General features: G+C 36.2%; 8 protein-coding genes across 23 annotated transcripts; 6 read left to right on the top strand and 2 right to left on the bottom strand.

Moving 5' to 3' along the window:
- The first annotated feature begins 91 nt into the window (after positions 1 to 91).
- On the top strand, positions 92 to 3,804 carry LOC132617041 (uncharacterized). The gene is made up of 6 exons (XM_060331907.1): positions 92 to 1,050; positions 1,152 to 1,372; positions 1,729 to 1,936; positions 2,604 to 2,689; positions 2,962 to 3,053; positions 3,183 to 3,804. Exons 1-6 carry the CDS (start codon positions 955 to 957, stop codon positions 3,422 to 3,424), a joined length of 945 nt encoding a protein of 314 aa, XP_060187890.1. The 5' UTR covers positions 92 to 954; the 3' UTR covers positions 3,425 to 3,804.
- Positions 3,805 to 14,123: 10,319 nt separating this feature from the next.
- On the bottom strand, positions 14,124 to 15,213 carry LOC132618370 (protein EPIDERMAL PATTERNING FACTOR 1-like). Of its 2 annotated transcripts, none has more exons than XM_060333429.1 (2): positions 15,030 to 15,213; positions 14,124 to 14,582 (listed from the first exon to the last, which is right to left on the bottom strand). In XM_060333429.1, the coding sequence occupies exons 1-2, from the start codon at positions 15,121 to 15,123 to the stop codon at positions 14,302 to 14,304; spliced, it is 375 nt and encodes a 124-aa protein (XP_060189412.1). In that variant the 5' UTR covers positions 15,124 to 15,213; the 3' UTR covers positions 14,124 to 14,301. The 2 variants fall into 2 exon arrangements, with proteins under 2 accessions (XP_060189412.1, XP_060189413.1); XM_060333430.1 differs by having other exon boundaries at positions 14,124 to 14,579.
- A 43,599-nt stretch (positions 15,214 to 58,812) lies between these two features.
- On the top strand, positions 58,813 to 60,197 carry LOC132617339 (NDR1/HIN1-like protein 6). The gene has a single exon (XM_060332330.1). It carries the CDS (start codon positions 59,083 to 59,085, stop codon positions 59,734 to 59,736), a length of 654 nt encoding a protein of 217 aa, XP_060188313.1. The 5' UTR covers positions 58,813 to 59,082; the 3' UTR covers positions 59,737 to 60,197.
- A 5,388-nt stretch (positions 60,198 to 65,585) lies between these two features.
- LOC132620340 (uncharacterized) lies at positions 65,586 to 70,055 on the top strand. The gene is made up of 6 exons (XM_060335003.1): positions 65,586 to 65,983; positions 67,407 to 67,539; positions 67,649 to 67,752; positions 67,844 to 68,015; positions 68,101 to 68,232; positions 68,565 to 70,055. Exons 1-6 carry the CDS (start codon positions 65,943 to 65,945, stop codon positions 69,816 to 69,818), a joined length of 1,836 nt encoding a protein of 611 aa, XP_060190986.1. The 5' UTR covers positions 65,586 to 65,942; the 3' UTR covers positions 69,819 to 70,055.
- Positions 70,056 to 89,975: 19,920 nt separating this feature from the next.
- On the top strand, positions 89,976 to 92,334 carry LOC132618507 (ethylene-responsive transcription factor ERF054-like). The gene has a single exon (XM_060333546.1). The coding sequence runs from the start codon at positions 90,422 to 90,424 to the stop codon at positions 91,700 to 91,702; it is 1,281 nt and encodes a 426-aa protein (XP_060189529.1). The 5' UTR covers positions 89,976 to 90,421; the 3' UTR covers positions 91,703 to 92,334.
- A 5,094-nt stretch (positions 92,335 to 97,428) lies between these two features.
- Positions 97,429 to 100,971, top strand: LOC132616645 (protochlorophyllide reductase, chloroplastic). Its single transcript, XM_060331191.1, has 5 exons — positions 97,429 to 97,598; positions 97,690 to 97,785; positions 98,641 to 99,172; positions 100,102 to 100,460; positions 100,569 to 100,971. Exons 1-5 carry the CDS (start codon positions 97,545 to 97,547, stop codon positions 100,722 to 100,724), a joined length of 1,197 nt encoding a protein of 398 aa, XP_060187174.1. The 5' UTR covers positions 97,429 to 97,544; the 3' UTR covers positions 100,725 to 100,971.
- A 4,236-nt stretch (positions 100,972 to 105,207) lies between these two features.
- LOC132616644 (protein STABILIZED1) lies at positions 105,208 to 108,591 on the bottom strand. The gene has a single exon (XM_060331190.1). It carries the CDS (start codon positions 108,453 to 108,455, stop codon positions 105,396 to 105,398), a length of 3,060 nt encoding a protein of 1,019 aa, XP_060187173.1. The 5' UTR covers positions 108,456 to 108,591; the 3' UTR covers positions 105,208 to 105,395.
- Positions 108,592 to 110,706: 2,115 nt separating this feature from the next.
- LOC132616501 (riboflavin synthase-like) lies at positions 110,707 to 118,045 on the top strand. Of its 15 annotated transcripts, none has more exons than XR_009573218.1 (8): positions 110,707 to 111,639; positions 111,732 to 111,759; positions 113,059 to 113,120; positions 114,386 to 114,576; positions 114,709 to 114,830; positions 115,870 to 115,964; positions 116,665 to 116,729; positions 117,222 to 118,045. XR_009573218.1 is itself a non-coding variant. In XM_060330936.1 (2 exons), exon 1 carries the CDS (start codon positions 110,777 to 110,779, stop codon positions 111,632 to 111,634), a length of 858 nt encoding a protein of 285 aa, XP_060186919.1. In that variant the 5' UTR covers positions 110,707 to 110,776; the 3' UTR covers positions 111,635 to 111,639; positions 111,832 to 112,573. The 15 variants fall into 15 exon arrangements, 2 of the variants coding, with proteins under 2 accessions (XP_060186919.1, XP_060186920.1); XR_009573216.1 differs by having other exon boundaries at positions 111,722 to 111,759; XR_009573215.1 differs by having other exon boundaries at positions 111,722 to 111,759; positions 114,308 to 114,576.
- The last annotated feature ends 26,134 nt before the right edge of the window (positions 118,046 to 144,179 follow it).

Raw genomic sequence — 144,179 nt, 5'->3', positions numbered from 1 at the left:
TCAAAAGTTACTAACTTTTTTTGGTATGGATAAAAAGTAAGAAACTTAAATTGAGAGGAAGGATGGAGTAAAATATAAACCCCATAATTTGTTCTGGTTTACAGAAAGCTTCCACTTGTTCATCACTTCTCAAAATATTTGTAACAGCACAAAATTGAAAGAAAGAAAGACGCTTGGTTTCTTCGCGTGAACACACAACAACGTCTTCAAATAAACTTTTCTCCACATTTTGCTATCTTTATCTCTCACATATTACGCCAAACTCTCGGCTACTTTAATTTGTTTGTTTGTTTTCATTTCTTTGTTTCTGTTATACCTTTTTGTGTTTGCAGAGCACGTCATTTTTCAGAGAGAAAAAAAAACTAACAAGGCATAAGCACTTGTTGTGTACTGTACTCTGTTTGTTTGTTTTTTTTTTTTTTTTTGGCTTTGAGGGTCGGTTATATTTTCATTTGAATTTAAAGACAAGTTTCTTTTTTCTCTCTTGGGTTTGTGTTTTCTTTAAGTTTAATGAAAAGAAAAATTGTAACTTTACTAGATTTTGTGTGTTGACTGTTAGAGAGAAAATTAAGCCGGATTCATTGGTTTGCGGTGACCGGAAAAAACTAGAAACAAGAAGACTTTTTGTCTTCCCTTTTTCGTTTTTTTAGTTTCCTTATAATAATAACTAGTTGTCCAAACGTCAAAAAAGTAGTTTTCTTGATTATAGTATATATATTTTCACCTTGTATAGTAGTATAGACCGAGTTATATTCTCCCTTAATACAATCCCGTCATTTTCTCTATTTCTTTCTCTCTCTTTTTTCCTCATTTCCATTTCTACTTTGTGTTTGTGTTTTCATTTCTCCTCTGTTTCTTTTGGTTATCCACTTTTTTCACAGAGTTTATAGAGAGAGAGAGAATTAGTTTGTGTATCTTTTTCTCTCTCTTTTGTTTTTTTGAATTATAATAATCATGTCAATGGAAAAGGGGTCATTGCAATCAAATTCAAATCTTGATTGCTTCTTGGAATGCACCACACCATTAGTCTCTTCACAATTTCTACCACAGGTATTATTTTCTTCAATTTCATTTCTGTTATGTTTTTATTTTAATTTCAAGAATGTGATTTGTTATATGATTTTTCTTCAATTCATTTCTGTTATGTGCAGAGTGAGATGACAAATCTTAATAGGCTATGGCATCCATGGGAAAGAGAAAAAGTTGAATATTTCACTTTAAGTGATCTTTGGAATTGTTATGATGAATGGAGTGCTTATGGTGCTGGAGTTCCTATTAAAACAAATACAGGAGAAACATTAGTCCAATATTATGTGCCTTATCTTTCTGCTATTCAAATCTTTATCAGCAGGTCATCTGTTAATTTCCTCAGGTAAAATTAAAATTCTCTTGGTCCTACATTTTATTTGGTATCTCAATTTGATCATAAGAAGAGTAACAACATATTGCTTGTGTGACAAGTTGAGCGGGTCAAATTATGTTTTGTGAATCTAAACGGCTAAATGAATTGTTGTTTATGTTGGTAATTATGCGGAGTCGGGATTTTCACTAAAAGGGTTCAAAATATAAGAAGTAAATACACATAAGTCAAATATTCAACATCTACTATATACATAAAATATAGTTTTAACCTGATTATACAGCTCTGACCCTACCCTAAAGTTAGATAATTTGTTAAGTTTGCTAATTTCTTATTAGCAACTACATTTTTGATGTTTTTTTTTTTAGGGAAGAGACGGAGAGTGTTTGCGAGACGAGGGATTCGTTTAGCGATTCGTTTAGTGATGAGAGTGAAAGTGAGAAGCTTTCAAGATGGGATGGATGTTCATCTGAGGAAGGTGATAGTCTATGGCAGATGAATGATAGATTGGGTTATCTTTATTTTCAGTACTTTGAGAGATCAACTCCTTATGGAAGAGTCCCTTTGATGGACAAGGTATCCTCATTTACCCTGATCAAGAAGCTACCCTGAATTTTTGCACCTTTTTTTTTTTGGTTGTACTTTTGCTTCTATTTTCCACTTGTGAAAGTCTTCTTTTGGCCCAAAATTTGTACTTGTAGCTAGTGCTGTAGGAAATGTATGTGGTAGATAGAATCAGATAAGATTAGTTGTATATTTCTTACTTCTTCTATTCTATCTCTGGTTTCCTCTGTTTTTGACCTCCCTTTTATGAGCTTCAGTTTAGAAGGAATGGACTCACTGGGATATGTTTATGTATCGTTCCTTGTGATTTGTAAACGCATATCTACAGTCATTTTATGCTTTTACCCCCACTATAATCGTTGTTGACATATCTGTATTGTAAATGGCATTTTCTTGACCCAATTTTTTTTCTCTCCTTATCACTCAGAAAAGACAAAAAAATTATGTTTTCAAGCCTAAGTTGTGGATTATGTGTGATTTAATCACCCACTCATATTTGTTTATGCAACTCAGACACAATCAGAAGCATTTGTTCTTTCTTTATGCATTGGAGTTATTGAATGATTCTTTGTTTGAATAGATATATCAGATTCCACGTGACACATGTGTGAATTTTTAGTATATATTGCTTTGTTTTACAAGTTATTTGACTGAAAAATCTAATTCAATTTGCTTGCAGATTAGTGGCTTTGCTGAAAGATACCCTGGACTAATGTCATTGAGAAGTGTAGATCTTTCACCAGCTAGTTGGATGTCAGTTGCTTGGTATGCCATCTCTCTCCCTGCTATCTCTTTCTGTGCCCTTATGATCATGGACCTGATGATCTTGTCAAGTTAATGAAATTTATGCTCGTAAAAGTGTTTTTAAGTACTTATGATCGGTGTTCAATTGGATCTTGTTTTTAAGTTTCATGATACTTAAGTTGATCCTGCATCCTTTTGGTATTGCTGACTTGCTTGTTTGCCACCAGCAAACTTTGAGAAGGGGAATAAAAGAAGGAACTTTGTCACTAACCCTTTTGATCTGAACATTACAGGTATCCGATATATCACATTCCTATGGGAAGAACCATTAAGGACTTGTCAGCATGCTTTCTCACTTTCCACACCCTTTCTTCTTCTTTTCAAGGTATTATTCGATCTGTCTTTTGTACTTCAAATTCACAATTGCTTTTCCCTTTTTATTCTCTTATCTTACGAGGGAATGAGTGCTGACGTACAGAATATTTTACACCAACCTTTTGGTCAAATGGTGCAGATATGGACCTTGAAGACGACATGGAGAATGGTAAACGGAAGAGAAAGGAAGGAGAAAATATCCCTCTTTCGCCTTTCGGTTTAGGCACTTACAAGATGCAAGGGGATGTGTGGCTTTCGAACAGGAGTGGAAGGGACCAAGAGAGGCTTTCATCACTTTTTAGTGCAGCAGATTCTTGGCTAAAGCAGTTGGGTGTCCAGCACCACGACTTTAACTATTTCATGGGTATTCGTCGTGGCTGACTATTTCAAATGATCATGAAGTTGCACTTTAAACCCCACCAATGGGGCTGAGTACTGGAGTTCCTTTTTCTTAAGTTTCTGAGGTGTTTTGGTTTGTTGCTTTTGTTAGCATGAACAGCCTTAGAACTGAAAGGTTCGATTCTCCTTATAAAGGCGTTAGTCTTTTACGTGATGTTCTCCTAAAATCCTAAACTGAGGATTTTCCTGTGTCTTAGTGCCTTAAGCTTTGAGATTTCTGTGACTTGTTTTTGTATAGGGACTAATTGACATGACTATGATGACCCCTAGCACTTTGTGAGCAATTCTTGCACGCTTGTGCAATTTGCTCCATCTTTTGTATAAATTCTCTGAGGTGCCTTTTTGGTGTTTCTTTTGTGCTTTTCCTTGTAATATTTTCATGTAAATAGTTGATCTTTGAACAGTTAATTCCAGCACAAGTGGATAATGCTAGTTGAATAGCCAAAAAAGAGTTGTTGTGTTCACATTGAATCATCTTTAATAATCATTTCTGCTTGTGGGTAGTGGATGAGTTTGGTTATTGATTTTATGGAGGTCTCAGAAAGTCTAAAAACATGAATCGAGGTGGGTCCATTTTTGTTACACAAGAAGCCACAGCAATTGTGTGGACCTCATGCATTGCCATAATTATGTGTCATTTTCTTAAAATTTTGCAAGGTCTGGGCACTAAATCTGTTGGCCCAGTCTAATGGACTTTCTGTATTTAGTCATCTTATCTTAAAAATAGTTTAAAATAGTATGCGTTATTTTAAAAAAATCTAAAAAGTATAATTTCTTCTTTTCCAAACTTACTGATACGCGGCGCCTTCCTGAGACTTCTTGGAAGGGCGACGTAAGGCTAAGCAACCGATGATTCCAAGGTTACTGTCCGCCAACCGGGGTCCCCTCTGCACGCTAGACGAGACTGTCAGTGCCGTGCGGGAAAACCAATGTCAAGAGCAATTGAGAGAACAGAAAAGTGAATTGAGAAAATAGTTGTTTGCATTAATGAAAGCTATTACAAAGAAAGCAAGCGGTGTCGAGGGGGAGAGACACCAGTACAGAGAATTGATTGCTTGCTTGAAAGTTTTGATTGCTTGATCTCCCCTAATAATGCTTTAAAAATAAAAACCCAAGTCATAGAACTAGACATAGACTTGCTAGAGAAACACAATCAAAATACATAAAGTAAACTACTCTATAATTACAACAAAAAGGAGACCTAACTAGAGCAGGTCCATGTGCACCCTCGGTCGGGGCACTGTCATGCGCGCAGGGCACTGGGGCGCGGGCACTGGGCGCTGAGCGCTGGCACTGTAGCAGGGCTGCATTGACACTGGGCGCTGGGCACGCGTTGGGGCGCGGCCAGCGCAGGAGCGCGCGCGAGGGGCATAGATGGGGTGACATAGGCAAAAGCAACCTTGTCACTTGGGGCGTCCGAGACCACGGGGCCGTCCATGGCGCTAGGCGCTGAGAGGCTTGCCATGGCGCCATGGGGCGCGCCCAAGGGGTCATGGGGCATGGCTGGAAAGCCGCCCATGACATTCTCCCCTACCTGGGTTGGCGACGTCCTCGGCGCCTTGCTCGCAAGGTAGTCATCGATCAGGTGCTTGTAGGCTTTGAGGCTGGGGCCCCTCTCCCACGTATTCTCTTCAGCATCACATCCCAGCCATTTCACCAGGAACTCTTGGTGATCTTTCCTTGAGGCATGTATGACTCGATCGTTGAGGATAGCTTCTACTACCCTTTTCGCAGTTGCTTGTGGGCCTCGAATACTGGGTATTGTGAGCTGGCTGCGTGAAGGGTCTTCTGTGTGTTCTCGAAAAGGCTTTAAAAGACTGACATGGAACACAGGATGAATCTTCCACCAAGCTGGGGTGTCCACCCGGTATGCTACCTTCCCGATGCGCCTCTCAATGGACAGAGGGCCAATGTATTTTTGCAACAGGCGAGGGTCGTGGACCCCTGCAAATAGGTATCTCTTGGGGATCTTCACCATCACCTTGTCCCCAACCTGATATTCCACAAAGCGACGATTCTGATTAGCATGTCTCTTCATCCACTTTTGTGCTTTTACCAGATAGCTCCGCACTATCTCTAGATTCTGCTTCCATTCTTTGGAGAAACTAGCTGCTCGTGGAGATTTGGCCATGTTTGGGGCATGCACAGTGTGTGGGAGTAGCGGTTGCTGCCCGGTGACAATTTCAAAAGCGCTCCTATTTGTGCTAGAGCTCTTTTGTGAGTTGAAACACAGTTGGGCCGCATCCAATAGCTTCACCCAATTCTTCTGCGAGCCGGTAACAAAGTGTCGCAAGTATTCCTCCAACATGCCATTGAACCGCTCCGTCTGACCATCGGATTGCGGGTGAAAACTCGAGCTGTGGCTCAATTTAGACCCCAAGCACTTAAAGAGCTGGGCCCAAAAGTTGTTGGTGAAGCGAGAGTCGCGGTCACTAACAATATCCTTGGGCAGGCCCCAATATTTGACAACATGGGTAAAGAAGAGTCGAGCCGTCTCCTCTGCTGATATATACTTGGGTGCTGCAATGAAAGTAGCATACTTAGAAAACCGATCAACCACGACTAAGATAGTCGTGAGATCTCCAACCTTGGGTAAGCCGGTGATGAAATCCAGTGAGACGCTTTCCCAAGGCCTCTTTGGGACAGGTAAGGGCTCCAACAGGCCCGCTTGTGTCAAACGGTCAGACTTGTCTTTCTGGCATACTAAGCAAGTCTTCACATACTGAGCGACATCATCTGCCATCTGGGGCCAATAATATGCACGGCGTAGCAATGCCATGGTACGTTCCTCTCCAGGGTGGCCTGCCCATAAAGTATCGTGACATTCCATCAGGAGAGTTCTCCGCAAATCTCCTCCTTTAGGAACGTAAAGGCGGTTCCCTTTTGCTTTCAGGAACCCATCTTCCATGTAGAACTGGCGAGTTTTTCCTTGACCTGCTAGGTCAACCAAATACTGTGCCGAAGGGTCCTTAGTGAGAAGGCCCTGGATTTGATCTTTTATGGTGGTAGCCACCTCGCTCCCCCTAAGGGTGGCAAGCAGGCATACCGATGCTAGATCGGCCCTTCGACTTAGTGCATCCGCAACATGATTGGTTTTCCCACTTCGATATTCCAGATTAAAGTGAAATTCCGCTAGAAGTTCCTGCCATCTAGCCTAGCGGCCATTTAGATTTGGCTGGGTCATAAAGTGACTGACAGCCGTGTTGTCCGTCTTCACCACGAAAGGGGAACCCAGAAGATAGTGCCTCCAAAGGCGCAAGCAATGGACGACAGCCAATAATTCTTTCTCATGAGCCGCATAGCGCCGTTCCGCATCTTTCAATTTTCGACTTTCGTAGGCCACCGGGTGCCCCTCTTGTAGCAAGACTCCGCCCAAGGCGTAATCAGAGGCATCCGTCTCTACTTCGAAGGGTCTGGTCAAGTCGGGCAAGGCCAAAACAGGGCTACTAGACATAGCCACTTTTAGTGAGTTGAAAGCGTCTGCTCTTTTTGGCGACCAGTCCCAAGGTGTGATCTTCTTGAGGAGCTCTGTCAGTGGTAATGCAATGAGGGAGTAGTTCTTGACGAACCGTCGATAAAAGTTGCATAGGCCAAGGAACGCCCTCAAGGCATGGATATCCTTAGGTGGTGGCCAATCTGTGACAACCTTGATCTTTTGTTGGTCCATCTTGATGCGACCTTGTTCAACAACATGCCCAAGGAAGTCAATCTGTTTCTGAGCAAAGGAGCACTTGGATAGCTTTACGTACAATTCATGCTCCCGCAACCGATTTAGGACTTTCCTTAGGTGCTCCAGGTGTTCGCCTAATGTTTTGTTGTACACCACAATGTCGTCCAGGTATACCACCACAAATTCATCAATGTATTCTCGAAAGACCTGGTTCATTAGAGTGCAAAACGTGGCTGGAGCATTGGTCAGACCGAACGGCATGACCAGGAAGTCGAACGAGCCATATCTTGTCACACATGTCGTCTTGGACTCGTCTCCTTCCGCAATGCGGACTTGCCAATAACCTGTCTTCAGGTCTATTTTGGTGAACACTGTGGCACCGCCCAGTCTGTCAAACAAGTCCGCCATTAGTGGTATGGGGTACTTGTTCTTCACGGTGATCTTGTTGAGGGCCCTATAGTCAACACAAAGCCTTAGGGTGCCATCGTGTTTCTTTTGGAATAGTACAGGTGACCCATAAGGCGACTTGGAGGGCACGATGATCCCCGTGTCCAGCATCTCCGTCAACTGTCTCCGAAGCTCGGTGAGTTCGGGTTGTGACATTCTGTAGGGTGCCCGGGCAGGTGGCTTCGCACCCGGCACTAACTCAATTTCATGATCGACCGTCCGCCTAGGCGGGAGTCGTTTCGGCATATCTTGCGGCATGACATCCTCAAATTCCTTCATGAGCTCTTTCACGGGCATTGGAATGAGACCCGAAGAACGCTCAATCTCTTCCATGCAAAGGGTAGCTTTGATACCAACTGTTACGCGGCGCCTTCCTGAGACTTCTTAGAAGGGCGACGTAAGGCTAAGCAACCGATGATTCCAAGGTTACTGTCCGCCAACCGGGGTCCCCTCCGCACGCTAGACGAGACTGTCAGTGTCGTGCGGGAAAACCAATGTCAAGAGCAATTGAGAGAACAGGAAAGTGAATTGAGAAAATAGTTGTTTGCATTAATGAAAGCTATTACAAAGAAAGCAAGCGGTGTCGAGGGGGAGAGACACCAGTACAGAGAATTGATTGCTTGATCTCCCCTAATAATGCTTTAAAAATAAAAAACCAAGTCATAGAACTAGACATAGACTTGCTAGAGAAACACAATCAAAATACATAAAGTAAACTACTCTATAATTACAACAAAAAGGAGACCTAACTAGAGCAGGTCCATGTGCACCCTCGGTCGGGGCACTGTCATGCGCGCAGGGCACTGGGGCGCGGGCACTGGGCGCTGAGCGCTGGCACTGTAGCAGGGCTGCATTGACACTGGGCGATGGGCACGCGTTGGGGCGCGGCCAGCGCAGGAGCGCGCGCGAGGGGCATAGATGGGGTGACATAGGCAGAAGCAACCTTGTCACTTGGGGCGTCCGAGACCACGGGGCCGTCCATGGCGCTAGGCGCTGAGAGGCTTGCCATGGCGCCATGGGGCGCGCCCAAGGGGTCATGGGGCATGGCTGGAAAGCCGCCCATATATTTAACAAATCAATATATTATTAGATAAGTTTCTGCTAGAAAAAACTTCAATACTAAATGAAAGAAAAAAAAATTATTGGACAAAAGATCAGATGATATTAGGAAGAAATTCATCCATAATGTAATGTACCGTATCTATAATGATGTTTTCTCTCATGATTGTGTGTACAAAAAGAAGAGGGAATATTTAGTTATTTAATTTATTTTGAACATCAATTCTTAGTCTTTATTAAATAATAATTCTACTAAATAAAAACTTATAGTAGTATAAAAGAGTACTAGAAATTGAAATTATAAAAATAATTTAAGATTTGGCAATGGGGTTGGCAATGATAAAAACAGAACAGACAACCCACAATTCCCAACCAAGTGTCCAATAAAAGTTTCCTCCTTGTACCACTCATTCAATTCTCCCCGTCCATTGTATAGTGCTTCCAGTTCATTATCTTAGATTTTCTTAGCTAGTTTCTTGAGATTACATTGAATAAAGTATTAATTAATTGTTTAATAGTAGCCCAACTTCTATGTTGATAAACCATGCGTACAAGAAAGGTCCACTAGAAAATTACCTCTACCAGTGTTTCACTATTCAACTCCACAATCTCTTCAAGCACTAGATATTAAACAGCTAGCTGAATTTGACCTTTTCTTTTACAAGGCAATGGGACCAACTTATCATCAACTTTAGAAATGGTCCAATAGGAAGAATTAATTAAAAAAAATAAAAAGGAAGGATGATTTCACTATTGTATTCAGGAGTAGAACATTTTGTTGATCTAAAAAGTGCGACCACTAACCATATGACAATAAGAGACTATTTTGAGTGCAACCACCAACAAACAACTCCTAGCTATACATGGGGTATTTTGCTTATTTTTATAGTCAATTAAGTCAAGAAGTCATGCCCACATTGGTTGTATAGGACATGGCACTTATTCAAATTCAACTCATGTTGTGCAACAAACAACTAAGCAATAAATGAAACACTTTGAGAACCAATGAAATGAATGCATTAAGGAGAGTTAGGATGTTCTAGTATGGGATTAAGATGATCCAATCTATTGGCGGTGGATTATTTGATTTAGTGCTTGATGATTGGACAAGCTCAAACATAGAGATAATCAATTCTTTTATAATTGTGGTGTCCGCGCAGCTTGCGCGTACCTCGATTAACTCCACGGGAATCAATATAGATACTGGGTAACTCTGACCGCTAAAGCTTGGAAGAAATCAGCTAAAATTTTCACCTCCGCTAAGATTTAAAGGGAAACCTCATGGTTCTTAACCCATTTCATTGATTACCATACCTTTCAATGTAGATAATAATCTTCTTTTTATAACTGGAAAAAAATCATCTAATATTTTTACCTCTGTTGAGGTTTAAGTATGAGACTTTATAGTCTCAACTAATTTCATTGGCCACACCCTTTTTATCAATAAATAATGTCAAATCTCACTTGGGCTTGTGGTGTCAATGGGAACATGCGACTTTGAGCTGTGGCACCACCATCATGAACTTTCCTATACTTGTGGCTGATCATCATCATCATATACTGCTTTACCGTTTCCTCATAAAAGGTAATTTGGAAGTGCAACGCATTAGAAAGCTGTGGCACCACCATCATGAACTTTCCTATACTTGTGGCTGATCATCATCATCATCATATACTGCTTTACCGTTTCCTCATAAAAGGTAATTTGGAAGTGCAACGCATTAGAAACCTTAGGTAAATTTTGATAGTTTTCTCAAAATTTTAATAGTTACTTAAAAGGAAGATTTGGATAAGATGAGATGCAATTGTACAAAGTTTGGTAGGTTTCAAAAGATGTAATTAATTTCATATCACGTGTTAGGTGACATTTCGTGTCGAGTTAAACTAAAGGCTGATCAAAGATTCAAGTGACATATTTTCGCAATTAAATACGATGTTGCTCATACTCAAACAAGTGTAAAAGAGATGAGTGCCTCTCTTTATTACATTTATAAATTAAGAAAATTCATCTCTATAATTTATTGAAATGTCCCGAACTTCTGCCTCATAAGTAAAATTAAAACTTATGCCTAAAATTTATAACTAAAATTTATGCCTCATGGATATCAAAAGTTTTACCCAGTGGATCTTTTTAAGTTGAGATCATTGTTTTAAAATTTTGTTAGATAGGGACAAAAGTTCAAGACCCCCTTTTACAGCCCTATTTCTGCAATTTTGAGTTTATTTACTAGAAGAATTAACCTAAATAGTAACCACATATAATCAATGTATGATTATGTATACTGGCTAAAAAAGTAATATAGTCAAATCTCTTCATAATGGCAGCGTTTGTCCGAAAATTTTATAGCTGCTATAGTGAGGTGTTATTATGTATGTATACTTGCATCTCATATCACATTCAAACAGCTAACAAATTCAAACAAAATTGAATTCAAAAAGTACATTCATATTTTTAACAAAAAAAAAAAAAAAAAAGGTTCAAAACTAGTTCATCAAAAATCTTTGAAAAATAACAATATCAAACCAGTGAACAGAGCTCATTTTAAACGACGAATATATATTTGAATTCATCTGTTGAAATATCGAATTCAAGTTGTGTTCATAATTGAGGTAACAACGTTTTCACTGCAACTTTTTTATTTTTTTTATTTTTCTGAAATTTTGAAAAATATAGTCAAAATATATGAAAAATATATCTGAAATATAGTTAACAGAAACCAAAATAAGTAATATTGAACATAATAATCAAAATACAATTAAAATATAGCCAAAATATAGTCATAATTGAGTTCATAATTGAGGTAACAATGTTTTCACTGCAACCTTTTTTTTCTGAAATTTTTCTAAATATAGTCAAAATATATGAAAAATATATCTGAAATATAGTCAACTGAAACCAGAATAAGTAATATTGAACATAATAATCAAAATACAATTAAAATATAGCCAAAATATATATATGAAAAACAACCAAGAACAAACAGTTATAATTAATTATTTAGAGTTGCATTGCTGATTCAAACGAAAAAAAAACGAAAATATAGGTTAAATACACGGTGAAACGTAAAAATCAGTATAGAATCTTACCTTTTTTGGGAATTAGATTTGAATTATGAGTGAAATTAATGAGTAGTTAATTAGAGAAAACAAGGAAGTTGAACTATTGTAAAACTGATTTGAATTTGGAGGGAATTAAGGGATATTGGGCATAATGACGTGTATTTAGGGGGATAGGAGAGAGGGACCTTTTTTTTTGCTTAAATTTAGGGGTGTAGGAAGTTATCAGTTTAGTGGTAAAAAAGTGATAGCTATAGGAAGTAAATATGTTATATTTTAGCTACTAAATATAATTATTGTAAAGTTTAGTTATGTTCCATAAATAGGTAATAATGTAAGCTATGCCAAGAAAATTTTACAAAAAAAAAAAAAAAAAGATGTACATGGGCCCTCTTGATTTCCGTTGAATTGATCCATTAGAATTGGGATATTGGATTGGGCTCTATGCTCCTAAACCAAGATGGGCCTGAAAAGTGAAATAGTGCTGACTTAAGAGTAAAGTCGGATGTCAAAAATTTGCTAAAAATGTATTTCTTGAAAAATTCACACCAATTATCGTAATCGAAAAAATTTCAAGTAAGCTGTGATAAGAAAAGATCGTTATATCCTAATGTTAGCAATCTAAAATCGAACTTTTGGCATCAATGGATCCTATAACACAATGTTTGCAGAAGTTTTGTATGGAAGCAAATCAAGGCCAAAATACATCAAAACACCCCTAAACTATACCCAAAATGTCGATATCACACCTAAACTATACGAGCGACCTATTACACACCTTAACATCTTAAAAGTGAATTTAATTCCCCCCTACAAACTGACGTGGCACAAAATAAAAAAATATTTAATAAGTGGCGCGTTTTTTATAAAAAAAAAAAAAACCATTTTTTATTAAAATAAATATTTTTGTACCCCCCCCCCCCCCCCCCCCACCTCTCTTTCTTCTTCATCCCTGCACGGCTGCACCCTTCACCCCTGTTTTTTTTTTTTTTTTTTTTTATATTCTCTCTCACCTCTCACCTCCCTTCACGCTTGCTCCATCCCCCCACCACGCAGCTACCCCGCCCCGTCCCTCCATCTTCACGCCAAACCATCCCAACCCCCAAAACCACTCCCTTTCTTCTTCACCATACCTTCCATCACAAATAATCATATTGCCACCATCAATTTCACCATCCTCACCTGACCCACCATCAAAAATTAAAACCCAGCACCATTAATATAAATATGTCAATCAATTTTTGTTGATTAGGATAGTAATACAAAAAAAAAAAAAAAAACAGAACATGAATCTCGATGGTGGTGATGGCATCTTGTTTATAACTAGTAAATTTGATGGTGGTGATGGAATTGATGATTGGGTTTGGGGATGGTGATATGCCACCGGTGATAATGGAGGTTTTGTAATGAGCGGGTGGGGGAAGAGGAGCGGGTTGGGGGGGGGGGTGGAGGGGGGCAGCAGCAGCAATAGCACGGGTGGGGGGCAGTTGCAGCAACAGCACATTGAATAGTCGGTGCTGTTGAACAGCAGCAGCAAATTGAATTTTGGACGGGGTGATGTAATTTCGGTGGTGAATTTAGTTGCGGTTCTTGAATTTATGGTGATTGTTTGCAATTTCTTATAGTGGCAGTAGTTATGAAGCGATTTAATGGTTGATTTGGTTGTGGGTGGTGAAATTTGTGGTTAATGTTTTTATTTTATGGTGGTGGGTTTGTCCGTTTAATGGTTGGTTTGACGGTGGTGATGGATATGGTGATGGTGAAATTGACTGTGGTGGTAGCGGCGGATATGGTGGTGGTGGCAAATTTGGTGGTAGCGGATATGGTTGTGGTGAAATTGGTGGTGGGGGTGGTGGGTTTTGTAATGAGTAGAGAAGAAAAGGAAAAAGGAAAATAGTGCAAATTAAAAAGAAAAAAGAAAAAGTACTGAAAATAATAAAATTTATTTTATTTCTACGTGGCGCTGACGTGGCATGCGCGTGTGGAACACCACACGCTGTGAAAGTGGTATAATACCTTGTAGGGTGGTATTAAATTCACTTTTAAGATGTTAAGGTGTGTAGTAGGTCGCTCGTATAGTTTAGGTGTGATATCGACATTTTGGGTATAGTTTAGGGGTGTTTTGATGTATTTTGCCCAAATCAAATGCAATCCATCATCGATTGTTATTAAAACTTTGGATTTGAGGCTCATTAATATTAGAGATGGTAAAGCTACACAAGAATATTTAATCAACAACCAAGTCGCAAAAATTAATAATAAAAGAGGAGATGGAGTTCGAGGCGTGCTAGGAAAGGGCAGACTTCACAATAGATGTATCCTTTAAAGATTGGATGACCTAGCACATTTTCACAAATATTGTGTCTTGTCCAAACGATATATTTAAAGTTTGAATCGCTTCTAAATAAATATCACCAAAGATATTAAAGAACATAAAAAATGTCAAACTAACTCAATACACAAAATATTACTTGTAAGTCTCTTCGAATACACATAAGAATGTTGCCTATTTATGTGTAAAAGAAGTACAAATGAAAGTAAGTTCTAATGGCAAATTAATTTAAGAGTAAGAAACAAAAATATGTTGAGAAACACTGTATGGTAATTAAGTAGTTTATTTTTGTCATCAAGGAACAGGATATGACTTGTTATGGCACATACATTTGTAAGCCATGGGACAAGTCTCAGCTTCTTCAATAGATGAACAAACAAAGCTAACCATGACTAATCTACAAGGTGTACAAGATCCACATGAATGTGAACAATCTGGCAAACTTGACCCTGCTATTTGTAATGTATCTGCTGCTCTTTTGTGTACTGTTCCCCTTCTTAATTCCAAGTTCATTTCTGGCTTCACCACTGCCTTTTTTCTGTCTGGGCTCACAGGGTGATTGCTCTGGTACTCTGCTAATTACATATCAAAAAATTCAACATCATAAGCACTAAGTTTATCCTATTTGGAAGTTAATTAATTGTTTATGCACTGACAGTGTATAATTTTTGTAAACTAGATGACCTACAACAACCAGTAACTCTTATACCAAGTCTAATTTCGTAATGAATTTAAGTTATATGCACATACAATGCAAATAACATGCTATTACTTTATTTTTCAGGTTTACATTATTACGTGTTTTATCAATAGTTACTAGTTGTTGTAAGTCAGCTTGATTTGATAGTGTGGTTGGGGCACAGAATTTAAATCTTTGGTTATATAGAAATTAAAGTAATTACCTGTTACAAGAAGTTAAAATGCGTTGATTGTGAAAAAATCAATTACTACAATGTCAGTGCACATAAATTAAATTCGCCTTGAAAACTAATGTATTAAGAGAGAAAAGAAGTAAGCCATACGTGAGTGTAACTTGCGAATATGTCGGGCATGGATGAAAACTGGGAAAAAGACAAGAAGAATGAGAATAGTTGCGGTGCACACACAACCCTTCATTGACTTTAATCTTCCTTTTTTCTTTTTCTTCTTTCCTCTTAGCTTTGTGATCAGCTTCTTAACTTGTTGATATGGTAGAAAACAAGTTTAATTGGTTATGTTGAATAAAAAACAGGAAGACATGCATGGATATTTAAAAGGGTAGCAAAAGAAAGGTAGAATTGAAGCAAGTCACAGGCAAGAGTGTGAGTGATAACAAAAGAGGTCACATGAAAGAGGCAGAGTTACAGTGATGAACAGGGCTTGAACCTTGTGAGATATGGACATATGGTGATTGTATTTGCCTTTTCACAGTTCACACACATTGAGGAACTATGGTGATTATTAAAATTTACTGAGGAGCTTATTTTTCGTGAAAGTTTCAATGGAGACTTACTGGAATTGACTTGCCATGCATGGAACTGCCAGTCTGCTTTAAATGCGCAGTGCATTAGTAAATTCTACTGGAGTTAAGTTATGCACTCACAGTGTCCATAAAACATAATTACTCAATCAGGTTATTCCTTAAATAGGTCAATACAGGTAAATCTATTACTCCCCATATCAATTTTTGTGACACCTTTTTGCTTCATGAGAGTCAATTTGACTAAATTTTTAAACTAAATTGGATAAGATCCACTTAATATATTAAAACTAAAATAGTTATTCAAAAATTATATCAAAAGTACCATAAATTGCAATTTTTCTCATGTATATATGATGAAAAGATACATTTTAAATTACTAGTCAAAGTTTATATAGTTTGAATCTCAAAAAATGAAAAATGTTACGTAAATTGGGACAGATAGTAAGATTTAAATTCTATACATTTTTGGTATCTATATTTTTGGCGTGGCTAGGCTTGGCGGAGCTTAATGAGGCTTAGCTTAGTGTAGCTTAGCTTCATGATATTGTAATTTATGCAAAATAAAAAATTGTTTAGAGCATCCGTATTTACATAAAGGTTGATCTCTCTCTCTCAATAGGTGTCATGGATGGTAGTTGATTTTACCTATCTTATGAGCTAATTTAGACCATTTTTGCACCCAATAGAAGTGTCAAACGGAGTAGCAATGTGGAACAATTTCTAATATCATAAGCTAACAACAGAAATAGTATCACCAAGGAATTTTATTGGCCCGTAATGGGCGGCATCAGGCTATGTTGGAGGGGCCTAACATAGCGGGGCTTAAAGTGGCTTAGCAGAGCTTGGCGTGCTAGGCTTAGCACGGCTTAGAGGGGCTTTAAGTAGCTTGGCTTAGCGGGGCTTAGTGGAGCTTGGCATGGCTAGACTTAGCGGAGCTTAACCCGCTTGTACAAAATCTTGGGTCCGTCACTGATCATATATGCCAACAATAAAACTAAGTTGTTACCGAATATTGAATTTTGCCAACAATATTATTTTTGTTGCCAAAGAGTTGTTGTCATTTCTTTACTTTCTTGTAGTAAAAGTAATAACCCGTAGTAACCAGTTAACTTTTACATCATTAATATATATCACTTAACTTCACCTCTTAATAAATATTATAATTAATAATCTGATAAAAGTAATAAGTGACCGTGCAACTAGATATTTATACATACGGTGGAATATACCAGCTATAGAAGATTAGTTACCTCATTTCTCCCTTTTTTCAAGTTATCAGTTTCACTGATTATAGGTAGTTATCCTTAATAACACTTTACCGCGCGTGTTGATAATGTGACTGCCATAAATGCTTTTTTTCCGGTTAACAATCAATGATTCAGATAATTAGAAAAAAATACAGAAAAATGTTTCTACTGCACGTATGTATTTATTACTCTCACTGAACTATTCTTATAGTAAAAACTACTCTTTAACCAATCCAAAACCTCGGATCTGGCTCCTCTCCAGTAGCCAATCCCTCGGGTTGGTCCAGTAGGCTGTTAAATTCATTGCACGTGTCCTCTTAAAAAATTTATGGTCTAAATTTATTTGATCAATACTATTTTAACCATGGTTACAGGTTCTCTCTTTCTCTTGCCTTTTTCACTGCCAAACAAGAACCTCTCTTCCTTTCTCCCAAATCTCTCAAAGAAGAGAAAACGAGAGCAACAATATCCGAGGCACATACACTTATAAAATTTTACTGATTGAAGAAAAAAAAGAGAAATAGAAATAATGACACTATACTTCTTTTCACAAATGATTATGTTTTGGAACTTCGCATGGTGATGTTGTCATCACAACTCTGCTTGACTGCTTCTCCCTTGGAAAAATTGATTCTACTTCTCCTTGAAATTAGAAAATTAAGTTGCTTCTCTCCATTTCGTACTAAACACATAGTCATAAATAAGTACCATTTGTTGGTTGCTCAAAAATTGTAGGTTAATGCAATTTGCACCAATAGTGATCCGTAGTCATATCTCAATCGAAGTGCTACTCATACAAATTTTCAATCTATTTTCTGAATCGAAGAACCTTAAGAAAATAATCAAACCCTGTAAAAAGATATGATATACTATTATTTTAGAAATAAGCTTGCACTTCTGCAACCATTGTTTATTAGAAACTTCAACAAGTAATATTACTGAAACATTCTAAGTCTTCATCTTCCCATATTCCCTTCTTGTAGGATCCCGCTGGACCAAATAAATCTGGACCATAAATATTTTAAGAGGACACGTGCAGCAAATCAACTAGCCAACTGGAGGGTTTTGGTACTGGAGGGGAGCCAAATCCCAAAACTTCAATGAGTAACAATTAAATTTCCAGGAAAGCCGCAAGGCATCTATTTGTTTTTCCCTAAATGAATAATTTAAGCCGCAAGAAATGACCAAATCAACTATATATACTTGGATTATCTTGTTGCGTAAAATGCAGGAAATAAATAATTTCAGAGTATCTCGGGAAAATAATTTTCTAAGACCAAACTGATAGCCAAACAATTTTGGAAATAGAAACAGGGTATTGTTAAATTTGAGAAATTGAATGAAAATAGTTAAAGATCAATGCAATTGAAGCCCATTTCCCCTCACCACTGCCTTTATATTTTGTTGTTTTGTTTTTAATTTACTTTTTGTTTTGAACAAAATCCATTTCTCCGATTTTAACACAACAAATAATATGTATTTAGTGTCCGCACTAATTCACAAGGGATAAGTAATGTAATGTGTCATCCTCCATATTGTTTACCCCGGATTTGGATAATCAATTGAATTTGTGAGTGGGTATAGGATATGTGTTCGGATCTCAATATATGTTATAGGGAAATGAAGTGTATGAACGTTTCGTAACAAAGCAATTAATGATTAGTGATTGGCTGTGGGCGTGAGGGCTTGCTAAATGACATACAATACTCGATCGAAGAAATACAATGGAAATGAAAACGACTGTTGTGGACCGAATCTGATATTCGAGAGAGATTGTATATATATTTTGCTATTACAAGTGTTCTTAAAATGAAGAAGTCAACCCTTTAAAAGGAGGCCAATGCCCCTTATTTATAGTGTTGCCCCATGGGCTTCATACAACATAAGAAATAATAAAATAAAGAGAAAACTCTGAGTTGGTTTAGGTTGACCGTACGGCCTGATACCCGTACGATTGGCAGTTGAACACAGCAGGACGTTATCGACGCGTGGCATCCGTGCAACGGATCTTCCAGACCACCGGCCACGGTCAAACAGACATACGGCCTCGAACAACCGGTTATGGAAGAACCGGACCAAATGACGCCCTTCCTTTACTCCGGTCCAAGCGCTTCCCCGGTTCAGAATGGGAGCCTTCATGCACGTTCCTGCCCCTCTCTTCTTCGGTCTCACCGGTCCAATGCATACCCGGTTTTTTACCGTATACAGATAGTCCCCACACTTCCCGGATCGTAGATTTGTCGGAGTGACGGGGAGTGGATGAATCATTAAGCCGGTGACTCCCTTTGTCCGTTGTTATCGCTTCGTTTTTGGCGGGAACAACTACCCACGTTCTTCTACCATCGGCCACGTGTCACATCCCAGATGGTCCGCTCTGACAATCGCGGCCCGCACGTCGTTTCAAGTCATTCCTCATTAATTAGGGGACGCGTGGCGCCTCCCGATTGGCCGGAAACCGTAACCGCCCGCACGTCGTTTCAAGTCATTCCTCATTAATTAGGGGACGCGTGGCTCCTCCCGATTGGCCGGAAACCGTAACCGCCCACATCCCATAACTATAAAACGTCCACTAACCCTTCATTCTTCCATTTGAACACCCTTCAAATCTTCAACTCATTTCCTCTTTGCCTTGAACTTTTGGCACTTCGTTTCTTCATCTTCATCACATCTGCTCTTCTTCTGTATCAAGTTTGTTGCTAATTTATTGCCTACTCTACGCAAAAGGGAACAACTCTGCTCATTTCCTTACACTGATCTGTTGTTGTTCATCGTTGATTCTCGTCTTTTGACTTCTCCTACATTGCCTGTTCCTTTACTGCCCTTTGCTTTCTTTAGCCCCTCTTTTGAATCTATTCAACTTCTTCTTCTTTTCATATTCCCAAATGTCTGAAACCACTTCCCATGACATTCCCTCGGTTTCATCCCCAGGAACCGAGGCTGCGTCTCCGGCTAAAGCGAAGAGCTCCTTCGAGCCTACATCCTCGGACGTTATACCGGCCAAACCCAACTTCAACAAAGACCTCGAGGTTGAAAAACCTTCGTCGGTGTCTGATAGGGGGTACGACGTGAGGCGATACCCCTCCTCCATTACCGAGGATAGGCTCGACCTTGTCCGGTCTGACTGCGGATGGGACAATCACCCGGTCCGAGTTTTCTCCCCTGGGCCTGATGAGTCAGTCACCGACCATCGGGAGGGTTTTTGTATGTCTATACTTATCCCTTCACCCTCAAGCTCGATCCTCCGGTAGATCCGGTTATTTTGGACATGTGTCGGGCCTACGACGTGACCTTAGCACAAATTGGTCCCATCGTCTGGAGGGTCGTGGCATGCCTCCGGTTGTTGGCCAACAATGCCGGGAAGGAGCTCACGCTGGCCCACCTGATACGCCTATACTCCCCGAGGTTGTTCCAGGGTGGCGTAATGAAACTTGCCAAGCGCAGCCGGAATCCATTCTTCTCAAAAATGGACGAGGACAAGGACAGGGGCTGGTTGGAACGGTATGTCCAGGTGAAGACCGAGGACATAATTCCGGCAGATCACATGCCCTTCCCAGAGAAGTGGAACAACAAGCGTAAGTTCTGAACTTTTAAGTGATTGCTTTTTGCATGTTTCGTCAAATTTCGATCCTCCTTTCTCACCATTTTCCCTATTCATGTAAGCCAATGGGTACATTCCTCCGGTCGTCCGTAATCTGAATGAATGGGTCACCGCACTCCTTAGCCAACATGCCCATGACAACCGGACGTGGGCCCACCTGTCACGCGGCCGATGGGTCGCACAAAACCACGGTAGTACTTTGCTTCTATCCGTATTCATTGCGTCTTTTACTTATCCGTACTCATTGTCTCTTCGGCTTTCAAGTTTGCCTAAGGGCTCGGTGGATCCCAGGCCGGAGTTGGCCGCCGGACCCACAGCGTCGGAACCTGAGTTAGATTCAGCAGGTGCGTCTCGTGCCCTTGCTGTTGCCGCTGCTGCCAAAAGGAAGAGGCCCTCAGAGAAAGGGAAAAAGTCGAAGAAGAGGGCGAGGAGCGTTGCTCGGACCTCACGGGATGAAACAGAGCCCGATATCATCATTCGGAGAGTCGATACCGATTCTCCCGTGGCTCCGATTCCACCCCTTCCTTCTGTTGCTGAAGGACTTCTGGTTCCGGTCTTACACACAGGTGCGGAAGAAATTCTTTCCCCGGTTCCTCTAAGGTCGATTGACTTCGTTGACATTTCAGGTGAAACTTCTTCCGAAGAAGCTCCTCTGCAAAGGACAAGGAGGTCCGGAGAGGCGGCCGCTGCTGAAGCTGGTCAAAGGGCTTGGCCGGTCCCGGAGATCGAAGTCCCCACTGTTGTTCACCTGACGCCCGAGCATGAGCCCGCTGCAATTACGGAGCCCCCGACCTTTGCTGAAGATATTGAGGCCACTCCCAGTTCCTCTACTCCGGCTCTGAGGCCTGACGAGTTCGAGGACATGTTCTCGAGCACTCCTCCCGCTACCGGCGAAGCTTCGGGATTCGGGCATCTCCCTATTCCTCGGGCCACGAGGTCGGCCAGCCGGACTTTCGAATCTGGGGCTAGGGACATCTTGGTGCGTATTTTTCCAACCCTAAGTGTGGAGCCGAGGAGAACGAGATCGGTTACGGTCACCGTCCCTGAAGACTGTAGCTTTCTTTCTCGCCCGGTGGGCGTGGCGAGCTATCTGAGGCCCCTTATCTCGGATTCGGACAAGCGCAAGATGACCGGGGTCTCCTGGCAGTGCCTTATGAACGAGGGTATGCACGTAGGCAACCGGGTAAGATCTTTAGCCGTCTTTGCATAACTTCATTGAGAGTTTCCACTTTGTTTTGTCCAAGTTTTTAATTTGCTTCATTTGCAGAGTGTGGTGCTTGTCAACGAAGCCTTCATCCGCGCCCAGCAAGAGATGGACGATCTTAAGGGCCAACTGGATGTCCAGGGCCGGGAAACGGAGAAGTATCTGCACCTTCTTTAGGAGAAGGAGAAGGAGTTGAACCGGGCGGTCGCACTTTCCAACCTCCGACCCGAGCTTGATGCGGCAAAGGCCAAAAACAGTCAGTTGAAAAGTGAGCTGGCTGCAATGAACGAATATAATCGGAGTCACGAAGCTGACAAGATCGGCCTCACCCGGGACAACGCTCAAATTTTCTCAAGGCTCGGTGAGCTCGAAACCACTTTCTCCCAACTCCGGGGGGAGCTGGATTTGGTGAAGTCCGATGCTGCGGGCTTGACCGAGAGGAATCGGCTACTCGAATCGGAGAGTGCCCGATACAAGGAGCGTGCGAGGGTTTTTGAAGAGAAGGCGGAGACGAGGGGCCGGATGTGCCATACCTGAAAAATGAGCTTAAGGAGACGGCTGATGCCAATGATTCTCTCCAGGCTGAGCTTGAATCGGCCATCTAAACTCAGAATGTTCTTGGAGAGGCTCGGGATGCTCTAACGACGAAGTTAGCCCAGGCCGAGGCTGATTTGGACGAGGCTTTGAAGAGCGTCGAGGCCGCCGAGGCTCAGGCTACTATTGTTGCCGAGTACGAGAAATGGAAGTCCCAGAGGATTACTCTCGAGCAAGCCGAGCATGGCTTTACTGATCTTCCGGCCCTTATTGCCGAGGCTAAAAGGGTCGAGGGAGATGCTAAGGATGCTCTTGGTTCTGACTCCAATGACTCTGAGCGGACAGAGTCCGAGCGCTCCGGCTCCAGCCATTCCGAGTATATTAGGGCCTGTACTTGGCTTTTATGTTTATTTTATTTTTTCGCCTTTGTAGGACTTTGGCTTTCTGATGTAAAAACACCCCTTTATATAAATGAAAGAAAAAACGCATCTTTCTTGTCTCTTTGTTTGAATGTTTACTATTATTTTTGTCCGAATTGTTGGTCCGTTTTAAGGACAAGTTGACTCGTAGTCATTTAGCTCATTGTGACCGTAGGACTCACCTAATGCTTTGTGGACTCAGGCGCCTCCGAATCATGATAGGCATTTCCCTAAGGTCGGTATTTTTTGGCAATATTTTAGGGCCGGTGTTCATTCGGGTACCCGAACCTCAGCCTTGGCTGAATTTTGGTGTAACAGTCCCCGTTTGGGGAGGTTAGAAAATTTCGGCTTGGATCGTTGTGACCTCGCTGCCTTAGTTCAAATTTTTTAACGATTTTGGCTTGGTTCGCTATGAACTTGTCGCCTTTGCCGAATTTCGGCCATATTGCACGGTATAGGGTGTGTGTGAATGAAGTAGTGCCGAAATGCGGCGGTTATCACCGAGGTAAAGTATTTTAACCGGAAGATAACCGAGATATTGCTTATCCAAGCTTTCGATAATTTCTCACTGCAAAGTATTTGTATACATGAGGATTTTGTTCCCTTCTGCTTTTGCCGTAGCAAGTACTAAATGGACACGATTCATTTTGCTCGTTTGGTCCTTACACCGAAACCTATAGCAGAAGGACCGGCCTTGCTTTTGCCGTAGCAAACACTTGGTGGACACGATTCATTTTGATCGTTTGGTCCTTACATCGGAACCTAACATTTTTTGCACCATTTTGTTTGCCGAGGGCGGCCTCCGGAGTGGGTGTGATAGTCCCCTAGCTCTTGGCCGAGCTGCAAAATCGGGTGAGTGCTATTGAGTCCCCATTCGTTGGGTGTGACCCCGATGGTCCGGGCGTTCTTCCTTTATCCTTGTCAAGTAACACGTTGTACTTGTTGCCTCATTAAAAACCTTGCCAGAAAACCCATTTTGGGACAAAACCGTACTAAGGAAAAGAGTGCAACACGTGTTTTCAGATTTGGGTTCTTTTCTCTGCCTGGTACTCGGCTTTCTGCAAAAAACAAAGGTCACAAATAGAGAAAACATGGGGTATTCTTACCTCAGCAGTAGTTTCTCTTTAAATGAGCCACATTCCAATTATTGCGCAGCCGTTGCCCGTCCATGGACTCCAGCTGGTATGATCCTTTGCCCGTTACCTCGGTTATCTTGTAGGGTCCTTCCCAGTTCAGGCCCAGTTTTCCTTCGTTGGGATTCTTGGTATTTAAGGTAACTTTTCGGAGCACCAAGTCCCCAACTTGGAAATGACGAAAATTGGCTCTCTGATTGTAGTACCTTTCCACCCTTTGTTTTTGAGCGGCAATACGGACCAACGCGTTTCGCGAAGCTCGTCCGTGAGGTCGAGTCTTACGGCCATGGCCTCGCCGTTTGATTCCTCGGTTGCAAATCGGAACTGGAGGGTCGGTTCACCAACTTCTACGGGGATAAGAGCTTCAGCCCCGTAAACCAACGAGAAGGGAGTCTCCCTCGTGCTCGATTTCGATGTAGTTCTGTAAGCCCACAATACCTCCGGTAATATTTCTCTCCCATGATGCTTTGATGCCTCAAGTCTTTTCCTCAGGTTTTGGATTATTGTCTTGTTCGTGGATTCCGCTTGTCCGTTTGCACACGGGTGATACGGAGTTGATACAATTTTCTTGATCTTCAACCCTTCGAGAAATTTGTTGACTTTGCCGCCTACGAACTGGGGCCCGTTATCACAAGTTATCTCGGCGGGGATGCCAAAGCGACAGATGATGTGATCCCATATGAAGTCGATGACCTCCTTTTCTCTGATTTTTTCAAAGTCCTGCGCTTCAACCCATTTGGAGAAATAATCAGTCATAAACAAAATAAAATGGGCTTTACCTGGTGCCCATGGTAACGGGCCGATGATGTCCATTCCCCACTTCATGAAAGGCCAGGGTGACACCATCGAATGCAACAACTCTCCGGGCTGATGAATCATCGGAGCATGCCTCTGACACCCATCGCATTTACGGAGGACGATTCCCAGCCCGGAACCTTTGAGGTTCGAGGCTCCGTCCGAATGTAACGACCAAATATCCAGGTCTTTCCCCGAGGTCAGCAGAAGCTCTTTCTCAACATCGGGGACTATAGCCGGGGAAAAATCTGCCATAAAATCGGCTAAGATCTGGGACTTGATGGTCGTTCGAGGTTTGTACTCGATATCATATCCGCTAATTTCGACTTCCCATTTAGTCAGTGTACCCGATAATTTCGGTTTATGCATGATGGTTTTTAGGGGGTAAGTAGTTACTACACATATCGGATGGCACTGAAAGTAGGGCTTGAGCTTTCCAGAAGCACTCACTAGTGCCAATGCCAACTTTTCCAAATGGGGATATCGAGTTTCCGCATCCCCCAAAGTTCTACTCACATAATAGATAGGGAATTGCGTACCTGATTCTTCTCGGACCAAAACGCCACTTGTCATACGCCATTTTAACCAGAGTTAAAGTAGAAGTACGACATATTGTAGATTCCTGTTTTGTTTATTTGTTTTAAGGAGTCGCCACCTAATTATTTACGGTGAATTAGGGCACCTAAAGTTTATTAAAGTAGTTATCTAAAGTTGATATTATTGTAAAGTCTACGAAACCAAAAGATTCTAGGTAAGGGTTCAATTAGTCTAAAGGGAAGGTATTAGGCACCCTTTAAGACCCATTAACAATGGTTAACCGACCGAACTTACGATTAGTTAGGCTAAGTGTAAATATAGTATTATAGGAAAGGAAATAGCTTTGTAAATATGACTAAAGTTGTAGATAACCATGTGAGAATGCTATTTAAAATAAAACTTGTATAAAAATAATGATTTGTATAAAAGAGTATTTCTAATGTTATTTTGTAAACACGACTTATAAATGTTGTCAAGGTTTTAAAACGAAAGTGTAATAGTGTTGTTTAAAATAATACTTGTAGAAAATGTAATAATATGCGTAAAAGAAGATTCTAAATGTTAAATGAGACTCAAAAATATTGCTAAGGCCTTAAATGAAAATATAGTAATGTTATTCGAAAAATAAGATTTTGTAGAAAATAGGGTAATTTGCCTATGAATAATAGCCTTTTAAAAGATGATTTGTCAAATGTTATCTTTAGATAAAAATGATGTTATATGAATATGGTGGTATAGAAATGCCTAGACTTATGTTCTTAAATATGATGAAAATTCCATAAGTTTCTTTCTATTTTTATCACTCTTTATTTAACCAATTTCGGCTAAAAATATGTATAATTGGATAAATCTTGAAAATGCTTATAAAATATAATTGGATTTCTATTTAACGACGTTTTGAAATTCATGAGATAGTAAGAATGAAAGATGATTTATTTAACTCAAAAATATATAGTCATATTATTTGAAAATCAATTACTCGAATAAATGTTATAGATACTATAAATAGTTTAGAAAATAGAAGTGAATGCAATTTGTGGATTCAACTACCCATTACTAAACTAAAACCCTTAACTTCACTAAGGTTTATCTAAATTAACAAACAAGAAAAAATGTTAGTCATACAATACACATCAAATGCACACAAAAAATAAAAATAGAGGAATAGGTATGATGTGAATGGGCTCAGCCCATTAAGGAATACTGTTGTCCGCTACTGTTGGGCTTCGGCCCATCAAATTTATTCATATATTGCTGCGGGCTGTCTTGTCTATTGGGCTTGGGCCCAGATCTTTTATTTCCCTGTTTGACTGCGGATTGGGCTAACACAGGAGGAGTTACGTTGGACTTTTAGCCCAACGCCAAATGCGAAAGGAGATGGCGAGTCGCTTGGACTCGTGTGCGATAGTCATGCATAAGAACAAAAGAAAAGGATTAGCAAAGTGAAGATGTGCAAAATATATTCTTTGAATATATAAAAAATATTTGCAGCAGCAATCCAGCTTGCACAGTCAATAATCCAAAAAGAGAAGAAAGAAAAAATACTTTTAACAAAGATGCCAGTATATATAAGCGTGTACTGGGAATGTGTCTTGATGTATACACTTAACATATATCTTTATTATACACCACTGATATGTACTAAATGAACAGCTAGCGTGAAGAATTAATTAGGATCGAACATAATTATTTAAAGGTCGAACATTCAGCACAAGGATCATGTTTCAAGACATCGAACTACTAAACAAACTATACTATCCTTCATTTCCTTTTATTCAAAAGAATCCAGAAGCCGAGACCAAGACGAGGAACAATTTCAAAATTACAAACCTTGCTACACATAAAAGATAACCAGGGAAAACGGATTTCAGACCAAACGAGAGGGCTGCTATGAAAACACTATGAAAACAGAGCGAGAAAGAAGGGGATCCATTCCATTGGGCAATAGACAATGTTTAGTTTCATAATATTCAAAGCCATAACAACGGCTTTTAACAGAGAACCAATTAATTATTTCTAGCAGGGAGAAGCTTGTTTCCTCTTACAAGTAGTATTTTGTTTCTCGGAGAAACATAACAACAGCCCATCAGTGGCCTATTTTAGTTTTAAAAAGGGTGAGTCTCAATGATATAACCAATAATGCATCCACTTTATTTAGAGAAAAAGGAAGCAAATAAGTCGTGAGAAATTACACATATGCCCAACAGTTGAGGCAAACAGGTTCAAACATAAAACAGTGTTCAAGCAACCAAAAGCAGAGCAAATTCAGTTTCCAGGGCAACAATACACGAATAAAGTCAAACAAACCTCAAACTATTCACAGAGAAACTGAGGAAGAAATCAACCATTTTCCCATTTAGAGTATTAAATTTGCTTACAGGAAGAAGATTGTACCTGGTGACATTCTATATGTATCAAAGTTAAGTATATTTATTTAGCCACACCTAACTGAACAACTATTGGACAGAAGCAAGGTTATTCATTCAGTTAAAAGAGGGCTGGAAACAGAGGAATTGTGCAAGATTCAGATGATGCTTTCAGAAGGAACATACATATAATCAACACATCGTATTCGAGAGAATTAAAAGAGGGGACCCCTCGAACATGAAGGAAAACAGAACACTTATCTTGAAACAAACACTATGAAGTTCCTGAGATCCCATTTTGGACTTAACATGCTACTTCAAGTTATTACACATAAGATTCTTGTCATATACTTAACATTTCAAGGACCTATACACATTCGTTATATCGGCCTAAACTGGTTTCATTCAGCAGATAGGTTAAACTTCCTACAATGTTACCAAAATTCAAGTATAGAACCCAACTCAACAAACCAATATGTGACTCTTTGGACTATCGCTTGTTTGGCAGATCTATGGAGGGAACTTACAGGATGTTACACTGAGCACAAATCACTTGTGAATCTTATTTTCTAAACCAACATTTAATAACTACAGATTCAAGGGAAACTGAAACATGCTTGCTCATTCCTTAACTGACAGAACTTACTGTAAAAGAAAGAAAGATTGAAACCATACAAGGATCTTTAACTTCATTCCAGGTAAGACACATGTATCATATAGCATTTTCCACAAGATCATTTGTAAATTTAGAAACCAAGAAACTGTTTTAATGGAACATGATGTATGCATATTTAACACTGATGGAGATGAGACAAAGATCAATGATAGGTTCAAATTCTCAAAGTTCGACATACAAATAATACTAGTAGGTATATAATGCAAGCAAGCTTGTTATGAACCTTAAATAACATGGTCATACAAATAATACCAAGAAAGGTTGTTTGATCTAAAGCTACTGAGACACCAACAGTTGGACAACATCTAAAAACATATAATTAAACAATACTCAAACTAAACAAAATCTGCAAACACACCAACACTTCACTAATTGATTCCAAAAAAAAAAAAACTAACAGGCTGACCATCTAAAATATATACACTTGATCTTACACATGTGATGGAAACCCTTTTTATAGTCAGAAGAGAAAACATACCACTTTATAGTCATGAATTAACTAACATGAGAGGGCTTATGGACTTTAGAGACTAACACTGGAGATTCAGAAGGGATTCTAAAACTTGACCTATTCTAAACATTTTAGGAAACAGGACAGATCTCTTATAGGCCTTAACCTCAGCTAGTTAAGGCATCGTGTAATCACTAAGCTTGTACGAGGTATTTACAGCATCATGACAGTGTTGCGCATCCAACATAAACATGAACAAACAAAGATCGAACAGAGATCCCTAACAATCCTATTCGGCTTGAATAAATAGTAATCGAGCCAAACATGCTCATTTGACCAACATGTCATATAAACTAGTATTTACCACAAACTTAGCTAACCGATGAATACATCACAAACAGACATACCAATCTACTGATAACGACAACAGGAAAACATCCTACAACTACAAATTTAACTAAATGTAAACAAACAGCAACATAATCAAACAGAAACTAAATAAAATAACTAAAGGAGGGAAAATTACCTTTATTGGGAACAGTGAATGAGGCGTCGGGGTCTCGAATCTACGCTCGAACTCGAAGAACCCCGAAAACAGAATGGAATTTTCACAAAAATCCCAAATTTAGAGTAGGAAAAGTAGAAATGTTTGGAGTAGTAAATTATCCTTTTTTTTTTGTGAATCAAACTAGATTAAAAAAAAAAAAAAAAAAAAAGAGTGGGAATTCCTTTTTCTTCGAAAACCCCCTTCAAAACGATTTCCCCAAAATAAAGTACCCCTTTTTTTTCCGATATGTTTTTTATCTTGTTTCTTGCTTCCCCTTTTTTTTCGATCTTTTCTGATCTGTTTTGATCTTGTTTCTTGCTAAAAAAAAAAGGGACGGGGTGTTTTCGTTCCAGAAATCCCCTCCCAGAAGGTGGAGTCGTCCCCCTTTTTATAGGGAATTTTGAGGTGAGTGGAGGAGCGGGGTGCGGCGGTGATGATGAAAAAATGGAAAGAGAGGAGCGTGTGTCGGTTGTGGGTGAGTGGGACGAGGGAGATGAGGCGAGAATGAGGGAAAAGAGGGAGGAAGGGAACGTGAGGGAGAGAGAGGGAAAATAAAGAAAGGGAGGCGGCTGAAGGGTTTTAGGGAAAAGAGAAAGAGAAATTAGGTTAGATGTTGAGATGTAGTAAAATATATATATATATATATATATATGTGTGTGTGTGTGTGTGGAGCCCATTAAAGAAAAGGGGAAAAAGAAATCAGATTGTGGGGAGATGTGTGGCGTGGAAAGAGGAATACAAATGCAAAGTTTTCTTTCTTTCTTTTTTTTTCTTTTTTTTTCTTTTGGGGGTAGATAGCTATTATCAAGAATTTACTCCTTGTAAAATAATATTTTGATGAAATAAAAATTATAATACGTTGTTTTAAAATACGAGCTTCAAAATGAGTCCAACATTGATATACTTCCGAGCAATTGCTTATGAGGTGAAAATTGTTGATTCTTCCTCCTCTATTTAATTATTCTTGGGTTTCTAATTTAGTAACTAGTACAATATATACTATGTGAAGACAATTAATAATTAATATGTAGAAAATAAGGATTTAACAAAGTGTTGTCTTGTAATTAATTTTAACGATTCTAAACCCGAAAAAAAATGGAACGATGACGAATATTTAAAAAATTGTGATAAAGTAATGCTCGTGATGTTGAAATTAAAAGTAGCGATATTCATAGTAGTAGCAATTAAAAAAAATGAAAATAAAATATTTAGCTCGTTAATAAATTTAGAAGACCGAGTAAATAAGATTAAATAAAGGAGGGACAAAATTGGGTGTCAACACCACTTACCGCTACCTCGGAGACAGCAAGGTAAAGAAAAAGCGGCTCGTCCGCTTTCGGTGTGTGCAGCAGTAGGGGGCTAGACAAGTACTTCTTTAATTCTTGCAAAGCTTTTTGGCACTCCGGTGTCCAAACGAAGTCATTCTTCTTCCTTAGCAGGGAGAAGAAACGATGACTCTTGTCTGAGGACCTCGATATGAAGCGACTCAGCGCCGCTATCCTTCTGGTGAGCCTCTGTACCCCTTTGATGTTATTCACCACCTCGATATCCTCGATGGCTTTGATCTTGTCCGGGTTGATTTCAATTCCCCGGTTTGACACCATGAAACCCAAAAATTTCTCGGACCTTACTCCGAAGGCACACTTTTCCGGGTTGAGCTTCATGTTATACTTGCGGAGCACATCGAAGGTTTCCTTTTTTGGGAACCACTACCACGTTAGCTAGCCAGTCCGGATACTTGACCTCCCGGATAGAACCTATTTTTAAAAGCTTTGTTACCTCGTCCTTCACGAAGGCGTGTTTAGCCTCCGCCATGGGCCTTCTCTTCTACTTCACCGAGGGAAATCTCCCGTCTAAACTGAGCTTGTGAGCAGCTACTTCCGGTGATATACCTGTCATATCTATATGGTACCATGCGAAGCAATCTGCGTTAGCTCGAAGAAATTTAATTAACTTGTCCCTGAGCTCCGGGGTCAACCCCGTGCCCAGGTATACCTTCCTGTCCGGTAAGTACTCAAACAAGATGACCTGCTCCAGTTCTTCCACTGTCGACCCGGTTGCATCCGAGTCATCCGGCATAACGAACGATCTGGGTACATTGAAATCATCCTCTTCGTACTCCCGGTCCATACCCGAGTGCTTTGACTGCTATTTGGGGTGTTTTCCTCCGGTTGGGTCCTCTTTCCTGCGATCCGATTTCTCGGGCTGAGGGGCATTGTCCTCCTCTACTGCGAACATCTACCTAGCAGCGAGCTGTTCACCTCGGATTACCTTTATTCCCTCCGGGGTCGGAAATTTCAGCAACTGGTGTAACGTTGAGTGCACGGCCCTCATGCTATGTATCCAGGGTCTGCCCAGCAACGCGTTGTACTTCATGTCCCCTTCTAGTACATAGAACACCGTTTGCTGGATGGTGCCATCGATGTTTACCGGCAATGAGATTTCCCCCTTTGTGGTTTCACTCGCCATGTTAAACCCGCTGAGTACACGGGCAACCGGTATGATCTGGTCGAGCAGCCCTAGCTGTTCGATCACTCTCCATCGGATGATGTTGGCTGAGCTACCTGGGTCAATCAAAATATGTTTAACCTTAGTTTTAAAAATAAGTATAGAGATTACCAATGCATCATTGTGCGGTTGAATGATTCCTTCCGCGTCCTCGTTGCTGAAAGAGATAGAGCCCTCGGGTATATAATCCCGGCTGCGCTTCTCACGAACAACAGAGACCTTGACCGTTTCATTATGGGCCCTTGAGGTTCATCGGTGCCACCAACTATCATGTTGATGGTATGTTGGGGTTCCTCTGGCTCGGTCCTTCGATGGGCCTCCCTTTCCTTGTAGTGACTTTTGGCTCGTTCACTCAGCAGCCCTCGGAGATGACCATTCTTCAGCAACCGGGCTACCTCCTCTTTCAACTGGCGACAATCCTCGGTTCTGTGACCATGGGTTCCGTGGTATTCCCGGGTCCGACCTCAGAGGTCTTCGCCATCTTACATCCGGAACACGACCAATGGCCAATATTAAGCCCGAGTTATTGACATTGAAGTTGTACTCCGATATCTTTGGTATGTCCTTGTTGCCGGCAGAGCTTCCGGCATCGCTCCTGAATGAGAGACCCCGACTGTTCGACGGGCGCTCGACCCATTTGTTTCCCCGATCGGAGAAATGGCTTGGGCTATCCCTCGATTTCTCCGACCTAAAACTTGGATTCTCCGAATGGGAGTATGGCTGATACCTTTCCTTTGACGATTCGGTCTTCATTTCGTAACCTTTCTTTGTTTTCTCAAAATTCCTGCTCGTATTAACCGGCCCCGGAGGAAGCTCGAATTGATCATCCTCCACCCGAATCTTTGACTCGTACCTGTTATGGACATCAGCCCATGTCACAGCCTCGTACTCCAGCAGGCTCTCTTTCAATTTGAACGAAGCCGTCAAGCTCCGGACATTGAGCCCCTTTGTGAAAGCCTTTGCGGCCCATTCTTCGGGGACCGGAGGGAGCTCCATTCGTTCCCTTTGGAACCGGTTGGCAAATTCACGGAGCAACTCATCGTCTCTTTGGGCTATACAGAAGATGTCCGCCTTGCGGGCCTGCACCTTTTTGGCACCAGCATGAGCTTTTACGAAGGCATCGGCGAGCATTTTGAAAGAAGTGATCGAATGCTCGGGCAGATGATCGTACCACGTCAATTCTCTCTTTGACAAAGTCTCCCTAAATTTTTTCAACAACACCGACTCAATTTCATCTTCCTCCATATCATTGCCTTTTATAACACAAGTGTATGAGGTCACGTGCTCGTGCGGGTCCGTTGTGCCGTCATATTTTTGTATATCCGACATCTTGAACCTCTTTGGGATCAATTTCAGAGCTGCGCTCGGAGGAAAAGGCCTTTGGATGTACCTCTTCGAATTCGGCCCCTTCAGTAAAGGCGGAGCCCCCGGGATCTGGTCCACCCGAGAATTGTATGTTTCGACCCTCTTTTCGGTTGAGTCTACCCGTTTTGCCAAAGTTTCGAGCATCTTCAGAACCTTGGTAGAAGAACCGGCTCCGGAGCCGTTGCTCTCAACCATTCGTGTCTCATCCCTTCCGGTTTTGGCAACACCCTTTGTCTTCTCCGGCTCTGTTTCATCTTTTCCGCTTTGCAACCGGGCAATCGCAATTCCTTTCTCGGCGATTGCCGCTCTTTGTTCCTGCAACATTTCAAAAATAACATTGTCGTTTGGTGCATCCGGTTCTCTCCGGCCCTGTGTCCGGGACAAAGTAACGGAATTGTGAGTATTTAGAGGATCAGTGGTCGGTAGGGCGGCATTCTCCTGGTCCACGGTGTTTTGCCGGTTGAGGCCCTCCCTCGAGTCGACGGGGTTCGTGTCAGCGGGATTTGGCAATCCTCGTGGCCCGCTGCCTTCATTTTCTGCCACAATCTCGGTGTTGTTGACGTGACCAGATTGTTCGATGCCAGCCATTTGGTCCGTTCTAGCAGGGATGAACAGGAGATGTTTTTTATTTTGATGAATATGAATATGATAGAAATCAAGGCCAAAAACCACTATTATCCTAGCCCCACGGTGGGCACCAAACTGTTTACCCCGGATTTGGATAATCAATTGAATTTGTGAGTGGGTATAGGATATGTGTTCGGATCTCAATATACGTTATAGGGAAATGAAGTGTATGAACATTTCGTAGCAAAGCAATTAGTGATTAGCGATTGGCTGTGGGCGTGAGAGTTTGCTAAATGACATACAATACTTGATCGAAGAAATACAATGGAAATGAAAACGACTGTTGTGGACCGAATCTGATATTTGAGAGAGATTGTTGTTACACCTCGGAAAATTTCCCGTTGGTACGCAAGTAAACGAACTAGTGATGTGTGCGAAGAGTGCGAGTGTATAATGTTTCATGAGCAATGTGCGTATATGGACGACAATGATTAGAATGAAAAGTCGAGAGATGTGAAGAGTTGAAAGTTGGCAAAACTGCCCAGTGGTCGTAAAGTGCAAAATACGGACCGTAAAATGGAATACGGTCCGTAAACTGGCAGTCGTAAATTGCCATGAAAGGTTTCAACTTTCTGCTCAGTTGAGAAGTGGTAAAATACGACCTGGTGGACGGACCGTAAAGTGATTTACGGCCCGTAAACCATGGTCATAAATCACCATGCATGCAGCCAAAGTTTCTGGTTCTGCTTAAGGTTAAAGACGACCAAGAGGGACGGTCCGTAAACTGGAATACGAACCGTAAACCTCCATGGACGACCACTGTACACCTCAGAACAGAATTTCAATTCATTAAATATGAGGACCAAGACTTGTTTTATTTCATTTCTACATTACACCACTTCTCTCTAGAATCATCTCTCTACATTTATTTAATAAGTTTTCAAGGATTATAAGTCACCAACAACATAAACAAGTGAAGAAAGTGTAAGCAAGCCATTAAATACCATTCAAGTCAAGAAATGCAAATGGGGAAAAACTAGGGTTTTGCTCAAAGTGGAGTACTATTAACCAAAGCTTGTTCCTACAACTTCTAAGGTAAGATTCATGATTTTTACATGATGTTTATGGTATTGAAGAGTTGAAATACATGGATTGTAGAAAATATGGTCAAGTAGGTCATGAATGATGAATAGTGACATTTTGAGGAATAGTTTGAATTGAATCATGAATGTTGTTGTGTTGTGATATGAATGCATTATAAATGGTACTAAGATCATGAACTAGACACTTTAGACGAATAGGAGAAGTTGGATGTTATGACAATGAATATGGGTGAATTAGAGGCAAATTAAGGAATCTAAATAATGTGGATAACGTGAATGACTAATGGCCATTGTTATGATATTAATGAAGGTATAGACGCTAGCATTGGAAGGAAGCGTGCAAGTGTAGAATAGTCCGACGAAAAGGTATGTAAGGCTAACCCTTCTTTCATAAGGCATGGTTCCTTGGCCACACTCTTAAATCCTCTATATGAGTATGTTGTATTCAAATGATTGACACTCCGAGCTCATAAGCTCACGACCCCCGATACGTGCTACGAATGTACTATGCACCCCATTTGACGAGTAAGCATAAGATAAAGATGTAGCGAAAACGATGATGTTAGTGATGACTGTTGACACCCAATTTTGTCCCTCCTTTATTTAATTTTATTTACTCGGGTTTTTAAATTTATTAACAAGCTAAATACTTTATTTTCACTATTATTTTTTTATTGCTACTACTATTAATTTTCACTATTTTTACTTTCAACATTACGAGCATTACTTTATCACAAATTTTAAATGGTTCGTCATCGTTTCATTTTCGGGGTTTGAACTCGTTAAATTTAATTACAAGACAACACTTTGTTAAATCCTTATTTTTCTACATATTTCACATAGTATATTTTGTACTGGTTATTAAGTTAAAAGCCCAAATAAATTAATTGAAGGAAGAAAGGGCCACATTTTCGGACCAACAAACGGATCAGCCCATATATTAAACAGCCCACATTTTTATTCCCCTACCCAACAGACCAGCCCACTGGATTAAACCTAAATCAGTCCATATTTTACCCGGTCCAGCCCAAACAAATTTTACCCGACCCACTTATATTTTTCCTAAAACCTAACCCCTTTCCCTTTCCCTTTCTCTTTCCTTCAGCCGCCTCCCCTCTCTCTCTCTACCCTACCCTCTTTCTCTCTCTCTCTCTCTCCCACGCTCCCCACGCTCCTCTTCCGCTCCCCTCCACTCACCGACGACCCCACTCCTCCACTCACCGCCGCACTCCGCTCCCCTTCATCATTTCTTCACCCCACCACCTACGCTCCTCCGCTCCTCCCTCTCTCTCTTTCTTAAACCAAACGAAACCCTATAAATCTGGGTGCGAATTGAATCTAAAAGAGGGGGATTCAACGGATATGGGGGATCTGGAACTCAGAAATCACAAAAAGAGGATCGAAACAGATTGGAAAAACCAAGGTGGAGAACGAAAATCAACTCAAACAAACAAGAACAGATCGAAAAAGAAAGAAAGAAAACAGATCGAAAACCCCGAAAATCCCCTAAAAAAAACAATAAAATTGGGAATCTACAAATTCCCCTACAAAACACAAGATTCGATAAATCATTCGGGTCTGCTTTTTGAAGATTTCTGGAGAAGAAGAACTTCTGGGTTGTGGTAATTCGAGTTTCAAAATCGTTCGTCGTATTCGAGAGTAGATTCGAGGCCTCGACGCCCCATTCACTGCACCAACAAAAGGTCAGTGCTATCTTCTTTTTCTCTTGCCATTTTGTTCAGATCTTAAGGTGTATTAATGGTTCTGTGTTAATCCAAGTACAATTTTTTTTTTATATATATATGAGTTGTGTATGTAGTCTAAATATCTGTGTATGTGTTAGAATGGCTGGTTTCCTGTTGTTAAGTCTACTAGGCACAATTTGGGGTAGTTAGTCCCCTGTTTGGTTCAGTTTCTTTTTTGGGTAGTTACCCTCTTGTTTTGATTCTGTGTGCAACCGTATACATGATTTTCTTTAGTTTCAATACCTCAGCATGATTTCCCTTTTGTTTGTTTCTATTTGGTATGACTGACTTCTGAGGAGTGTTAAAGGTGGGTAGTCTCGAGACATTCAGTTTCATACCCATTTAGATGTATATTAGTTGGTATATTTAGTATATAAAGGGCTGAAAAGGTTTCAAATCAGTCGCATGAAGTTCTTATATGTAAAAATGAATTTGAGGTAGCATTTAAAAACTCTAGTATGATTATTCAAGCTTATGTGCACCCAATTTGATGTAGAAATTGCATTGAGCTGCTTTACATTAAGATAATACGCCTTAGTCTCTTAACAAAACATTCCATATCTATTCTCTTATGTCAATCTAGAGTTAAGCATAAAACTGCCTCAAACTCAAATGATTAGTCAATATCTGTTCACTTGTCTGATTTCTTTGTGGTTTATGATATATCAATAATAGTTTAGGGTCTGGTTTGTTCCTAAGTGTTGTTTGAACTGCTTTATACTTGTTTTGACTCTTCAGTAACTTACTTGAGACTAAACATCTGAGTCTTATGTGCTAAGTGCTTGCCCTGTTTTAGGTCAGGAATTGTAGTTTAGTTTGAGTGTTGTTTAACCATCTGCTTATAGATGCTGTCCATGTGTTTACAGTTTGAATCTTGCTTAATTGTTGTCATTTGTTGTACTGTATGTTTAATAAAATGATTATATGGTTCCTCATTTGTTGGTTCATTAGTATGTCTAGTCTGATCAATGATTCAAGTATGAGTTAGTGGTTATTAGGCTTATGAAACTGAAATGAAAGAAAGTCTACACCAATTCCTCATGTAGGAATTCTGCCTACTTTGACCCTCATGTCCCTGTCTAAACTGTTAAATAAGGTAAACCATATAGCTTAAATATCCTTTGCTCTGAAACCAGTAGTTCCAATACTTTTTAATAAAATCAGAAGCTTTATTTTGAGCCAAGTAAAATTTCGGGGAACCATCTCACATATGGATTATGGTCAGCCCTTCATGAGGTTTGGGTAATAGTAATGCACTGCTACTTTCCTCTGCTCTGCTCCTCTCTGTCATCTTCCGGCCTCTGTTCGGTGATCTTTTCGCCTTTGACTAGCTTGGTTTGCTCCTCTAATCCGTTATGTGCTCTGTTAAAACCCCTTTAAGTAAAGTTCTTGGGAAGCATGTATTTTTCAAATCAGGAAATAATCCTGTTTTAACTATTGGTGTTTCTTAAACTTTAGTTGTATGTTCTCTGAAGACTGAATCTAATGTTCAAATGATAGTTTAAGTTGTCTAAAACCAGTTTTCATATTCCAGCGTGCTTAAAAGAGTCAAACTCAGTTGGTTCTTATCTTATATTAAGTGTATAGTTGAGCAGTTTGTTTCAGTTATAACAGCAAGTTGATATCTGATTTGGATCTCTTAAAAAATACCTTCAACTTGCTACACTTCTAAGGTTGAGAAATATTATCAGTAATCTATTATCCTGAATATTGGTGGTTGTCCTACCTTGGACATCTGTTTGTAAACATATCTTGGGCACTTGTTTATTGATATACCTCTATAAAATGTTGTTGTTGCATTGAGAAAAGGAGTGATTGCTGCTATGTCTTGCTATGTTAAGCAAGTTGGCTGCTGCACTGTTGCTAAAATTAAAATACTGCGTTAGGTTGAACCAATTATTTTAGCCTTATTTATCAGTTACTTTGTTGCTGGAAATCTAGGGCAGATCATTGTCACTTTCTTAAGGACATTTGCTGCTTTCTAAACTACATAATGTTGCCATAGAAATTGTTTCTCTGTTAGTTGTTGTTTCTTGCCTTCTTTATGAATCTAAGAAACTACTGATGAAGTGATTCTGTGTTACCACTGTAAATGGAACTTACTTATAGTTCCAGACTGTTGCTATTTCTTGTGTTCTTTCTGAACATAAACCAAGGTAACAGAAGGATCGGATCAGCCTCCCTTTCAATGGCCTGCCCTTCCAAGGTTCTTGAAACCTTTGGAACTTGTCGCGGCATTTGAAACAGGATGGTGGTGGCCCCTTAGTTTTTCCTCACTTCTAATCTTTGTTGTCATATTTTTGGACTGAAGCTGCTGTTGCATTTTGTTATATTTATTGCTGCATTTTGAGGATTAGTCGCTGCATGTTCAAGCTGTGTAGTTGCTATCTTGATCAGATTTATCGTGTTACTGCCTATTCAATTTTTGTGATTCTTATATTGCAAGTATACCATGTTTGATTATGTATATATGTGTATGACCAGCATACCTTAGTTAATACATTTATGGGGAGATTAGTGGGTCGTTATGGATCAAGCTTGAACCTTCCCCAATGTTAGCCATGCCTGGGATTCATGAAATCCTTTGGAACTTGTGCGACATCGAGAAAACAAGGGCGAAAGCTTTCCAATATTAGCCTTCTATACATCCTTATGAATGTGTACACCTAAGATATACCAAAATATACATAGTATATACATAATCTACTAATTTATTTTGCGTTATATTGTGTATGTTTAAACTTGTTTATTGTTCGTATACTAATCTTTTTCTTTTGTTCTTATGCATGATTACCGCATACGAGTCCCTCGGACTCGTCATCTCCCGCATTCGGCGTCGGGCCAAAGCCCAACGGAATCCTCTTCTCGAGTCAGCCCATCCACACAATCTATTAAATTTCACTGGGCCGAAGCCCAACAGTAGCAGAACAGCAACAGTCCTCAACGGGCCGAACCCATTTAAATCATTTCATTCCTCTTTTTTTTTTACTTTGTGCATTTAATTTGTACTGTATGGCTAACACTTTACTTGTTTTATTTGCTTAGATTAGGTGAACTTTAGCGGAACTAGTGGGTTTGATTTTAGCAAAATTGGGTAGGAAGAAACAATAATTAATTCCTTAGTTTCATTTTCTTCTTTCACATTAAATTATTTATGGTACCTCTAATATTTATCTATATTAAAGCCATTGATTTTCAAGTGCAAAGCCATAAACACACATTTTGAATTATATTTTCATTCCTACTATATCGAAAATCTCAAAGTATTATTGATATACAAATATAAATTCAAGTATATTTTATAAATAACTCTCCAACCTTAAATCAGTCACGTACATTTTCAGCTAGGCATACTTAACAAACATAATAAAGAAGAAGGGAAAATTCCATCTTGTATGTACTCTTAAACAAAATTAGTTAAGGTCTCCCCTTTTTTTGAGTTATTTTCAAATATATCCCGCGCTCTTTCAATTTATAACCAAACTCTTTTATACAAATTATTATTTTTACAAGTCTTATTTCTAATAACATTATTACCTTTTCCTTTAAAAACTTTAGCTATATTTATAAGTTATTTCCCAAACATTTATAATGCTATATTTATCCTTAGCTTAATTAATTCACTTAAGTCCGGTCGGTTAACCATTGTTAATGGGTCTTAAAGGATGCCTAATACCTTCCCTTTAGACTAATTGAACCCTTACCTAGAATCTTAAGTTTCGCAGACTTTTTAAAACAGAGTTAACTTTAAAATAACTTTAATCAATTTAGGTGTCCTAATTCACCATAAGTAATTAGATGGCGACTCCTTAAAATAAACAAAAAACAGGAATCACCAATATGTCGTACTTCTAATTTAACCCGGGTTAAAAAGGGGTATGACAATGACGATGATAATAATAATGATGCTAAAGGTGCCTACGGGCTATTATATTCACATGTGCCTATGAAGGGCTATAATGACACCCCGAGCTTGTAATGCCGAGTAGAATATATGTATATGAATATGTATAAAGTATGTATACGATTACGAAACGCGCGCACACATCTGCAGATGGTACGGATAACCCTGAAGCCTTGGTAGGGCCAGGTAGAAATAACATTGAGCCTTGGTTGGCCTGCCCTTTCAATGGCCTGCCCTTCCAAGGTTCTTGAAACCTTTGGAACTTGTCGTGGCATTTGAAACAGGATGGTGGTGACCCCTTAGTTTTTCCTCACTTCTAATCTTTGTTGTCATATTTTTGGACTGAAGCTGCTGTTGCATTTTGTTATATTTATTGCTGCATTTTGAGGATTAGTCGCTGCATGTTCAAGCTGTGTAGTTGCTATCTTGATCAGATCTGTCGTGTTACTGCCTATTCAATTTTTGTGATTCTTATATTGCAAGTATACCATGTTTGATTATGTATATATGTGTATGACCAGCATACCTTAGTTAATACATTTATGGGGAGATTAGTGGGTCGTTATGGATCAAGCTTGAACCTTCCCCAATGTTAGCCATGCCTGGGATTCATGAAATCCCTTGGAACTTGTGCGACATCGGGAAAGCAAGGGCGAAAGCTTTCCAATATTAGCCTTCTATACATCCTTATGAATGTGTACACCTAAGATATACCAAAATATACATAGTATATACATAATCTGCTAATTTATTTTGCGTTATATTGTGTATGTTTAAACTTGTTTATTGTTCGTATACTAATCTTTTTCTTTTGTTCTTATGCATGATTACCGCATACGAGTCCCTCGGACTCGTCATCTCCCGCATTCGGCGTCGGGCCAAAGCCCAACGGAATCCTCTTCTCGAGTCAGCCCATCCACACAATCTATTAAATTTCACTGGGCCGAAGCCCAACAGTAGCAGAACAGCAACAGTCCTCAACGGGCCGAAGCCCAACAGTAGCAGAACAGCAACAGTCCTCAACGGGCCGAACCCATTTAAATCATTTCATTCCTCTCTTTTTTTTACTTTGTGCATTTAATTTGTACTGTATGGCTAACACTTTACTTGTTTTATTTGCTTAGATTAGGTGAACTTTAGCGGAACTAGTGGGTTTGATTTTAGCAAAATTGGGTAGGAAGAAACAATAATTAATTCCTTAGTTTCATTTTCTTCTTTCACATTAAATTATTTATGGTACCTCTAATATTTATCTATATTAAAGCCATTTATTTTCAAGTGCAAAGCCATAAACACACATTTTGAATTATATTTTCATTCCTACTATATCGAAAATCTCAAAGTATTATTGATATACAAATATAAATTCAAGTATATTTTATAAATAACTCTCCAACTTTAAATCAGTCACGTACATTTTCAGCTAGGCATACTTAACAAACATAATAAAGAAGAAGGGAAAATTCCATCTTGTCTGTACTCTTAAACAAAATTAGTTAAGGTCTCCCCTTTTTTTGAGTTATTTTCAAATATATCCCGCGCTCTTTCAATTTATAACCAAACTCTTTTATGCAAATTATTATTTTTACAAGTCTTATTTCTAATAACATTATTACCTTTTCCTTTAAAAACTTTAGCTATATTTATAAGTTATTTCCCAAACATTTATAATGTTATATTTATCCTTAGCTTAATTAATTTAATTAAGTCCGGTCGGTTAACCATTGTTAATGGGTCTTAAAGGATGCCTAATACCTTCCCTTTAGACTAATTGAACTCTTACCTAGAATCTTAAGTTTCGCAGACTTTTTAAAACAGAGTTAACTTTAAAATAACTTTAATCAATTTAGGTGTCCTAATTCACCATAAGTAATTAGGTGGCGACTCCTTAAAATAAACAAAAAACAGGAATCACCAATACGTCGTACTTCTAATTTAACCCGGGTTAAAAAGGGGTATGACAGCTTGGCGACTCTGCTGCGGACTCTACCTAGGTTCTAACCATAACGGACTTAGATTTAATTAAGCTTTGTGTGCTAACTTAGTTACTCTATTTTGCCTAAACTGTTTTACATGCTATAAATTGTTTGCGTGATTAATTGTTGTTTGATATAAACTGTCTAAGTGTTACTGCTTTGATAGATTGTCATTTCGTTCATATTTCTTCCACTTCTGGAAATTCACAATATCACACGTACACGCGAGGTGTGCTTAGCGCACCCGCAAATTTCTTCGTAGAATCCAAATTTTAGGAGAGTTGGCGTATGCGCGGGGTGTCCGAATAACGGAGACCGCGTAGCCTTCTCACTCGAGTTGTCCGCTCGGGAACCTTGCGTCCAGTAAACCCACTCTTAGTTAGCCTAAGATAGAGCTAAACCAACACCCTCTATTAAGAGCATACATTTCATGACAGATTTAATACCCTTGGTGTATTAAATCCATTAGATGACTTTACCCAAACGTCCAAGCGGGTTCACGACCCCAAGTGACACTAAGCATACTTTATGTGCATGTTTGAAGGATAATAGTGCCTAAATATTGACTACTTGCTTTAATTAATTAAACTTTAGGAGGGAGGGAATAACTAACGTCTCTATGACAGGTATGGATTTGCATTGGAGTACAACAAATGACGAAGATCAAGGACTTCACACAACGGAGCTGAAATTTAGACATAGGAAATTGTATTTACTTTACTTAGATTAGGAAACACTTTATGTTGTATTCATTTGACATGTAATAAATATTACACTACTTTTGTACTCTATTTTGGGGAAATAGAATTTGTTTAATTCAAAGCAACGGGATGACGTATTATGGCACACTTTACCCTTCAAACAAACGTTAGGCCTACCTCTGCCACAAAGCGGTCACATGCATATTAGGACGCGCTATTGTTTGATATACTCGTGTACATTTGTTTGACAACTTGTTTAACTTTATGACTTTACGTGATCATGACTTTACCTAGATATGTTAATACGACTGACATCATTTGCACTTTATGTTTCTTTTTATTCCCAAAGAGTTGATTCGTGTTGACACTCGAGCTGGCTGACCATCCTTACCTCACAAGGTCAAAGACATCATCATTACCGCGACGTAGTTGGGCTATTCAAGGAAAAGAAATTATTATGTCTGATCCAGCCGCATCTATTTCAACTGGTTTGGAAAACATCGTGATCTCTAGCGATCCCCCCGAGACTTCTGAACACAGAACTACTATTCAACATGATGAACATATTGCCCGCCTGACTCAAGAAATTGAGAATCTACGTGGAGAACTAAATCGGGTTAAGGACTTGACCAATTTATCCATCACACTCCAAAGTCCACCCCCTGAACCTAGAAATACTGCACCAAACCCACCTCGTTTTCCATCACCCGAATCTCCAGTTCCTGAACATTTTCCTCCACAAAACAATGCACCTACCAACAACAACTTACTTCCAATCACCCCCGCAAACCCACCAAATCCATCATCCGCCTATACTCCCCCACAAAGTCAACCACCCACTTACACTAACTATACTCCTCCACAAAATCAACCATTCACTTACACTAACTATACTCCTCCACAAAATCAACCACCCACCTACACTACCTATGCTACTCCTAATCCACCACCCGTCAACCCACCAAGTCAATCGCTAGTTCACACTTCCTATGTTACTTTGCCCACTAACACTAATCCACCACCTGCAACTACTCCTCTAAACCTACCAAATCAACCACCTACAAACACCACTTATAACACACCACCTCTAATCCAAAACACTCCGACCGTCCAAACTTATCCAACCCAGCATCTACAAGGGGGACATTTTGTCACTCCTAATGCACAATATGTTCCTCCGGTATATGCCGCAGAAACACAAGCCTTTACCAACCCAGTAACGGTCAGGTTCCAACCCGAGGTAGATCAATATGAGGAAATGGAAAAGGATGCAAAAGCAAGGGCAGACGATATGTTGCTAAAAGAGATTCACATTCTCAAAGAAGCAATGAGAAACCTTCAAGTTGCTAGGGGAACTAAGAGTGTAGAATACGAGGATCTCTGTGTTCAGCCTGACATCGATTTGCCCGTAGGCTACAAGCCGCCGAAATTTGATACATTTAATGGGACTGGCGACCCTCATACGCATTTAAGGGCCTATTGTGACAAACTGGTTGGAGTAGGTAGAGATCAGAACATAAGGATGAAGCTCTTCATAAGAAGCTTATCTGGTGAAGCTCTTACTTGGTATACACAACAAGACGTCCACAAGTGGCGTGGTTGGAGTGACATGGCGCAAGACTTTATGGACAGATTCAGTTTTAACACTGATATCACGCCAGATAGAGTCTACATGACTAAGTTAACCAAGAAGTCAACTGAGACGTTCCGCGAGTTTGCGTTACGCTGGAGGTCAGAAGCGGCCAGGGTTCAACCTCCGATGAATGCTAGAGAAATGACAGCTACTTTCATTGAATGCCAGGCTGGCGTATTTTATGAGAAAATGATAGGTATGATGGGACAAAAAATCACAGAAGTTGTCCGAATGGGAGAAGCCTTAGAAGAAGGAATCAAATCGGGAAAAATTCAGGATCTTATTGCTTTGCAAGCAATAAACAAAGCTATTCAATCTGGTTCTGTCGGCGGGGTTAAAAAGAAGAAAGAAGATGTCGCTGCAGTCATGAACGTCCAAGGGAATGAGCCGAGCCAAGCCATTACATACTTTAACCACCCACAACAACCTTTCTACCCTTACCACTACACTGAACCCTACCAAGCTCCACTATCTCCTTACCCTGTCTACAACGCCCAAGCAAATTACTACCAACCCCGAGCACCTCCACATCCAAACCCACATCCATACCAATCTGTTCAAGCTCCCACTTATCAAAATCGACCACATGCTACACCCAGAACCCGTCCAAACCCTGACACCAAAAACACCCGTAATTACACTCGGTTCGCTGAACACTTGGCTCAATTGTTTGAAAGAATGAAAGCAGCAGGCGTAATACAACCGATTGAAGGAAAAATTCCCGATCCTATCCCAAAATGGTTTGATGGTTCCAAGCACTGTGCATACCATTCTGGAGTTGCTGGGCACGCCACTGAAGATTGCTATGGGCTTAAAAACAAAATCGAAGCCCTGATTAAGGAAGGAGTAGTGCAGCTCACTGGAGCTAAGCCCAATGTGGTCAACAATCCTTTACCTGCTCACGAAGATGCCAAAGTTTGAAAGAAGTTATTATGTCAATTGGAAGGATGGAAAGGGGCATGTCATCAACTTTTGTCACTCCCGTAGGAACAATCCAAAGGCAAAAGCACATGAACATTACTGCTACAACTACTCACAACACCGAGATACCTACCGACTAGGAGAGACTCTGAAGAATTGGACTTGTACTCCGTCCCTGATTCGCCGGGAGTCTTGGTAGTATGAACATGTAGTGAACTTGTTTTTTAAATTGAGGCTTGAATCATGCCTAAAACTTTTGTTTGTTTTGCTTCATCTTTTGGAAGCTTAAATTGCAAAAACTATGAATGCATTTCTGATTTTCCTTAATTATCTACTATTGTTATTCTCTACTTTATTTATCAAAACTGTCAACTCTATGATTGTGACATAAAATGAACGAATGAATAACATACGTCTCGAGAAAATAATAAAGAATTTAGAGGATAAAACAATATTCCAGTTGAAAGAAAACGAAATAGCCAATAGGTGATGGTATAAACCTCAAAGCTAGCAATTCAAGAAGAAATCAAAGTATGACATTAGGTTAGACAACCTAGTTTGCAACCTTTCCTTTACTGTACGAACTACGTTCCGACCTGATTCCCGTGGTGGGATACATACGTAGGCAGCCCACATAGGGTTCGGTTGCATTACAACAAAGAATCCAAAAATCCTTATACAAAGAAAACTACATATGGCCTGATTCCCTCGGCGAGATTCGTAGACTATTAAAATATGGCTCAGTCATGTTTAGTTAGAAATCCAACAAACCTTTATCATTTACATAACAGAACTACGCTGACCTGATTCCCTTGGTGGGATACGTAGGCAATCCACATCGGGTTCGGTCCCTTTATCAGAAAATTTCAAACCATTTCTATGTACCTTACGAAATACGTTCTGACCGGATTCATTTGGTGGGATACGTCGGCAACCTATACGAGGTTCGGTCACACCACAACGTAAATTTAGCACACCTTTCTGAACCCAAAACTGGGGCATATTTTGAAAGATTAGACAAGAGAAGAGTTAGACATCGACAAGATTAAGGCTACCAGACAGGAAATAGTATAGACAAATGACTTTTCAATTGTTTCAGAAGTGTCACAATCTGAAGTTGGCAGAAATATTTTACAACTTACATACATATATTTACATATATATCTTTCCTTACATACATACATTTACATATATATATATTTCACAACTTATATGCATATAGTTACATTTCCTTATACATATTCTTACATACATACCTTTCAAATGAAATATTGTTTTTCCAATTGGTTCACTACTGTTCATCTACCAAAGCTTGAACGGAGATCACAAGATCCAACCAAACAAGACGAATGGAGCGCCAACAACGTCAAGCTTCGAATCAACACGAATCAACTTCCCCCTCCCAAACTAAGAATTTTTCTTTGAGTGCAGGAATTAAAGGACCGTGAGATCAACAGTCAAGTTTATCAATCACGATCGAAAAGCATCATCTGGCACATTATGGCCTCGCCTCAAAAGCCAAACGGCTTTATTTCTAACTCTATCTTTAATTTTTATCACAATAACTTTATGACTTTATTAACAAATATACCTGTTTTGTAGGTTGTCGAGATTGAAGACGAATTAAATCAGGATTACGTGTCATTAGTTTAGCCTGTCACGATACCGTCAACATCATCAGCCGACCGGCTACACTTTTACTTTACCCCCTACTTTATCCATTACTTTATCATTTACTTTACCTACTTTAACGACTTTATCCTAAACTTTACAGGAATCAACATTAAATCTCCGAAGACAACCGGAGGCATCATTTGACTATTTAGCCACTTCTGCACAAGCCAAACGACTACACTCTTACTTTACCCCTACTTTATCCATTACTTTATCATTTACTTTACCAACTTTAAACGACTCTATCCTGAACTTTGCAGGGATTATCATTAAGTCTCCGAAGACAACCGGAGGCATCATTCGGCTATACAACCTCATATGCATAAGCCAGATGGTTATACTATCACTCTACTCTACCAATTACTTTATCATTTACTCTACCAACTTTAATAACTTTATCCTGAACTTTGCAGGGATTATCATCAAGTCTCCGAAGACAACCGGGGGCATCATTCGGCTATACAGCCTCATATGCATAAGCCAGACGGCTACACTACGACTTTACTCTCTACTTTATCATTCACTTTACCAACTTTAATGACTTTATCCTGAACTTTGCAGGGATTATCATTAAGTCTCTGAAGACAATCGGGGGCATCATTCGGCTACACAGCCTCATATGCATAAGCCAGACGGCTACACTACGACTTCACCCTCTACTTTATCATTTACTTTACCAACTTTAACAACTTTACCCTGAACTTTACAGGAATTATCATTGAGCCTCCGAAGACAACCGGAGACATCATCCACTTTACCCCGGACTGTACGGGAATCTTCATCAAATCTCCGAAGACAACTGGAGATGTCATATCATCAAGTCCCGACAACAACCGGAGACATCACATAGCTACACGACCTCATCTACATAAGCCAAATGGCTACACTTTTACTTTACTTTTTACTTTATCACTTTACTTCATCATCTACTTTACCTACTTTAACGACTTTACCCTAAATTTCGCAGACATCATTTATCATCGAGTCCCGGAAGACAGCCGGAGACCTTATCACTATCATCTTCAAACTGCAACTAGAGATATTATTACATCTACAGTATAAACATTACGCATTCATTCAAGTCCCTGAAGACAGCCAGAGACAACATTTGAACACACGACCTCATTATAAGCCACACGGCTTCATCCTCACTCTCACACTCATATTTATTATCATTTTTACATTCTTTTGTGCATTTTCAACTTTATCCCAAACTTTATTACTAATTTTTGACATGAATTTCAATTTCGACAGAAAATACAACTTACAGAGATGTAGCGCAACGTGGAACTTCATCTTACGCAGTGAACTGGGGCAAATTTGCTGAAGAGGAATATCAAACTCACAAGCAAAGGTCGCGGATCTACTCTCGAACTCGGCTCCGCCTACGTCCACAAACACGTGATACGTAGGTTAATTTCTCTTTCATATCCTCCACTAAAAAAACTCTACTAAATCTACTCCTTTCACAATCTTGTAAGTCTATCTATATCCCAGTGTCTCCATAACTCAACACTGGGGCATTTTTGGAGAATTTACATCGTGTCCAGTAGAGTCCTACTTATGGTGTGCTGTGCACCACATTTATAATTAGGAGGCTATAAACATACGGTCCATTCTCAAACACTGTCGTCATCTGTCTTCGACTCGCGAGGATACAAATGACATCTCATCCAGCATCTTTTCAAATCATTAACACCTCTCAATACTCCGTCAATCTTTGCTTCCCGACATCCATAATTCCTTCTACCCTCATAATATTTTTCACCAATTCTCCTAATCCATATTTTCTCAAGTTCGTCTTTGTTGGTCGGAACAAAATTGGCTACTACGTCAACTTCTTCGCCCGAAGACTCTTACATCATCTCCGGTCGAAGAGGGGCATCTGTTGACACCCAATTTTGTCCCTCCTTTATTTAATTTTATTTACTCGGGTTTTCAAATTTATTAACAAGCTAAATACTTTATTTTCACTAATTTTTTTTATTGCTACTACTATTAATTTTCACTATTTTTACTTTCAACATTACGAACATTACTTTATCACAAATTTTAAATGGTTCGTCATCGTTTCATTTTCGGGGTTTGGACTTGTTAAATTTAATTACAAGACAACACTTTGTTAAATCCTTATTTTTCTACATATTTCACATAATATATTTTGTACTGGTTATTAAGTTAAAAGCCCAAATAAATTAATTGAAGGAAGAAAGGGCCACATTTTCGGACCAACAAACGGATCAGCCCATATATTAAACAGCCCACATTTTTATTCCCCTACCCAACAGACCAGCCCACTGGATTAAACCTAAATCAGTCCATATTTTACCCGGTCCAGCCCAAACAAATTTTACCCGACCCACTTATATTTTTCCTAAAACCTAACCCCTTTCCCTTTCCCTTTCTCTTTCCTTCAGCCGCCTCCCCTCTCTCTCTACCCTACCCTCTTTCTCTCTCTCTCTCTCTCTCCCACGCTCCCCACGCTCCTCTTCCGCTCCCCTCCACTCACCGACGACCCCACTCCTCCACTCACCGCCGCACTCCGCTCCCCTTCATCATTTCTTCACCCCACCACCTACGCTCCTCCGCTCCTCCCTCTCTCTCTTTCTTAAACCAAACGAAACCCTATAAATCTGGGTGCGAATTGAATCTAAAAGAGGGGGATTCAACGGATATGGGGGATCTGGAACTCAGAAATCACAAAAAGAGGATCGAAACAGATTGGAAAAACCAAGGTGGAGAACGAAAATCAACTCAAACAAACAAGAACAGATCGAAAAAGAAAGAAAGAAAACAGATCGAAAACCCCGAAAATCCCCTAAAAAAAACAATAAAATTGGGAATCTACAAATTCCCCTACAAAACACAAGATTCGATAAATCATTCGGGTCTGCTTTTTGAAGATTTCTGGAGAAGAAGAACTTCTGGGTTGTGGTAATTCGAGTTTCAAAATCGTTCGTCGTATTCGAGAGTAGATTCGGGGCCTCGACGCCCCATTCACTGCACCAACAAAAGGTCAGTGCTATCTTCTTTTTCTCTTGCCATTTTGTTCAGATCTTAAGGTGTATTAATGGTTCTGTGTTAATCCAAGTACAGTTTTTTTTTTATATATATATGAGTTGTGTATGTAGTCTAAATATCTGTGTATGTGTTAGAATGGCTGGTTTCCTGTTGTTAAGTCTACTAGGCACAATTTGGGGTAGTTAGTCCCCTGTTTGGTTCAGTTTCTTTTTTGGGTAGTTACCCTCTTGTTTTGATTCTGTGTGCAACCGTATACATGATTTTCTTTAGTTTCAATACCTCAGCATGATTTCCCTTTTGTTTGTTTCTATTTGGTATGACTGACTTCTGAGGAGTGTTAAAGGTGGGTAGTCTCGAGACATTCAGTTTCATACCCATTTAGATGTATATTAGTTGGTATATTTAGTATATAAAGGGCTGAAAAGGTTTCAAATCAGTCGCATGAAGTTCTTATATGTAAAAATGAATTTGAGGTAGCATTTAAAAACTCTAGTATGATTATTCAAGCTTATGTGCACCCAATTTGATGTAGAAATTGCATTGAGCTGCTTTACATTAAGATAATACGCCTTAGTCTCTTAACAAAACATTCCATATCTATTCTCTTATGTCAATCTAGAGTTAAGCATAAAACTGCCTCAAACTCAAATGATTAGTCAATATCTGTTCACTTGTCTGATTTCTTTGTGGTTTATGATATATCAATAATAGTTTAGGGTCTGGTTTGTTCCTAAGTGTTGTTTGAACTGCTTTATACTTGTTTTGACTCTTCAGTAACTTACTTGAGACTAAACATCTGAGTCTTATGTGCTAAGTGCTTGCCCTGTTTTAGGTCAGGAATTGTAGTTTAGTTTGAGTGTTGTTTAACCATCTGCTTATAGATGCTGTCCATGTGTTTACAGTTTGAATCTTGCTTAATTGTTGTCATTTGTTGTACTGTATGTTTAATAAAATGATTATATGGTTCCTCATTTGTTGGTTCATTAGTATGTCTAGTCTGATCAATGATTCAAGTATGAGTTAGTGGTTATTAGGCTTATGAAACTGAAATGAAAGAAAGTCTACACCAATTCCTCATGTAGGAATTCTGCCTACTTTGACCCTCATGTCCCTGTCTAAACTGTTAAATAAGGTAAACCATATAGCTTAAATATCCTTTGCTCTGAAACCAGTAGTTCCAATACTTTTTAATAAAATCAGAAGCTTTATTTTGAGCCAAGTAAAATTTCGGGGAACCATCTCACATATGGATTATGGTCAGCCCTTCATGAGGTTTGGGTAATAGTAATGCACTGCTACTTTCCTCTGCTCTGCTCCTCTCTGTCATCTTCCGGCCTCTGTTCGGTGATCTTTTCGCCTTTGACTAGCTTGGTTTGCTCCTCTAATCCGTTATGTGCTCTGTTAAAACCCCTTTAAGTAAAGTTCTTGGGAAGCATGTATTTTTCAAATCAGGAAATAATCCTGTTTTAACTATTGGTGTTTCTTAAACTTTAGTTGTATGTTCTCTGAAGACTGAATCTAATGTTCAAATGATAGTTTAAGTTGTCTAAAACCAGTTTTCATATTCCAGCGTGCTTAAAAGAGTCAAACTCAGTTGGTTCTTATCTTATATTAAGTGTATAGTTGAGCAGTTTGTTTCAGTTATAACAGCAAGTTGATATCTGATTTGGATCTCTTAAAAAATACCTTCAACTTGCTACACTTCTAAGGTTGAGAAATATTATCAGTAATCTATTATCCTGAATATTGGTGGTTGTCCTACCTTGGACATCTGTTTGTAAACATATCTTGGGCACTTGTTTATTGATATACCTCTATAAAATGTTGTTGTTGCATTGAGAAAAGGAGTGATTGCTGCTATGTCTTGCTATGTTAAGCAAGTTGGCTGCTGCACTGTTGCTAAAATTAAAATACTGCGTTAGGTTGAACCAATTATTTTAGCCTTATTTATCAGTTACTTTGTTGCTGGAAATCTAGGGCAGATCATTGTCACTTTCTTAAGGACATTTGTTGCTTTCTAAACTACATAATGTTGCCATAGAAATTGTTTCTCTGTTAGTTGTTGTTTCTTGCCTTCTTTATGAATCTAAGAAACTACTGATGAAGTGATTCTGTGTTACCACTGTAAATGGAACTTACTTATAGTTCCAGACTGTTGCTATTTCTTGTGTTCTTTCTGAACATAAACCAAGGTAACAGAAGGATCGGATCAGCCTCCCTTTCAATGGCCTGCCCTTCCAAGGTTCTTGAAACCTTTGGAACTTGTCGCGGCATTTGAAACAGGATGGTGGTGGCCCCTTAGTTTTTCCTCACTTCTAATCTTTGTTGTCATATTTTTGGACTGAAGCTGCTGTTGCATTTTGTTATATTTATTGCTGCATTTTGAGGATTAGTCGCTGCATGTTCAAGCTGTGTAGTTGCTATCTTGATCAGATTTATCGTGTTACTGCCGATTCAATTTTTGTGATTCTTATATTGCAAGTATACCATGTTTGATTATGTATATATGTGTATGACCAGCATACCTTAGTTAATACATTTATGGGGAGATTAGTGGGTCGTTATGGATCAAGCTTGAACCTTCCCCAATGTTAGCCATGCCTGGGATTCATGAAATCCTTTGGAACTTGTGCGACATCGAGAAAACAAGGGCGAAAGCTTTCCAATATTAGCCTTCTATACATCCTTATGAATGTGTACACCTAAGATATACCAAAATATACATAGTATATACATAATCTACTAATTTATTTTGCGTTATATTGTGTATGTTTAAACTTGTTTATTGTTCGTATACTAATCTTTTTCTTTTGTTCTTATGCATGATTACCGCATACGAGTCCCTCGGACTCGTCATCTCCCGCATTCGGCGTCGGGCCAAAGCCCAACGGAATCCTCTTCTCGAGTCAGCCCATCCACACAATCTATTAAATTTCACTGGGCCGAAGCCCAACAGTAGCAGAACAGCAACAGTCCTCAACGGGCCGAACCCATTTAAATCATTTCATTCCTCTCTTTTTTTTACTTTGTGCATTTAATTTGTACTGTATGGCTAACACTTTACTTGTTTTATTTGCTTAGATTAGGTGAACTTTAGCGGAACTAGTGGGTTTGATTTTAGCAAAATTGGGTAGGAAGAAACAATAATTAATTCCTTAGTTTCATTTTCTTCTTTCACATTAAATTATTTATGGTACCTCTAATATTTATCTATATTAAAGCCATTGATTTTCAAGTGCAAAGCCATAAACACACATTTTGAATTATATTTTCATTCCTACTATATCGAAAATCTCAAAGTATTATTGATATACAAATATAAATTCAAGTATATTTTATAAATAACTCTCCAACCTTAAATCAGTCACGTACATTTTCAGCTAGGCATACTTAACAAACATAATAAAGAAGAAGGGAAAATTCCATCTTGTATGTACTCTTAAACAAAATTAGTTAAGGTCTCCCCTTTTTTTGAGTTATTTTCAAATATATCCCGCGCTCTTTCAATTTATAACCAAACTCTTTTATACAAATTATTATTTTTACAAGTCTTATTTCTAATAACATTATTACCTTTTCCTTTAAAAACTTTAGCTATATTTATAAGTTATTTCCCAAACATTTATAATGCTATATTTATCCTTAGCTTAATTAATTCACTTAAGTCCGGTCGGTTAACCATTGTTAATGGGTCTTAAAGGATGCCTAATACCTTCCCTTTAGACTAATTGAACCCTTACCTAGAATCTTAAGTTTCGCAGACTTTTTAAAACAGAGTTAACTTTAAAATAACTTTAATCAATTTAGGTGTCCTAATTCACCATAAGTAATTAGATGGCGACTCCTTAAAATAAACAAAAAACAGGAATCACCAATATGTCGTACTTCTAATTTAACCCGGGTTAAAAAGGGGTATGACAATGACGATGATAATAATAATGATGCTAAAGGTGCCTACGGGCTATTATATTCACATGTGCCTATGAAGGGCTATAATGACACCCCGAGCTTGTAATGCCGAGTAGAATATATGTATATGAATATGTATAAAGTATGTATACGATTACGAAACGCGCGCACACATCTGCAGATGGTACGGATAACCCTGAAGCCTTGGTAGGGCCAGGTAGAAATAACATTGAGCCTTGGTTGGCCAAGTATGTATGAAACACCGAACCTTATGGTCGGGTACGCTATGTATGTATATAAGTGTATGGCTAGGTATATAATATGAATATGAATGTGAAAAGACTATGTATATGAATGCGAATAGGGGCATGTATACGAATACGAGCACTATTATGAAATGCGCCTGAGAAATGGAAAGTTCCTATGAAAGGCAGGTAAGTGCCATGACGATGATATTATTGTCTTCCCTCCTATGCCACTTCATATATTGTCTATGATGCTTCGTACTGACGTCCTTTTGTTTGTGGACGCTGCGTCATGCCCGCAGGTGCACAGGGAGACAGACTTGATCCATAGCTGCTTATTCAGAGATTACATAGCGGAGCTCCATTTCCTTCGGAGCCATAGTTTTGGGTACTTACTCTTTTGTGTACATAATTATGGGCATAGCGGGGTCTTGTCCCGCTCATGTGATATGTTATACTCTTCCTAGAGGCTCGTAGTCATGTGTATATGGTTAGACATGTCCGGCCTTGTCGGCCTATGTTTTGTATATCATGTTGTCGGCCACGTACATTGATGTGGCATAGATGCCTATGGTGATATAAATGTACCGTTGTCCAATTGGGACTAGTTGACAAATGAATGGAAATGTATGTATAATTATGTGGCTCACCTAGATGTAAGTATAAGAGTAAGCTAAGAGGGTGCTCAGGTGGGCTAGCACCGGGTGCTCGTCGCGGCCCCGAGTCGGGTCGTGACAATTGTATATATATTTTGCTATTACAAGTGTTCTTAAAAATGAAGAAGTCAACCCCCTCAAAGGAGAGGGATGAGCTCTATTTATAGTGTTGCCTCTATGGGCCTCATACAATACAAATCATTAAAAAATAAGAGGAAGGACAACTCTGAGTGGGTTAGGTTGGTCGTACTGTCTGACACACGCATGGTTGGTGGTTGACCATGGCAGGACGCTACCGACGCGTGACTCATGCGCAACGGCTCTACCGGACCAATAGCCCCTTATTTATAGTATTGCCCCATGGGCTTCATACAACATAAGAAATAATAAAATAAAGAGAAAACTCTGAGTTGGATTAGGTTGACCGTACGACCTGACACCCGTACGATTGGCAGTTGAACACAGCAGGACGTTATCAACGCGTGGCACCCGTGCAACGGATCTTCCGGACCACCGGCCACGGTCAAACGGACATACGGCCTCGAACAACCGGTTATGGAAGAACCGGACCAAATGACGCCCTTGCTTTACTCCGGTCCAAACGCTTCCCCGGTTCAGAATGGGAGCCTTCATGCACGTTCCTGCCCCTCTCTTCTTCGGTCTCACCGGTCCAATGCATACCCGGTTTTTTACCGTATACACATATAACATGTAATAGTGTTATATGCTCAATTAATTATGTATATTAACTGGAAAAAAAAAATCATATCATCCAAATACGTTCCATTTTGAGAAAGGGAAAAACATGAAGAAAACAAATACAAGACATATAAAAATAAACCTCCCAGTTCAAAGGTCAAATCTTTCTTAAATTTCAATCCACTAATTTTTTTTTTATGACAAGGGAATCTGCAGCCGCTGCTTTTCGTGTGCGCACAAGATAAAACCTGCTCTTGTGCAATAGCCCGCAAACCACACAAGAGAGATAACCTGCACTAGGCAAACCCCTACTATCGTAAGCGGGGGATTTCAAACCGGAGACCTGTCTTTGAAAGTCTCATGCTCAACCAACTGAGCCACCCTTGCGGGTTTCAATCCACTAATTTTCTTCTCACTTATTAATACACCTTTCCTTAATATGAGGCGATCTGAGTGGAAGAGGATGAAGGAGTCACGCTAGAGGATTAAGCAATGAAGCTTAATTTAGTACTCCTTTCGTCTCATTTTACGTGAAGATATTATTGTTTAGAACAGTCAAATAATTTTTTCTTTGATTATAATTTTCTCAAACTCTTTTATATATATATATATATATATATATATATATATATATATATATATATATATATATATATATATATATATATATATTGAATCGTTAGCTATGTTGATTTGTAGTAAATTGGGACACATAAAGTATCACAACGAGACTAAGCTTTCATCACCAACTGATATAGTTTAACCGAATAAACCATGCACTTTTACACTTGAAAAATTGCAAGTTAATCATTTTGTTTTAGTTTGCTTGTCTTACTTTTCTTTTTAGTCGGTTTGAAAAAGTGTCTCTTTAATTTTTTTGGCAATTTTTAATTCCAACTTTCCATATGACATGTTTAAGATTACATATTTTTATTTTTTTTTGGAAACTCCAGGAAAACCCGCAGTCGCTAACCCTTCGGGTGCGCACTGGGTAAACCCCCCACTGTGGAATAGCCTGCAAACCCCACAGGGGATGTAAACCGCACTACGCAAGCCCTGTGCGACAGGCTCGACTGAGAAGGCATTAGGGGGGGTTCGAACCCGCGACCTCCCTTAGGGAGGCCTCCCCTCAAACCAACTCAGCCACACCCGAAGGTTTAAAAAGCATTTTGGTATAAAATACAAATCTTTTATTAATGACCACAAAAGTCTTGTTTACTTTCTTAAACTTCACGTCAAGTCAAAATCAGATAAACAAATTGAACAGAGGAAGTATAATTTTAATATGTGTGTATGTATAACATATTTTATCAAATTGTTCAAAATACAAATAATCAGATAACTACATACATGAACAATCATATATTCAATTGGAAAACACAACTCGCATTTTCAGATATGTTACTTAATATCAGCGGCAATTCGAATGGGATAAGATGGGCCGCAGTCAGTTTAAAATGGGATGGTATAAACTATGCTTAATCTCTTAATTAAGTACCTTGTCTATGTTAATAGTTGAAAATTTGAAACTGTATCATGTAGAGGGAAACTTCCATTTCAGACGGCAACAACATGATGAAATAAACACACAGTATATACAATTAATTCAAAGGAAAATAAGCCTCCAAACTTGGCTGCTGACCCAAGTTTCTGTGCTCTTTCTTTTCTAATTGCGTACGTAACATCTAATAACTTGCCACAAATTACGATATCCCTTCTAAATGTGTGCCTTATACTATATGTTATGAATTGTCGACTTTGACTGGTAGTTTAATATTACGTCCAATCATCACTTGCCCATTATTCAATCTAAAAAAGGGGGGAGGGGGGCCCGGGGGGGGGGGGGAATATCAACAAAAAATGGCAAGATTACTAGTCAAACCCCGCATTTAGCACATTTTATAAATCTTTAAGTCTATAAATAGTAAACCTCGGAGTATTATTTATCTGTTATCGTTGATTAGTAGTTGTTTGTCGATACTATATATTTGTCGAATTGTAGCTAATCTCTCACCCATTCGCAGAGCTTCACAACTAAAAAAAAAAGAACGTTAGCTAATCTCTCACCCATTCATTTCTGTAACTAAACAATAAAATCCGCTGCTAATCTTATTTAGCCACCGAAGATTATCGAAAATATCTGTTAAACTGGGAGTAATTTAGCGTCTTAGCTATTTCCAGATTTTTTGTAGTGAATTTTTCAGGGTTGATCAGCCATGAACAGTCTAGCGAGGAACACGCCTTTACATTTTAGCAGAAGGGTCAATGAATACGAGCCGTTGGATCAATTACAGACAGGTGAATCAAGAAACGAAATTGAAGTTGCTGGTGATGATGATCATAGTCGTCAATACAGGCGTCGGAATATAACTACTGTAGAGCAGCAAAAGAGTACAAGAAAGCAGCAGAGAAGTCCAATAATATGGAGTTCACTTAGTTACAGAAGAGAACGAGCCAGAAAGAGGCATATTTTCCTGCAAAGCTACAAGCTTGAATCCTATGACAGTTCGAGGGGTACGAAGTTGAAGAAGATTGTTGTCAAAGTGAACTCTGCTGTGGTCTCTGTTTTGTCATTCATGCGGCCTCATAACCTCAGACCAGATTGTAATTGTCAGTCCTCAACCCGTGTTGTTCCTCCCACTCGAATCATAAGGTCTTGTTGATTACTGGTTCAAGCCGTAAAATCAGCCACTGATACTTGTATTAGGGTAAGCTTCCTACATTACACCTCTTGGGGTGCAGCCCTTCTAGGTTATTCTATCTACTTCCTTTTCCTATGAACTTTCTTTGTTAATTTCATCGTCACTCTTATTGTTTGGAGTTCAAGTTAGTGTAAAGGCCTTTTAGACCATCATGTCACGTCACATTTATCTGTTAGTAGCAGGTAACCTGTCTTATTTTTAATATTACAAGTCTCACATGTTAAGAAAATTTACTTGTAAATATAATTTGAGTGATCTGATAGTGTAAAAGTACTCTTACACGAACAATGTATGTAATATAAACTCGTTTCTTTATAGTAGCAATCAATACTATAGAGACAGAGTATGAGACTATTTATGACTTATTATTGTAAATAGGACGTATTCTTTTCACTAATATTATGTATCTTTTGTAAGGTATGAGTATAATTCAACATGAGGATAATAAGGAGCTTAAAAATCCAGAGAAAGATGTACAGTAATCATTACAATGCAAACAAGCAGAGAACCAAAAATGGGAGCAATATTTTTGCTAATCTTTAGCCACACATATGTAACAATGTCCTTAACCAATGGAGCAATTCAATAATAGGATCCATTACTCAAACTACCTCTTCTTTTCTCCCTTGAAATAACAATACTCTCTAGTTTCCTAACACGGAAAAAAAAGAGTGGTGGTCCTCCATCCATAAGGAAATAGGTCCACCACCACCAAAAACTACTTGTATTAATCCTAATTTGTTAATTTAATTTCCTCCTCCTCCTTCCTCCACCACAATGCATAACCCTCCGTACGGAAAAGCTCCTCGATATGGCGGGGAGTATTACTATGAAGAAAGGCGAAGAGGAGGAAACTGTTGTGTTAGATGCATCTGCTGTGTCTACTGCTTCCTGTTTTTCATGATCCTTGTTGCAGCTGCCCTCGTCTTCTATTTTTACGCGTACTACGATCCCAAAATGCCCACTTACAAATTCCAATCCCTCGATGTTAAGGAATTCGGATATCAACCTGATTTCAGTGTCACCGCGGATCTTATTATAACAATGAAAGCCGATAATCCCAACAAGATGATAGGATTTATTTACGGGGAAGATAGCTCGATCAACGTGACATATAGCGATTCAACAATTTGTTCGGGAAAAGTACCAGCTTTCCATCAGGGTCACAAGAATACAACTATAATGCAAATTGAACTAAAGGGGAAAAGTCAATTTGGATCAGGGCTTTATGAGGCATTGCAAGATAATGAGAAACATGGGAGAATTCCATTAAAGATAATGGTTAAGGTACCTGTGCAAGTTGTTTTGCGAGATATTAAATTAAGGCAAATCAATGTGTTTGTAAATAGCACATTGATTGTGAATAATTTGAAGCCTGGACAGAAACCTGAGATTGAAGATAGCAAACCCACGTTCAAAGTTAAATTCTGATAAAATCTCTCCTGTTACTCTTCATCGTTTTACATATTGAAAACATTTTTTTAAGTGTGTACGGTTGAATTTATTGGTTCATGACATTAGAAAAACGAACCATGGCTCTCTTGCCTTGTATCAATAATGAGCTAGTTTCTGAAATATATCATACAAGTATATAAGGATTAATTGAGAGCCCACATAGTTTTGTAGGCTTTTTCTTTTGCAGTTTACAAGGTTTCTCATGATCTGAACAAATAAAGATTGGATCGCCTACCTTGTTACATTTGCCCTTTGAGTACTGCATAAATTAGCAACTTGCACAATTCAGATTTTACCTTTTCTATCATTTGCATAAGTAACAGGCAGCCCGGTGCATGAATCCTGCTTTGGGTATGGTCCGGTGAAGAGTCATACCACATCTGCACAATTATTTGACGACAAATTTTTCATCCTTTTTTTTGGTCAAGTGGATAATTATATATAAAAAAAATATGTTCAACTACCTGCTAGTTTAAGGGTAACACTCATAGGTAATTTTGTAGAGTTTGGTACTACATAATTTACTATTACAACCCATAACTTGCTATCAAAAGTAGTTCCTAGAATATCTGCTCATACAATGTCCTTCGCAAACATCGGAGGAACTACCGAAATCCTTGTACCATCAAGAAAGTTCTTTAATTCCTTGCTCCTTCCTTAACTAGAACAAAAAACAAAACTTAAAAGAGAGCTACATATTAATTTACAAGGCATGACAAATATTCATATCATTGCCAAAGCACAATATTGATTTGATCTTTCAGAGACCTATTCTGGAGTGATTTCTTATTCTTGTCCCCAGTCCACTTCACCAGCAAATCAATATATAGTAGTATTATTTTTAAGTTCCAACTTCAATAAACTTCAAGAGAATACTTCTGCCAGTGAAAATTACTTCTCTACCTATAAAAAGTTAAATTATTGGCACTGAAATGCTCCTAAGTATAATAAATATGTAGTGCATTGAGCAACCGTACAAGAATGTCTTATTTACAGAATTACAGTCACTTAAGATCCTATTGTTATTTCTCCTGAACATATTTATTAGTCAAATATTCCTGAACATCTTTTATTAATTAGTCCTGTGCTGTAGCAAAAAAGAAAATTGCCTGGGCGACTTATGCCTGATCAACAGAAAGGATTCGTTTTTTACTCAAAATGTATAAACACCTACTTTCAAGTCCTGATAAAACCATTTCTTCAAATCTTGGCGGTGTGAAGCATAATGGTTTTGAATTCTGTCCATGAAAATGAAAAGAACTACAATCGCCATACAGTACTATAGCAAGTATGAGAAAAAGCTGAACTCCTTTGATTTATGATTCTGCAAATTTTTAGAGGCAATGATATAGAACTATCAATTGTGCCTACAGTGCTTGTACTACTAGTAGGTTAGTAGTTTAGATTTTGTATCTCCAATTAATTACTAATAGCGTTACGCTTCGTCCTTCAAGAAGCTGATTGATCAAAAATTAAGAATTGAATAGATTTTCAACTGGACATAGTTGCATGATCATCAAAGAGTACTTCCTACCTTTCTAACAGAGCATTTAGCTGAAGAACTTTAACCGTGCTATCAAAGAATACACTTTTTGTGGTAAATTTGTTCAATTTCAACTTGAACTTGGATTTCATTAAGTAGGTGTTTGGCCATGAAAACCAAATATTTTTCACTTGATTTGGTAGTTTGGAGTTGGAGTTGAAGATGGAGTTGTGTTTGGTTATAGTTTTTGCAAAGAATATTTGGTTGTTTGAATGTATTGAAAGTGAAAAAAGTGTGTGTGTGTGTGTGGGGGGGGGGGGGGGGGGGGGAAGAGTGAAAAATAAGTTTTGGTTGTTTTCCAAATTTCAAATACAACTTTAAGTTGTATTTGAAATTTTTATGGCCAAACACCATAAAGTAAAAAAAGTGAAAATATATTCCGGAAAAAAATGAATAATTCTCATGGACAAACGGGCCCTTAATTAGAAGAATAGAAAGAGATGTTAAAAAGAACAGTCGTGGAAACTTGGGAATCTAAAGCAGATCTTTCTTGTATACAGAGGCGGACCCACATGGAAGAGTGGGAGTGCACACCCTTCGAAAAAAATTACGTATATATATATATGTGAATATACCTTGAGAAATTAATATATATTTAATTGTGCACTCTAACAAACGAAATTGTCTTTGGGGCAAGTTGGTTGTAACTATTGCTTCTTTTACATGTCACTCCGGATCGAATCCGAATGTCACTTTTAATTATTTTTTTGAGCCTATTTTTAGGAAAACAAAAAGCGTTAAATGAGTTCGCCCAGATTCGAACCTGCACTGTCACCACATGTTGCACAGCCTTAGCCACTGAGTTATCTCTTTCATTTGCTTCACTATATTAAATTTTATTTATTACACATATTTGACCTATATACTTGTATTTTCGTCACTGCTATGCTATTAATGAGCGATCCGATATGGTATTATTCCTCGGTCGTCATTAAATTTTTTGTTGGTGTTTATGTTAAGATAATGGTGCTTCCGCCATCTTAAAATCCTGAGTCCACCTCTACTTGTATATCCCTCGTGTCGAGAGCTACTTTTTTGAATTTCAAGGCAGCACAGCACACCTTGGTCGTGGATGATTTTTGATTATCTACTTTAGGCTATAAGATTTTGTTCAATTACCATTCGAAGATTTGGAGTATGCATATGAAAGTGTCAATTTCTACTTTCCAGCTTGTTTCGCCATCAAATTTAGGAGTTAAAAATTTATATGATCACTCAATTGGTCATTATAGTCACTCAACTTTGGGTAAGTAGTCTCTATAGTCACCTAACTTTGTTTTTTCTTCCAAAAGTCACTCATTGGGTAATTAGTTTCCATAGTTATTTTAGCCGGTTATATAATTTCCGGTACATATTTAATGACGTGATAGTTATAATTTCTTTTTAAAAAATATCTTAAAAAACTAACAATAATTAAGAGTCTGTTTGGATAGACCAGCTTATATGTCATTTTTAACTTTTTTGGATGTTTGGTAAAATAGAAAAGTGCTTAAAATAAGCCAAAAATAAGAAGTTGGGGAACCCTAACTTTTTCCTTTTTGGCTTAAAAGCCATTTTGGTTTGATCAACGATTTTACTCTTTTATCCCTTATACTTTCTTCTAATTTCAATATTACCCTCACTACTAAAAACTCTAAACTATCATCTTTCCCTTTCAACAACTTATTTTCAAGTTCAGCATTTTTATCCAAACACGTAACTGCTTATTTATAAAATAACTTTCAGCACTTAAAAAGTACTTTAAGCCAATTTTTCTCAACTAATCCAAACATGCTTTAAATTTATTTATTTAGGATCCAATTCATCATAATCAGTGCATATAACTAAATTTTAGGATATTATTCATCATTAATACATAAAAATAATGAACTTAGACAATATGCCTCAAGCAATACTGCAAGACATAAATAATAATAAAAAATAATATTCTAATAATATAAATTCTTTTTTTTTATTTCCCACCCGGTGTTCGGTACCCGCATTGGAGCCTGACTATATCCGGATTCGCATCGCGTAGGGCCCCATTCAGGGGGAAGCGCTTCCTACCAAGGAATTTTTCATACCCAGAACTCGAACCCGAGACTTCTGGTTAAGAGAGGAGCAGCCCCATCCGCTACACCACATCCTTTAGTGGTAAGAATATAAAATTCTATCAAATTAAACAAGTGAGCCATTAAACCCAATTAGCCGGATTGTCAGCAATAACAACTAAAGTCTACAAAAAGTAACTGAAACAACACTAATAACAACCGTACAAGATTTGACCATCCGACAAAAAAGTTAAATCTTCTTTGATATTAACAGTTGATGCTGGTAGTAACTTTTTGTCAGATGGTTAAATCTTCTTGGGTTGTTATTAGTGTTGTTTCAGTAACTTTTTGTAGACTTTAGTTGTTACTGCTGATAATCCGGCTAATTGGGTTTATTGGCTCACTTGTTTAATTTGATAGAATTTTATATTCTTAGAATTTTTTTATTGGACTATTATTTATGCCTTGCAGTATTACTTGAGATATATTGTCTAAGTTCATTTTTATGTATTAATGATGAATAATATCCTAAACATTAGTATTACATGCACTAATTATGATGAATTGGATCCTAAATAAATAAATTTAATTATTCTTAATTTTTTAAGATATTTTTTAAAATAATATATATATATATATATATATATATATATATATATATATATATATATATATATATATATATATATAAAATCCACGTCATTAAATATGTACCGGAAATTATATTTCCAGCTAAAATGACTATAGAGGTCAATTATTCAAAGTTGAGTGACTATGAAGGACAATTACGCAAAGACCAAAGTTGAATGATTTTTTACGGACAAAACAAAGTTGAATGACTATAGAGGGCACTTACCCAAAGTTGAGTGACTTTTAAAAGACAAAACAAAGTTGAGTGACTATAGAGACCACTTACACAAAATTGAGTGATTATAAGCTTTTAACTCTCAAATTTAGATATTAAAATTTAAACAGAACTCATCCCTTTCAATTTCTTTGAACCGCATGAGAGTGAAAACCTTATGTTGATCAACCAAAGAGGTCACCCAAAATTCTTAGATGGTTTTAGTCTATGATACCAAGTTAAAATTCCACAAAGACCATCAGTGGACAGATTCTAAGACTATTTGATAGGTTTCTTTGTATATTTACTCAAGACTGAGCTGATAGAGAGAGCATGACTTCACCAAGTAATCTAAGCTTTATATTCCTTGACCAAGAGGAATAAGAAAAAGAAACTTGTAGAATTTACTAACAGTAGTAACAATATTTGGTTTGCGTCATAAAATATTGCAGTTAAGTACAACCAAATGCAAATTCAGCTTACCTACTAGCCTAATTTTCAAACAAGTATCCAACTCCAAGCTGCTTAAGCTAAACATCAAGTTAACAAGAGCTCTTGTATGCCCTTGTAAAAGAAAGAATTCAATTAGTGCAAAGTACAATACAATGGGGTACAAAGTTGCACCTGAATTGAACTCACACACACTCGGCGCTTACAGTACAAATTCAATAAATACATGTGTCACTTAATCGTTGTTAATTAACACACATTGTTAATTCGATTTTATCACTAATAGATAAAACTATTATATGATTTGGCGTAAACACCATAGATATGTGGTACAGGGGTAGAGGTAGGATTTACATATAGGTTTGTTAGAACTTTATTAATTTTATCTCAAACCCTTAAAGAAAATTGTTAAATATGTATAAAAATTAAATTCAAACATTTAAGATTGTTGTTTCTGAACCTATAAAATTTAAATTTTGGATTCGGAATAAAGTTTGTTGTCAGATCTTGGGTGCCACTGTGACTGTCATTAGGGTGTGCAGGATTGCGAGGTACCTGACATTTAGCTTCATGCCTTAGCCAACGACCCCACTTTTCCATGTCACTTTTTCGAGCATTCAATTAAATTTCACCCGGTGTTTGGTATTCGGATTGGAGTCCGATTACATCTGGATTCGCGTCGTGTAAGTTCCATTTCCGCAAAAAGCCCTCCCCATCAAGAAGGAGCAGGCTTATCCACTGCATCATCCTTTGATGGTTCCAGCATCCATATTCTAATGAATGTTTCAGGTATTTAACAGTTGGTTAACAACTCGTTGCCTTCTCCGTATTAAATTCTCCATTATTTATTTTTGTATTTTTTTTCTTCTCCCAAATGGATTGAATTTGGTGAACTGCTCGTTTGACTCCAAAACAAATGTATTTTAATTGACGACAAGAAATCAGTGCGTGCTTTTCCTTTTGGAGAAGAAAAAAAAGACAAAAATAAATAACATGTGCAGATGGTATTTGCTCATTAGACATAAAATTAGATAATGGTAGAGAAATAAGCGGAGCAGTTTCCTAACACTAATTAGTTGTTGATCTTTTCAAATCCGCTAAACCCCCTTCTGCTAAAATGACTACCCAACTTCGTCCACTTATGCTATTGGTTCAGTTCATCATCCTTTAATTAGCCCAAAAATCAACTTTTTCTTTCTTCTACTTGTCTGATCACTGTAGCACGTGGCACTCCTTTAATTTATCACTTCATTTTCACTTGTTATAAGGACCACAGAGCACACCGATTTGTCAGCTTGGAGGAACTTAAACAGACATGTTTGATATACTCTTTGGGTGGAGAAAAGCTTCTAAATGGTAACCATGAACCAGCTTGTTAAAGAATGTGTAAAAACCTTATGTTCACTTTACTTTTATTTTTTTCCTTTTCTGAATCCTATGTATTGCTTTCCTTGTTAGTTGTCATGTCTTCTTCATTTTCGTATTTCATTTCTCAAACTGCTTTGAAATGCTTAATTTGAGCTGAGGGTCTATCGAAAACAGCCTCTCTACCTTCACGAGGTAGAGGTAAGGTCTGCATAGACTCTACCCGCCTCAGACCCCACCTGTGGAATTGCACTAGGTATGTTGTTGTTGTCGTCGTTGTATTGGTTATCTTTCTATGATAGCAAGAATTTGATTAAAAGGTTTATTTGGGACTGAGGCGTAGTTAGGGGTGTTCACTGGTCGGTTTGGGTCTGTTTTTTGTTAGAACCGAAAGCAAATCAATTTAGTTGGTTTTTTAATTATTAAAACCAATCCATCGGTTTGGTAGCTGCCAGTTTAATTCGGTTTGCATCGGTTTTTTCAGAAACTTAATGCTTTTCTCTCTTCCATTTTTTTTTCCTACGACTAGGAAAGACTTTTCCATCCCTTTTCAACTTATTATCAGTTATTACCCTTTTATCGTGGGAGCTATACTTTTCTTGGAATATGCAGAAAATGTCTTAAGATCTATAAGCTTTTATCAGGTAAATAAAGTTTATAAGTGCAACTTTATTTAGGTAAATCTCATAGATGTTTCTTTGAATAAATGAGTTTGAATTTATGAATTTCTTTTAAGAAATGGGCTTAAGGTGTAAAGTTCATTAGCCTAATAGAGATAAAAAAAAACTGATGAAAAAATAAACAAAGTATTTAAAATTATTTATCAAGATTAAATATTTTTATTTAATTTATGGTTTCTACTCTACTATTATCGTCATATACTCTAGAAATTGCATGAATTTTTTTTCTTAGAGGACATATATAGTTAATTAATACATGTATAAGATCCATCAAAGTTAATTCTCTTTCAATTCTTCTTTCATTGATCTATTTAATTTTAATTTTAATTTTATTTTTTAACATTTTGTATCTTAATAAAACAATAATATATATAGACAAAAAATCAGCAAAACGAAGCATTCTAAATTATGTATCTAGTGATGACATACCATCCTATATCTCACCTTAAGAAAAATCATTAAAACCAGTGTTCCTTATGTGGTCTACTATTTTTATCATCGATCTCACTTACTAGTAATTATAAAAATTGTGTATATTATTTGGTCGGTTAGGTTCGGTTTTTCTTCGGTTTGTTTTTATTAAAATCAAACCAAATCAAATATTGTCGGTTTTTAAAATTCAAACTCATACCAAACCAAAACTGAACAACTATCAATTTATTTAATCGATTTGCGGTTTTGGTTTTTAACCAACCCGTGAACACCCCTAATAGCGTAGTTGTTATTTGCTACAGTAAGAATTTGATTAAAAGGGTTCAATGCCGGCTTAAGCTGCTGAAGAATAAGAGAAGTTGCATTATCAAGCAATTGAGGGATGATTTGTCTGAGCTACTCAGAAATGGCCATTACGAAATTGTCACTGAAAGGGTAAGCAAGAAATAGATTTCTCATTTTGCTTCAAAATTATCAAGAATTGCCCTGCTAGTCTAATGTATTCCTTTGTTTATTAATCTGTTTGTTTTCCTACAATTTTCAGGTTGAGCAGCTTTCATCGGATGAAAGGAAGGTTGCAGTGTATGACTTATTGGAGACTTACTGCGAATTTATAATCTTTAACCTTTCGTATATTCGAAGACACAAGTAAGAAATGAAAGCATTTCAATCTACCTCAATATTGTAATTGTAATGACTAGTGATTTATGTGTTCACGTTTTTTTTTTTTTTTCCTCAGGGATTATCCCAATGATATCAATGAAGCAGTGTCAACTCTCATATTTGCATCAGCAAGACTCGGCGATTTGCCCGAGCTTGTAGCGATTCGCAAGCTATTTGGTGAACGATATGGTCAGAGATTTGAAACATCTGCACTTCAATTACTTCCTGGGAATCTTGTGAGCCATCAGGTTAAATTTTTCCCCAAACTTAAAAGTCCTTGAGCATTTTTATAACTTGTTAATTTTTTAAAACTTTTATCCTTATTGAATATAGATAATTGATAATATATGCACAAGTTCTGTATCAGAAAAAGAGAAATACAGATTGGTGGATGAAATAGCAAGGAGTTGCTTTCAGCAAGGACCTTTGCTTCTTGAATACATAAATGAATCACATCAAGAGCAGGTAATTATGAATGCAATCCATAATGTCGCTAATCTGTAGCTAAAAAGATATCCTGATAATCCGTCATTAAATAGGATTAAGACAGATTTTTATTATTTAGTGACAGAAATTATCCATCGTGAAATAGGATTAGGGATGAATTTTTACTGTTTAGCGACAGAAATTGTCTGTCGTTAAATAGATTAGCGTCAGATTTTTGCTGGTTAGCAGTAGAAATTGTCCGTTGATTCCTGCTTCTTTTTGTAGTCTTAAGGCAAAACAAAAAAAAAACATGTTTGTCCTGCTTCATTCTTATTGGCACCACACAATTCCTTAATGCCCAAAAATTGCAGGTAAATGAAGGGAGTAATGCTGCAGCTGATTACAAGGAAGCTGAACAAATGAGATTAAAGGATCCCAAAATCTCACAGACAGGACTGCTTAAACCTGAAAATTCAGCGTGTTTCTCAACAACTCACACTTTTAATGATTCAGCGAACTGCTTGAAAAATAATGGTAATGAGAGAGTTCAAGATTCTGCTCAGCAAAGTTATTTATCCCAATCCCCTATTTCAAGTCCTGAACGCGTCACAGGAAGGGATACAGGGAATAAACGTGCATTTATTTCGGAGAAAAACATAGAGAGAAGAGCTGCAGAATCTTCTACAGAAGATTTAGCTGAATTACCTGAGCAGATGATATATCTGGATGACATTCAGGAATTTGAATCTGCTGTGAAGAAAGTCCCTTTTGTTCCTTTGAGACTAAAAATAGATACTGGAAGCAATTTTGAAGGCATTAAGAGAAAATGTGAGTTACGGAATGCAAAAAAACAACCAAAAAGCTCGAGGAAGAATAACACGATATATGGAAAAAGAATGAGAAGGAAAGCAGTTTCCGTCGTGTCAGACACTGATAGTACAATCTATTACGGAGACTTACGTGAGAGTTCTCCGGATAGCAAACCAAAACGACAAAACAGGAAAAGGAGTTCAAGAAAGAGTTATGTTAAGGAAAGTCATCAACCTTGCTATGTCAAATTCAGAAGCACAATGACTTTTGTCAAGTGCATCGACGATCATTCCAGATCAAACTGCAATTCGAGGTGCAATGGGCCAATGGAAAATCACTGCAGCTTGGAGCATCCATGTTATTACTGGATTGCTGATGGAAAAGATATTGGGGAATCTCCTCTTTGCGTGCCAAAGAGAAGAGTCAAAGCTACAAAGGATCTTAGTAAATGCCAATTTTCCTGCAGTCAAGATGTTCAATCAGTGAGGCATCATTTTGTAAAATCCGATACTGAGGAGGTAGGGGAAAGCCAAGAAACTTGTAATTCAACGATGTCATCATCATCATCAACAATGACATATCAAAGGGAAAGAAAAGAAAATCAGGCTCCGTATTTGAGGGCAACGACTATGCCTCCCGAAAGGCCTAAAGATAGCCTCATTGACAACCTTGTTCGATCAAATTCTTTCCCGGTTCAAGAGCCTGGAAATGAATTATATGGAAGTCGCCATATCCATCCTAAGCTACCAGACTACGATGAACTATCAGCTAAGTTCCTGGCTCTCAAGAATGAGAAACTGCAAAAGAAATGCTAGTGTCAAATCGAGGCTTTACCGTAGCATGGCCATCGTCTAATCTAGGCTGGAACAAATTACTTGAGTTGCTTTTTTTTTTTTTTTTTTTCTTCTAATTTTTGTTCATAAAACTAGCAAAACATACTTGCATTGTAAATGGAGATTTCTTTGTGTATGTCTGTGGGTATTGGTGATTCATAGAAGTAATTGGGTGAAATGAGTAATGCTTTGATGAAACTATATTGTGTTTTGGTGATTCATTGGTATATCCTTAAGTGAAATGAGTAATGCTTTGGTGAAACTGTTTTGTCTTGGTGCTTAACTATTAAATTATGAGTGGTTCAGGATAATTTTATAATTGCTGCAGCTTTGATATGGAATTTTTTTTTAAGAGAATCACATATTATAATACCATCATTATTCTCATTTCATTTAGAATATTTTTTCTACTAAAAGTTTCACTTAGGGGGACATTCTTCAATTTTGGGCAATTGAGAATTGACTATTTTGGTGAACCATCAAATATTAGCCCATATTTCACCCATATTGGATGGAGTGTACAAATAGTCGTTTGAAGGACCGCTATTTAAACATAATCGAATTTACATATTATTTTTACTTTAGCCACTTTGTGATCAAATTTGAGATCTCAGGTTTGAAGTTATACTTCAGTTCAGTCCATGGGTCTGAAGTTGGGAACTGACAAGTCTAGCTTTAGGACTCAAGCCCAAGTTTGAATGGTAGTTCGCAAATCAACCAATCGAGTTTGAAAACTTTCATCCAAAGGTTTGAGGTTAACTAGCCAAACTTAACCCCAGACCCAAAAGTCAAAAAATTAAATTTCAAACTTTAAATCTTAGATTCCAAATATTCGGAGATGTGGGATATAACAATTTTTTTTATTCCAAGAATCCAATTTTTCTTTTTGGCATATAGTTATAAAGGAAGCTAGATCATAATTACTGGTCTCTATTGCTGGGAATTTTGGCATTATTATTATATATATAAGGGACAACAAATGAGCTTTTGTAGTCCTCACAAAACTTTTTCAAAAATGTAAAACTTTTCAACTAATTACTTCTCGGTCCAAACTTTATTTTTTAAAGTCAAATTTATTTTTTGTTTTTATGGTCTACTTCTTAAAAGTTGTCGAACATTCTGCCTTATTTATCTATTTTCTATTTGGTATCCGGTACCCGCATTGGAGCTCGCCTAATACAGATTCGTGTCGCATAAGATCCAATTAAGGGAAGCGCTCCCTACCAAAGATTTTTTTCATACCCAGGCTCGAACCCGAGACCCCTGGTTAAGGGAGGAACAACCCAATCCGCCGCACTTTATTTTCCTTATTGCTTTCTTCTGTTGTTCTTATCTATTAACCTAAAAAATAGTCATTTCTTCGCTAGATATTTTTGCTTCTTGTTGCTCTTCGTTTTCATTTGTTGCTTATTATAGATTTTTACATGCAAGCATTTTTTTTACTTTATATTTGTATTATGAAATTTGAGAATTTCTGAAAATTGTTTTACTTTATATTCATACTTTAATGAGCCCATATGTGTTTACCAAGATTAGTACAAAAATGATTTTTAGATAGTTTTAAAAATATTAAATGATGCCATATAATGTTAAAATAAAGACAATATTATCAGTTAAGATTATGGTATGTTTAAAATCTATTGTTTAGTTAACCAAAATTAATCTTTTGAACACAAAATAAGAATGAAGTTGGGCGGAATTAGAGTGTCAACTACCGATTTGATCGGATTCGGTAGCACTTTGGTCCAAATTCTGTATTTGTCTTAAAAGTTCATTAAATATGTACAGATTATTAATTTAGAACTAAATAACTTAAAATTTTAGGATTCTTAACTCATATATTTCAAATTATGGCTCCGTATTTAATTTGAAGTAAATAATTTCATCAAAATGAAAATTAAGTTATTAAAGGAGTGAAATGAAAGTTTTGCTTTTATATATTGAAAATATACTTATTTGAAGTTTAATTATTACCAACATAAATTATATTTCTTTAATTAAAATATTATTTTTTATATTTGAAGTTGGGCCCGAACTTAGCACGCGCCTCGTGAAACTAGTATAACTATATAGGAAAAGGACGAGGAGCGCAAACAAACAGTTTGAAGTTTACTCGAATTGGCCATTCTTTAAATAAAATACCGCGAATTGCCCTTCTTTTGGGGTGGTCTTTTAAATTTTGCCCCTCATATTTGTAATCTTTAAATTTTGCCCTTCGGCTAAAACCCATGGGTTCCAGGTTCGAACCCCCACTCAGTCAAAATTTTTTTAAAAAAATCGCAATGCAGAGTTTAAATTTCGCTATGCCCCCACGGGCAGAATTTTAGTTATGTTTAACCAAAAGTCTGTCGATGGGGGTAGACATTGCCTTGAGGCATATATTATTGGGAAAAGGACACTATGTGTCCAATGGCCCAAAGTAATGCCACATTTGGCCAATATTTGGGCCTAATACCCTCAGGAGTCCGCTCGGCCCAAAGTAATCCCAAAAAATGTCCGGTCGGCCCAAAATAATGCCAAGGCTAGCCGGCCAATAGCCCAGGCTGCTAATGCATATATACACATGTTGGATTATATATACACTTTATATAAAAGAATTATACATTTTATATACATATGTTGGAATTAATCTTACTTTTATTTTACATAAATTATACGTTAATTATACATTTATTATACACATATTATGCAATAATAATATGATTTTTTTTTTTTTACATATACATACATATTATATACCACAATGATACAATTTCTATTATACATTTTTTATACATATGATGCATTTTTTATACAAGACTGATACAATTTATATACACATGCTAGAATTATATATACACTTTTTATACAAAAAATGATACATATTATATACAAAAATGATACAATTTTCTATTCTATATAGGGCAGTTGCAATGTGTTGATACACATTATATACACAAATGATACATATTATATACAAAAATGATACATACCTTAGTGATTCATATTTTATACAGTTTTTATACATTACAGATAGGTACTGATCAGTGTTTTAAAAGGCGGGGGCGTAAGGCGGGGCGTTTTACATACGCCTCGACGAGGCGTAAGCCTCGAGGCACGGGGCGTAAGCCCCATGGGTATTTAATTTTTAGTATTTCTTAAAATAATATAATTACAATAACTATTTTTAAAGAGGTAAAATTACATAAAAAATAAAAGAAAACTGTAAATAAATGAAATATATATATATATATATATATATATATATATGTATGTATGTATGTATGTATGTATATGTGTGTGTGTGTGTGAGCGCGCGCGCGCGCGCTTGATCCTCACAAAAAAAATGATCAAAGCAATTCATTATACACCGCTTATAACTTGTAATTATATATAACATAATTTTACAAGTATAAACAATACAATGAAATAAAAGCTATTATGAAATGCAAAACAATTCTAACATTTTAACTTTCAAACACGGAAAAAAACACAGTTTCTTAAAACATTATTACTATCATCCTATTCATTTTATCTCCCTATAAGCAAATAATCAATAAAATTTATCAATATTACAATTAAAACATAACTTCTTCATGAACAAAATATAAAATTATATGATAATTCTGATACATAGGACTTATGATCAATGACAAGTGAAAATGTACAATTCCGCTATGAGTGTTTTTTAAAAAAAATTATGTGATATTCACCCTCACGACGTTCTCAAATAGTAAATATCCAATACTACAACTTGTTATATGATTTACACTCAATCTTCTATTTCTATAGATGAAAAACTATTAAGTAGCATTATTTTGTAAAACAATTATGAGGGTGAATGATTTTAATTAAGGAATTTAAAATATAATTTGTGTAAGAACTGTTAGGCGAGCCCTGGGCGTTGGGCGTTAGGCGTGTTTAGGGCGTACGGTTGGGCGCTTAGGGCGTAAGCCTTACAGGAACTAAGCCCCGCACGTTAGCCCCAAGGCGTTTTGCCACTGCCCTGCCCCGAGGCGAGCCTCGGGGCGAGTCCTAACACTGCCTTTTAAAACAATGGTACTGATACATATTTTATACATAAATGACACACATTATATATAAAAATCGCCTCAAACATTTTTGTGTTAGGGTTTTTATGTAAAAATTGTTCTATTTAAATTTTGGCTAATGGATGGAATTAGTTTAGTGGGTATAATTTGGGTTTGGGAAAAATTGGGTTAGATGGTGAGATTATTTATGGCCGACCGGCCATATATGTCCTTTTCCCTATAATATTATTTTATTACTTTTCAAGGTAAACTTTTAGTTATGTCTTAACTAACAGTGTGCCCCATAAGACATAACTAAAAGTATACCCCATAAGGCGAAACTTTTTCCTTAAGGAATAACTAAAGTTATGCCGGACCCGGCATAACTATAAGTTCCACCTTATAAGGCAAAGTTTATGCCTTAAGGAAAAGTTCTGCCTTAGGGGCATACTTTTAGTTATGTCTTAACTAAAAGTCTGGCCTATAAGGCATAACTAAAAGTATACCACATAAGGCGAAATTTTTTCTTAGGACATAACTAAAAATTTGCCTTATAAGGCAAAATCTATGTCTTAAGGAAAAGTTATGCCTTCTGGGGCATACTTTTAGTTATGCTTTAACTAAAAGTCTGCCCCGTAGGGCATAACTAGGAAAAGACTTTTAGTTAAGGCTTAACTAAAAGTCTGCATATAAGTATGTCGGACCCGCCATATACTTGTTAAGAAATAACCAAAGTTATGCCGGACTCGGCATGCTTATGCCAAGTCTGCCCATAAGGCATGAATATGCCCAGTCCGGCGTAACTTTGGTTATTCCTTAACAAGTGTGTCGGGTCCGGCATACATGCGACTCAAACCTTGTCTTGCGATTTTTTTTTTTTAATTTATGCTTGAGCGGGGATTCAAACCTAGAACCTCATGATTCCTGCGCGAAGCTCAGGATTGCAACGCAAAGCAAAGATTAAAGACTAGCAATATGGGGGCAAAAATTAAAGACCACCCCAAAAGAAGGCAATCCGCGCAAAAAAATGCAAAATACCTGAGCTTTCTTTCCTTGAAGGCCCAACGCAAACGTTATCTTGAGGCCACGACCCTGTAAAACGATATGCAATAATTATCTTAGTAGCAGTCCAACAAGTTCAACAACAAAAAGATAACTTTAATTTTTATTTTATTTATAAACTTTAGTCGTTATGCATGCAGTATATAATCACTATAATATTTATGCATTAATATCCTGTTTGGCCAAATTTCTAAAATTAACTTATTTTAAAAATTATTTTTTCAAAAGTGCTTTTTAAAAAAATATTTTTTTTGGCGAAATTAGTTTGTGTTTGGCAAATTAATTTAAAAAACACTTTTGGGCAGCAATTAGTGTTTGACCAAGTTTTTAACAAGTGATCCTAAATGTATTTTTCTCAAAAGTGCTTTTGGGCAAAAGCTAATTTTTTAGCTTCTGAAAAACTGTTTTTGCTACTCTCTAGAATAACTTATTTTCTCCCAAAAGCTTGACCAAACACATCTCTTTTTAAAAATAAGCACTTATTGGAGACACTAATAGAAAAAGTGATTTTTCCCACCGACATTCAATGGGAAATTTGTGCTATAAATCATGTTTTTCCCATTTCATTTCCACCAAACAATCTCACTGGGAAAATGCATGGTGGGAAACAGGTTCTCATTGTAACGCTTGGAAACCTCATAATTTTTCCATGTGAAAATTCTATTATTTATATTTTCTCACCGATATTCAGTGGGAAATAGCCATTGAAAATTTTTCAGTGAAAAAATAATCATTTTTTAATAGTGACAATAAGCACTTTTGAGAAAAAATAAAACTGGCCAAACAGGCTATAAGTATACACCGGTGAGAACTGCAAACTATTACGCTAGATGACTGAATTCTTTTTATAAACTTTTATATGAAATACCTCCGACAGCAATTTCCCCTCTTCCTCCCTTCCCAAGAGGAGGAGCACAACATTCCCCCCCCCCCCCCCCCCCAAAATAGAAAAATGAAAATGTTTTTTAAATCACGTGTATAGTCCGAGTGCTTAGGGTTGCATGACATGACCAAGAAAAAAAGGGTTGCATGAAGAACATCAAATAATTAGAACTCTATTTCAGAAACACTCTTGTAGGAATAGTATTTACATAAATAGTGTTTATATTGTAAAAAATAAACAAGAAAACATATTATGTTCACTTTCCCAAAATTTCTTACTTTATGAGATATTTCGAAGCAAAAAAATATCTTTGTAGCAAAAACATTTATAATTGATTCTATCCAATTACACGGATTTGACTTTTTATAATCAAACTTTGAGCCAATTTGGATGGGCTTATGCTTATAAGCTAAAAAAAATAAGTTGGGGTAGTCTAATTTATTTATTTTTGGCTTATAAGTTGTTTTCAGCTTATAAGCTGCTTTAGATAAGTTAAGTCAAATGGGCCAAAAAAAATTTTGAGCTTATTTTAAGCACAAAATGACTTTAAACTGACCAGTCAAACACTCAAAAAAAGCTGAAAACAGCTTATAAGCAACTTATAAGCCAATTCAAACGGGCTCTTTGTCTGACTCCTTTCAATTAATTATCCAAAAACATTTATAATTGATTCTATCCAATTACACGGATTTGACTTTAAAAAGTCAAACTTTGTCTGATTCCTTTCAATGTAATTATAATTAGTAGGAAAAAAAATATCTAAAAAAGTAGGTCTTTAAATAACCATTAATAAGCATTAGTGGCGGACCCAGGATTTTGAGTTCGGGGGTATTGGATCCAGGAATTTTGAGCTCGGGGGTGCTCTATTAACTATTTATATCTGTTTCTTTTATATTTTATATACAGCTATACACTCCGTGACTGAATTTAATGGGTGCTGGAGCACCCAAAAATTGTACATGGGTCCGCCACTGATAAGCATTGACTTTCTTATTTGAGAAAAAAGAATTACTTTTTTCTACAATATGTAATCTTGAGAGACTTTGTTGACATGGAACCCTAGCATCATAGTCCTTAATGAAATGGCATCCAAATGGCCACTAAAAGTCATTTTTAGTAATTAAATTTGATTATAACTCTGGTCTCGTCAACAAATCACTCAAGTTCACTAATTAATTTTAATTGCAGCCGACCAATTGGGATTGTTTATTTGTGTAATTACTTATGATTAAGTTTTAATCCTCAAGTTATTGATTCCCCACTTTCGACGAAACCTAAGTTCACGTCTAACCTACGAGTACTAATCACTAAAACCACCTCATAGACTTTTGCTTTGTCAATTACTAGTTAAAGGTTAAATTATTCTAAAATGTGGTTTGAAGTGGACAAAGTATTAAAATACTTAATCTTCACAAACCACTCTTTCCAAAAGAAAGCGACCCGCAAAAAACCATTCCAGTAGAGAATTCTTTAACGGAAATGGTTTCCTGGCCTGATTATTGAAATTCTTTCCGTTGATAAAAAGATATTAAAATGCGAAAAGAATTATATAATGGCACATTTAATTTGTCTGTCTTTTAATGTCAGGAAAATATGAGTTGATGATAGCTTGTTTGACTGGTTGTTGCTCAGGTTACATAATATATTGTATTGTATTATTTTTTGGATAAGGCGTTCAAATAGATTGTATCATTTGTTATAGTTTGATATATTCTTATTATTTGATTTGATTGTATTGTATTAATTGTTCAATCACAAATAGGGAGGCAGGGGCAGGGTGCAGCTACCATGAAAAGTACGGGTTCACCGGACTCCAATAACTTTGATTCAAATCATGTATATTTGTTGAGAACTTCACTTAATATATACATATAACATACTTCAAAACTCGATAAATTTCAAATTCTGAATCCGTCTCTATGGAACAAAAAAAAAAAAAAAAAGACTACAAAACCCTTAAACTTATCCTAAAAGGTCAATTACACATATTCTAACTTTACGAGCTTCCTTTTACTCCATTATCTCGTTGGAAGTGAAACTAACACCATCCAATATTTATTCTAAAGGTAAGGAACATGAAAAAGTAAAGAAAAGAAGAAGAAAATTTCAATGTCGAATGAGAAAGATGCTAGTTCTAGAGAGTTCCATGGTCAAATAATGTTGTTATAGGATAGGAGAACCACTCCCTTCATGATTAATTTTGTTCTGTGGCCATGTAATAAGGCAATCCAAAAGGGGCATGACACTTTCATGCATGCTTTGGACACCTAATCTATTTAGATAGATTTTGGTTGGTGAGTTTCCATCAATGATGGAGGGGTCTAAGATAATGACTTCTCTCAATTTTGTCACATTATTAATGATATTAATATCTGCTAATCCATTGGCTTCTACACAAATCTCTTGACTTTCATCGTGTTAAATATGTGCATGAGTGTATCAAGTAGATAGGTTGAACTGAATTTGAACGGGTTAAAACGTACATTATTGATAAATAATTTGGTCCTTAATTTACACACTAAATTTTTTTTTTTTGGACTAAACTGGCTGAATAATAAATCATAACACAACATGCCTAACTTTTAGTAAGTTTTAATTTTTTGCTTATTTTTTTATAATTTATTTAATTACCTAATAAACTTTTTTGCTTCCCTGCTTTAATTTCCACTGTGTTAACGTCTTTCCTACATTAATTTTCTGTCCGCTTTTTCTTTCGGTCGGTTGTTCACTTATTCAAGTCTAGCTAGTCTAATTATTGATAGGCAAAACACTGATATCTCCGTGAAGTCTTTGAACATAATCATGGATTAATTAATTTCCATTTGGCAAAAGTCACACTTCAACAATCGATAACCCAAAAAGAAAATACTTATAGTATCTTGTGTTCACATCATACTATATTTATTTAACTAGTGAATCAATCCGCTCATCGAAACATTAATTTTGTTAAAATTTTCTTTTTAATTTTTAAATTTAAATATTTCAAGTTTAGCCAATTATATTCTTTTTTTTTTTTTTTGGATAGAATACACTACTGTCATATATATTATATGCACATAATTACATAGGATCCAGGTATCTTGTGCCTGTTACATAATAGGGGACATTCCAAAAGATTGACCATTACAAAAACTAATTTCACGTTCATAAGTAGTTCCTAAAATTTCTGCCCAAAAAGCGCCGCTTACAAACACCAGAGGAACTACAATGATTTTCGCGTTGTCAAAAAGCCTCTTCCTGCTCTTTCTTTTGCGAGCAAATCTACCACCTTGTTCTGCTCACCGTAGACTTGCTTTACCACTAGATGTCCCCAGCTCGCTCACCAAGGAAATGCATTCAAAAATAATAGAGTTATAGGGAATGTGTCCATCTTTTAGCATAGATATTACCTCTGTTGAATCAGTTTTGGTCTCAATAGGCCTCAAATTATTCTCCTAAACCAGTTGTAACCTCTGTATAATTGCAGTATGGTTATATCTTTATACATTTAATATATGTATATAAGTATCTAATTGAACGAATCTCTTCTATTATTTTTACATTATTTCCTTCTTTTTTCACCCTCTTATCTTTAACCTTTTTTTTTTCCTTTCTTACTTGCCTATGCAATCATTTTTTTTTTAAATGTCAAATCTTTTTTTTTCTTTTTACTTTAACTTCCTAATAACAAAGATAAGTAATAAAAAAATTTAATACCTCAACTTAAAATAATAAGATATTAAATAAATAATACGTAAAAACATATTACTATAAGATATGAAGAAGCATAGATATTATTACACATTAATTAATTATAATTTAATTTGAGAATACGAAAAGTACCAATATAGTTAGGAACATGAAAGAACAAACAATTTAATTGGAAAACAAATTTATTATGAGTACGAAAAGAACCAATAAACTATAGTAATACATTTATTTAATATTTTTATTTTTTATCATTAAATATTTAAATTATTGCTTAAAATCCTAATATATGGAGCGTGGTTCGTACTTCGTACTCGTAGCCATTTCCTTCTTTTTCAATTTTTGTTTTACCATATGTTTTTGGTTCTTTTAATTAGATTTAACTTCTAAAAATCATTTAAGCAAAAAAAAAAAAAAAACAATATATGTCACAAGAATCTAGTTCATGGGTAGCCATATACCTAACCAAATTTAAACATTCATGAATTTAGAGAGTGAATATAACTACCTTGGAAGAAATATATTCAATGTCGAGATAGATATCACAGAGTGTCCAGGCTTCTGATCAGCAAATACTGAGTAAGAAATAATTAATAGATTCAAAAGAGTAAAATTTTCAACCAAAACATTAGCATATACCTTTACCCAATAAGAATTGATTTCAAGTGTCCTGCATTCATTATGTAGATTATGGCATGACACAAATTATCAAAATTCAACAACTATTGAGTAAGAAGTAATAATTGGATTCAAAAGAATAGATTTTTCAATAAAAAATTTAGCATATACCTTTACGGCTTTACCTGTAAAGAATTTGATCCATTTGAATATGCGGGGGGAAACGACACAAACAAATAAGTTCAATCAAGATACGAAATATTCATTAACACATAAATCTCATAATATAAATCGTGACTATTCAAAGTTTATAATAATAATTCAAAAAATATATAGTTTAACTTTCGGTGAAGAATTTCCCGAATGCAATGTTGAAGAATATTTTTCTTGGGTTACAACTGTTGAAGCTAAAATGGATAGATGATATAGCTGCTAACATAAGGCTTAGAGAGGTGTCACATCACCTTGTTTATGCCTATTTTTGTATTATATATAGATTACCCATCGGCCATCTTGATATTTTCATAAAATGAAGCTGACATGAGGTTAAAACAAATTGAATAAGCAGGAAAGAGGACAAAGAAAATTTCCTTCTGTAGAAAAGGAATGAAGAGAATATATATCCAAAAAAATATAAAGATCATTGCTACGAAAATTTAATGTAAAGGTAAATGCAAGAGCAATTACTCCTATCTTTTATTGGAATGTGTTACAAATAATCTCACGTCTTACTATAGGGGGAATTATAGAGGGGAAGATGAAGAAACATAGACATTCAATATGCATTAACTATCATGTTTAATTAGACAATTAAACCTTAACATTGAGGTCATGTTATTACCGCTACATGGGCTGGTTTTTATATTTATTTTTAATTTAATAGTTACTTTTGAGATTAAGAATATTAACATCACATAGAGAGAAATAAATCAGTCATTCAATTTGGAGCATCCACTTACATAACACATAAATGACTTTTGATCTTTTTAATATAGCACATAATTGGAAGAAAAATAGGAAAAAGCCAAAAAAAAGGAGAAAAAAGATAAATGCCAATAGAGGTCATAGAGAGGTGTCACATAGGATTGTCTATGCCTAGCTTTATATACCTACCGTAGCTACACATATTTTCGAGCAAATACACATTTAAACCTTACTCTTCCTCTTTTCTTCTTCTAGCCTTAATCCCTCTGCCACCGTCGTCTCCGATGCTTGACGACGATCTTGTTGCCAGTCCCTCCTCGTCGCCTTCATCATCACCTCCACCGATGTCTACTAGAATTTAATTTTGAACATATGCAAGTTCACGGTGGCGGTGGTTCTTGGGTGAAAGAAGATGAAGATGATTTCGAGTTCCAAATTGCTGTCGTTGTCATCAAATCTTCCTCGTCGCCGTCGTCATCACCTCGCACTCGCTAGATTTGATATTCACTAGAGCTCAATCGACGGCCATGGTGGAGAAAATGGCTAGATCTGCAACGATTTCGAGTTCAGATCTGGCTGTCGTCATCACCTCCACCGCCGACGCCGGCGGTAACTAGACCGCTTTTCCAGCTGACCTTGCTCGCTGTATTTTGTTTCTTATATTTCTCATATCTGAACGGCTCAAATCTGGCCAGATTTGAGTGTATTCTGCATTTTTGAATGTAAATACAGTATGTTTTTTTTGTATTTTTGCCTGTGTTTATGTATTCAGAAGGAGATTTTTTCTGCAAATCCCTGTATTTTTTGAATTTTGTTGTTTGGATAATGCCGAATTGAATATCATGCGAAAGTAGCTATGAATGAATACAATGTAAAAGTAGCTACAAATGAATACTGTGAATTGAATCCGTCCGAATATCCCTATATTTTATTTTATTTTTGTTAATTGAATAAAGTATAAAAGTATCTATAAATGAATACAGTGAATTGAATGCAGCCGAATTGAACACATCAAAATACACCTGACAGCAACATACTTGATAGCTATGAATGATACTTAATGAAAGTATCACTACGCCTTTCAAACAACGTCCAAACTATAGTCATTTGTGAAAATGTCTCATCGAGTTACTTAAAAGATGATTGCCAGTAACTACATTGTTTGATATATTGAAAAGATAAATTTCACTTAATTTAAATTTTTATTACACTATCATAATAGCCATATCGAAATAGCTCAGCTCGACAGCTGGAGATATTTGCACAAGTGAAATAAATATAGATATTTTGTTGACAAATCAAGGAGAATTACCATAGCTTCTTTTTCCTTTTTTTTTTTTTTTTTTTTGTGGTAGGTTCCCACGTGTTGATGGAACCTGCGAAAAATATTAGGAGAAAATGATGAACTGACCTAGTGAGCACCGACACGTGCCATTTTCCGCCGACCCACCCAACAAACACAGTTTTGTTGGTTGACCTTTTTGTTGAGGAAATTGGTAACGACTTATACCTGACATTTTTTTAAAACATTTTAAAGTCATTTGCCGAAAGTTAGTGATTACGTGGATATACTAATCCCACACATTTCTCATTCTGCCTTTCCCAATCATTGTTCTCTTCGACTCAATTATATGGTAAAAACTCACATCACGTGTATACATCGTATCAATGAATAAATGTCATGTGTTTAGAGTATATATAACTTTCACTTAATCATAAATAATTAATATGTATATTCACTTCATTAAATTACTCAACCATAATAAATTGTATTAATTTGATGTAAACAGCCCGTGTGGGTAAGGATTTACCCAATTACATTTAAGTTCTTCAAAATTACTTGCCTTTTTTAGATTTAATGTTCACCTATTACAATAGAGAAATTTTCAAAAATACATATTTCAACACAACACTTTGCATTTAAGTAATCACAATTTTCAGTATCTCCAACATTTTTTTACAATATTTATGCAGTCTTACATTATTACACAAAATTTATATACATATATGTAAACAATGTAACTATATTGTATAAAAGTTTATAGCCATGTATAAAAGTATATAATAAGCCACTAGCTAAAGAAACGAATTTCTTCTGGAGTTTCAATTGTTCAAACTCGTATTGAATCTCCATCAAACGACTTCAGAATTCGTAAACAAGCTCTTTAGCCACTCCAAATTTCTCACAAAAAATTATATTCAAAATTCAAACTCACTTGTTCAAGCTTGTTCAATAATGATAGGTTACCTTATATCTAATCTGATATTCACATCCAAATTTTACAAAATTAGACACAACAATAAATCGAGTTTGTCAACTAACAATCAGATGCAACTGGGTTGAAGAAGAGAAATAAGAGAAGTGATCTAGCTTTCAAATTGAGTACAATACGGGACAATTCGAGCAAAGATTGGAAAATGACAAGTTTCGTTCTAAGCTTGGGTCTGAGTAATTGAGTGTGTAAAAATTTGGGGATCGAAAAAAGAGAACGGTGAGAATTGAAAACACGCTTATTATTCGGAGAACTCCCATTGATATCACTATACAGTATACTCTAAGCTTTGGTAGTATTAAAAAGGGAAAATGCATAAAAACACCCTCAAACTTGTCCCGAATTACCAGTAACACACCTATACTTTACGGGGGACCTATAACCCCGTACTATTTTGAATTGGAATTATAAACCCTTAAGTGATGATGTGGCGCGGCAAGTGTGCTCACTCTCGTATAGTCGTGTGAGACAAAAAAATAAGTCAAAGTTTGACTAAGATATACAAGTGTCATTTCTTAATTAGATACCATACAATTAATTATAATAACTCTCTTTCTTTCCCTGTAACCCTTTCCCCTTTTTTTTTACCTCTGTAAATAAGCCATGGCAGGCAAATTGTCACCCACACGCCTTTGTCTTCCTTTCATTTTCATCCACAATATTCCTTTCTCATGAATCTCTGTTATCTTCCCCCAAAATCATTCAACACCACTAAAAGAAACAAAAGATAATCCTTCAATTTCTTCACTTAGCCGGAAAACAATTCCGGCCACTTGCTCAATCATTTATCAGCACCTGATATATCAATAGTGTAATGTAAAGCACAATCAAATGGATAGTTTGCTTGTAGATTTCACTAGTCATGAAATTTTATTCCAATTAGTCCCACCCAATTATCACCCAAATCGGACAATGACACGTGAAAAGGGAAAATCAAGATGAATAATATTTTTGCAGATTTATGAATCATAATCAATTGACATCTCAGTAGTAACTCTTTATTTTATAGTTTTTTTTTTTCTATGAAAAAATGGGGTTTGTTGATAAAAAAATAATAATCAAGAAATGCAATACCATAAAAGGAAGTGATTCAAGAAGGAAAGGGAACGAGCAAGTAAAAACACAAAAATGGAGAAAAAAGAATATTTTAGGTGAGGCATTCAAAGTCAGCAACGAAGCTTTGGAAACAAGAATATTGACATATATCAACGAAAAAGCTTATGTAATTAGCAGCATGTTTAAAGAGATCAATTTGTGATTATTTTTTCTTTTCCCTATGGTAAGAAAAAATCAAATAGGGCTATGGCAGTTTGGGAGTTGTCTTATGGTGGGATGGGAAGAGATGGTGGAATAAGAAGAATGCAAATAAAGAAAGAAAAAAGGATAAAGAAGTACTGGAAAATAAGGCGCGTGTATACACTGCGATACAAAGATGTGGGTGTGACATTTTAATGATGTCAATATTTCAGTTTAAAATGATCCAGGGGGGTCATAGGACCTTCGTAAAGTATAGGTGTGTTACTGATAATTCGGGATAAGTTTGAGGAAGGTTTTTATGCATTTTCCCTATTAAAAAATTAGACTTGCATTAGTCCAAGTAGATGTTGGGGTCGAAATAACAGGGCATCATGCATAAGCTAACAACAAACAACAATAACAACAAGCCCAGTATAATCCCACCATGTGCGGTCTGGGGAGGGTAGAGTGTACGCAGACCTAACCCCCACCTTGAAAGGTAGGGCAGCTGTTTCCGAAAGACCCTCGGCTCAAGAGAGGATCATGCAGAAGCTAACAATTGCAAATCTTGACGACAATAAATCAGATGACAAAGAAAACTATACGAAAAAAGAAGCATAATATTAATATGATTTTGCCAACTGGCCCACATATCAAATAAAAAACTAATATAAAAGAATGATGAAAACTACTGAGAGAATAATCTCCGACAAAACTTTCTTTAACGACTACATTATGGATGCTATTGTATTGTTTAGTTGTGGGAAGGAGGTCTTCAATTTATAGATGTCCAAAACTTTTCTTTCAAAAAAAGGTTTATTCAAATATGTAAGATTTATATTTTCCTTTTAAAAAAAGTAAAATCAATTATGGTAAATTTTTTGCTCTTCCTTCAAGAAAAGGTAAAATTTAAATATGATAAGAAAATCAGGGTAAAACCCTGATGGTAGACTCAAAGTATACAATGTTGTTAGAACATATATGAAAAGAGAAGAATTAATTAACTAGGTCGAATAAGAATCATCATCTGATCAAGGCAAACCTCGTATCTCTCCATGAAAGGAATGTAACTCTCCGAACCTACCGTACGTGTATGTATCTATTTGTTTCTTAATATTTTTGGGCTTTAATTTCTCCATGTTGTCTGTTTCTTATTCATTAAACTTGCACTAAAAGCTGCTCCACATTTTTCTTTTTATAACACATGTTTCAATTTTGGAGAGTTATTATTAATGTTATTGGCATTATTCCTTCTTTTTTGGGGATTATATTTTGTTTTTAATAATACAAAGATTATCAAATTCTTATTGGTCATCTCCTCAACTATTTTCTTATCTTATGTGAAAGACAAAAGTCTTTCATTAGTTAAGAAGAGCTCTTTTTTCCTTTTTATATTAAACTGTGTCATTAGTCATGTATTGTGTTTATACAGAGCTAGTAGAAAAGAGTGGTCTCATGCATTTAAGAAATTAACTTGAATGTAAAACTGGTCGATTTACCCACTTGGTGCGATCCACATCTTATTTTGAAAAACCTATTTTTAACTTTTTTTGAGCCTAAAAAAATGTGTCCAAACACAAGGATATGTCTAGATACTGTCTAGAATTAATCCTTATAATAGCTTATTTTAGTCCTCTGTAACAACTATCTTGAATGGTGTGACAGCCCTTATAGTGCACTCTGCAGCTTGTCTGTTTCTTATTTCAGCCGAACAAAAGAAAAACGGTGAATGCTCAAATATGCCCCTGAACTATATGAAATTGTATATATTTACCCGTCGTTAAAAGGTTGGTGTAAATATGCTCTTAACGTTTTTTTTTTTTGCTATATATACCCTTGAGTTAACGGAAAATATTGAAGGACATATTTATTCAGTTCGCATAGTATAGAGGCATATTTGAGCCTTTGAAATTCCTGAATATTATGGCATAAAATATCATTGCATTCCAAAACATAAAAAAACATTTGTAATTACAATTCATCCACCATTGTATTACATCAAAATTATACAACTAAAAGAGCAGATGCAATTATAAACATCTTTTAAAGACTGTTTTCACAACAAGAGCATCATTTTCCCTTTTCAAAAGATTTTTTTTACTAATGATAATACTATTTTTATTTTTCAATTTGTTGTTCTTTCTGGATATTTTTTGTCTTCTCAGTTCCAATATCTACACAATAATGGATGCAACAATTACCGCAATAAAACATAAACATAAAAAAGGAGATAACTTATATTAGACTTATGACATATGAAAAAATGTCTCCCGCGGTGCTTAAAATTTTGATAATAATAATAGAAAGAGTATCACATCTTAAGCATTTATACAGTTTCTTACATAACATTCAATGTGGTTTGGCTGTTTCGTGAATTTCACTCATAACCGAAATTTAGTAGAATTATTTGAAGCTCATAAGTGAGATGGAGTGCAGTAACTCCACGTCCACAAACTCTTCCACAACTCCACATCCACAAACCCTTCCATAGCTATTTGAAGAACTCGAAGCTTCCGACATTTCATAAACAAGTGAAAGAATAAGAGAGAAAAGTGAGGGGTTGTATGATAAGTGTGGAGTTTCAAAATGCAGTTGCAATAAATTATTGGCTAGCATAAAGTGCACTACAAAAAAATCTGAGAACTATTTGTGCCATAATATTCAGGAATTTCAAATGCTCAAATATGCCCCTATACTATGCGAACTGAACAAATATGTCCTCCGATATTTTCCGTTAACTCAAGGGCATATATAGCAAAAAAAAACGTTAGGGGCATATTTGCACCAACCTTTTAACGACGGGTAAATGTGTGTAATTTCGTATAATTCAGGGGCATATTTGAGCCTTCACCGAAAGAAAAATACGCATGTTCTTTTCCATTGAAAAACAAAAACAACAAATATAATGCTTAGGAGGACATCTTCATCCTAATGTATTAGCCAAGCGAGAGCCGTCAGAATCTATGGACTAGGACTATGTTTTTCTTAATAACGACAATGTTTAGTCGGTTAGGAGATAAGATTCAGTACCATTGTTAATTTAATTCATTAATTAGGCACCTCTACTTTTATCCTTGATGCCTGTTTAATGAGCTATATTTATTATGATTCAAAAATGCACAAACTTCCTGTCCATTTTCCATAAGATTAATGATTTCGACAGTACGACACCAATGAGCTAGGGAAGTGAATATACGAAGAAGCGGCAAACAAAATAACTAAATAATTAAAGTTTTAGTTTTTTCTCAATGTCCGTGTGATAAACAGGGTCTATTGGACCAATTGATTGTAAAAATTAGTTGGCCTGAAAGGTGCGTGGGTGCTTCATGTGGTATATCAATGACATATCAATTCACATGGTTCATGCTCTATCGACTAGATTAAAAGAGTGACTCGATTGATATAAATGTGTATTCAAGTTTTGCAGGTCATTTTTAGGTAGAATACTAATATTAGTGATCTAAATTAGATCCATATACTGCTCCTAGTTATCTTTATTTTTACATGAGAGTATTATGTTTAAATCACAAATTTAAGTATTAAAAGCAAATATCACCTCCTTCCAAGTCCACTTTTGTTTCACCTAAATAAAAAGTACCCTTTCTACTGATTTGGTACAATACTATTGCACAAATGGTATCTTAATTTCTCTCATTCATTATTAACCATATTCTCGTATTTGAGCTGTGTATGAAGTTACCATTATTAGAAAGTACTTTACTCGCAATGTGAAATTTTCTAGTACAAATTCGAATTTAGTCAAGCCCAATATAAGTATCGAAAATATAAAAAACAAAAAAAAATACAATCAGTATATATAAAAAATTAAAAATTTAAAATACAAAACTAGAAGCACTCCCGTAAAAAAAGGGAAGAAAAAGACATATAGGACTATTGGGGAACCACGTGCTTTCTGTAAAATTGGTGGTGACTCTAATCAGTTAATAACTCGGTTGCTATTGGAGCATATGAACAGTCAGACATTATGGAACAAAGACATTTGGATTTGATCACTTTTGGAACTTGAGATATTTTGTTGAGTTTCAACAACCAATTGTAACTTGCCACCTCACTATACGGCTTAACTATTGGCAGTATTGTTTTCCATTTGACACCAACGCGCATACTACTTATGTTTCGCTCTCTCATTGGTCTATTCATATTGGAGCATGTCTAACCACCCCACTCTTTTCTTTTACGTGGAGTTTAAAGACCTAGCTCACATAATTCGATTTGCTAAATTTAAATATTAACGGGCCAAATTTTAATTTAAATCATATGTTTTAATACTGTTTCTTCATGCACTATTCTTTCCATTCTAAAACAAACTGTCTTCGTTTGATGAGTTTTGATGCTAAAAAATTAACTGATTGACAATTAATTAGAATGAACATAGTAAACTATAATCTTATATGACACCATGAATATTCACGAAGCCAAATCTCTTTACTTTGACTCATTTTATGTACATTTTCAAATCAGTTTAGTTGTGAAAATTTGTGAGCTTAAAGTTTTTTGTGTACTTTTTTTTATTCTTTTTTGTGTATTTTCTCATATGTAAAATTAAAAAATTGAAATTACTTCATATCTGAATCTACTAGTTTCTTCTTTTTTTGTAACAATTGTCCACCTGCAGAAGAATAAAGCATAGTCTTTTTTACTCGTGTTATGATTTCTTAATACAAGCCATAAATTAAATAATTTATTCTAGTAATGCAAAAGCCTTCATTTTTCCCAAAACAGAGAGAGTACGAGTTTACGAAGGAAAGAGATCACCATCAAGGAATGTTGTGAGATGGATCAGGGATGATATTCGTTCATTCTTCACTAAAGGTCTCATGTTTGAGCCTTGAAATGAAAAAACTCCTGGTAGAAACGGACAAAGAGTTGCCCCTCAAATATGTCATATGCGACACGAATCTAAATTAACCAAGCTATCAGATTTCGAATACTAGATAATTAAAATAACAAAAGGAGGAGTGATCAAAAGAAGGAAAGAGAAAAATAGAAAGGGGGATTATAGTGGAGGTAACACTGTTGAAGAAGGTTGGAGTGCAAGCAACGGAAATTCAGAAAGAAAAAGCCGCGTGGGTCCAAATAAGCTGCCACAGACCAAACTAGGACTAGGAGCCGTAGGATATCTCTTTTCCATCTGATGTTTAATATTTAGGGAAAAAAATTACAATATATATATATATATATATATATAGAGAGCAATAGATTTTGAATCCCCCAAACAAATGATTAGGGGTTAGTTTATTGGTTTAGAATATTTAAAATTCACCTCGAATTTTTCAAGTTCAAATTTCAAGACACTATATTTTTATTTTTCAAATCTCCTCAATGATAATCCTGAATCTGACGGTGGATGTTGGTGTCGTGATTAATCCAAATTGTGTCGTTTAATACTTATTTAAGAGCATTTGCCTCCTTATATTAACTCTCATTTCCCCCTCCGTCCTCCCCGCCTTTCTCATATCAAAAATCAATTTCCGCTCTCTCCGCATCTTCAATCTCACACTGCCAATTACCTTCTATTACTTTCCAAATTTGTAATCCTCTTCTCTCTTACTCGACGCCGCTCGCTCTCTCTTTCTCTCTCTTTCTAAAAATATCTCTTGCCTACATTTGGGATGGTTTGTTGACCAGTTCACCTATTTCTTTCCTCTGTTTTCTCTTGGTTTGACAATATCAACAGTTGAAATTCAGATCTTTTTTTTTTTGTGTGTGTGTTTTCAACCAAATTAAAATCTGGGTATTGATTGAATACCTTTTTTACGAACTGGGTTTTTATTAATTTTTAGTTTCAATACTCGTTTGATTTAACAAACCATTTCCCAATTATATTCAAGAACTCAAGAGAGCGAGCGGCAAATTGTGAGGCTAGTGACAATGGCTGCACCAGAGGAAAGTGGCAAATCAAGAACGGCAATGGGCGAAGAACTGGACTTTGATGAAAGTACCTTTGAAAGACAGCAAAGGAGGCCAGTTTTTGAAGAAGCTTCCATTTCTAACAGACGTTTCAAGAAAATCAAAAGTCCCGAACACCAACGCTATTCTCAATCCTATGCTTCTTACTCTCACCAGCAACCGAGTTTCCCATCCTCTGTTCCTTATAATAATCCCACATCCATGCCATTTCCTCCTCCTCCTCCTACTCCGTCATCGTCATCATCTTCTTCTACAACGTCAAGGCTCGTTTTCCCTTTTGCCATTGACGGGACACACCAATTGGGACCTAACACGACGCCTGTGTTTTCCCCGCAGCAGCAGCAAATGATCTCATTTTCACCTCAACAACAATGTCTTTACCCTCCGTATTTTGCAGGGGAGTTAGGATCATCACAGAATCAGCAGCAACTATTGCAGTATTGGAACGAAACGATAAATTCAAGCCCGAGAGGAAGAATGATGATGATGAGCAGATTAGGGCAAGATAGCAGGGGATATTTTAGGCCGCCTCAGGTAGTACAACCTATTTCCGCGACAAAGCTATACAGAGGAGTGAGGCAGAGACATTGGGGAAAATGGGTAGCTGAAATTCGTCTTCCAAGGAATCGGACCCGTCTTTGGCTTGGTACATTTGACACCGCTGAAGATGCAGCCATGGCTTATGACCGCCAGGCGTATAACCTAAGAGGAGACAATGCTAAGCTCAACTTCCCTGAACTGTTTATTGGTAAAAACAGAGGAGAAGCTTCTCCCTCATCTCCAATTACTTCTCAAGAAACTTCAGTTTCGGTGCAGCCAATAGATAAAGAACTACTGCCTCCGCCTCAGCCTCCACAGCCACCACCGGAAGGTGATAATCATGATGAGGACTCGGGGATGGGACCGAGTGAGGTGATAGCTAGTGATGAAATCCAAGGGAGTTTTGATAGTTTTGGTCTGATAGAAGGTTCTGGATCATCATCATCACAATCAAGTGAATTAGTATGGGGTGAAATGGCTGAGGCATGGTACAATGCAATACCAGCAGGTTGGGGTCCAGATAGTGCAGTTTGGGATGATGTGGATTACACAAATAATAACCTCATGTTTCCACCTAATCTTGATTTTGGGAATTTAGAGCCTCATAATTCTGATCCTCATCAGCATCATGATAATAATAATAATAATAATAATAGAGATAATCCATCTTCACCTTCATGTCCCATGAGGCCTTTCTTTTAGGTTCAATTTCTCATACATTTGTCCATTTAGGATTTAGGTGTTACATGCTCCCTTTGGCCATAGGAGATCTTTTTTTGACATAATCTCCGCGGATTCATCCACCGGATGCATCTCTGGCCAGGCCCGTGAGTTCATACACCGTCTTTGTTCATCTCTTTTTCCAATTGTTGCAGTTTTTAACCTGCAATGCGATCTTTGGACCCCTCTTCCACTTGATCCACCATACTTGTCATATCTGCAAAATGGCTGCATATTTAAAGCCTTTTCTTGCAGTGACAAGTTTTACTTGTTTACTAGTACTTCACACATATGTATCACATTTAGTGAGACCATATGCTAGTTTCATCAGCACTTAGTTGGTTTCCTTAGATTTTTTCTCATTTGCAGTGTTTAATTTAGTGCAGTAGTTAAATTGCCTTAGCACCAACGTCGAGGGAGACAGTTTTATGATCTACTCTTGACAATTCCTCCATCACGAGCTCATTTTTTATTCGCGAGGATGGTGAGAATGGAAGTGTGTGTATATATATGTATTGATCTTCACTTCAGATCTATATGTTGTAATTTGTTTGTTGTTGTTTTATTGAAGATATTAGTTCAGCATTTTGTTCCTCTTCTGAAGTTGATACATTTCTCCTTTGTTTGGAATCTAGTGTGCAAAAAATATTATTTTTAACAAGCATGCCACAAAGCAGAACATGCTGTCCTGCAAAAGGGTGTTTAAATAATGGTCTGCTCAACATTCAAGAAACGGCCATACCAGTCTAGGTTCATGCATGGCATTTGCAAAATATCCACTTCTATTGGAATTGATTTCTCTGATCACTTAATTAATAGTTATTATCTCAAAAAATTATTTTTTTATTGTGGAAAATTGGAAATGTGACTTTTTAAGATAAAAACTATTGACTGAATGATCATATGAAAAATCAATCCTTTTTAACTGTTTTGTTTCCTTTCTTGTTCCTCTATAAACAATGATCGGGGCTGAAACTAGAGTTCTAGCTATGTATTCGACAAAATCGAATAGTTTTGGCCAAAATCTTATATTTGTATTAAGAAATTCAGTTATATAAATAATTTATTGAAAATCCAGTAAAATATCCTTTTCTAAAATGCAGAACTATATACTCAAATTCTGGATCCGACTTTGTTAATGATGGCGATGGAAACAACTTCAAATATGCTAAGCAAGTTTTGCCGACCACGTTTATCACGAACAACATCATTAGTATATGTGATTGTTGCGTAGTAGCCTGTCTAAGACAAACAAGGTGACTCTTTCTCGGCAGATTTTTGTACTTTACTCCAAACATTTTTTTGATGTCCGTCTTTCTTTTGCTAAAAACTTGAGTATAGGTTGATATAGACTTGGCAGGAATTTATAGAATGGGAGTGCTGATATTCCCTTTGATGTTTCATCTCATCTTCTGAATCTAGTTAGCTCTGATCAATTTTTTCGTAACATTTTAATCTATTTTAAATTTATTTTATAAAGATTATGTCAGGGTTTTGCCCTGATTTTCTTACCATATTTGAGTTTTACTTTTCTCTTAAAGGAAAGTCAAAGTATAACCATAATTGTTTTATTTTTCCTGAAAGGAGAATATAATTCTCTTCCATATTTGGCTAGTCCTTTTCTTGGAGGAAAAAGTTTTGACCTCTATATATTGAAGAATCTCTCTCATACAATAAAAAAACACAATAGCATCCACAATGTAGTCATTAAAGAGTCTTGTTTAGGGGAGATAATTCTCTCAATAGGTTTTTATGTTTTATATACTCCATTAGTTTTTCACTATGTAGGTCATTTGACCAAATCATATTATAATATTATATCTTTTTAGTATATCTTCTTTGTCGTCTGATTTATCGTTGTTTAAGGTTTGCAATGATTAGCTTCCGCATGATGCCCTAATTATTTTGATTTCAACAAATTAAAACTCTATTTCGCGGGGCTCATCCAAGAACGAATTTAAGTTATGGGTTGACAAAATCAAGTAACTTTAACTCAAATCTTGTATTTATGTACTCAGTAACAAAAAGGATTATCTTCCAAAACCTATAACGTAAAATCCTAAATCGACCTTTGCTCGTACCTTGCGATAACAGGCCTTAAGCCTCGTCCTATCATAACGTTTACTAGCCACTTTTCAATTATACATTAAAAAAATAGTCACTATTATGAAATTTTAAATTCCACAAGTGAATTTTAAAATGCTATATCTCGACTTTTAAAACATCACTGCACCTTCACTACCTCAGATTCAGACACTAAACACATAATATAATTAGTGAACTTTTTACAAAAATATATGAATATATTAGGAAGTGAGCATCCACCTCTTTAAATCTTAAACCGACTCATGGCAAAACAGCATATTTGCTGGATTAATAAAGAAAGTCAATGCATTTAATAATATGTCATTAGCATGCTTTTTAGTCCTTAGTTATGTTGTTAATCCATTGAGAGGGACCCAGTCGCCGGCCCATGAAATCAGCTAATTTCGCAGTTAGAACGTTACAAACATCATTGTAGCCGAGATGAGAAAATGATATGCTTTAAAATTGTCAGCAAATAATAAAAAAACAAAAATATCTAAAATGTTGTGGTTAGATAGCTATGGATTACGTTAAGTGGTCCTCGCGTAGAACTAAAGCATGCCTAACATTTGATGTCATGGAGCGGCTGCAGCTCTATTATCTCCACAAAATTAAATAAATTCCCCTATAATTTATTCGATACAATGTTGGTGTATACAAGTTAAATCTATACACCAACATTGTAACGAATATATATAATATCGGTGTATCTTAATATGTTATCAATCCTAGTTATCATTTGATAAAAAATTGAATCTCTAGTCTAACTCAACCCCAAAAACTAATTCATAAAGTGAGGATTGACCAAAACAACATTAACCTGTCACCCACCACCGATGTAGGAATTCAAAACCTCCGCAACCCCAGTTACCCACCGATATGGGAAATCGCCTATGTTATCCAATCTTGTACAATAGGGACAATATAAGATGAGTTTCCAATAGCTGGTAAATCATATATTGTGATAAGCCGGCTCTATAAGAAATGAACATTGATCTAGCTAACTCTCACAAAATATCTCATGAGGTGAGGATTGCTCAACAATCAAGATCATATAAGGAGACCACATAAATCATCGATCCAAGTGGGAACTCAACATCATTTAAATAATCTCATAGCGTAAAATTTCTTTTATACAATCAATATATATAAATTAAACTCTTAAAATATACACATAGACTTGAACATAAGTTGTGTTTTCATGAGCGAGGACAAAAACAAAATCCGAGGACGAGACGTGGCAATACGATTTTGATGTTACCAAGCTTCTAATTTATTCGGCAATCAATCATCCATAAACATAGGACAATATTTAGTTAGATGTTTAACTTTGTTTCCGTAGTGATTTTTTTTTTTTAAAAAAAACAATTATTGCTTTTGACAAGAAAAATGTCGAAAGGAACTAATTAGAAACATTCAAAGTCCACAATATTGTGATAGAAAAATAGCGTTCAAAGAACTTGTTCTGCTAGGGAATAATGTGTCATCAAAGAATTCATCCCAAAATAACTCCAAAAAAATACAATACTTAATACCAATACAAAACAAAAGAGGAAAAAGAATGAAGTAACAGAGAAAATAAAATAAATTGAAGGGGAAACTCAAAGCTTATATTAATTAAAGTTAGGGGCTAAAATACATAAGGGGCTGAAAGGTTCACCAGTGATGTCCTCGTCGTATTAAATTGGATATTACTTTTCTCCCTTAGTTTATATACTATATGTCACATGACTCATAAGTAGAGACCTGAAACATTATTTTATATTCCCTTTCTCTCATGGGCGGACCTATGTAGAATTTTTGGGTGCTCCGGCACCCATTAAATTCAGTTACGGAGTGTATAACTGTATAGAAAATATAAAGGAAATAGATATAAATAGTTAATAGAGCACCCCCGAACTCAAAATTCCTGGATTCAGCACCCCCGAACTCAAAATCCTGGGTCCGCCTCTGTTTTTCTCTTCTTACATAAAACTTAAAGGCGTCCGAAATATGTGACTTTATTTTTGAAGAAATGGAAAAGGAAGTTAGCATGTAAATGTTTTAACGAGGGAAAACGGAGTTAAGAAAGTTAGTACATGCTCAAGAAGGCTTTTACACAAATAACCCCTTTTTAGACCATCATTCAAAATTTGGGTTAATATCACTTTAGGTCCTTCAGTTATTGGCAAATTTTTATTTTAATCTTTGTGATATCTGACTAAACACATTTATCTTAAATTCTTGAAGTGTACACTTTTGATCAGTTTGCTTGGGGATAATCACAGATTTTCTGAAATGTTAATTGTTCTACCCATTTAATTACTCGTGTCATATTAAATTTGTATTATTACTCTATATTTGAGGGTATTTACATCTAAAAATAGCCTAAACGTGATATGTTTCCAACATAAAGGGATAAAAAATACGCATTTTAATTAATGGAAGGTCAAATTGCTGAATCTTATATACAAGGACCAAATCTATAATTAAGGGACCAAAAGTGCTATTACCCCTTTAAATTTTATCCCTATTTTTGAACAAAAAAATCGTGTGCACAGATAACGCAAAACATTAGACTATCGTTGACGTCTATAAAAATTAGATCATGTTTTAATGTTTCACATAAGATTTTCAATTTGGTCAAAATGAATCTTTAGACCATAGTGTAAAAAGTTCATAAATTGCAACTTTTTTGCGCTGATTGTCCTTTTGGGGTGGTCTTTAAATTTTATCCCTCAAATTGGTGGTCTTTAAGTTTTGCCCTACGCTTGAAGGTGGCCGAAAATACCGAGGTTCTGGATTCAAACCCCCGATTAGGCATAACAATAAAAATAATTTAGTAAGGCAAGACTTTGAGAAAGTCTGCGTTATGCGGCATAAGTTGCCTTAAGGCATAACTAAAGTTATGTCGGATCCGGCATATGTTGCCTTAAGGCATAACCAAAAGTTTGCCTTATAAGGCAACTTATGTTGGACTTAAGACAACTTATGATATCTCCGGCAGAGGTTGCCTTAAGGCATAAAAGTCTACCTTATAAATTACCTTAAGGCATAAAATTTATGCCGGATCCGGCATAACTTTAGTTATGCCTTAAGGCGCTTATGTCGGATCCAGCATAACTTCCTCCAAGCCTTGCCTTGAGAAATTATTTTTTATTTTTATGCAGGAGCCGGGGTTCGAACCCAAAACCTTAGGATTTCTAGCGAAGGGAAAAAATTAAAGACCAGCAATTTGAGGGGGGGAAATTAAAGACCACCCCGAATGAGGGGCATTCCTGCTAATTGATAGAAATGAAAAAGAGAGTCACTTACTAAACATTTGCTCCAAAAACGGAACAACCACGAAAATATCTGGTCTTGAAGATTGAATCTTAGTTGGGCCTCCTCCTACTCAATGTAGCCCTCTGATATTAGGCCCAGCCCAGTCCAAAAAGTGGTAAGCCCACCCAATGTAGGCCTCTGAATATAAGGGCCAGCCCAGTTCTATCAGCGTATGTAGAGCAGGTAGTAAATATCAAGGAGAATCCAAACTCAAGCATTGATTGGCTAGAGGAAGCTGACATGGCACTCTCCAGATTTCTCCATTACCATCTTATCCTTGTCCCAAAGCCCAATATCCTTCTGATCTGATTTTTCATTACAAATGCCCACATACCTCCAAATCAAACTACTTAAATAGACACCCCACCCCTACGCCCAACCACACCTTCCTAATAAGAGAGTTGTAATAAGAGTTATTTTGATTAACAGGTCTAATATGGCTCTCCAAGCAGCATCTTTGCTTCCATCTGCATTTTCCCTCCACAAAGAGGTAAAGCTGCAAACTTCTAATCAACTAAACATACTTTGTTAATTACTAACCTGAAAATTGAACAAGATTTTATGTGACTCAATTGTGGCAGGGTAAATCATGTGCCACTCTCAAGGACAGTAGCTTCTTTGGAGTGGCATTATCTTGCAACCTGAAATCTAAATTCACTACTGCTGCAGAAAACAAGGTATCCCAAATACAGAGTCTATGTTAGTTTTTATAATTAGTAGGCATTTGGACATGAATTTGGTGATATTTGAAACAAAATTAGTATTTGAAGTTAAGTTGAAAAAAGTTATTTGAACATGCGTTTCACCTGAAAAAATGTTGAAGTTTCGTGAGTAACAAAAGTTAACTTGAAAAACTCAAGTTCCAGTTGGAGTGAAAAATTTGACTACAATGTATAACCAAACAATTTTTTAAAAAGAAGTTGAAAATTGAATGTCCAAACGGGTTCTTACTGTGCAAGTTGTTAAATAACTTTCTGCTAAATGAAAAAGTATAGTAGAGCCCAAGAAGCAGAATTAGAGTCTCCTCTCTTCATGAAAAGCTATTTTAGGAAGACAAATTACTTACCAGAGTAAAAAGCAAGAAGCACAATATATTTCAAGCTGCAAAAACAGTACAAATATTTTAGAGTACCAAATTCTTCTTGGGTCAGTCCAGAACATACAATTGATGAATTTTTACAGTTTTAGTTACTCCATTTGAAGCAAATGAAAAACATATTTAAGACCTTTTTCTTGATCAACCTGTTTTGTTGCTTGACGCTGGTTCATCAAATCAGAAATAAAAACATCTAATTAGAGCAGAAAAAGAAAAGCATATCGCCATTCCTTGACGAAAATGCCAATTGTGCAAATACCTATCTCTAAACAAATAAAGCCAAGTTTTTGAACCAATGTCTTTCATTGCAATTCTGAACATATCTCACCTGAAATCCACTGCTTAATTCCTTTATAGAGAATGAAATAAACTTATATCGTTTACTCTTCACCTCTGGATACTGATGACATACTACATTTTGCGTATCATGGAATAGGAATTGACAAAGAAACTAGCGGTTGTACCTATTAGAGCACAAACAGCTGCTACCACTCCCGCAATCACCCAATCCACCTCAGAACAGAAGAAAACCCTCAGGAAAGGCAATGTGATAATTACTGGAGCCTCCTCTGGTTTAGGACTAGCTACAGCAAAAGCTATAGGTGAATCAGGAGAATGGCACGTTATAATGGCCTGTCGAGATTTCCTCAAGGCTGAGAAAGCAGCAAAATCAGTTGGCATTCCAAAGGAAAACTACACTGTCATGCATCTGGACCTCGCTTCCCTTGAAAGTGTCCGACAATTTGTAGATACTTTCCGACGTTCAGGCAGGCCACTTGATGCGCTAGTCTGCAATGCTGCAGTGTATTTACCAACTGCTAAAGAACCAACTTTTACTGCTGATGGATTTGAGCTTAGCGTGGGAACCAACCATCTCGGACATTTCCTGCTTTCAAGGCTGCTGTTAGATGACCTCAAGCAATCAGATCACCCACAAAAGCGCCTTATAATTGTTGGCTCCATTACAGGTACTGGTCTGAAACTCAAAGCTTATGCTCCCATATCCAGCATACTCGACTTCATTGAGCAACTTAATGTCAGGTCACTGTCAGTAAAGCTAGGAACAAATTATCAAAGCTTTACAGCTAGAAACTACACATATTTCATGATACATAAAATGCTGGATAGCATGTGATGAACATATGAAAGATTTCGGGTGTGCTCGGTATGATGGAGGAAAACATTCCAATTTCTCCATGTTCAGTTGGTCAAAAATTTTGAAGAACATTTTCTCTAGGAAAACAAGGTCCTTCAAAATGAGGAAAACGACTTCCCTAATGGAAGTAGGGAAAAGTGGCATTCCACATTGATTGTGTCCTCCCCGCCGCCCTCCAACACACCTCATCCCCATTCCCTCCCCCCCCCCCCCCCAAACAAAACACCCCCACCTACCATAATATTTGTCTAGATTATATACAGATACATCACACTAGATAGAGATCATATTCATGGAATACGATTCACTTTCAAGATGCCTTGGTGGTGAAATGGTAGACACACGAGACTCAAAATCTCATGCTAAAGAGCGTGGAGGTTCGAGTTTTGGATTATTTACAAGTGGTATTCAAGCTCTTAGACTTTTAGGATAATATTTTTTGCTTACTGTACGGAAACAAGAAAATAAGAAACCCACTTATTTTCCTGGAAAACATTTCCCTTCATACCGAACACCTCCTTCATAGTTGCTCTACGGGAATGAGATGGGAACAATCACTGGTTTGCTCTGGGCTTCTGATGTACATAATTTTTTAGCACTTTCTAAGTGCTATTTTAATACAAATATTACCTTTTCAAAAAAAAAAAAAATGCTGGACAGCATATACAGCTCCTTATAAATTGTCATATTAAAGGAAACCGAACATGATTGAAATCTAATACTATAATTTTTCTGAATCAGGAAACACAAACACTTTGGCTGGAAACGTGCCACCAAAGGCAAATCTTGGAGATCTGCGAGGACTTGCAGGAGGATTGAATAGTTTAAACTGCTCACCCATGATTGATGGAGGAGAATTTGATGGCGCCAAAGCCTACAAAGACAGCAAAGTCTGTAACATGCTTACCATGCAAGAGTTTCATAGGCGTTTCCACGAGGAGACTGGAATTTCCTTTGCTTCCCTCTATCCCGGCTGTATTGCTGAAACTGGTTTATTTAGGAATCACATTCCCTTGTTCAGGGCTCTCTTCCCACCATTTCAGAAGTACATTACCAAAGGCTATGTATCTGAAGAAGAAGCAGGAAAAAGACTTGCACAGGTTAGTTAAAATTAGCAAACTTGGACACCTTCATCCCTCGCATTTACAGACTGAATTATTAACTACCGCATGAAGAATATCACTTAATTATCTGTGCTATAAATTCAGGTAGTACGTGATCCAAGCCTTGGAAAATCTGGTGTCTATTGGAGTTGGAACAGTACCTCCTCCTCGTTTGAGAACCAGCTGTCGAAAGAAGCCAGCGATGCAGAGAAGGCACGCAAGCTATGGGAGGTCAGTGAGAAGCTTGTTGGACTGGCTTAAATGGACTGGCAATGGCGTGGCTTGTCTTTCCATCCAAGCCAAGAGAAGTAGTGTATATATGAGATAGTTCTTTATCAAAATACTTTTGGTGTTTATTGTTGATTAATTTCACCAAGATAGAGTTTTCAGGTAGGTAGGCAACAAGTTATTGTAATGATATGAACATCTCAAGAATTGATCAAACAGAGAGTATATGATCCATCATGCTATTTGCCAAATTAAGATAAGAAGACTGGTATTCCAAATATCCATTAAAATCTAGACACGCTACTTGTTAGTTGTTACTGTTCAGAATTTTCATTTGCATCCTTTTTCTTTTCTCAGATTCAGAAACTTTTGCTATAGTATATGCACTTCAAATGAATAAAGTAACAAAGAAACAGATTAGGACAAAAATACACTAAAGAATTGACATTAACATTTATGATATGTCAGTGATGTGATACAGTGTGCATGAGAAATATTCCAAGCTCTAGACCAACTGGCCTACCACATACAGTATAAAATATACCCCTATCACAATTCAAAATATAACCAATTTCGAATTCCAACCTGAACTGGTAAACAATTGAATGAAAACCTCAAGAAACTAGATATCTCATAAAACAAAAATATATTGCATTCGGTCTTGTTTGAAGAATACAAACTAACATTGCAATTACTCAGCAGGCAAAGCCATGCAACCACATCCTTTTTTCTCTTCCCAAAACAGCCTTTAATTTTCTTCAACCAAGTTTTATGGTTCTCACATTTATAGGTTTGTCGCACCCATTTCCAGGCATAAATAGAATCAACGAGATCCACTGCCAGAAACCAAACTATGAAACAGTTGATGATAAATAAAAGAAGCACAAAACACTGAATAAATATCAACTCCATATTACAAAAGTATTATTTCATAGAGAATTAACATCTTCACTGTGTTTTTAAACAAGTAGCAGAAAAATTACCATCATATACGCTCAGGATTAAGGCAAATTTCACTGTGATAGTAAGCATGCATAAAAAAAAAAATCACTATGATATGAATCATTCAGAACATAACATGTTCACCCTGTTACATAAGCAGCACAAAACATTACCATTATATATTACCAGGATCAAGACAGATATTTTCACCTGCAGTAAGCATATAGGACAATGACCAACCAATTATTCATGCGAATCCAATTTTTATTCATAGTTTTCGCCAGTGTAAATACAAAGCTGTTGGGGGTGCAATGAACTTAGAGGTGGATATTCAACCAGTCACTAAACTTGAAGAATAAGATCCGTAACCCAATGAAAGAAGAAACTGGAAAAAAATAATCTTTCCGACTTACCAATTAACTTAGCACAGTTGGTCATTTGCCAAAACCTGGACAAGGTAGCACTAACTTACCAGCACCTGAAGTTTTGGCCAAGAGAAGTGCAAAATACGGTTAGGCATCAGCACCACCTTAACATAATTTTCGATTGCAAATTATAAATCTGAAATATGGAACATCATACAGCATAAGCTTAGAAATTCTTTTACCACAAAAACAGTTGTCAGCCCTCAGTATGCATAAAGTTCAAGATGACTCAAATTACAGTCTTCTCCATCTGGTTCTGTCAACCTTCTTAAATGTCAAGTGAAACAAATTGCTGAAGTGTTTTTCACATTGGAACATGATAAATATGCTAATCCATCCTGTTTCTGCTAGAATATGAGATATGTACCAAACAAAGTTTGTCACCCTATAAGTTAAAGGAAGTTAATGGAAAAGCTTCAAAATTGAAGCGGAGATGTATATTACCTTACCAAATATATAAAAAATGAAGAGGAGATGTATAAGCAAAGAGAATATTAGAACTATTTTATCAAATAAAATTAGGACAATACGATTGGTTGTTTGAAGAGAGAAATTGAGGAAGCTATGCACAGGCTATTTGATCCAGATCAAAGAAAGGTAGCGCTTCAGAATCAATTGACCTTCGAAGGAGAGAAAAAGACAAATGGGGGAGAGAATCTAACCCTGTGAGTCTGCCCAAGATCCAGTTATTGTAAGGTCCATTTTGCGGGAACTAAGGCAGAGGAGGGACTTAACTGCTGGAGAGTTAACTGCTGGAAAGTTGAAGGAAAGGAAAGACTTGATCTGCGAATTTTTCAGTCACAAGGAGTCACAGACTCTTGTACATAGGCAGAAAAAACAAATAATAAGACAAAGGAAAAGTGGGGGAGCGGGGCGAGAGGCGAGAGAAAACCATAAAAAATGGCTCAGCAAACCTTCCGATAAAACCATCTAACTTGATCATGTTCAGTTTTCCTGAACCTTACCAAAAACGAAATTTGATGGTGTCATGAGTGGTCTTAGCTGCAACACCTGCAGCTCCCAAACCTATTCAATCCTTTTAAAGGACAAGCCTCAAGAATCATGGCATAGACTACCTTTTCTAATAAAGCATAAGATACATCAATATATTACATCTAACAACCTCACACTGATACCCCACCGAATGAAGAACAGAGTTCAGTGCAATAACTTCCATTGCCTACTTTGTTAATTTTACAAGAAAGCATCAGTTAAACTTATTTGCCATCTCTCACCCTAGTCCTTTAAGGTTGCAAGCTTTTAGGTTATGCTGCTTTTCGCTTCACCAAAACTAAGTGATTTTCAGTTCCACCTAGGACAAGTTTGTACCCCTTCTCCACTAAGGTCTGCAAGATAACAGCCATGAAGGAAACCCACATGCAGAGAAAGCCCCACAACCTTAACTTAGGTAGCTGAACATTATTGTGCTTCAATTGGAAATTATGTTTCACGGATTTGTACCTAGGCAAGTTTTAAGCATTTGCTGAGGACTTATGTCCAGTAAGCTGCAAATTCTGGAGCCGGTTGCTTCCATTGGGTTGGGTAAGCATGTACAGAAAGTGTGTCGTCAGACCAGTATACGCTTATTCCAAAACGTAACTTAATACATATAACGGTTATTCCTAATTACTCTATAGCTACATACAAGACCAATCCATAAAATGCTCAGAAAACATAGAAATCAGTTAATAAAAAGGGCACAGCCCGGTGCACAAAGCGGCGTTAGCAGGGTCCAGATAAGGACCACACCTCAAAATCAGTCATTGAATCTTGTAAATCCAAAGTCAAGCCATGAGCTGATGCACAGCATGTGCAGAACTTCAAAAGTACTTATTTGCAGAGACTAAAAGAATATGAAAAATATGACTGTCGAAGGTAAGATTACACCGAGTAATTAAATGGTAAGACTAAAAGAAGAGATCCTTGTGTTTTGTTAAGACATAAGCTGTCTCCATCTCAGCTCTCTGCTACATATGTCAATATAATAGGCATTTCCACATCCACGCATAACTTTAAAATTTGCCATGAACTTCATTAGTTCAAATTTCACTAGCGAAATAAAAAGAGTAACATACTTAAAAGGTACATGAGATCTTTGATAAAACATAAAAGGCATGTGAAAAAAAAGAGATACGAGATTATAAAGGAAATACGGTAAACTCAAGACAAGCACAAAAATGCAGAAACTTCATCAGTGTCAGACTTGAAATTTGTTTTGCATGATCTGAAAGAAAAGAGCTTATATCTTACGAAGTGACAGCATCAATACGAAATCCAGTAACAAGAAGACTGCAGAGCAAAGTCCAACCTGATAGAAAATCTGTCCTGGCAGAATCTCACTGTAACTGTCAACATGTCAGATAAAGCTTTCTGTCAGTCAGCATAAACTCTAATGAAATTCTGCATCCCAAGTATGCTAAAGCTGAACGGCTGTGGAAAATATTAACTTTATAGAATCTCAAAAAACCACTGATGTCAATTGCAACTAACACAATTGAACAAAATTCAGCACATAGTAAGAATTCACACCACAAACCTAGTGCAAGCTCCCCGTGTGCTTGCATTTTTCAAAAATGCAATTGTATTGTCTTTTTTTAAGAAAGATAAGTTTTTTATTGATAAGGTGGTACTGCAGCAAGTACAAAGAACTGGATTGCAATTGTATTGGTCCTTAGGAGACAGTCAACTAAGATGGGAAACAGTAGAATTTAAAAGCATTTCAAGTGACATGATTCAGATACCTGAAAGTTAGCAGGTTTATCAAGCACTACTATACCAATCCAGACTCATGACCTTACTTGAACAGGATCTGTTCTACTATAACAATCCACACTCGTTGCATCAGAAGTTCAGAACAGTTTTGATTAAAGTTACATCAGAAGTTCAGAAAAGTTTGAGCATAGTTAAGTGTCTAAATTCTGAAGTATTATGAGTCCAGCTCTTGATTGCTTCTCTTTATCCATCATTTTCTTTTGTTTCTTTTGTTGTCTTTAAAGTTACCCTGGTAATTACTCATACAAAAAAAAAGTTTACACAGTGAATTTTAGTTACCAAACAAGATTGAACCTTCTATTAAGGAAATCATCGCACTTGTCTCTAAAATAAAATTAAAAAAAAAAAAAAAAAAAAACATAGCGTTGAGAACAATATCAGAAATATCCATCCAGCCATAATATGAGAACTGGAAAATTGCAATAATAAGCTCACCATGACGTGACAAATACAACCAAGATCCAACCATTTGAAGTACAATTCAAACAAGGATGTTTTCACTACTGTCTCCTAACCTATAAATCTCACTAGATTATCAAGTACAAAGACTCACACATACAGCAGATTAATTGTGGTTATTTTCAGCCAAAGTCTCCTCCTTCTTTAGTGTGGCTACCACCTTCTTCAGTATGCTTTCAGTTGGTTCATGAGAGTTCTCTACGGCCTTTGCTGTAGCTTGCCATTTTTCACCATGCTTTGGCTCTGCAGCAACACATCTCTTCAGCACATCGCTCCTCTGCTCTTCTGCTCCATGCTGCTGTTCAAATTTGTAGTACAATGCCCAGAAATCACCAATATCTGGTGCAAGGGTCACTGCCCTGTTGAACCAATTTCTTGCTTTGTCAACTTTCCTCTCCTGCCAAAACAGCTTAGCGACAGCAGCAATAACATGGGGATCATGATCACACTTCTTTAAAGCGTCAGAGCTCTTGGTTTTTCTTTGAGGCCGAGGCGCCATCTCAATTGAAGCAGCCCATAGAATGCCACTGTTGGGGCACTCCTGCAATGCTTTAGCCATGGAAATATCAGCTTCCCGTTTGTAGCCATGCCTAGCTTCAGCCCGCACAGCTGCAAGCCATAGCTCAGGGTTCTGAGGATTCTTCTTCCTGGCCATGGTAAGAACTGCTCGAGCTTTGCTCAGCCCATTCATCTTCTCCTCTAGAGAAGCAAGGGATAGCCAAAGGGGTATACAATTGGGGCAATGCTTAATGCCAGACTCAAAGGCATCCTTTGCCTTGTCAGAATTACCAAGTCTTTCTTCCAACTGTCCCAACATCAACCAAAGTTTGAAAAATGAGGGGAAGCGCCTCAATGCTTCGTCCAGCAATCTCCTCTCCTCATCCACATTTCCAAGCTCTCTCTCCACAATGGCTGACTTCATCCAGACACGTTCCAAGCCTCCCCTTTCACGTGCCTTAGCAAGAAGCTTCCTTGCCCTCTCTGTCTCACGGTTCTCAAACTCAAGCTTGAAAGCAGCAAGCCATATCTCCTCAGAATCAGGAATTGCAGCGAATGCTTCCTCCAGAATTGCTCGAGCTGCAGGAACATCACCAGCAAGCCACTTCTCCTTGGCACCCATCAACCATAGAACCTCAGCCTTTGGAATGTAGGTAACTGCTTTTCGAAGAAGTGCATCAAGCGATTCCCTAGTGCCATGGCTTTTCTCGAGCTGTGCAGCTTTAAGCCAGATGCTTTTCTTAGTTCTAAATACAGTAAGAGCATGTGCATAAATGTATTTTGCCGTTTCAATAGAACCCCTTTTCTTGCACTCCTCAGCATCAGCAACCCAGGTCCTCTTCCTATCTTCTTCCTCAACACCAACCCCAACAGTGTTATTTATTATAGCTTGGCAAGTCCCAAGAGAACCGGCTCTTTCACATCCTTCAGCCTCCTTCATCCAAGCCTCCCTGTCAATCTCCAAACCTTCATTCTGCAAAGCCCTGATTGCCCTTTCAATAATTTTCCCAACTGAAGCAGAATTCCCATTGGCTTCTTCAAGCCTAGCTGCAGTGATCCAAATGGCAGGCTCTTTACGTAGCTTTTCTCTAGCCTTGTTAAGTACCTTCTTAGCATTTTCATAAGTTTCCAACTTAGCAAGAGCAAGCCAAAGCTCCACATGCAATGGACAGCATTCCACAGCCCTCTGAAGCAAAAGTCTAGCATCTTCTTCATTAGCCAACTCCACAACAGCTTTCCACAACCTCACCGAATCGGGGATATGCTCTAAGCCTTTCCTCAACACACGGCTCTTGTTCGCTGTATCTTCCTCCAACTTTGAAGCCTGCATCCACAACTTTACCGAGTTAGGATTTGCTTTAACACCTTGAGCAATCACTGCCTTAGCCTCCAGCGGGCTCGCCAAACGACACGCCTCCAACCAAACATCCTCATTCTTAGGACACTCTTCACAACCTTTCTTTATCAACTGTCTTGCTACCTGCATCTTCCCTGCAACCTCCTCCAATCTAGCAGCTGCTATCCAACCAGGAGGATGCTTCGGATTCGTCTGAGTAACCGACTTAAGCAACAACCTAGCCTTCTTTATATCGGAAATCTCAGCATCGCTAGTAATCTTCATACTCTTCAAATCAGTCAAATATCCCTTAGGATCCACGACCGTTTGCCCAGTAACCGAGTCCAAAATCCTATCCAACCTCACCGACAACACGGTTCCTCTCCCTTCACCCACCGCAGTCAAATCAGCAACAGGCGTCTGCGAAGAAGGCGTCTCCATTCCACCAACTATCCTACTCCTCGGATCCAACGCACTCACATGCTCTTTCTCCTGTCTCGCCTTCTCCAAAAGGGTATCGGGAACAGGCACGAAACTCTCAAACCTCTTCTTCTTATTCCGTAACGAATAATCCCCTATTTCAGGTATACTATCCCACTCATCACTAGACAATGTATACAATTTCCTCTTCAAATCAGCAAACTGTTCAGTAATCTTCGGATTCGAAGCTCGATACTTCTCAATCTCTTGCTTTAACCTAGCTTCTCTCCTATCTTTCCGCCTCGAATCCATTCTCTGATCAATACTCTCCCAAATAGCATCAGCTTCTTTATCATCCTCATCATACTCAGCTGATGCAAACAACCCCACATCATTACCTTCAAACTCATCAAATTTCTGATTCTCATCATACCCTTTTTCCTCAGCATCATCCTCATTATCATCTTCCTCTTTCCCACGTCCCCGACCAACACCACCGGGCGCCGCGGGTGCCTGCGCACCCGCTGCCCGATCAGGTAGGTCGGGGGCAGCACGGGCCGGGCCGATATCGGACCGGGTCGTGAATCCCGTTGCCCCACGGCCCAAACCCGCGACGTAATTCGCGGGGGGCCGTGTGTTGAGGAAATCGAGCCGGGCTTTCGGGGCAACGGGTGCTTGCATACCTCCTAACAGAGGGATGTGTAAGGTTAGGGTTGAATTTGGGCAAATACCCAAATCGGATAAGGGTTGTTTGGGGTTAATTAGACGTTTGCAGGATGAATAGAGGCGTTGCTGGGTGATTGGGATTTGGGTTTTTTCGTGGATTTGTAGGGTTAGGGTTTGGAGTGAAGATGTAGATGGATTGATGTTTAGGGTTAGGGTTTTGTGATTTGGGAGATTGATGAACACCATGACTGTTGTTGTTTGAGCAAAATTGTTTGCCAGAATACAGACTACTTTCAGTTTTTTGCAAGTGTTGAGGCAAGTCGGTGTAAACTGAAAATGGAGTCCGATAGGCGGTTTAGAAATGTATAACAGACCTTTTACTACTAGCTTAGCAATTTTTTAAGAAACTTTATTAGTACAAGTGTACATATCTAATAAGTTCTTTTTTTTTTTTTTTTGTACCTAAATAAATGATATTTCTTACATACTTTAGTAAAATGTGGTATCAAGATTGATCTTTGGACGAATTTGATTTCGTTTTTAGTTTATGAAAAAACAATTTTGCGTTTAGAGTTGATATAAAACATAGAGTGCTTCGATTTGTGCTATAAACTTTCGAAAAGAATATAACTGAGGTCCTCGAATATCATAGATACTTTCATTATATATAGGTGAAATAATGAGAAATAATTATTCAAAATCTAGACTTGCTTACTAAGCTTATTTCTGAATGTTCGGAAAAAGAAAAAGAAATCTTTTCACCAATGCTATTTGGATTTTGGATATGATAGAGCGTAAAAAAATTCTTTAGAATAGGGGGAGACACCATGCCATGTAATGAGCAAAATATGTAAAAATCGTATTGAATAATGACACGTAGCAGCAACAACGAGTCAAATTTGAGTCAACAGGTAAAAGGCTTGTGTGGACTCGGAGAAGTAGTGTTGAACCTCGTCCCTGGAAACAGAAGTCGTAAAGGGTCTAGGGAATCATACCAATGCACTAAAGCTCAATGTACAACCATTACAGGAAATCCTGGGTCTCCCTCAATATTAAATGTGCATTATTATTCTTTATTGTCATTCATTGTCATAAGTCATAACATTAATATTGGTAATACAAAGGGCGCGATTCATGGATCGTGCACCTCACAACTTTATTATGAATAAGACTTCTCGTTCTATTGTAAGGGTATCTAAAATCTAATAACAAAACAGGCATTCTTAAGCAATTTCTTTACTCTTGTTCGTTGTTTACAAAGATAACGCTTTGACAATTAGTTCGCCCCGAGATTCTAGCCTCGTAGCGTCACCAAGGCTCGAGCTATTTACTTTGAATAATAATATTTTTCTTTACGATTATCTTACTTGTTCTTGTCTATTATTTTATTTACTTGATCATATTAATCCTCTTGTCCATAATTTTCTTAAGTTTCTTAAGATTGGGGAATTTTCTTAAAATCGGGTAATTTGATTTGATTTGGTCTTTCCATCCAAATAGGGGTACAAGTGGAAACTTTGTAGACGGCAGAGGTATATTTGTTCACAATTACTAACGAAGGATAAAGTTGGCTAATAAAACAAAGTAAAGGGTATATTTGGCCATTTTCCCCAAAAAAATTACAAGTTAGCTTACAATAATTTTTTTAAATCCATTTTCCGTAAATAAATAAATAAAAGGGATAATTTCAGAGACCTCCCCTCACCTTTAAACTTAAAACACTCACTTCCATTGTGGTTTCAAGTATTACACCACCTCCCTTATTTTGATGTTTTTGTAACCAAACTTATTTCAATGATCAGAATTGCTCTTTCTTGACATTATATTGAATACTACTAAATTTTGGACGAAAATCTTCAAAGTTAACTTTAGGCTTAGAAATATTCACCTACAGCGCTCCACTCTGCACCATTTTTCATTGAATGCATTTATTTATTTATTTCTTGTAGTAAACTACAGAACTTGATAATTGTACTATTTAAACATATTCAATTTTAGATGTAATCTTTTCAGTTACATATGTAATATGAAGTACAAAAATTGTTAATAATTTATTAAAATAAACATAGTTTACTATCGGAGAAATAAAATACTATCTGGTACGTACTTGCAACTTTTTTTATACTTGAACTTGTTTATTTATAATTCTTAAGTCCGAAAAATTATCAAATCAAAAATTGTATTAATTGATGTTAGATGAAAGAAGTAACGTTTATATTAATATTTTTCCGCCAGTAGGCATGTAGCATTACCCATTGATTTATACTTCTCAATACTTATGGTTAATTCTTTAGATTTTGAAACAGAATTTAGTTTCAAATTCAAGCCAAAAGAAAAAAAATTAAAAACTTCAACAAAATTTAGATTACCAATCATGTAAGAGTATTGAATATTTATATAAATGCCACAAAATGCCACAAGAGAAGTTAGTCTTATAAGATTAAACATGAGGAGGTCTGAAATTATCCCATAAGAAAATTACCATTGGGGACATTTAATACAGGAGCCAGTAATAAAAGATGGAAAACGGTCAACCCCAACCATTCCATTGAGAACCAGACGAACCTATGGCATCAGTCCAATTTTCAGTGTCTTCTTTTTCCAAGCCCTTAAACTCATCATCAGTCTCCAACAAAAACCCTACCATCTTCAATCTACTATGTAATCCCCAACACCTCAAAACAACACTATCCCCACAACCCCTCTTTCTCAAATCCACTCCTCCCATTTCTCATCTCTTTATCAGGTCCCTAAAAACCCCACAATGTCGTATTTCTTCAACTCCAATCACTTCCCTCTTTACCGGCATAGTTGAAGAAATGGGTCAAATCAAACAACTCGGTTACACCCAACCCGACAGTTTCACCATGATAATCCAGGCTAAACTCATTCTTGATGACATCAACCTAGGCGACAGCATTTCTGTCAATGGTACTTGTTTGACTGTTGCTGATTTCGATACCCAAAAGTTGGAATTCAGTGTTGGATTGGCTCCTGAAACACTTAGAAAGACTTCTTTAATTGAATTGGAAAAAGGGTCTTTGGTTAATTTGGAAAGGGCTTTAAGACCTAGTACTAGAATGGGTGGTCATTTTGTGCAAGGACATGTTGATGGTACTGGTGAGATTGTTGAGCTTAAAACTGAAGGGGATTCTTTATGGGTTAAAGTGAAGACTGGGAAAGAAATTTTGAGGTATATTGTGCCTAAAGGATTTATTGCTGTGGATGGGACTAGTTTGACTGTAGTTGATGTGTTTGACGATGAGGAGTGTTTTAATTTTATGTTGGTGGCTTACACTCAGCAAAATGTGGTGATTCCAATGAAGAAAGTGGGACAGAAGGTTAATCTTGAGGTGGATATATTGGGAAAGTATGTGGAGAGGCTTCTTAGTAGTGGCTTTGTGGATTCCATCAAATCTTCATGATAAAGGTTGTTTCTTTGTGCTTCTTTTTGTATTTGTAACTTGCCTTGGCAAAATTGTATCTTGAATTTTGGAGTAGTTTCTTTCTAGGTTCTATCAGGTGTATTTCTGGATAATGTTTCAATAAATAAACAATTTGACCTTGACTTGAATCAAAGCAAAAGTATCTAAATCCTTACACTTGAATTTTGTAATTTCAGTAGCAGCTCATCAATGTGTCAAAAACTCAAGCAGTAAGTAGGAAAACATTACTTATGCTGATTGTACTGATGTAGTACTCTAAGCGGTTCGCTTGGTTTAAAACGCGTATGAAAAGAGAGCCACTTTTTGGTTGCACGCTAAGCTGCTAAGTTGGTACAAGTCGTTATAGTACTACTGAGTTGTGGAATCTTGTTCAGGAGTCAGATTGCTCATGCCGATTTTTTTTTTTTTGGGTAATGTGTAGGGTTATGGATCGCACTGTTAGCAGGTTAATTTAATTTATAGTTGTTTGATTGACGATATTATGATTGCGTTGCTAGCAGGTTTCAATCATCATTTGTCTCGATTAAGTTGTTTCAGTGTAGCTTATGAAAAGCATTTCCACTTAACTGCAAAGATGTGGTGGAAGGATGAATTTTGACATGTTGAGTTGTGTCCAAATACTCGGAGCATTTCAGAAATTCGGGAAAGAAAATCCAAACGTGTGTGATTTCTTGGTGTCTAACATGTTACATGTCTGATACAAATCTTAACTCTGTGTTAGGCAAGTTGCTGCATGGTGAGAATACATGCATACTTATGATTCAATGAGAAATCAGAAAATGTGTTGCTAATATATGGTTTTGCAAATTAGACTTTTATATCTTTGGTATTTCCATGATTTCCAGACTTTTCGTCTTTCATAGTCTTGGGATGTTCATCTGGGCTTATGTTTTAGTTGTCACAGTTGACGTTGATTTTGTGGTTCTAGGGAAGAGCTGGGGGGGGGGGGGGGGGGGAGGGGCGTGGTAGAGCTTAGCACATTGCTTTATCTCTTTGCGGATTTTATATCTGCAGGCTTCTATTTCTTTTGAATTTTCATAATCAGTAGGCAGTGGTCCTTGAATTTCTTGGAACAAAAGTATCTTTGTTGCAGCCAACTTTGAAATGAATTTCTTGAAGTGTCAACAATAGAACATCAAAGCCTTGGGGTTGGGTACTTCTGCTTTCCCCAACTACCAATAACTCATAAGCACCGTGTAAATTTAAAGGATGGTAAATAGAAAGTATGGTTAGTGCATCGGTTACAATTTATTTCTACTGTATAGAAGAGTGGGTTTAGAGGCAGGATCGTAGACCAAGGGCATTTTGGCAAATCTGACTTCATGGAAGGGCAAATCAGTAATTTCCCAGCTTAAAAAAAGGTGCTCACTAGACAGCACTAGAAACATCGTCTCACTTCCCAAATAATTCTTTGATCAAGGGTTTTTACTTCTCTTTTCATCGACTTCCGGTGCCTCTCTCTTGGGTGAGTTCTTCTTCTTCCTCCTCTTTGCTTCTTCTTCCTATTTCTTAATTAATGCTTTAATTCTGATTTTAATAAACTATTCTCTCTTTATCTTCACTGTTGTTTTTGGTTAGTTGAATATGGTTGTTGTTAATTTGCTATATATGAAGAAAATATTGAATTTTTAGAGGTTTTTTAGGTGTCTCTTTTGACCTTTTTACTGTTGTTTCTGGTTTAGCTGAATATGGTTGTTCGTTAATTGCTATTGATGAAGTAAAGATTGAACTTTTAGAGGTTTTTCTGATGGCTCTTATGACCTTTTGACCTTTTTTTTTTTGGTTAACTGAATATGGTTGTTTGTTAATTACTATATATGAAGAAAAGATTGAACTTTTAGAGGTTTTACTGATGTCTCTTTTTGACTTTTTGACTGTTCTTTTTGGTTAGATAAATATGGTTGTTGTTAATTTGCTATATATGAAGAAAAGATTGAATTTTTAGAGGTTTTTCTGATGGCTCTTTTGACTTTGTGACTGTTGTTTTTGGTTAGTTGAATATGGTTGTTTGTTAATTGCTATCTATGTATTAAAGATTGAATTTTTAGAGGTTTTTCTGATGTCTCTTTTGTCTTTTTGACTGTTATTTCTGGTTTAGCTGAGCTGCTGAGGTTGTTGTTAATTTTATGAGGAAAAGCTTGAATTTTTCTTCAGTGTATTGTATTGGTACATTATGCAGGCGGAAGTAATGAATGAGTTACAAGTGATCTATTTTTTCTATGCCTGGTAATTTGTAAAATGGGTAGACCATTAACTTTAAAAAAGGGAGCCTTTTTAAAAAAAAAAAAAAAAATTAATTCTGGAAAGAGGGGCTTTTCCACATTTTTTTTTGGTTTATTTGATATGCTAATGAGCTATTTCATTTTCATATCAGTTTAAAGTTCTTGATTTGTGGAAGCCTGAGGGTGTGGGTGTATGCACCCTTCCATTGAATTCCATGTAGTAAGGGGAGAATCTTTGAGTTTTGAAGTGAAATCTTGATGTGTTTAGAGTTGAATAATAATTATTTGAGTATTTTATGAACTTGGCATGGAGTTCTTCCGAGAGCTTTTGAATATTGTTGAATATGGGACATGTTGGAGCCCTTTATTGAATTTCAATAATGAATTGTGACAGTCTTTTAACTTTTAGTTCTTCTTCATTCATATTTAGATGCTTGAATCCACAAGTCAGTTGTTTTAGTTTTTGAAAGCTGGTTCAGAGTTTGCTTTTTTCTTTTCTACTATATAGAAGAGTGGGTTTGGAGGCAGGATCGTCGACATGCCTGTTTTGACATGTCAAGGGTATTTTGGTCCTTTCATGTTTTGTTTATTCAACGTGGCTTCAGAACCTACAGCCAACACACCGTTTAATTCATCTCAGAAGGGTTCTACACTTTTTCTTTTGGTTCTGATCAGATCTATCTCAGATTGATTATTCAGGTGAGCTACTCTCAAGTTTCTGGGAAAATCTTATGAAACATTCTTTTCTCTTTCTCCAGTTAATTCTTTTTTTTAATTTTAGGTTTTCTTGATTTCTGAAGCTGAGCATAATTCTTTGGTTTTTGGTTGTAGGTTCTCTGATATACTTCTCGGTGCTGATTATTATCTTCCATTTTTTATCTGAACAAAGAAAATTCTCTAGCCGGTTCCTACCCCAAGAGTTTTTTCTTATGGCTGAATGGGAAAATATTGAGGTATAACCGCTTGAATTTTTATTTTGTGGTAGGCATAACACATGTGAAAAATCTAATAATCGTTGATTAATTTGTTTTTTGAGGTATAACCCTTTTGGGGGTTTTGTTTGCTCAACTGTTTTGCACGCTAGATTGATAGATTCCTCATTATGCTTTTATAATCCTCCTTCTGCTCTCCTACATCTGTGTTTTCTCATTGTTGGGAAGGACTGAATATGGAGGCTATAAAGAAACAGGCGATTAAATTGAGGGAGCAAGTAGCTAAGCAATAACGGGTTTCGTTTTTATATACTTTCTCCTTTATACAATGATATATTTATTTTTTGAGTATTTTTGGTAGGAGAAGTGACAATGTAGCAAAGGTTCTCTTCTTGGTTATTTAACAAAATTAACTTAATGCTTTTACCAGTAATTAGGTCATCTATCTTACTTTTCAGGCTATTAATCCCACTTATTACAAACGGTTACATGGAATAGCTTTTATGTTAGGTGACTTGATAGTGTAAATTCTTCGGTGTAAAAAAGTTAAACTATTCAAGTAACTACATGCCAATATTTCATGGCACTTGCTTGGTTTTAATGCCCTGGAGAAGTTTGGCTCCTATGTCTTTTAAGGACTTGGCTTGAGAAATGATAGCAAGTGCACAAATGTTGTTTTCAGCCGAAGCATTCTCAGCACATGCTCGCAACTCTGTTTCACCTTATGGTCTCTAAAGTTGTCCCTTTTCACTTTCGTTCTTTTCTTGCTTTAGTGTGATCTTCATTAACGTTCATTAAGCTGAACATTGTGAGTACCACTTCCACCGCGAGCTGCTTATGCTCTCATTTTTGGATTTCCAGTCCCCAGAACACTCCGCTAATATCATCATTCTAATACATTAAGTTTGTAAAACTTTATGTATATGCATGTTAGTTACGAGTAACCTAAATTGGATGCCATTACGACAAAGATACCAGACTCCCAGCTAATTCTTAGCAATTATGAGGACTATTTTCATAGATTTCACAATTTTCTCCTTACAGGAAGTTCTTGATGCAGGCTAAACCTCAGAATGCTACCTTTTGGGAAGCTGCAATATCCTTTTTGAAACCTGATTGAAGAAAAACCAAGGATATATGTGACAGACGAGTCAAGTAAGTACTTTTCTCACCTAGATAATTCTGAATGATACTTATGCATTCTAGGTAGAGCATCCACCTGCTGCTTGCGTGCACCTTTCTATCTGCTTCTAATATTTTGCTTTTATGGCTGGACTTTGTAGTTGTTGCAAATCAAGAGTAGACTATATTCCCGTCTTTTATGAACATCTAATCACATTGAATGTATGCACCTCTTTCGATGTTATGGAATGGCGAGATTGCAACACATTAGAAATTGTTTCGACAAGAATACTCTAATGGAATGTTTTCAAACACTTTCAACGTCTAAATTATTTATTCATTCCATCAGTGAATCTTACTCTCGGATGATATTGTTGAAATGGTGTGGCACTTATTCTTAGATGATACTGATTGAAGTGGAGCAGCAGTGCCAATAGGAATGAAATTCAAATTAGTAGTTTTTGTCATTCTAACCTTATTATAAGCTTTCACTTTTGAGCATCTTGAAAGAGAAAATAAATCTAAACAAAACATGGATTCTCATTGACTACATCAAAAACAAAATCCTCAATTTCAAATACAGTGCAAGCAGAATGGAGTTTTCTTATCCACTATGGTGTACATATGCCAGGGGTAACCACATGTTCTGTATATTTCAGAGTGCAATGTCAATATTTGTAGATTGTTAGACATCTTTCAAGATGTAATATTAATATTTCAATGTGTTTTGCAGGGTACAAGACTTGCACTTCCATCTTGCAATAAAAAGCCGCAAGTCTGCGGAGTGATGTTTCCCCGGTATGACTCTTCTCTGATAATTTTCTTTGTGCCTGTCGTTTGGTATTAAGTTTCTTTAATTCTTCCTTTCGACCAATTTCCTTTTCTGATTTGTAGCCAACTTTTTCCTGTAAGAAATTTTATGTGCACAATATACACTATTCATTCCCTTCGTAGGGAGTTTTACTCTCTGCCTACGGATTCGATTCTGTTGAGCATTTATAACGAATGGAGTTACGATAAGCATTTACTTCAAGCAATTATTTTTTATTTGTTGTACCCTATCTGCTTTGTTTTTTTAATAAAATATGGTGTCTTTAATTCTTTGTTGTATTAACCACATTTTCTACCCAAATATTGGACAATTACTCCATTTTGAAACGACCATGGAGACTACATTTACCCATAAAGACAAATATACAATGTATGAAGCCCAAAGGATACCATGTCTTCTCTGTAGTGAGTCAAAGTATCCTTGCTTTTAATTGCATTCTTTATATTAATGTTTTGCAGCATGGTGAAAATCCATTTTCAGTGAAGACAACTGAAAATGATCAGGTGTTACTATGGTGTGAGTATGTGACATGCTTATGTATTATTCCTTAGTTCAAGTCATATTGTGGAAAGAATGATTAAAGCCCAAGTTTCCAAGAATCAATGTAAACTCAGTCTTCTGTCTCTGATTCGGTGTTGATTATATGTGGAGAAACCGTCTCAAAGGGGAAGTGTTGAGCTTCCATCTTCTCTTCTGATTATTCTGAAAGAGGAATCTGTTTAGAGGTTAATGACCTGTGTGGATAAACCATTTATCTTTTCCTAGTGTCGGATGTCTAATCATTTATTATTTGAAGGGCAGTCACTTAAAATTGTTAATCATGCCGTTTACTTTCATTTAAACCACGTGTTACAGTAGCACCAACTCTTCGGGCAAAGGAAGAAAGTAGCCTAGACAGTTCTGAGTTGAACAAGGTATGCTGCAACAACCTGTAAGACAAAGCTAATTAATAGCATGATGCAGATAATGATACAGGCTTGCAACAGCAAGAGGTATGGTAAAAAGATGAAGTACCTTGAGGCTCTGGATTGATTGTTGGAGAGGCATAGAGGCATAGTCAGTAAGTTATGTCTTTTTCTTGCATATATTTGTAAAGAAACTAGCTAGATTATATCCATATTGTATGGGAAAATCTTCTGATTATGATTATTTTTCAATTCAGTACAAAGTATTATGTCTGTCGAAATGAAATACGCTGCAATGCGAGGTGTTGGGCCCGTGCTTGCACGGGCTAAGCCCATCTAGTCTATTTAATATTTATTGGCTTGAAGCTTTTAACATATGTTAAGCTGGTAGTAGACCTCTCTTTGAGTGCTTGCTATTGCATATGTAGAACTTCATGTAGTGTAAGACTCAAAAAGTGAATAGGTCCCAATAACAATTGTGTAACCACGAATGGGTGTGTTATAGCGAGATAGTGGGGATTTCTTTACCCTCAAAAGTGATTCTGGGTTCCAGTAGGCGTTACTCGCGTGAATCCAAGTTAATTAGGCAAGTGAGTTTCGGGTACCAGATGATTGCAACAGCATCAACGACATACTCAGTGAAATCTCACAACTCACAAAGCAGGGTCTGGACTCTGGAGAGGGTAGGCCATACGCAGACTTTACCCCTATCTTGGGAGGTAGAGAGGCTGCTTCCGGTAGAAGCTCGGCACAAGGGCAAGCAATGTAAAGCGGTATAAAAAGTCATGGAAAATTATTATAAAAGCATGATAAAGATGTTTGAAAAAAAGGAGTCTGTAACTATTACAAATTAATAAAATAATTGAACCGTAAGAAATAGCAAATAATATCAGAAATGGAGCTACAAGAATCATACTACGACTCTTTGGGTAACAGATGATTAAACTTTTAAAAAAGAACTGCTTAAGTTTTGAAGTGATGGTGGAGGGCTACTTGCTGATAGGAACTGGAGAGACTGACATAATCTTTATCTTTAGAGACATCTTTCATCCTATTGGTCCCCAAGTTGGAATCTTTTTTGTATTGCCTTTTGGCCCTAACTTTTTTAAATGAATAGTGGTAATAAAATGACTGAAGATATATGCCAAAGTAATCGTAACGTGCGTCATGAATGACGTTTCATTTTCTACTAATTAGTCAAACTTCGGTAAATGTGTTTCATGTCATCAATCACCATGTCAATGGTGGCTAGACGAAAGCTGATTCTTAGAAGCGTTTGGCTATTGGGAATACTTCTCCGTTTGCCCCATAGTATCCTTTTTCCAACACTAAAAAAGATGCTAACATGATTGTCGTTTGATGTAACTCTTCTTTCTTTCGTTTACTTTAGGCCATGCAAAGCGAATATATTCCTACTATTAAGAAGAGCCGGTTGGGCTCTTCTTTCTCGTCGTCCGTTTTTCAATATTAAAAAAAAATTGTGGGCCTGTTTCCAATTTAATAAAAAAAACCGTTTCCAATTTAATAAAAAAAATTGTGGGCCCGTTTTTAATTTAATAAAAACAAATATGGGCCCCATATATATTAAACAATAACTAATATTAAAAAAAATTGTGGGCCCCATATATATTAAATAACAACTAATATTAAAAAATCATGGCCCCATATTAAACACCAACCAGTATTAAAAACAAAAGTGGAACCCACCACATCCAAACTCACGGGAAAAAAAAGTGGATCCCATATTAACAAAATCAAACAATATTAAAAAAAAAAGTGAATCCCATATTAAAAAAATAAACAATGTTAAAAAAAAAGTGCTTAGAAAATCAAACAATTAAATCAATAATGATGGATTCATTGTCACATGCGTATCAACCCATTAGTGGGAGCAAATGAAATTATTGTACAGCAACATACTTAAAATACTTATATATTAAAATAAGATAGAATTTAATTACTTTTTCATTTTTTCCTTACTCTAATAAATGTGAAAAGAGATTAATGTCATAAAAGAAAAAATAATATTAAATGGAGATTAAATAATTAAAAAGGTAAATTAGCGAAATTATAATTCTAATTGACGTTTCCTTAAAAAGTCGTGTAAAAAATAATATGACAAGTAAAATGAGTTAAACAAAAAATATTTAATAAAAATTAAAAAATAGAAGTTTTTCATGGCCCCATATTAAACACCAACCAGTATAAAAAAATGTGAGCCCCATATTAAACACCAACCAGTATTTAAAAAAAAGTGGAACCCACCACATCCAAACTCACGGGAAAAAAAAGTGAACCCCATATTAACAAAATCAAGCAATATTAAAAAAAAAAAAGTGAATCCCATATTAAAAAAACAAACAACGTTAAAAAAAAGTGCTTAGAAAATCAAACAATTAAATCAATAATGATGGATTCATTGCCACATGCGTATCAACCCATTAGTGGGAGCAAATGAAATTATTGTACAACAACATACTTAAAATACTTATATATTAAAATAAGATAGAATTTAATTACTTTTTCATTTTTTCCTTACTCTAATAAATGTGAAAAGAAAAAATAAGATAGAATTTAATTACTTTTTCATTTTTTCCTTACTCTAATAAATGAGATTAATGTCATAAAAGAAAAAATAATATTAAATGGAGATCAAATAATTAATAAGGTAAATTAGTGAAATTCTAATTCTAATTGACGTTTCCTTAAAAAACCGTGTACAAAACAACATGACAAGTAAAATGAGTTACACAAAAAATATTTACTAAAAATTAAAAAATAGAAGTTCTTCATTTAAATAGAAAATCAAATTTCTACTTTGTTTCATTTTAAACATGTAAAATTAATATAATAATTTAAATTAGAATTATCCAAATCAAAATTTGATAAAAAAATTATATGTATTACTTTACTATTACTACTATATAGAAGAGTCGGTTTATAGAGGCAAGATCATCGTCCGTGTTCGGTCCTACTTTTTTATTTAAGGGCAAAAAAATGACGTTTTATACTTTATATTACCAAATCTTCTAAAAAGTAGATAGAAATACTTTATTATATTTCTATTTTTCTACAAGTAAAATGAGCTAAACCGAGAATATTTACCAAAAATTAAAAAATAGCATTTCTTCGTTTAAATAGAAAATCAATTTCTACTTTGTTTCATTTTAAACATGTAAAATTAATTTAATAATTTGAATTAGAATTATCCAAATCAAAATTTAATAAAAAATAATAAGTATTTTACACCTTTAAATTAATCGAATTAAAATTGAAAGTATCAACTCATGCTTAAATATTATTATTATTTTATCTCAAAGAGAGGAAAATAGTTTTCTTTTAAACAAGTATTCTCTTTTAATATATATATATCTACACACAACTACATATACATAGATACACTATAATCTGAGGTGTTGGGCCCGTGCGCAGCACGGGCATAGGCCATCTAGTACTTGAAATATATGTATGGTTGAACAACTCCTAAAAAGTGTTTGCATGTACAAAGTTTGCGCACGGGCATAGGCCATCTGGTCCTTAAAATATATGTATGGTTGAACAACTCCTAAAAAGTGCTTGCATGTACAAAGTTCAGATCCATTATCACGAAAGTTGTAATAAGTGCGACGGTACCTTATATAGTAACTGACTTAAAATTTAGGATTTGTCTCTTAAAATTTTAAAACGTTTACAAAATGTTGTATAACTTAATCGATAGACAAGTTGGTTGCGTATCTTGATTGAGGAAGGATGTTCAAAGGCTTACGCATGAACTCTGGAGTGGAGATCTCGACAAGTGGAAAATAAGATAAAATAACCAAATAAAGCATCAATCGAACTGGTTATATATATATATATATATATTTATTTGTACTTCACACTAAAAATGGGATAATTCCGGAGAAATGGAGTAGTCTTTTTAGTCCTATATAAAACCTATATTGACACGTTACTCAACTTAGAATCCTAAACGACGTAACAAATAAATTGGAGAAGAAATAGGAACAGAACTTCTATACAAAATAATATCTCATCTGTTTCTGTTCTCACAAACAATATAGCAACATAGGCAATCAGAACTATTCAAAATAATTAATGCATGAAAATACGTTTAGTATAAAAATTATATATTTATAGAGTTTGTGATATTAGTTAAAGAAAATTTGTGCATAGTTTTGTGTTCCGTTTTTTTTTTATTTTTTTTTTTAATATTACATAGGGGGTAGGGAAAGGGGAAATGGGGAAGGGGATTATAATGTGGGGATTCGAACCCTCACCAACAAGGTGAAAGTTGAGGTAGCCAATCAACTGAGCTACTAAGATCCTTACTATTTTTGTGTTCAGTTATTTTTCATCAAACATAACTTATTTCGATAAGTTATTGCAATGAAGTGTTTGGCTTTATCATATCCTGGATCTTAATTACATTTTTTTGCACGGATTGCCCTTCTTTTGGGGTGGTCTTTAAATTTTACCCCTCATATTTGTGGTCTTTAAGTTTTGCCCTTCGCTTGGATACCTGAAGTTCTGGGTTCGAACCCCCGCTCAGGCATAAAATAAAAAAATAATTTCGCAAGACAGGGCTGGGGGGAGTGTATGCCGGATCCGGCATACAATCCTTAAGGAAAAACTAAAGTTATGCCGGAGGGGGTAGACTTTGCCTTGAGGAATATATTTTATTTTATTTTACTTTTCAAGGTAAACTTTTAGTTATGTCTTAAGGAAAAATTTCGCCTTATGGGGCATACTTTTAGTTATGCCTTAACTAAAAGTGTGCCCCATAAGACATAACTAAAAGTATGCCCATAAGGCAGAACTTTTCCTTAAGGCATAACTAAAAGTTTGCCTTATAAGGCAAAGTCTACGCCTTAAGGAAAAGTTCTGCCTTATGGTGCATACTTTTGGTTATGGCTTAATTATAAGTCTGCCCCATAAGGCATAGTTCCTTAAGGAAAAGTTTTGCCCCATAAGGCATAACTAAACTATGCCTTGAGGAAAAGTTATGCCCCCTCCGACATAACTTTAGTTTTTCCTTAAGGACTTTATTTCGGATCCGACATACACTCCCCCAGCCCTACCTTGCGAAATTATTTTTTTATTTTATGCCTAAGCGGGGATCGAACCCAGAACCTCAGGTATCCAAGCGAAGGGCAAAACTTAAAGACTACAAATATGAGGGCAAAATTTAAATACAACAAATATGAGGGGCAAAATTTAAAGACCGCCCCAAAAGAAGGGCAATTCTGCGAATTGCCCTCTTAATTATGATGTATAACATTAAAGGGCAGCCCGGTGCACTAAGCTCCTGCTATGCGCGGGATCTAGGGAAAGGCCGGACCACAAGGGTCTAATGATATATAACATTATTTAAGATAAACTAATACAGTATCTGACAGACAACATCTTCCAAGTTATTTTCTTGGTCAACCGCATCTCCATTATTTAGGGTAAAATTCACAAATAAACACTTTTCAATTCCTAATATCAGAAATAATAATTGTCATGAAATTTCAAGTTCCACAAGTAAATTCTAAAATATTACTATAAAATCTCATAAATAAATCGAATTCGAAACTCCATAATAATACTTATTTTTCAAAATAAAAGTGGTCATTAAAACTTATTTCTATCATAGTCTCTAAGCAGCTACAAAATCTGTCGACTTGGAAATTTGGCCCACCAAATATAGCTTTCATGCCCAATTACTAATCACATAATTCAATCTTTAATAATAAAATTGACGAAAAGAGTGGTTAACGAGGAAGTGGACGTGCCACGTGGCATGATTCGACTTGGCCAATTATACTTGGCTGTATAACTATAAACCTCACAAATTATATCCAGCCAAAATGGGTCCACACTCTTATTCGTCTTAGTCTGACAATAAATATGATTTTAGCTCAAGTATTTTTAAATCATTTTTGTATTTTGACATGTTATAAATGGATTGCTTTCAAATTATTCAATTCACTTATTATAAATAATTATCTATAGTTATCTTTTACGTTGGAAATTTGATAGCGTAAAAGTTTTGATACATTATCAATACATAAAAATTAAACTCTATCGATATAGTGTTTAAAGCAGAGAAAATGATTTCTATGACCACTTGCAATTCAAAATTTTTTTTAAAAAAAATTACGAAGATTTCATGTGTTTTATTTACACATCTCTTATGTTACTTTTTAGTTATATCCTTCTAAAAAGATCATATAACTAAGATAACATCTATAATTGACAATAGCTCCAAAACTCTAGTTGGCATTACTTGAGTTGGCTATTGGACGAATGAAAGTCCCCTTCTCCTTCTTTGGGTGTTTTCCCCCATTAATTTTGTACTTGTTATGATTTAGCTGATTCTGAATTACTTGGCGTAGAATAGCCTTTGGATTTGCCAAAGAAAGAGTAGAGTACATTTGAATTCCTGGTAAGTATTTAGAAGCTTAGGTTTTCCCAATAAATAAATAAATAAAATTTATATATACATTGAAAGGAAATGGAGACGCAGGAGGACATTACAAGGTCAATATGAAAAATCAACTTGCCACCAATAAAGTGAAGCTTCACTAGTCAACTTGCTACCCTTTTCGTCCACTTTTACTTGTCCTAAAAATACATATCTATTTTTACTTATCTGATTTGAAAAATCAAGACAGAATTTATTACTTAGTTTCTAATTCATCCTTATTAATCAACTATAATCATTTCTCAATCCATTTCCCAAAATATTGAATTTATTATATTCAAAAGGTGATATAGTGAAATCAAACATAAACAAGTAAAAATGGGGCAGAGGCCAGAGAGTATCATATACTCCCTCCGTTTCAATTTATGTGAACTCATTTGACTGGACACGACATTTAAGAAAGAGTGAAGACTTTTGAAACTTATGGTTCAAAATAAGTCTTGAATATTTGTGTGACTGTAAATCATTTCGTAAAGTGAATTTGTTTCCAAATTAGGAAAGAGGTCATTCATTTTGGCACAGACTAAAAAGAAAATAAGTTCACATAAATTAAAACAGGGAGAGTATAAAGAAACTCAAAGGAACTAGTATTCGAGTATTACATGATTACATCTAAGATTGGATATGCTATAGTATGTTATTATACTAGGGTCTTTCTCCATATCAAAATAATTTAACAATTCTTTTTATTTTATTTGTATAATAGATTTTTTGATAATTATTTATTTATTTATTTACATCTGTCTTGGTCCGCCTTGCAACCAGCTGCCTACATTATCTCAATTTTTGTGTGATAGCAATAGGTCGGAGAAAACATGAATGGAATGAAAAGTTAGATTTTGTGAATTATGACATGTCAACTTTCCATGGAGTAATAAGTGGTTGTAAACTTGCGAGCTCTCCGCCAAAAGACAGGACATGAAAACACAACAAAGATTGTCGTGGACTGATGTGATGCACACACTTGTTTTCATTTGTTTGCCTCTAACTTTAAAATATCCGCCTATCACCTTCGACCTCCACAAGCTTTGTCTCTGAGAAAATCCAACCTGCCACTCTAAATGCGTCACGAAACAACCGGAAAATACACGAGATATTTAGTGTCGAATTCATTATATTTTTAAAATAATGGCTTCAGATTCATTAGCATTGTAATTTCGTCGATTTTTTACATATAAATTTGTGTCTCAAGTTGAAAGTTTAGATGAACTAGATGTAGACATGGGCGAAGCCACCTTAGGCGAAAGGTGGTCAGGTGCACATCCTTCGCCGGAAATTACGTGGTGTACATAGAGTAAATCTTAGGTATTATGTGTATATATTTAATTTTGCACACCCTTAACACAAGTGAGAAGAAAATTTGCACACCTTTCGTCAAAATCCTAGCTCCGCCACTAGATGTAGATGATACAATATTAGATTAGTCTCTCTATTTACACCACATAAAGAAAAAATATTCTTAAAAGTTGTACAAATAAAAGTGAAAATATATGATGTCTACTCTCATCAAATGATAGAAGTTTATATACATAACAGATATTTTACATTAATTGGTTTAATGGAATTACAATATGCTATATTAAGTTTTTTCCCTCGATTTTGCTAACAATATTCACCACAAGCCAGGTTATAGTTCAACTAGTAATATCACAGATAAGAATTCTTTCACGCAAGCCATCGAGATGAAGACAAAATTGCCATTTCGAGAATTATTCATGTATGTAACCATATTGAAGGAATTAAACTCGGAGATTTATGCGGAATAATACATACCTTCTTCTTTAGGATCGATGTGTGTTACTACCACCAATTGCCGAACGGTTTCTTACAAGATCACTTGTGGAGTCTTGTAAATTGTTCACAACAATCACACTCTATTCTCAAGGATGTTTTCTCTCTTCTTTTTGTTGTGTCAAGAGAATGACTAAAACACTCCCTTTTATAGGTAAGAAAATGTGATAGTCAAGAGAATGACTAAAACAGGTAAGAAAATGTGATCTTCTTCATTCAAGAGATACATTCCCTCAATGTGACATAACTCCAATTCCATTAAGAGTTTCACAACTGTTGTTCTTTTACTACATGGAGTTGTGTGGTGGAGTCATAACGTAACTTCATGAATGAAGATAAGTTATGTTCATCCCATATTGGGTGTACCGATTCTAACATCTCCCATTCACACATAATGGGATAAATCACATAAATCCTTTTTCGAAAGTAAACATCTTTTTAGATTTCCATACATAGTGTGTTGTCGTGACCGCTTGGACACTAATTTTGGGAGCTCTTAAACTAGAAATTTGTATGGCTGAAAATCATTTCATTAAAGGTAAAAGGGGAACTTTCAAGTTAAATTATTTTTAAATATAGAAATGTATCATTTTTTTTGGGACAGACTAAAAAGGAAAGTGTATCACATAAATTGGGACAGAGGTAGTATGATTTTGTGATTCAAGGGAAGGGGGGAAAAGAAAGAAAAGGAAAAGCTTAGCACATTGCTTTACCTCTTTGCTCTTTTTATATCTGCAGGCTTCTGTTTCTTTTGGAATTTTAGAATCAGCAGGCAGTGGTCTTTGAATTTCTTGGAACAGAAGTATCTTTCACTACAACATAAGGCATCTATGGCTACGAAACACATTGTAGCTAAATATGAAAAAATTTGTGGCTAAACACTTTAGCCACAATATTTTTTTCCGTAGCATCCGTAGCAAAATGTAGCGTAGCTAAAAGTTAACTACGGACTTTACATGATCCGTGGCTGAGGACTAATACTTATTGCTACGAATATTTTTTTGTGTTGTAGCTGTGAGTGTAAAATATTCTTGCCACGGAAAATATATTTATAGCAAATAATTATATCCTTTTGCCACGACAATTAAAACTCGTAGCAATATTTATATAGTAGCTACAATGTGTTCTTTTGTGGCAAAATTTTTAGTTTATTTGCCATGAAAATACAAATTTGGTGGCTATTTTTGATACTTTAGTCTCGTGGCAATAATATTGTATTTAGCTACAAGTTCAAGAATCTATAGCTATAAATTGAAGTATTTGCCACAAATATTTTTAAATGTAACTAAGAATCCATTTTTTTTGCCATGAAATGTATAAATTATAGCTAAATGTTTTCTTCATATGCCACGAAAAGTAAAAATGTGTGGCCCTATTTTTGGTGATTATATATATAATAATTAGCTACGAACTAAAAAAATTCATCGCTACAAATTAAAGAATAACCCACAAGCAATGTTAATTAGAAGAATTCCTCTATACAAATGAAAAAAATTGTATTCCAGAGTAAGTTTCAATTTACATATAGAGTAAGTTTCAATTTACATATAGTTAGTTACATATCTAAAATTTCAAACATTCACAATACATAATTCTTCTATGACACCAATTACAATAGTAGTATCTTGCTTGAGACTCAAAGCCGCACAACCTTCTGATTTCGCTCCTCCCACGCAGCCTCCAATCTTACTTTGATCAATATCTACCCTCTAGTTTGTCATTGCTTCTGCTATAGTAATTCCATAAATGTACTTGTTAATTTTGATAAAGTAAATTAATATCAGAAACATAAATTAAATGATTATATAAGTATATGTAACAGTCGATCATATATTATGACAAATACATGAATGAACTTCTCATGAAAACTCCTCATGTATTTTCATAATGAAACTCTCACTAATCTTAAAATTGATAGAAAAACTCCAGATATCAGAATACATTTCAATCGTTACCACTTGATAAATTGTGAATATTAAGTAGAAAAATCAATAACCACCTACCTTGGAGAAAGATCAAGACAATTCTATCAAAAGCGATCAATAGCATCTCCTTAATCGCATTTCAAAACCTTCAACCAAAAAAAATAATGTATTATTGGTATACCAATCTTACAAAGGAACATAAATTTTCAAACTTTTCTCTTCTCTATTAATAACTAAGAGGAAGAATAAAAATGCTTCTACCGAATCCAACAAAAGTTACAAATGAAAGTTGAAGTATACATTAAAATCAATAAAGAGGATGAGAGAAAGTAACCAATAAATAGATCTGCATGAAAAGAAAATAGACAAAGAAAAAAGACCTGCTTCAAATTTATGATAGACCATTTATGGAGATCTTGCTGATGTAAATTTAATACAGAGGAACCATCACTTAAAATATATGCAATACTTTTGCCCTTCCATTCTAAAAAAAAAAATTGATTAGTCATTTACCCAACTCCATTACATAACACCAGAAAACCCCTTATGATTTTTTGATATGGAATAAGATTTGGGGTGGAATTGACAAAGGGAATAAGGAACCGTAGAGGGGTGTGACGGCTGGAGGTAAAAAAATATGAGGATTAGGTTTTGGATTTTTAGCTTTAGTTAATTGCCATTCTTTTCTTGTTTTATATATGTCTTCTATTTTTTTTTTACTTCTTTATATGCAAATACGATAATGTAAATAAGATAACAACAATGACAATTAAGTATACCTATAAAAAAACAAAAAGAATCATAACTACATTAAGCAGGACAAAATAAATTAATTATTTGAAACATATGTGCCTTTATAAATGATATTAAATTAGGTATTTTAACAACACGTTGTTTCTTTAGGTATTTAACAACACATTGTTTCTTGAAAATATATTAATTAATAATCATATATTTGTAACTGATATTGTAACAAATAATTGATATATACTTTTTAAATTAATAATATTATAATTTTAATTAATTTTAAAAATTAAAAACAGACTTTTTTGTGAGAACATCATGGATTGGATGTTTGACAAAAAAATTAATATTTATAAAAATAATTCCTTAACATTATTCAAATGTTTGACCAAAAAAAATATATCAACTGTAAGTGAAAAATAAACATTATGGAATGTGAAATAACAAGTCAATAATACTAAAGCAAATAAAGTAAAATCGAAAACATAACCTAAATTCAAAATCCAATAGAAAAAGCTTAACATAATACTCTTAAGTCAAATTCAACATAACATAAGTAAGTTCTAACGTAAAGGAGAAATATAAGTATATAACTTTATTTACGACGAAATTCTGTTTTAATAACATCACTCATTATATACCAAGTTTGTTAATGAACATTCCTTCTAATGTTAAGAGGTGTAGTTTCAAAAATTAGAATAATAGCACAGAGCACCCCCCCCCCCCCCCCCCCCCCTCCTCCGAGAATTGGAGAGTGTAGTTACATCCTCTCAATTACGCTCAATTCCTACCTAACCATGAAATTACTTGGTCAAACAAAAATGTCAAGTACTGTGTAATTACACCTAATTACACTCAATTCCAATTACCTGGTGGCTTTCTAAACAGGCTCTAGATCTGTCATTTACTGTGCAATTTGTAGATAGTGTAGACGGATATGAAAAGCCAAGAAAGATAAAAATGGGGTGAAAACGTTGTGCAAAATTATTACTATTAATGTGGAAGATAAAAGAAGAGAATAGTGATCCAACTTTCAATTATATGACTTTCCACTTTTAGTATTATATGATTAATAAACTATTAAAGTAGTAATGGACCAATTTTTTTTTATGTCTAGATTAAATTAGTAAAGCCCCAAACCATTATAAACATAGTTGTTTAAATTCTTTATAATTTGTTACTTAAATTATTAATTTGATAAATTTCTATTGTTAATTTAATTATATTTGAAACTTATAGATAATACTTATTTAATAAGTATATTATAATATAATCGTTTTGTTAATGGACTTACATATTCAACCACATTAAATTTTTCATTGTTAGTGTAACTAGGTATAAGAAAACATATTCTTATAGTTTACATAATTAGAAAATTATAGTCTATATGGTGAAAACAATATTGTCTACAAACAATTATTATATATAATATTGTTAGCAACGACATTTATTTTTAAAATATTAGCGTCAAATTAGCGATAGATTTCATAATTAAATTATATCTTTCTTTAAAAACTATTTTCATCTTAAATAATATTGCTAGTTTGTTATATGCTCATTTGTCAATTATATTAAAATTCTTATCTTTTTCGTGCTTTAATTAGATTCCTGAATAACTATCAAGTTATTAAAATAGCCTTAACCCCTTAATTTGACAACTTTTATTTATTTAAAGTAGATACAACAGTGATAAACAAACATACAAGAACATAGTAGTATGAATCTAATAACACTTTCTATTGTCCAAATTAAACAAATATAGTATGTTATACAGTGCAATTATACAAGATTATAGTTGTTTAACCTCTATATATATTTAGTTATTCACACGTTATTAGATAAGGTTGATGTTTTTTTAATTATAATATTGATATTACCAAAACTGATGTCATCTTAGCTAATGATACTATTGAAGACATCGAATCAAAACTTGGAACTGATGATTATAGCTATTAATTCAAGTGTTCAACGATTTATTAGTACTCAAAGCAAAAATATTTATTTAGCTATGATATTTTATTTTAAATAATTTTTTGTGGCTAAAAATTATTATTGCTACAAAAAGTTTCAACTCGTGGCAAAAATTGATAATTAGCTACGAAGTTTTATTACAACAAGAAAGTTTGTGCCTATATCATTGGACTATTGCCATAATTTTTTTATAACTTGAAGCAAAAATACTTATTTATCTACAATGTTTTGTTCCAAATAATTTATTGTGGCTAAAAAGTTACTATTACTACAGTAAATTTCAATTCGTGGCAAAAATTAATAATTAGCTACGAAATTTTATTATAGCTAAAGTTTTGCGGCTATATCATTTAACTATTGCCACAATTTCTTATATCTTGAAGCTAAAATATTTATTTAGCTACAACATTTTGTTTCAAATAATTTATGTGGCTAAAAGGTTAACTATTGCTACAGTAGTTTAAGCTCGTGGAAAAAAGTGATAATTTAGCTACAGAACTTTTTCATAGCAATAAAGTTGTAGTCATTTAGGTGTTTATTGCCACGATTGTTAGCAAATATAGCAAAAATGAGAAATTAGCTTTGTCAATTTAATTTCGTGGCTAAATTTTTTAACAAATTTGTAGATAGCCACGAAATTTTAAATTTTGTGGCTATTATTAGGTATTAGCCACGGTTTTTAAATTCATAGCTAAGATTTCGTAGCTATAGATGTCTTATGTTGTAGTGTTTGTTGCAGGTCACTTTGAAATAAATTTCTTGAAGTGTCAACATTAGAACATCAAAGCCTGGAGGTTGGGTACTTCTGCCTTCCCCTAGTTCCACAACTACCAATAAATTCAAAGGATGGTAAATAGCAAGTATGGTTAATGCATCGGTTACAATTTATCTATTTAATATTTATTGGCTTGAATCTTTTCACATATGTTACTGCTGGTAGTAGACCTCTCTTTGAGTGCTTGCTATTGCATATGTAGAACTTCATGTAGCGTAAGACTCAAAGTGAACAGGTCCCAATAACAATTGTGTAACCATGGATGGGTGTGTTATGGCGAGATAGTTGGGTTTTCTTTACCCTCAGAAGCGATTTTGGGTTTCCAGTAGGCCTTACTCGCGTGAATTCAGATTAATTTGGTAAGTGAATTTTGGGTGCCAGATGAAATCTCACAAAGTGGGGTCTGGAGAGGGTAGAATGTATCCAGACCGTACCCTTACCTTGGAGGCAGTGAGGCTGCTTCCGGTAGACTCTCAGTACAAGGACACAATGTAAAACGGTATAAAAAGTCATGAAAAATTACTATGAAAGCATGATAAAGAAATCTGGAAAAGAAGTAATAACTATCACAAATTAATAAAATAATCAAAGTACAAGAAATAATAAATAGTATCATAAATCGGACAAGAAACTACAATAATAATACTACGAGTCTTTCGGTACCAGATGATTAACTTTAAAAAAAGAACTGCTTAAGTTTTGAAGTGATGGTAGAGGGCTACTTGCTGATAGGAACTGGAGAGACAGACATAATCTTCTTATCTCTGGAGACATCTTTCATCCTATTGGTCCCCAAGTTGAAATCCTTTTTGTATTGCCTTTTGATCATAACTTTTTTAAATGAATAGTGATAATAAAATGACTGAAGATATATGCCAATATAATCGTTTGGTGCCTCATGAATGACGTTTCATTTTCTATTAATTAGTCAAACTTTAGTAAACATGTTTCATGTGATCATGTCAATGGTGATTGGACGAAAGTTAATTCTAAGAAGCGTTTAGCTATTGAGGGTACTCCGTTTGCCCCATATTTTTTTTTTCACACTAAAAAAGATGCTCACCATGATTGCTGTGGCCTGTGTGCTGTAATTGTTATTCCTGTCTTTTATTTTAGGCCATGCAAAGCGGATATACTTAAAACATATATATGGTGAACAACTCCTAAAAAGTGTGTGCATATACAAAGTTCAGATCCATTATCACGAAATTGTAATAGGTGCTACGGTATCTTATATATTTACGTACTGACTCAAATTTAGGATTTGTCTTTTAAAATTTAAAGAGGTTTACTTATAGATACTCAATACGTGACTTGATATTATTAAAATTTCTTACACTAATGATGTATAACTTAATCGATAGAGAAGTTGGTTGCGTATCTTGATTGAGGAAGGATGCTCAAAGGCTTACGCATGAACTACGGAGTGGAGATCTCGACAACTGGAAAATAAGATAAAATAACCAAATAATATTTATTTGTACTTCACATTAGAAATGGGATAATTCCAGAGAAATAGTCTCTTTAGTCCTATTTAAAAACTATATTCATACACGTTACTCAACTTAGAATCCTAAACTACGTAACAAATAAATTGGAGAAGAAATTGGAACAGAACTTCCATACAACATAATATCTCATATGTTTCTTTTTCTCATAAACAATATAGCAACATAGACAATCAGAAGTCAGAATTACTTAAAATAATTAATCTATGAATATACTTTTAGTATAAAATTATAGAATTGTAGAGTTCGTGATATTGGTTAAAGAAAATTTCTGCATAGTTTTGTGTTCTGTTATTTTTCAGCAAACTAACTTTTTTCGATAAGTTATTGCAATGAAGTGTTTGGCATTATCATAACCCGGATTTCAATAAGATAAGATATACTCCCTCCGTTCACTTTTACTTGTCTACTTTTGACTTTACACGCTATTTAAAAATTAATAAGTGAAGCATCTATTTTACTATAATACCCATTTAATTGGTGTATAATTGTATTGAAGTTGGCAAAATGAATGAGTAATAAATGATAAGGGTAAAACAGGGAAAACAAATTATTTTTCTCTTAATATGCGAAAGTGGACAAGTAAAAATGAAAATTTATTTTTGAAATAGTGAACAAATAAAAGAGAATGGAGGGAGGATAACATTATTTAAGATACTAGTTGCAGGAGAGGAGGCCTGTGCTAAACTCATTATGTAAGAGTAATAACTTTAATTAAAAAAGTATAACTTTTGTCATATTTTCCTTGCATAATTAATTTATGTAGTGTATAAGTCTTTACAATTATTAGAATTTCTTACTGACATAATTTCTTTTCATTAAAGTTGGTGAAGCGATAAGTTCTCTTCCATCCTTAACTAGAAGTATAGAATTCGAGCCTTGGATATGGAATCATTTTTGGTAGAAAGTGCTTTACTTCCAAAGTAGAGATTTTCTGGCGCGAATTCAAATTAATCCGGCCCCAAAGCGGGTATCGTACACCAAATGAGAAATTAACCTAAACAAAAAATTTAGAAGAAACCTTTCTTAGGAAGCAAGTTTGGTATGAAATTAGCGGGAAAAATGTATGAATTAGCAAATACCAAAAAACACAAGTGATTCAATGTTTTATAAACTAACATAAAAAATTAACCTGGCGAAGATCATAATTTTGAAAATATTTTGACATTTTATGAATTTTTGAGCATATAATTTATTTAGTTATACATAGAAATTAAAATCTTTTGGTATTTATTACTTCCATTCCCTTTTATTTCATTTTTAAGCAGTTTTTATTTGTTTCGAAATAATTGACTTTTTTCAAAAATTAAGGTGGTGTTAGTTTTTCTTTCTAAAGTTACCCTTGCTAATAGATGATTTAAACAAGTTTCTACAAAGTATTTGCATCTTCCTATGAGTTTAAATCCGAGAAGAGATAAAGGTTAATATTGTCATAATATTCTTAATTAATATTCCAAAGTAACTTTCTTAATATGTGTGCAAACAATTTAAAAATCAAATAATACGGAACGGAGGGAGTAATTTTTCACTCAAAATTTCATGTGGCAAAGGGTTTATCCTAGTTAAATGTGGTGATCTAAATTTAATCTTAGACGACCTTCAAGAAAAAAATCAAAATTCATTAATCATTACAAAGAAACTCAAGAAACAATTTGGTTCTTTGTACATAATCTCTCCGTTTACTTTTACTTGTCATGTTTCGCTTTTCGAGAATCAATTTGACTAATCTTCGGAGCTCATTTGAAGTAAATTAATTTAATATTTTAAATAAAATTTATATGTACAAAATATATACGAAAAATATTATAAGTTGTATTTATTTTATACTAGTTTTAGCGTACGTGTGTATCGCGTTAATTAATAAAAAATATATAAAGAAGAATAAATTATTGAAAAATAGTAATTGTCGATAAAATAAATGAAATATTTATTTAAATGATGAAATAAATGCTACATGACATACTAATATATTATGTTGTATCACACCTGACATGTTTTTATAGACGATATTTTTGGTACATTTTCCTCCGTCGCGTTGACTACTTTGTATCTAAGTCTGAAACTCCTTCGTCACACTAAGACCAATTAAAGATTAAAAAAAAAAAAACAGGATTTCAGGCTTAAAAATTTCTCTCTCCTCTCTCCTCACCGGTCACTAGTGTACGTTAGTGTGCTGCTATCGTGCGCCTACTGGCCAAATGGCCAGAGGGAGGCCAAGGAAGGATGCTACAGCCATGAATAATGCGGATGAGAATGCGAAGAAGCAGATCGAGAAAGGGAACGGCGTTAAAACGATGCCGCAAGTGGAGGGAAACACCAAGGAGTATGCCTCTAAAATACCTCCTGGTACCGAAAATGGCACAGAGACACAAAGACCAGCTGGAATGGGGGCAAAAAAACCGGTCAAAACCCTGGGTAATCCAGTAGGGTCCAATGCTGGAAAGGGTGGTGCTAGCTCTGGGTCAGTCGTTAGGGTTCAAGAGAACCCAAATCCAACTCCGGGGGAAGCATACCAACAAACTGATAGATATGAGACAAGCAAGGATTTGAAACAAGTACCAGGTGACCGACCATGGAACACACTTTTCCAAACAAATAAAATGGCGGAGAAAGGGATGAGTCTCACATTTATTGCGCCTACGATCCGCGATGGGGAGAAAATTGTTATACTCGAACAAGGAGCGGTGGATGTAAGTAGTGAAAAATGGAAGACTGCTGTTATTCTATATGTGGTGGGTTCCTCCCCCACTATTGCTAGTATAGCTAGGTTTGTTGAACACAATTGGGAGTATGTGGCTAAACCCCAAATTTTCTACCATAATGATGGGTATTTTGTGTTGCGATTTGGGAGTTTGGATGATAAGAATGAGATTCTATATTCAGGGCCTCAAATGTTGAACAACAAACCGGTTATAATTAAAGCATGGTCTGCTGATTTTGATGTTGCTGCAGAGGTTCTTAAGACAATTCCGCTGTGGGTGAAGTATCCCAATCTACCACTAAATTGTTGGGAAATGGAAACACTATGCTGATGAATTGTAGGGAACCCTTTGTATGCTGATGAATGCACCACTGCCATTGAAATGATTTCCTATGCGAGAGTGTTGGTTGAAATGGACATTACAAGACCACTGCCGGGCAAGGTTAAGGTTCAGGACCCAAATGGAAAGGTGTTCGACCAAGTTGTCTCATACGATTGGAAACCATTGTATTGTGGTACATGCTGTCGGTTAGGTCATGACTTCTCCAGAGATAGATTAACACCACCACAACAAAAGCCTGCAATGAAGGAGCCACAGGAAATAAAGGAGACTACTCAGCCCAAAGAGATTAGCCCTTTGCCAAAAAACAAAGAACCAGGACAAGCACCAAAACAGAAAGAAGCTGGTCAAAAAGCTCAAGGCCAAAAGAATAAGCAGGAATGGAAATCAAAGAATGAACAAGGAAAGGTGGCTGGTCAGATAGTCAGTGTTACACCCCCCCCCCCCCCCAAATGGAGTTGACTGGCCTGAAATCCAGTAGAGGATCACTGCTAGGGGCCATATGTTTCCAGCTAGTAACAATGCAGTGGCTACAAAGAAGGGTGTGAGTGAAGTAAGAACCAGCACAGAGCCGAGCAATGCAGGACCTGTTCTGCAGATTGATAGCGGCCAAACAAGTACTGCCGAGGTAGACTTGGAGCCAAACCCCCCCAATATTTCTCAATGAGGTTGGTTACATGGAATGTGAGGGGTTTTAATAAGCTTTATAAGCAAAGGGATATGGTAAAGTTTGTTAGGGAGAATAATGTACACATAATAGCAATAGTTGAGCATAAAGTTCATAGAAAATATGCAGCAAAAATAGTGAAGAAAGTTTTTCCTGGGTGGACATGGGCTGATAATTATAATAGCAATGACCAAGGCAGAATCTGGCTGTTGTGGTACCCTGCTAGAGTCTCAGTAACAATAATTCAATCTCAAGGCCAATTCATACATAGCTTGGTAACTGTTGGAACCATTCAGTTCTTATTTACAGCAATATATGGTTTTCACACTGCTGCTACAAGGAAATCATTATGGGTGGAGTTAGAAAAGATACATGCTGGTGTCCAAGCCCCCTGGGTTCTCATGGGAGACTACAATGCCATAACTGAGGTTGATGACAGGGTGAATGGTACAGAAGTCCAAGAAAGTGAAGTTAGAGATTTCAGGAATTTTATTCAAAATGCAGGCCTTAATGAATTGAAAACTGCAGGGTGTGAATTCATATGGACCAATGGCACTGTCTCTAGCAAAATTGATAGGGCTCTGGTAAACTCGACTTGGATGATGCAGCTACATCTAACTAATGTGAGTGCCATGGAACCTCTGTTCTCGGATCATTCCCCTCTTAGCCTGTCCATAGTCGAGCAAAAAATGGTTCATCATAAACCTTTCAAGTTCTACTACTATATGGCTGATCATAAAGGCTTCAAAGAGGCTGTAAGAGGTTGCTGGACCAAGAATCTATATCAACCCACGTTAAAGCAAGTTTGGAGCAAACTCATGCACGTCAAGAGTGGTTTAAAAATGCTGAGGAAAAAAGAATTTCAAGGGATAGAAGAGAAAATCGATGCTGTAAGGAAAAAGCTCACTGATATTCAGCTGCTTATAGCTGATGGACAAGACCAGCACCTCGTGCCTGAGGAGAAGCTAGTGAGAGCTGAATTTGAGAAATGGACAAACATTGAGGAGAGTATCTGGAGGCAAAAGTCCAGAGTTCAGTGGTTGAAGTTGGGAGACTCAAACTCAAGTTTCTTTTTTGCAAGCATGAAAGGCAGAATGGCCACAAATAAGATAAATTGTTTAAGAATTGATACTGGCAGGTGGTTGTACACTGATCAGGAAATAGAAAAGGAAATATGTGCTTTCTATGGTAGTCTGCTGGGGTCGAAAACAAGCTCTTTGCCAGCAATCGACCCAGGAGTTATGAAAATGGGAAATGTCCTGGATAGAGCAGATCAAATGAAACTTATAAGGCCTATAACTGCTGATGAGGTTTCGCACGCATTAAGTGACATTGACGACGGGAAAGTACCTGGACATGACGGTTTCAATGCTTATTTTTTCAGGAAGTCTTGGGAGATCACTGGTAAGGATATCACTGCTGCTGTTTTACTATTTTTCCAAAACCATGTCCTACCTACTGAAATAAACTGCACAAGTATCACCTTAATTCCAAAAGTCAAGAACCCAGTGTCAGTTAAAGAATATAGGCCCATTTCTTGTTGTACTGTCATATACAAGCTTATCTCTAAGATTCTCACTAGAAGATTACAGTGTGTCATGGAAAAACTGGTGGAAGATAATCAGACTGCTTTTGTTCATGGGCGGCTAATCAGTGATAATATTATATTAAGCCATGAATTGGTCAAAGTTTATGGTAGGAAGAACATCTCTCCAAGGTGTATTTTAAAGATCGACATGCAAAAAGCATACGATTCTGTAGAATGGCCCTTTCTAGAGCAAATTCTCATCAGCCTGAACTTCCCTGATCAGTTTGTCAAATGGATTATGGTATGTGTTTCTACTGTCACCTATGCTATTGTGATTAATGAGAAGCTATCACAGGCCTTCCCTGCTAAAAAAGGGTTAAGGCAAGGGGATCCTTTGTCCCCTTTCCTTTTTGTGCTATGTATAGAGTATCTAAATAGAGTATTGAAGCCTCTGGGTACTGATCTTGATTTTAACCACCACCCTAAGTGTGCAAAAATGAATATTGTCCAACTTGGGTTTGCAGATGATCTACTCCTGTTTTGTAGGGGTGATGAATTTTCCATCTATAAAGTGTATGAGTGTTTCCTAAAATTTTCAGCAGCATCCGGGCTAATAGCAAACACTAGCAAAAGTTCAATCTATTTTGGAGGGGTAGACATGATAACTCAGCAAGCTGTCTTGGAAAAACTACAATTTAGTAAAGGGAGTCTTCCTTTTAGATATTTGGGGGTGCCCCTAAGCACTAAAAGACTATCTGTTATGCAATGTATGCCCTTGATTGATAAGATGATGGGAAAGGTCACTCACTGGACCTCAAAACTGCTAACATATGCTGGCAGATTACAGCTTATAAAAACTGTTCTTTTTGCCATACAAACCTTCTGGGCCCAAATTTTCATCCTCCCAAAAAAGGTTTTAAAAGCAGTGGAAACGATATGCAGAACATTCCTATGGACAAGAGATACAGTTGCCTCAAAGAAGGCTTTGATAGCATGGGAGCAATTATGCTTACCCAAAGCAGCGGGTGGACTTTATATACTACATGCACAGACCTGGAATAAGGCTGCTGTTTGTAAGCTACTCTGGAATTTGTGTAGAAAGACTGACAAACTATGGGTAAAGTGGGTACATGCATACTATATCAAGAATCAAAGTGTGTGGAGCTATTTTCCACAACAGGCCTCATGGCTGTTAAAAAAGATTTTTAAAGCAACGAGGACTTTGGAGTTAGCAGGAATTGACAATGAAGAATTTATGGCTGCTCCCACCTTCTCCATTAAGCAAGTATACCTCAAGCTTAGAGGATGCCACCAAAAGGCGTGTTGGAGAAGGCTTATTTGCAACAATCACGGATCCCCAAAGTGGGTATTCATCCTCTACCTAGCACTCAATAGAAGGCTTTACACCCGAGATAGACTAAAGAAATGGGGCATAACAAATCAGGTTGCTTGCCCTCTATGTGGAACTGAATCGGAGACGATAGACCACCTGTTCTTTCAATGTTCCTTCTCTGCAGCAGTCTGGGAGAAGCTACTGATGTGGCAAGGGTACCAACGAAAAGCAATGGACTGGACAAATGAGGTGCTATGGATGTGCGCACAGGTAAATGGAAAAGCTGTTCAATCCCAAGTATGTAGAATCGTGGCTGCGGGTAGTGTCTACATCCTATGGCAAGAAAGAAACAACAGAGTTTTTCAGCAAAAGGGAAGGACACCAGAGGTATTAATTAGGATGATAGTGCAAGAGGTGATGGTTCGAGGAAGCTTGCAACCACGGTTAGCACACAGAATGGCCCAACTGGACTACTACCCCATATAGAGATTTGTGGCTGTAATAGACTGATGAGCTAATATTGGACTAGGACTTTGGGACTTTGTCCATGTGCCTGGATTAAAACATTTTGAGATCTGTACATACTTGCTTTTGGTCAATAAAAGTCTTATTTACCGAAAAACAAAAACAAAAAGATTAATAAAAATTTTGTGAATGTAAAATAGCAATTGGGGTCTAAATTAATGTAACAATCAATAAATGGTTATTACTCCTTTCTCACCTAATATCTCTTCATAGATGATGTTTTTTTGTGTATGTTTCTTTTTGTCCCTTTGACCTATCATTTGTGACCATGCGTTTAGCAATTTGAAGTATTCAGGTTTATCAGTTATGATTAGCATATTTTTCTTCAAAATAAACTTTTATACAAAATAAGTTTATTTTACGTTGGTCCATTGAATCAACACCCGTACATAATCAATCTAACAACCACACTTGAAACTAATTTTAATATCACAAAGACATTAGTACCTATTTTTTGTAGTGCCATACGTCAAACTATTTTTTTGTTTGCGTCAATCATACCTTCGACCTAATAAGATTAAAAACTTTACAATAAAAATACGGAACGGTACCTTCTTCTGTAGAAGTGTTCGATTCCTTCTTCTAGATGTATTTACCTTTAAAGTTCTAATTTTAAATGGTATATCAACACAACCAAAAAAAGTTGATCATTAAAGTCTATACCTTTTTAACTCCAATTAATTTCTCTTGTTGACCTAAGTCTAAATTACATTAAATTCTAATTACATTCGATCGAGACTTTTTCTTTTTGTTAGAATATGAAATTATTAAAAAGAATCATTTAGACTCAAAGTAAAAGTCTCGTTATATCACCATGAAAGAGAGTGGTGGGATAGATAGGATCTCTTCACCCTTAATCACATACTCAAACCCTGAAAAATAATTATTGCTATTACCCAATAATAAATAAAATTAATTTTTGATAGAAAATTCATGTGATGAAAAAAAGTTATATTACCCGTAGATACATGATATTTTGTGTGTAATGTGGTGCACAGATTCGAATGACTATAGAGCTTCAATTGGAAGATTGATTCGTGTCGGAAGTGTATAGAGTCTATATAGTTACAATAAATTAATATGTATATATTTAAATTTTACATTCAATATTAATTATGGACCGGAAAAAGAAAAAAAAACCAACTATCAACTGATAAAAGTGCAAAATCTATAAACAATTGATAATGCTAAGAACTAAACAATGATACCGACCCAGACAATCAAGAGCGGAGAAAGATAATATAACTCAAAAAAAAAAAAAAAAAAGAGAGAGCAACATAAGACTTAATGCTTGAACCTCCTACAATAGATTCAAAAATAAACTATTGAGATTTGATTCTACTTACCTTTGTCTTCCATGTTATGTGACTGCAAAGTAAAACAAACACAAACAGAATTGAAGAAAAACAATATTATTTAACATAAAATACATATCAAGCAAAATCAATTCGCAGTGGAAGAAGTCAAGAAGCAGTGAGAAAAGGAGGAGGAGAAGACCTCTTTGGACGTTTGACACGTGAGATATTTTTGTTGTGCTATTTAATTCAAGTAATGAAAGAATTTGCACAAAATATAATTTTAATAAATTGAAAACCTAAATTCTAAGATTGAAAGTATAGAAAATTACATACACTCCAATACTCCATAACATTGTTATTATGCATGTAGCTTGTTTAAACACGGAAACAAATTCCCTATTGAAAATCTAAATTTTAGGATTTTGAAAGAATAGAAATTACATACACTCCGTAACTTTATTATGCACGTAACTTGTTTGTACAAGGAAATAAATTCCCTGTCTATATATTGAGAAGGTCTAACATTCCTTTAAATAAGGGAAGAATTTATACAAGGTAAATTCTAATTCAAAAAGGACTCAAAAATAACGGTAAATTCTTTTATTTTTCTTTAAAATAAAGGTGAAATATTATAATTAAATATTAATTTGGAAAAAATAGTAAATGACGATTTTTCCTATTATAGAGTCTTTTAATGAAGGGCACATTTCTAAGGCTCTTCGTGCTTTTAGTATAATATATATTACTATCAGTGGCGGAGCCACACTATGCCGAGGGTGTTCATCCGAACCCCCTCGGCGGAAAAAAACACTATTTTTACAAGGTTAAAATTATTTTTTATGTATATATAGTAGATGTTGAACCCCCTTAGGCTTCTTCGTATGTTTACTTTTTTATATTTTGAACCCCCTCGGCGAAAATTCCAGCTCCGCCACTGATTACTATGATGAAAAATACATCTTAAAATGTTAATCAAAGTCCACTAATTTGGCTTTCGATGAGAGAAACATGACAAGTAAAAGTGAGTAGAGAGAGTACTTTATGATTAAAAACATTACTTATCAGTTAATCAAACAAGAGATTTTAAGATAATTTAATGTTGACCTATAACGGCTTCCTTTTCAATTTTATAAGTAATTGCCCGTTAATGATTTTTACTTTTGTGTTTATAATGCATCATATATATTTCAAAAGAGATTCGTGAAATTATCCATACGAAATTTCTAAATGAAATGACTTATTGTCCGTACAAAATGTACACACAAACAAAGTAAAAGGACTACATTCGTCTCAAATTATTTATCGTTTTTTTGTTTTACACATCACTTAAGAAGCAGGATTAGTTATGAGGGGTATTTGACCTACTTTATTCTTATTTATGTCTAAGTTATAATCTCTCTCTTAAATATTTACTTTTTAGGTGTCATCCCATTAATGACAAAATTCTACTAAGGATAAAATGGAGAAGAAATAATTAGTTATGCATTGAACTTCTAAAACGATAAATAATTTGAGAGAACTATTTTTAATAATCACGATAAATAGTTATGCATTGAACTTCTAAAACGATAAATAATTTGAGAGAACTATTTTTAATAATCACGATAAATAATTAAGACGGAAGGAGTAACATAAATAGGGCAAAAGTACATCTACAGAAGTTACTCTATACACCAATAAAAAGAGCCCAAGCGATAGTGGTCCTAATAAATTGATCCTAGGGTAAAGAATGAAAATATGTAGGGGAAAACAACTTTAGTAGCCGCATGTAGCAACTTATTGCATCAAAGAATCAAAATTACTATAGAGTCTTTGTGAGGACTACAAAAAATCCTCATTCCCTCTTATATATAGTAGTAAAACTAGTACACACTACAAGAAAAAAAATATTTGGCAACAAAAATTTTTAGATTGCCATAGATTAATTATTGTTGCAAAAAGTACTTTTGGCAAAAAAAATAATATTTTGTTGGATGAACTTTTCCCAATGGCTGTTATTGCAACAACGTGCAATAACTTTTTTTTTTGTTGCCAAAAGTACTTTTTGCAACAATAATCAATACATTGGTAACAAAATTAAATTCTTTGGCAACAAAAAAATCATTTGCCAACAATAAAATTAAGCATTTGCCAACAATAAAATTAAGTTGTTGCCAAATATAAATTTTTTTGTTGCGATTTCTATACCTTCTTGTAGTGACAGTTCTATCTGACAGACAACATCTTCCAAGTAATTCTCATGGTCAACAGTATCACCGTTATCTCGGATAAAATTCACAAATAAGCACTTATTCCTATTGTCGAAAAATAACATTGTCGTGAAATTTCAAGTTCCACAAGTAAATTCGAAAATATTATTTTAGAATCTCATATATTGGATTCGAATATGGTAATATATATATATATATATATATTATTTTAAAATAGGACAAAAAAGTGGTCATTAAAACTATTTTGTGTCATAGTCCCTAAGCAGCTTCAGAATCTCTCAATTGGGAAATTTGGCCCACCAAAAGGAATATCACTTCCATGCCCAATTACTAGTCACATAATTTACTCTTTAATAATTGATGAAAGGAGTGGTTGACAAGGAATTGGACGTGCCACGTGTCATGATTCAACTTGGCCAATTATACTTGTCTGTATAACTATAAACCTCACAAATTGAAATATATCCAGCCAAAATGGGTCCACATTCTTATTCGTCTTAGTTTGGCAATAGATATTGTCAAATTAGATTTTGAACCTAGCACCTCAAAAGCTACCTCAAATAGAGAAAGATAGTGAAGTCATATAAGGAGTGTAGATTTCTTGTCCTCTATGGGATTTATTTCTTTCATCACTCCCTTACGCCTAGATCCGAACATTCTTTATCCGAGGTTCCACTATCTTGTCTAGAGCGTGCACATTCATGGACCAGGATACTTTCACACCCCCAC

This window comes from Lycium barbarum, chromosome 11 (assembly GCF_019175385.1).
Source record: "Lycium barbarum isolate Lr01 chromosome 11, ASM1917538v2, whole genome shotgun sequence".
NCBI lineage: Eukaryota > Viridiplantae > Streptophyta > Magnoliopsida > Solanales > Solanaceae > Lycium > Lycium barbarum.
This window is presented reverse-complemented; position numbering and strand designations above follow the sequence as displayed.

Bases quoted from the DNA above. Each gene is read 5' to 3' on its own strand.
- LOC132616644 (XM_060331190.1), bottom strand. From the start codon at position 108,455: ATGGTGTTCATCAATCTCCCAAATCACAAAACCCTAACCCTAAACATC.
- LOC132616645 (XM_060331191.1), top strand. From the start codon at position 97,545: ATGGCTCTCCAAGCAGCATCTTTGCTTCCATCTGCATTTTCCCTCCAC. The intron at 97,599-97,689 runs GTAAAGCTGCAA...CAATTGTGGCAG, and splicing joins CATTTTCCCTCCACAAAGAG to GGTAAATCATGTGCCACTCT. The intron at 97,786-98,640 runs GTATCCCAAATA...ATCATGGAATAG, and splicing joins CTACTGCTGCAGAAAACAAG to GAATTGACAAAGAAACTAGC.
- LOC132617339 (XM_060332330.1), top strand. From the start codon at position 59,083: ATGCATAACCCTCCGTACGGAAAAGCTCCTCGATATGGCGGGGAGTAT.
- LOC132618507 (XM_060333546.1), top strand. From the start codon at position 90,422: ATGGCTGCACCAGAGGAAAGTGGCAAATCAAGAACGGCAATGGGCGAA.
- LOC132618370 (XM_060333429.1), bottom strand. From the start codon at position 15,123: ATGAAGGGTTGTGTGTGCACCGCAACTATTCTCATTCTTCTTGTCTTT. The intron at 14,583-15,029 runs GTATGGCTTACT...ATATGTAATTAG, and splicing joins TATTCGCAAGTTACACTCAC to CAGAGTACCAGAGCAATCAC.
- LOC132616501 (XM_060330936.1), top strand. From the start codon at position 110,777: ATGGCATCAGTCCAATTTTCAGTGTCTTCTTTTTCCAAGCCCTTAAAC.
- LOC132617041 (XM_060331907.1), top strand. From the start codon at position 955: ATGTCAATGGAAAAGGGGTCATTGCAATCAAATTCAAATCTTGATTGC. The intron at 1,373-1,728 runs GTAAAATTAAAA...TTTTTTTTTTAG, and splicing joins TCATCTGTTAATTTCCTCAG to GGAAGAGACGGAGAGTGTTT. The intron at 1,937-2,603 runs GTATCCTCATTT...ATTTGCTTGCAG, and splicing joins GAGTCCCTTTGATGGACAAG to ATTAGTGGCTTTGCTGAAAG.
- LOC132620340 (XM_060335003.1), top strand. From the start codon at position 65,943: ATGTTTGATATACTCTTTGGGTGGAGAAAAGCTTCTAAATG. The intron at 68,016-68,100 runs GTTAAATTTTTC...TATTGAATATAG, and splicing joins GGAATCTTGTGAGCCATCAG to ATAATTGATAATATATGCAC. The intron at 68,233-68,564 runs GTAATTATGAAT...CAAAAATTGCAG, and splicing joins ATGAATCACATCAAGAGCAG to GTAAATGAAGGGAGTAATGC.